We start from the raw sequence: 101,776 nt of genomic DNA on the forward strand, positions 1-101,776 counted from the left end.
TTCTAATAATTTGTTTCTCTACAACTTGCAAAACCCGTATAGAATGGTTTCAAGCGACAGACCTTTTATTTGGTTCTGCGTCATCTTCTATGTTTATTAAATAAACCTTGAAATATTTGTTTCCATTCTTCAGCGAAAAAAAAATCAACATTTTTCCCCAAAAAAATAATTCCTTATTTGGCAAAACATGCAGCATTATTTCACATGACATATTTCATTGTAAATTATCAGAAAAACTGGTTAAAGAAAGACAATTTCCAAGTACTTCTGCTTTTCATTTCAGCTAATCACAATTCAATTAACCTTCCGAAACGTTAGTGGGCAATTTTGCTACGTATTACTAATGTTTTAATCAAATGTGTGATAAATATTCACAAAACAAAACTAAAGATGTAATCACTGTTATTCTATTCAATCATACAGCTATGCTAATATCGGTACTATTCTAACTTTTTTATTTATTGCTTTGTATCTTCATAAACGTTAGTTTTTTATTGTTTTATAGGTAAACTGCTATAATTTGAATACAGGTGTCACTTGCCTCTGGCACTAGACAGTAGGCGTAGCTTAACAAGTTTTCAAATATGGTAAATTGGAGAAAACTGAAAAATATTTTACTAAGCTCACGTTTTTTAAAATACGTTTCTTGCACGATATTTGTTCAAGTTAACAATTAGTGCTTCTATGTTACCTAGGCAAGGTATTCTATACTATATATTTATTGTTATTTTCATTAACAGTACTTGTCATATTATTTATTATATCTAATACCTTTGCTTTTTTATTTTATTTTTTTGTTTATTATTATAATTTCCTTATAAAGACGGTTTTACACTTTTAGCTTAAAATATGCACTTAGAATCAACCTGAATCTCAAACATTCTGAGACATTATTGAAATTATAGCCGAATATACGAGGTCTGTTCAAAAAATACGCGGACTGTTTGAATTGCGCGGCTCCAGTTGGTTCCAGGGGAATCCGCTTGGTGTCGCTAGGTTCGCACAGATCAGCTGATTACGATGCCATTTCCCGATTGCAGATATCTTCATTTGTGTATTAGCTACGCGGTTTTAAGTGAAGTGCGATTTTTTCGTTTGGCGGATTTCAGAATGAATGACCTGAAGGAGCAACGACTTGCTGTGAAATTTTGTGTTAAACGTGGAAAATCTGCGACTGAAACTTTTGCTATGCTTAACACGGCTTACGGCGATGTTGCTATAAAGCGTACGGCATGTTTCAAGTGGCATGAACGTTTTAAGGATGGTCGACAGTCCATTGAAGATGATGAGCGTCCTGGACGTCCTTCCACGTCAACTGACGACCCACACGTCGACAAAATCAACACCCTGGTGCGGGCAAATCGACGTCTGACTGTCAGGGAGCTTGCTGAAGACTGTGGGATATCAGTTGGATCTTGTTACGAGATTTTGACCGAAAAATTGAAGATGCACCGCGTTGCTGCGAAATTCAGCCCTCAGAACTCGTGAGTTTTGGGCCAAACACTCGATCACTGTTCTTCCCCACCCCCCTACTCAACTGACCTTGCTCCTTGCGATTTTTTCTTGTTCCCCAAACTCAAAAGACCCTTGAAAGGAAGAAGATTTGAGACGATTCCCGAGATTAAGGCAAATGCGACGAAGGAGCTGGAGGACATTACAAAAGAAGCGTACCAGGACTGTTTCAACAAGTGGAACCACCGTTGGGATAAGTGTGTGCGTTGGGGAGGAGAGTACTTTGAAGGGGTCCCAGGCCTGTAACTTCTAAATAAAGTACATTTTATTTTATGACGTCAGTTCGCGTATTTTTTTTGAACAGCCCTCGTATTATTAACATCGAGGGCACCCAAATAATGAAACAATGCAAAAGTATGTTTAGTTAGCTAAATGTGGATGTTTATTACTAAGCAGAAAGCGACACAAAGTGCTATCTATGCTCTGCCCATCACGGGTATCGAAACTATGTTTTTAGCGGTCTAAGTCCGCTGCTATAATGCTGTGTCACTGGGGGCTAATTAGCTATACTAATTATCAGACTGATGTTTAGTTCCACTACAACTACACAGCTCTAATTATTATATCAAATGCCTTTGCTTTATTATTTTGATTCATTGTTTATTATTATAATTTCATTATAAAGCTTAAAATGTGCATTTAGAAATAACCTAAATCACAAACATCGTAAGACATTATTGAAATTATACCTGAATATATAGTTAACAGCGAGGGTACCAAAATGATGAAGCAATGCAAAAGTATATTTAGGTAACTGTATTTTACTTGCTCTTATTAGAAGTTAATATCAACAATGCATTTTTCTCGAAAGCTGCCTACGTACAAAATATGAAATGAATTTTATAGTTTTAAATCCTTCACTTTCACCAAAACATTTTTCCAACAGTTTCTGATATCATATATCAAAAACCTAAGAAAATAAACTGAGAGCCTTAAGAACACAGTTTGTTTTCTGCGCCAAAATGATTCAACGGAAATGTTAATCATCCTTTTATTCAATTATGTATCTATATTCATATACATTATTGTAATATGCACATATATAAGTGAATAAAATAGATCTAAAACCATAAATAATATCAATCAAGCGATAAATCAACGCTATATAGAACAACGATAGATATTTGCAAAAATAAACAAAATCTGGAAGTTTAGTGTGAGTCAAAAACAAACCATTACTCTTAAAAAAAATAAATTGATATTTATCAATGTCATAAATGATTACTTAAATACAACAATTAAAAATCATACCTATAGCAACAAAGTACAAAAGATATAATATTTAAATGATATAGTATCAAAAGATATTGGGGATATTTCGTCTACGAGATATAAACTAAAAAAGTACAAGTAAATAATGGGGTAGCTTTCACGGAATATCAATCAGGGGTTAAATGTCGATTATTTTAACCCACAAAGTCCCAACAAGTACTGCCATTGACTTTCTGTAGCCAGTTTGGGCATGGTAGTTACTCCTAAAACGTTAAGAGTTTGAAAGTAACATCATAGAAATCTTGCTGTTAGGAGTCACCTTTAATTTATATTTTTGTTAGATACCCTTTAGAGTTCAGACAGTTATTAGTGTACACGTTGTTTTTCTAGACCAGGCAATAGAAAAAGACATTATCTGATCGATTCAACAGATTGCAGGAATTTTAAACAGCAAGACATGCAGTGGTTAAATTTGGTTTATTTCCACTGTTTATGTTGTTCTGAGCTACTATTATATATGAGTATTTGTTTGCTACTTAAGCACGTGCTTTAAAAATCATACACATACTTAAGTATAAAATGTATTTTACTACCGAATATATAAAATAATGTAAACATTTTTCTACCATTTCGATTTTTTTCGCTTGTTTTCATTGTCCTCTAATTAATTAAATACTTTAGAACCTCAACGTATAGATGAAGCGATGAACTAGTCAATTTTCGCCAACTACAATGTAAGACAAAAACGAGGCAATTAGTCAATATTAAATTGGATAACATTATTCAACATAAGAAAATTTATGTTTTCATGTAGAAAGATGATTAGTACACCCAAAATTGCATAAAATGGATGTTGCTTTTTTATAAATCTCCTTTATTGAAAGCAACTTCTTATCATTAGCTACCAAAACAACTCGGAAAACACGAACATTATCAACAAGTGTAAGATCTACTTTCCTTCCCTGCCTCTTCCGCACTGTAACTACACGTACAAACACAAATAGGGTTTTTGAAGGAATGGGTGTACTTTTCCTGAGACAAGAACGGAAGTGCGCATTTAGCTAAACAGGAAAACAGTAAATTAGATATTGAACAATATTTTTTGCTCTTGTTTTTCTTTAAATATTATTGTAAAAATGTGGTAAGTTACTAGATAACGATATCCGTAAATTCGAAAGTTGTAATGCTGTATCTTACTCCCCCTGTTTTACTGAAGTACATAGTTAGGTGTTTCTGACTAGTGTAAACTTCTATGGTGAAAACAAATAGCTGGTATAGAGTAATTTTGTATATAAAAGTTCTATTTACTTTTCACTATATCCTCCCACTCGTGGCTTAGTGGTGAGTTTGAGAACTTATGCTATAAACGGGATTTGATTTTTATTGGCACAGCACAAGTAGCCCATTGTATACCTTTGATCTTAATAATGAAAGAAACGCCGCTATATTTTGCGTAATAATATAAATTAAATGATTGAAAAAGAATGTCAATATTAGTTCTTCTAAGTATATATTTGGTAAATTACTCATGAAGGATAATTAACATAAGACACTTGGCTTATGATCCTTTCTTAAGATTATCATATATTAAAGTTTCATATATCAAAATAATATTTCAATAATTTCAACGTTTATAAATAACCATTCGTTTGTCCACAAGCAAATGTATGAGTACATGGCAGTCAAAATTTAAGTGCGAAATATTCTTACATTGTTCTGGATAAGACTGAAAATCACAAACATCATTGGAATTAAACTCGCATTTTGTTTATAAATTTGGTTGTGTTTATTTCATTTTTTGGTGGTTGTTGAGCGATCTTCTACATTACCTTTCCCTACTCCATAAAGCATATAAATCTCTACATGTTAATATCTATTTTTATAATGATTTGAGCTATTAACCCTGTTTTCTTGACTTTGAGGTTTCTTCAAACCTGAAACAGTAACGTGAATCAATTTTTCAGTGGTTGCCTTCTGACTTTATATATAAAACACTAAACTATATAAAATTAAATACTGTGATAAGCTATTTCTTGAAACAAGGTACGCCACTGAGTTAACAGGTATGCCTAAAGGAAATCATTTCAACCTTTTGATATTCTTCTACAAATTTTATACAGCTATATCTCACAATAAAAACACGGGAACCGGACAATAAACCTTCAAAGCTCTGTACGCTCAAAAATGATGGCGGAATAGTTCTCCAGTACACGTGGACTGTAAAGGAAGTGTATATCATTAAATGTACAACAACATAAATGTAAACAAAGCACTTCCAATTGTATTGGCCAGTTTAAAAACAAAATAAAACTGTATCTTATGTAATAAAAGTAAGGAAATGTGTTTTGAGGTTAGAGAAAAATCAAATAAAAAATCGCAAGAAAATAGTATTAAATCTTTTACAACTTTGTTTCTTGCCCGATTTTTGTTGTTGTTGTTGTTAAGTAATATAGTTTCCTATTTTGGCTGCCTAATCTGACAACTGCACTGCAACATGTTAAATAATGTGAACCATTCGTTAGTTAAATTACCGATTGTTTTAACATCAGTTACCACTAATGGGAATCAGCGTAGTGTATTATATTGAGTAATTTTATGTTTTTGCCGAATACAACACCCAGTGTAGAAAACTAATTAAAACATTGGTTGAAAATTATTTATTTTCAACGTAAAATACGTAAGATATCCAACCATTAATTAATGTATATATTGCTGATGGTACATACATTTTTGTGTCTCACACGTTCTTAAAAACCCCTGACCATCAAAACTATGCAACTACAAGTAACTTAGTGCATATATAATATTACAAAGTGTTAAAAAAAAAAAAACCATTGGAGTGTGGATTATATCAGTAATTCTAGGGCTAATAACGAAGAAGTACTTTATAACATTTTAATCTTCAGAAATATTAAATGAACAATAATTACAATGTATATTATAAGAGTAATGTTTTTATAAGTAAACTACATACACTAACGTTTCAATTAATGAAAACTTTGCTGGACTGTTATTAAGCACAAACGTATACAAAGGGCTATATTTGCTATGCCCACCGATTTTAAGCATTAAAATCACTAAAGTTTTCCGTTAAGCCGCCGGAAGTATTGAAATAAAAAACATAAAACACTTTATTCACAATATTAAAGTATAATGAATTTAATTTGCACCTATATCAAATTGTCAGCTAAATAGAGAAAAATAACAGCTTGTATTCGCAAAATTTTGAATACGCATTCAAAACTGTTAGTAGATAAAAAGTAATGCTACTAACTTTTATAAGATTTAAGTTATATCTAAAATTAAATGCTAATATTTGACTAACGATAAACATGCAGCTCCAACTGATTGTAAAAATCATTCTCATCATCAATATACATATTGGAAAATACAATACCTCACTTGAAACCTGAAGTTCACAGATCTTTACCCCGATGACAGTTATTCATCTAGACATCTGAACTTTCCTTCTTGTTCTAAGATTTAATTCTGCAGATGCATCTTATTTCTTGAAATGAAACCCAGTCTACGTGTATGTGAAATTTTAGTAAGTTGTAGATGACGAGGGTCGCACGACCATGACCTCCCAAGCACATATTTTAAATTATTTATTTCTTACACGTTCTTCTAGAGCTGCATTTTTCTTGCACTCACTCTTACGAGTTGTAAAAAAGTTATCGTTTTTATCTCTGACCTAATCATTTTATCAAATCCTGTTAACAAATCCTCTGGAAATGAAGCTACTTTATAATGAAATCAGACATGGAAGGGATCAATCACCCTATAATTTTCCAAAGAAATCAGTCTTCACAAATCCTGTGAAACAATTCAAAAGAGTAAAATTTTAAATGCAACACGTACCCTGTAAATACAAATGAGTGGGGTTTGTGTGCACTATCAAAACAATCAACAAAGAGCTTTACTATTTTTCCGGGGCCTGGCATGGCCTAGCGCGTTAAGGCGTGCGCTTCGTAATCTGAGGGTCGCGGGTTCGCATCCCCGTCGCGCCAAACATGCTCGCCCTCCCAGCCGTGGGGGCGTTATAATGTTACGGTCAATCCCACTATTCGTTGGTAAAAGAGTAGCCCAAGAGTTGGCGATGGGTGGTGATGACTAGTTGCCTTCCCTCTAGTCTTACTCTGCTAAATTAGGGACGGCTAGCACAGATAGCCCTCGAGTAGCTTTGTGCGAAATTTCAAAACAAACAAACAAACTATTTTTCCTCACCCAGCCCAATTAACAGCACATTTTTTGAGGCTTAACTATATTACCTACCTTTGCTCCAGCTCTTCGTGTTGGTAATGCAATCATGTTTTTGCGGGGATAAAGTAATTTTATTATACCATTATGCTATTCAAATGATAATCTAATACTAGTGGCTTTACGAGTTAAAAATACAACATAAATCCATCTTTTGCAAAGGAAAATACAGATGATAAGTGGCGATAACATAGTGCTAGCTCTGAGTGAACCCAATGTTGAGTGTTATTTTATTGGTTTATTATTTTATTTAATGTACTTTAATGTACATTTATTTTTATGCACATTTAAAAAATCTTCAGACTCTATTTCACTTCATTATTTCTTGTATTTAACGATGTTTTCTTATCATACTCCAGGAGTTCTGGAATATATCCCTACACTCCTGACAATGAAGTGAGTTTATGGAATAAATCTGCTTTGATACCAGAAGTATTAATGTATATGACTACAACTGATACTGTCTTTTTATTTTACTTTTACAAGAGATATAAAAACAGCTAGATCAGTCAAGTATATATAGATATCACTGATGCAATCTTACAGAATAAACCTTTCTCAACAGTGGGCAATAAGTTGGGAAAAATGAGTTTAACACTTTCTATTACCATTTGATTGATTCAGTATTCAAAATGTGTATAAAAAGATTAGTATACTTAAGGTAGCATCAGGAAATGTGTCAGAGATATGGGGAAAACATGTAAGATCACTGATACAGATGAAAACCTAAAATCAACATGCATAGCCTCTGCAAGTATAAAGTGAAATCAGGTGAAATAAGGGAAATAGTGTTAGACAAGAGACAGAAAGTTTGATAATGCTAATCAGTAACTGTCAATTATTGAAAGAGATGAGAATTAAAAAAATAACAACAGGTAAAGTATAGTGTTAGAATGGACCAATATTAAATTATCCAGGCTACGAAGTAATTTATTACTAATATCACTAGGAAATGTCGAGAACTGCTCACCTCAGAATATAAAGGAAATAACCAGTGAAAAAATTCAAGTTTGATGGAGGACGTAAGGGAAATTCCTCAGTTCAGTTGGAGCAATTATATATGCAAAAAGGGCTCGTTTGGGTTGAGAAAATATTCTACATAGAAGAGCGAACAACGTTTCGACTCGATGACCGAAGAAGGTCGAAACGTTGTTCGCTCTTCTATGTAAAATATTTTCTCAACCCAAACGAGCCGTTTTTGCATATATATTTCTCTACAAGTGGGTTTACTCGACATCATTGAGTTGGAGCAATTGATCCACCATGACATAGGAGGGTGAAAAGATGATAATGAAAAAGTACAATCACAGACAAGGGATCACAAGTTATGTTCCACAGATTCTCTTAAAATTTCACTGTAAAGTACACATGTAAAGAAAAGCCAGCATTCTCAAAAGGGAAAGAACCTCTTGCACAGGAAAGGAAGTAGCGCAAAGAGCCTTTGATAGTAAAAAGTTCATGATGCGAAAATTCAAGGGAAATAGTTGAGCCCATCTCACACGAGAAACATGAAAACCCTTAGGAAGTTGTTGATAATATAGGAGAGGAAAAAAAAGGGTGGAGTATGGAAAGCATAAAAATACATTAAGAAATAACTTGCACAACTCAATAGTCACTGGTCAAAGGAGACTACAGATGTGCAAGAGGGGAAGAGGTGCACATCAGGGGTTCCAGAGCCAGAAAATCTTAGAGTCGTAACAGTTCAACTATTGAGATGAACAGAAGAGGTAAAAAAAAAAGAATTGTAGTTTAAAGAATACCAAAATGTTCATGGCCTTAAATCTTAGCAAAGGAGTCGCAATCAAAAACAAATGATTTGTTTGTTGTTAAACAGAAAGCACACAAAAGGATTTTTCTTGTGCCCACTACAAATTTTGAAATCTAGATTTTAGTGTTTTTAGACCTTCAAGATTATCACTGAGCCACTAGAAGGCAAGATGAGAGAGACAAGGAAGATGATGATGAAAACAAAAGTGGGACAAGAAATCAGTTCATAAAGTAAAGCAGTCCTAGAGTCATTATGAGATATAGACAAAAGAGATAGAAAATCACATATCTGAGATGTGAGTATAGCTAATAGAAAAGGAGGAAGCATCTGGTGCATTTTTTCATGCATGCATTGTTTTAAGTAGTAATAAAAAAGAAATCTTGTGGCTGCAAAAAATAAAACAAAAGTAAAGAGAGGAGGATGACAATGGTCATACATATTTACAACAATTCATTACACCTGTATTCAGCTTGATCTTGTGTTGCATGTAGTCTTTCTTGCCTAATCTGTCTGTATGCTGGTACAGTAAATCCTGTACCTCTTTTCTATGTTTACCATTCAGTTCTTCACTGGTAGATCTTTATCTTCTGTGACAAAGTCACTGTCTTCTGGTTCTGCATTTATGGCAGCTGCATCTGCTACGTTCATCTATGCCTCAATAGCTGCATTTGTATCTCAGAACGGCTGGTATGGGTATTAACACTTTTACTGAGAAGGAGAGAACGACGTTTCGACCTTCCTATGTCATCTTTCTGGTCATCAGGAATAGCTGCATCTGTAACCTCTGCAACGTATTGGCATGGTTAATCTTGGTCATCTTGTTTACTTGCACCTTATAGTCCTCTCTGTTGACCCCTTCCTGAACTTCAAAAGACCCTTTCAACTGCAGGTCGAGTTTGTTGTTGTCTGTAGGTATCAGAACTAGCACCAGCTATCCGACATTGAAACATCAGACCTTGGTCTTCTTGTCATACAAGTGTTTTTTACTACCTTTGATGTATTTAGCTTTCTCAGTATAACTCGACTTTCTCTCAGGTACTGTCCAAGAGTTTCTGTACCTTCTTTAGTTTCTGTAAATCCACATTTAGAGAGTAATTTTTCAAAATACAGCGAAACCTGTCTAAGGCGGAATCGCACGGGACCGAGTGAAATTTCCGTCTTAGACAGTAAACATGCATTTCCTTAATTATATATAATTTTTGAGTGGGACGTTATACTTGCTTGACTCAAGGGAAGTAAGACGTTTGTGAATAAAGTTATTATACTGTTTATGCTACATTTATTCGAATAAGAACAAAATTATACATTCAAAATATACATAAGTACACAAAATCTTAATCAAATGTATTTGAAGAAAGTGTCCAATTTCAACTGTTTGGTTTTTTAATAGGTTTTTTCTCATGCGGTTAAAAAAGAACGCCAATTCTACAGCCTATTCATGAAGTTCATTTTCCCCCTTTATTCTTGCATACAATTTGATAGCATTAATATAACTTAACACTCGCGATAAAGTAGGAATTTCTGTTTCCTCTCTCTTTCATTTTGTTCATCTTCTGAATCTCTCACACTGTTTGTTACCATCTTGCGATTGTATTATAGATTTTAAATCAGTTTCTGTTAAAACATTCTTGTCAACGTTCACAAAACTTTTCGCGTTCATAGAATCATCTGCACCAATCTTCTCAATCAGTTTGAATTTCACAAGAATCATCATAACAAACAACTTTTCTATAATCTCCGCCATTACCAAGAATAAATCCATAGTTTCGAAAGCACTTTATTAGGCATTCATCTTTTACGCTTTGATTGAATGACTTAAAAATGCAATTGCATCTAACACGTCAATTTTCATGGTAATTTCAGATGCTCTCTCACAGTCGTCCATGTTTGTAATAATATGCTGAAGCATCAATTTTCTGTATTTCAATTTTATGCACTGTATACAGTGTAATTCCATTATCTAGTGGCTGTAGAGTTGAGTTGTACATGGAGATAGAAAGACTAAAAGAACATTTGACAGTTGAACCTTTGGGTGACAAGTTGTATTATCTAGGAAAAGTAGAATATTCCTATTTTCTTGTTCCATTCTTTGTTAAAAAATTCTTCGAATATAGCACTTGTCATCCACGCTTTATCATTCGCTTTCCATTCCACAGGAAGTTGATCGACTTGTTTTGACTTTAACTGGTTATTCTTGGATTTTTCACTTATGCTCTTTCTATTGGCTTCCATGTACTATTCTGCCAGCTAGTTCATCTAATTCACATCCTTTGGTTTTCTCTCATTTAAGAACAGTGACATCTGTATGTTAGTACAAAACGTGATCATGAAGTGTTCACGTGTTAGTTCATCTGCCAGTTGTTCAAAACTATTTTCACGCTTGACACGTTAGTCTATGTTGTGAAGTATCACCGTGGGCATGCCATGAACTGAAATACAGTTTCTCCAGTGTCAGGTGTAACTTCTCTGTACTTTCAATGTAAAACTTCCTTGGTAAGTTCATGACATTTCATCAAGGTCACTTTTAACTTGTCATAGTCCATGTCGTCTATTGACCTCATCCATGCATACACTTGTAGGCCTTTCTCTGTGAGAAGTGCATTGAGACAGACTACCCAGTTGCTTTTGGCATTCAGAAATTCAACATATCTTTCATACATTTCCAGGAAAGCATTCATATAATCTTTCTGTTCATCAAATTCAGGTCGCTTGGACTGGCTGGTCCTGTTTTCTATTGTCATTGGGTCCTTCCTATTTCTGTCAGGTGAGCTTGGCAATCTCAATTTGTGTTTTTGTACTCCGTCTTTCCAGTCTCTCCTATAATTTTTGGCTCAGCATAGCCACATGGTTAGAATACTTAACTCACAATCTGAGGGTCACAGATTTTAATTCATGTTCCACCAAATATGGTCGCCCTTCCAGCGATGTAGGCATTATAATGTAATCGTTAATTCCACTATTTGTTGGTAAAAGAGTATGTCAAGAATTAGTAGCACATGGTGATGACTAGTTGCATTCTATCTAGTCTTTCACTGCTAAATTAGGGACGGCTAGCACAAACAGCCCTCTTGTAGCTTTGCACAAAATTCAAATAAAACCTTTTCCTTTTCTTAATTTGTATTCTCTCTATTTCCAGTCTCTCTCTTTCCATTTCCTTTTCTTTTAGTCTTTCTTCCTCTGTTCTCTACCTGCACTATCCTCTCTATAAGTCTTATTGTTGTTTAACACCACCTTTTAGCCCAGTTACTCACTTCTCTCTATCCATTTATAAAAATCATCTGAAATGGTTGTAATTATATAATGTGAATGTAATCTTTACATATATTTCTCCACCAATCCAGTTTTCTGTCTGCATAGGCTTACTTCTGTTGCCATTCACTTCTTCTCTCACCACTCTTTGTCACTGTACAATCCTTGCTGCTTTGGCAAATCTTAGGCTTTGTATAAAAGCTGGATTCTTTATAGTAGATGTCAGTTATTTGTTGGCGATAAATTTCAACTATAAACAGATAGCACCGATTGCACTTATTTTAAAATTAGTCAAACGTATAAACAAAAACCTGTTACACTATTTGTTGTGATATTAAATTTATACCTCTATATAAATTTTCATTTTTGTCAAAAATTTACCCATGGAGATCCAATTACTTTAGAAGACAATTGACAAGGCAAATTACTTTTTCTCTCCTCTGCTATCACTATACAAATTGTAAAACCTATTTCAAACCACCATCATAACTGTTGATTACCACAGTTGTATCCAGAGTCTTACATACTTGTCTCCTCTTCATTCAAGTCCACACCGATGGGTCCAATTACTTCAGAATACCCTTTGACAAGAAAAATTATTGTTTTTATCTCTGTTATTACAACACAAATGTGAAATTCTGGCTTAACTGATAATCACACTGTCTAAATTTACTTTTTACTTTCAATAACTAACTTACTTTTCTCTGTTCCTGAACATGTTTATAATAAGCAACAGAAAAATCTAAAGTATATAGCCCTCTAATAACAACTATATTACAAAAAAGCGATGACATCAACAATATTACAAAAACTTAAGACGACAATTAAATTACATACACAACTAACAACTGGTAGTACAAACAAAACTTATAATAACTAGTGCTTTTAATAAAATATTTTAACACTCTTTTTATGAAAACTAAATATTCATTAAATAAACTAAATAATAACTTGATCTGAACATTTGTATATCCAATAACCTGTAAAAGCAGCACTTGTCCGTGTCAGTCCATTTTGCAGAGTATCTTTGTAGACGTTACACAAACTGAAATACACTTTTTCCAGTATGAGGTTTGACAAAATTCTTAAATTGGCGAAAATCTTCTTGTTCATAATGTTTAAACAAGACCACTTTTAACTTATCAGTTTATGGCATATTTTGACATCATGCCTGCATACACTTGTAAGCCTTTTCCTCTAACAAGTAGGTTGAGACAGACTGCCCAGTCACCTATGTTCCAGTTCAGACTTTGAGTAAATTTTTCATATCTCTCCAAAAAGGCATCAATGTCATCTTTCTGCACATTAAATTTATGTGGCTTCAGTCATCTGGCCCAGACCGTATTGCAATTCTTCATTTCTTCCTATTGCTTTTTAGTGAGCTTGATAATGTCAGTTTCTATTTATTTTAGTCTATTCTTTCTCAGTTTGTGCTTTTACTCTTCCCAACTTGCAGTTTCTTCTCTTTTTTTTCTTTCTCAATTTCTGCTCCTATTTTCTCTCATTCAACAAAACTAAAACTTAGCTATAGTTCTCATAAGTTGGTTGGTTGGTTGATTTAGTGTTTTATGGCACAAAGCAGCTAGACTATCTGCGCCAAACTTCCGCTAAAAAGGTAGAAGTAAATTCAGTAAAATTCATAAAAGGAAATTAAGGTAAAACAAAACAAAACAAAGATAAAGAAATAAATAACATAAAACCAATGTTTACATCTATTCTTCAACGTCAAGATAAAAACTACAGTAATTCAAGTTGTAAAGGACTTTCTGTAGCGTGACTGTAATCATCGTAACTCGCCAGGAAGACTAACAGGTAAGTACAAAACCACCGTCAATCACCTGAAGTTGGCCTTTTTAGTCCTAGTTTCGAGTTACTTAATGTTACAGTCAGTTTCAATTTCAAATTGAACTAAATGAACTGTGATTTTTAAAAGCTAGCCACATTAAAAAGGTGTAAAGGATATACTAAAAACTTAAATGGGACTAAAAAGATTAATGACCTTTAAAAACTAAAAACATTACGAAGGTGGGCAGTGTCACCACACTGCACAACAATTTTTTAAAAAAGTTTTTGCTGATTTTGACAGGTACCTGGTGGGTATGCACAAATATAGTTTTGGCTTTGCTTCATCACGTAAGAACTCTGAGAAATATACAGTTAATTGTTTACCGGCAATAACGTATTTAATTGCATTTATGTTTCTAGTACGCTATTAAGTTCAACATAATTAAAAGTGTTTTGCTCCTGATTTTCGTTTGTATTCAATGTCCGGTGCATCACGTTGCAGTGTCCAACAATAGTCAGCAAGCATTGAAGGATTCCAGTTGCCCTGATATCGTTTTTCCATTGTAGCAATGTCCTGGTGAAACATTTCACTGTGTTCTTCACTGACAGCACCGAGATTTGCGGGGAGGAAGTCCAAGTGTAAGTGGAGGAAATGAATCTTCAGTGACATGTTGCACTTCATTGTTTTGTATGCTTTAAGAAATTTGTCTACCAGCTGAGTGTAATGTGGGGCTCTGTAATTGCCAAGAAAATTGTCAACAACGTCTTTGAAGGCTTCCCAAACAATCTTTTCCGGCCCAACTAACAGATCTTCGAACCGCTTGTCACTCATAGCATGTCTAATCTGAGGGCCAACAAAACTGCTCTCTTTGATCTTGGCCTCAGTTATTCTTGGGAACATCTGTCTTAAATAATGAAAACTTTCGCCTCTTTGTTCATTGCTTTCACGAAAGTGTTCAAAAGTCCGAATTTTATGTGAAGAGGAGGCAAAAAAATCTTTGCTGGGTCGACAAGCGGTTCATGCACCACATATTTCTGTTATGGAACTAAATTTTTACGGAGTAGCCAGCTCTGTCTAGGATAATGTGACTCTTTGGCTCGACTATCCCATTCACAGATGAAACAACAGTACTTTGTATAGCCAAGCTGCATTCCCAGTAACAGTGCAACGACTTTCAGATCTCCACAGATATTCCAGTTGTACTTGCTGTACTGGATGTGCTTCAGCAACATTTCCATGTTCTCGTAGGTTTCTTTCATGTGTGCTGCATAGCCAACAGGTATTGAAGGGTGAACGTTGTCATTGTGTAACAGAACAGCTTTGAGGCTTAACATTGATGAATCATGACTCTTGCGGGTCATGGTCACAATCCAAAGCAGAGAACAATCCTTCGATGTCAACACAGAAACAGAGACTGTCAGCTTGTGCAAAGAATTTGGTTATATCATCTTGGCAGTTTCGAAAAACGAAAATTTTCGTACCTGTTGACAGCAAACACCATTCCTGTCATCTCGAACCCAGCAATTCGGCTTTTGCTTTTGATATACCCAAATTTCTGACCAGATCGTTTAATTCTGACTGTGTCATGATATTTGGATCGCCTGATGAGCACAGTTCAAAATGCGGATCAATGTCACTGCCAGTTCCCTGCATTGCAGTTTCTTCATCTGGTTCCTCTAAGGTCCATTCCTCTGGCGGTTTCAGAATTGGAAGACTGTTGTTATGTGGCATGGATCTCATTGCTGAAGGCAGATTAGGGTATTCAATTGACTTCTTGTTTTTGGCAGAGAAACCAGGCACATCAGTCAAACAGAAGTGACAATCCGTCACATGGTCTTTCCGTTCTTGCCATATCATCGTAACAGCAAACACCATTGTCTTTCGAGTGCATCTGAGCCAAGCTCTCAGACAGACAGCATATGTCGCAAAACAAATGTTAGGCGCCCATTCCTGGTCTTGATCACCAATTTTACAGCCGAAGTACAGATGATATGCTTTCTTCACAAGAGCAGTCATTGATCGTCTCTGATGAACAAGCATATACTTGCCACAAATATAGCAGAATGTATCGCGGCTGTTACGACATTGACGAGACATACTGACCAATACCAATCGTCCTGTAAAACGTCTATAACATCTAACTTACTTGTTACAATGCCACTGAGGCAATGCAATATTCTGAAACAATACGTACACACTATAAGGTCTATATTAATCCAATGAACAGCATCTGTGTATGCAAGCCACTTTTATAGCCTGCTGAGACAGTATCAAGCTGGCTCTGGCCTGCCCAGGCATGTCTGGGCTTCATACTTCCACAGAACAGCTTCCAACCTGGCCTAATTTCATGCCTGGACATGCCCAGACTGAACAAAACATTGTTCATAGGTATCTTACAGAAACGAAAACTTTTTGACACAAATATAAGAGAAAACATGACAGAAGTGAAGATTTCGATGAAAGGGTATGTGATGGGTAAATTTGGATGTTATTTTCGTGATCAGCAGCCAAAAATTTATAAGAAACACCCAACAGTGATCAAGAAGCAAAAACTTTGTTGTGCAGTGCCATCACTAATAACACTGCCTAACGTTATGGACAAACCTTGGGACAGAACATGCTCAAAATGGTGCCGTCGTTGTGAATGATAACGATGACAAGAAAGTAAAATGTGGCTCATTGTGATCTGAGTGTTACACAAACTACACACTGGTGCATCAGTTCCAGATAAAAGGAAACGATGAGTTAAAAACCCGTGACCAATGCGTAGTCTAGTTAGAACAACTTCCTTATTCCGGTCCTTTCGGGAACAAGACGGCCAAAGTCCGATATAGGGTTTTATTTGGAAAAGTTTGTTTTTGCGTTGCTCACTCCAAGTCGACTGCCAGCTGGCACAGAGCCGAGCCTTGAATACAGGACCATAGTCCATGTATGGGACAGTCACAGTGGTGATAGTGCCAGAGCAAATAGACTTAGCTGTAGGGTCGGCAAGCTCGTTCCCGCCAATACAAACGTGACCCGGTATCCAGAAAAACTGGATAGAAGTAGATGTTAAAAAGAAATGGTCCAGTCTGTTTTAAATATTGGCGAGAACAGGGTGTGAAGCAATTCCAGGGCCAGTAAAGAACTAAGCGAGTCAGTATAAATCGTGCAGTTCGAGTACTGGATCTATGTGATCCAGGGCAAGAGAAATGGCATACAGTTCAGCAGTGAACACAGAAGTTGTAGAGGGGATTCTGCGCACAACCACCGAAAAACAAAAAACCATGACAAAGCCAACACAGTCACCTGATTTCGAACCATCTGTATAAATAGGAATGGAAGGGTGGTTCGAAAGATGTTTAGCAAATAGCAGACTACAGGGTTGTCTACTTTTCTCAGATGACTTAAAGATAGGTCACAACTGGGGACTATAAGAAGCCATGGTGGGATGGACTGACCAGTGGATACAGCTATGTTATCCAAGGACAGACCCAATTCATCTAACTGTGCCTGGATACGAAGGCCAAAAGGAGCAATGGCAGACCATCTGGTCTGAAAAAGCATGGTCCTTCAAGGACGAAAAACACAACCCCAAGTTGGTAAAAAACAAAGTTTCGAAGCATATAATAAAGACAGTTGCAAACGGCGGTGGTGCAAACAAGGTTCATGAGACTCTATGTATAAGCTCTGAACTGGGGAAGTGTGGAAAGCCCCAGTGCAGAGCTGAAGTCCTTGGTGATGAATAGGGTCTAGCATCTTTAAGGCCGATGGTCTGGCAGAGCTATAGACCAGTGATCCATAGTCGAGTTTCGATCGAATAAGAGCATGATATATCTTTAGCATAGAACGTCGATCCGCTCCCCAAGTGGTGGTAGAGAGGACATGGAGGATATTCAGTGCACTTGACCCGTACATTTGACCCATAGCTGCTTGATGTGTGGTATAAAGGTTAGCTTACAGTCAAAGATAAGACCCAAGAACTTAGTCTCAGAGACCACAGGCAGCACAACTTCACCAATACGGATTTCAGGATCAGGGTGAATACTCCGTTGGCAGCAAAAGTGCATGCAAACGGTTGTATAGAGAAAGAAGGTAAAGCCGTTTGCTGTGGTCCACTTCAGTAAACGATTGAGGGCAGTCTGTAGCTGCCGCTCAATATACCTTATGTTCAACGACTGACATGAATTGTGAAAGTCGTAGTCATAGAGCCCGTTTGCAATGGTGAGAGGGAGTTGTTCAGTTACGGCATTAATTTTTATAAATGCCATACCTCCATGTTGTGTCAAAAGCCTTCTCTGATTAACGTTTCAAGTAGAATCAGGTGGTCCATGGTGGAGCACTGTCGTCGGAACCCACACTGGGTAGGCTAGAAGAGGTGATTTGATTCGAGGAACCAAACAAGATGAGCGTTAACCATCCTCTCTAAGGTATTACAGAAACAGCTCGTCAAAGCAATTGGATGGTAGTTTGAAGGATTCTTGGAATCCTTCCCAGGTTTGGAGAAAAGCAGGATAATAGCCTGACGCCAGGCATCAGGAAAAACATTCTCCTGCCAGATCTGGTTAAAAACAACCAGAAGGATAGCAAGAGAAGCAAAAGATAGATGGCGCAACATCTCATAGTGTATATCATCAGGTCAAACTGTTGTACTTCCAGACCGATGAAGGGCTAGTTTGAGTTCCACCAGTGTAAAGGGAGGAGTATAATCACAGAGACAATCAGCTCAAAAGGAAAGAGGTGATTGCTCTGCCCGAGTCTTGATGGCCAAGAAGGTGAAAGAAGAGACAGAAGTGCTAAATACCTGGTAAAAGCTTTCACCTAGAGTAACGGCGATGCTCTGGGTATCAGTTACTTCCTGGCCATCAGAGAGCAAGATCAAGAGTGGGACAGAGTGATATTGCCATCTCTCGAGATAAAAACTCAGGTATATGAACAGGCAATATACTACAGGAATTAAGTACAGCTACCAATTAGGGTGCTATACTCATAATCTGTGAGTCGCGGGTTCGAATCCCCGTAATACCAAACATGCTCACCCTTTTAGCCATGAGGGCGTTATAACGTTACGGTCAATCCACTATTCGTTGGTAAAAGAGTAGCTCAATAGTTGGCAATAGATAGTGATACTAGTTGCCTTCCTTCTAGTATTACACTACTATAACATGTTTTAATTGTGGTATAAGAGGCCACAGTCAAAAACTGCAATTCCCACAACAAGCTGAATACAGAAAGGCCCCAAAGGCTGGAATTTTCAGAGAAATGTTTCCTAGCAATAATAATAACCCCACTTTCACAGTAGAAGCAAAAAAAAAAAAAAAATGTAATGCCTGCCGGGACTGCAGAACGAAATTAGAAGTAGTTCCGGTCAGTATGGAACAAAAGACTGAATGTATATAATATTAATGAGGTGTTACCAGCATTTTTAGTAAAAATAGGAGAGTTACAGAATGTCGGTTATTGGTTAACACAGACGCTAGGTCTTCCTTACTAAGTGCAGAATTTGTGGATAAAAATTCGACATTGCCGAATAATGCTTGGAAGGAAGTTTATAAGAGTATCTTAACTTCCATAATGGGACATCCTGTTAACACACTACGTAAATATCGCGTTCGAATAAGAATAAAAGTTTGAGTTAGAACACTTGTTTTACATTTGTAAGCAGATAGATCTAGAAACAGATGGTTTTATGGGGTTGGATTTTTTAAGGGCTTATGATACTGAAATATATCTTACTTCTGAAACAAAAATCTTAAATTTTGAAGGACTTGAACCTCCGAACTTTTATACGAGTTAAGATAACTAATACCTTCCCACTGACTAAAGCTAATAGTCAGACGCCTAACACCAATACTAGCGAGGCTGAGGATCATCCGTCAAAATAAAAAGCACTGAATTCATACAGCCGACCGATATACAACAAGGCCAGAGAGGTAAGGATAGTAGGTATTCAAATAGAAGTCCACTGAGAAAAAAATGTATGTAGAAGTTCCAGGCCTAGCAGAAGTGACAGTTGTGAGAGTAATAAAAAAGTAGAGAGCAGAGTAAGTGACAACAGAGTAAGGCAGAATAAGATAGAAAATAGACCTTTAAAACAGGAAAATAATTACTCAAACCACTTGGATGCTTTGTTGCTTATGTTAGGTATAAGTACAGACTAATTAAAGTGACTGAAGTACCTGAAAGAAATCAATTCATGGTTGAAGCTAAGGTAGATTATTTTAAGTGTAATGAAGAAGTGTTAATTGAACCTATTGGCACAGAAAAGGCTGCTTGTATTAGTGAGGTGTTGGAGAGAGACATAGTTCCCATAAAAGTGTTGAATGTAAATAAAGAAAATGTAATACTACCTTAGGATACAATAATAGGTAAGACTACTCGTAGTGAAACATTAGCTGCTGTAAAACAGCATAATGTCAGGAATATTAGGAGACAGGCAGCACAACAAAGTAAGATAGATTGGGACTCTATCCTAGGAAATGTAGAAAAAGAACATAAGCAAGGTTGATAATGTTATTAGAACAGTATATAGATATATTTGCAGGAGAAAGTGACCCTTATTATCGTACAAATTAGGTAAAATACACGATAATGTGATTGGCAACAAGTACATACTGTAGAGGCTCTTCCTATAGAGTGTCAGTGAAGCACAGGGTTGAATTTTAAAAATGTGTAAAAGAGATGCTCGAACAACGAGTAATAGAGGACAGTAGTAGTCGTATGCATCTCCAGTTGTGTCAGTTCCTAAGAAGAACGGAAAATTAAAGTTATTTTGGGATTTTACGAAAGTGTATGAAGTAACAGTCAAATAAATTTATCTATTACCTAATATCCAGGAGACATTAGATGGGTTCAGTAATAGTAAGTACTTTCATCTATAGATTTACAAGGTGGATATTGGCAGGTAGAATCAGATAAGAGAAAGTCTACTTTCATATTACCTTAAGGTAAATATAAGTTTAATAGAATGCCCTTTGATTTGTGTAATGCTCCTTCAACATTTCAGAGATTAATGGATGTTGTATTATTAGGATTGCAAGAATTGGAATGATTTTGTTATTTAAAGGATATTATAGTGTTTGCTGCAGGTTTAAAGATCACTTAGAAAGGTTAAGGCATGCATTTGATATATTACAAGTAGCGAGCTTTAAACTTAAGCCAAATAAAGGCCAGTTTTGAAACAAGTAGAATATCTATGTCATTTGGTAACCGCAGGTAGTATAAAACTCGACACTAAAAAGTTAGATCTTTGAAAGAATTATCCGTTGCTAAAAATAGTAAAAGATATACGTTCATTTCTATGATTCGTAGAATTTTACGGAAGGTTTATACTGCATTTTGCACTGTTGGCAAAACCTTTAAGTGAGTTAATAAGAAAGAAACAAAATTTCAATGTACGGAGGAAGCATTCAAGAAATTAAGAGATGCTTTTTAAAGGCATCAATTTTGAGCTACCCATATTTTAGGAAAAGAAATTATCCTAAGCACAGATGCTTCAGGTTTTGCTATAGTTGAATTATCATCACAATTTGATGAAAATAAAAAAGAGCATTCTGTAATGTATCAGAGTCCGACAGTTAGGAAAAGCTGAAATAAATTATTCAATCACGGAGCAGGAACGCTTAGCCATGATGCATGAAATTAAAACCTACCGTTTTTATCTATGTGATCGAAAGTTACAGACAATGCATCATTAATTTGATTAATGACATTGAAAGATCCCTCTTCTAGGTTAGGCAGATGGGCATTATTACGATTTTGAAGTAACACATAGACCAGGTAGAAAACACACTAATGTAGCTGATCTGAGTAGAATTGGAGTAGAACAGCATATCCCAAACGTTTCCAACTAGAGGCCAGTTTAGTTTTGTAATTTCTCATGAGGCCTGGCCTCCTCAAATACCTAAGACATTACTAAGTCTTAACGTCAAGCTGGCAGCAATAGTTCTATCAATACATCATCGATTATAAAATATACAGGTGTTTTATAGTACTATTCTGTAAAACGAAATGAAAAAAAATATACTTCATTGTTATTTAATCTTTGCATTAACTGTATATTTATTAACTCTCTTTTAAGAAATAACTTACCTAATGAGAAGGATGATGCTGTTATCATCAAACAGCAACTTCAAATCAGGAGGAAAAGAAGTCAGTTTGATCCTCAAATCTGGCTCCACATTTAATCTATTCCTGTACTCGTTTTTTAAGAAAACCGACGATGAGAATCCTACTTCACATGTATATATCGTGACAAATGGCATAAGAAATCTCATTGGTTTTTCTGGTAAATGTAGATACTTGTCACGACAGCTTAGTCAGAAATTAATTAACAAAGCTCGTATAAAATGATCTTTAAGTGCAATGTCACAGAACACTTCAATAGTAGAATCAATTTCTGATTCACTGAGTTGTAAATTTTCCTCATTTTCTTTGTCAACAGTAAAAGGGTTCCTGATCCTCATTTTATTGCTGTCAATTAGAGGAAAATATTCCTTCAAGCATAATGTTAGTCCCAGAAGGTGCTCAATCTTTCCCTGAACTTTAAAATATTTATGTTAGCACCTTGTAAATTTAGATTTAATGAATTAAGCCAAAAATGTCACATAAATAGACCACCTTACATAATCTATGCAAATTATGAAACCTGTCTCTTAATTCATATATTGCATTCTTTGCTGATGGAAGATGTTGCTTCAAAAACAAGATAACTTAATTCTTCATTTCGATGAGTCTTTTTGAGGCATTTCCTTTTGATAACCACTGAGCTTCACAGTATAATAGGAGATGTTTGTGTTCACTTTCTAATTCTTTGCACGTAAAGATTCAACGAACTAGATTTTACATAGTTTATGAATTTAACAAATTCTTGCATAGTTGAATTCAAAAGTAAGGGCATCTTTACAGCTAATTCCTCTGTGAATGCTACAATGCACCCATTCACAGTGTAGTACCACTGCTCGAATCCTCTGGAAAAATCCTTTATACGAACCTGCCATTGAATGAGCACTATCGGAACTCAATCCAATACATTTTTTTCATTGAATACCACTCTGTATTGCAAAATTACTGATTAAATTAAATATTTCACCATACGTCGTTATTGTTGGAAGTGGTCTACAAAACAGTATATCTTCATCAATTGTGACCTTATAATCATATCTTACAAAGCACATTAAATTGGTAGTATCTGCAAATGTCTGTGCTTTTATCCACTTTTGATGGAAAACTAAGTAAACTCGAGGTATAAGAGCTTCTTCAATATTTTTCGCCACATTCACAATTCTACACTTCATTATATTATTAGATAAGGACAGTAAATTCAACTGATTTTCTTGTTTTTTGTTTTTTTTTGTAAACACGAGATGTATTTTTTTCACTGCATAACGTTTCACCAATAGCATGCAGATAACCTGTCTCGACTATTAATTTTGAAATTTTACATGAGGCCATAACCAAGTCTTCATTTGAAAATATCGTGGAAAAAGTGTGTGAAAATATTTGTTTGGAAAAAAGATTTCATTTTTCTTATTTATGAAAAATCTGTTGGTCTACTCGAGTATTCTGGATGTCTGGTATACAAGTGTCATTCAATTTCGATGGTTTCATGCTCTCATTTGATTATGTTGAACAACAAAGAACACATAGTGGCAAGTCATTATTGCTACCACCACTTATAAAATCACACTTCAAATATACCTCACAATACTGTCGAGTTCTGTATGTTTTTTATTTTTTTTCTATGCTACTAAGCTGAATATCACTTAAACGTTTATAATTCGGCATATTATTTTCACTAGAACTAGGCTGCATTTGCACATCACTTGAAGTTTTCTTGTGTGACGCATGTTTCTTCAGCCTTACTCTCTATATGGGAGGGGGGGATTTCCTAAAAATGAACAACTTAAAATTTGAAGGTAGTTCAAACTAAATCACAAACAATCTTCTCTCTTCTCAGAACAAACTGACGCCTTTAGTACCAGGCACTAACAACTTGTCTGCTCCACCTGGCCCTACCAGACGTTTGTTTGTTTGTTTTGGAATTTCGCACAAAGCTACTCGAGGGCTATCTTTGCTAGCCGTCCCTAATTTAGCAGTGTAAGACTAGAGGGAAGGCAGCTAGTCATCACCACCCACCGCCAACTCTTGGGCTACTCTTTTACCAACGAATAGTGGGATTGACCGTCACATTATACACCCCCACGGCTGGGAGGGCGAGCATGTTTAGCGCGACGCGGACGCGAACCCGCAACCCTCAGATTACGAGTCGCACGCCTTACGCGCTTGGCCATGCCAGGCCACTACCAGACGTAAGACTCAGGTCTTGCATGCTTGTCAATTTCCGTTAAGAGCGTATCTCAGGACGACTGGTATGGGTATTAATACATTTACCAAAAGAAAACAGAGAACAACATAACTGTGTAAAAACACCAATTTTAAGCTACTCAAATATGAGGAAAATAATTTATCCAAAACACAAATTCTTCAGGTTTTGCTCTAAGTGAATTAGATGAAAATGGAAAAGAACATTTTGCTGATAATCACCTTTTATTGGCAAATTAAAATTAATTAATTCTATTTGTTAAGAAAGAGATTAACCTAAAGATGACCTAAAAAGGTCGAAACTTTGTTCTCCGAGATACAATTTTACTTTAGGTGGGTTTCTCGTCACTACGAATTCCATTGACAGTATAAGCAAATGTAACACATTTGGAATAAAGTTCCAAAAACATTGGTGTCGAAGAACTGGTTAACAAGAATCTCAAGGTTACCAACACTGTAAAACTTTATTTTAGATTTTTTAAATTTCATTAAGTGAGAACACTAACTCCTGAGAGACTAAAGGTATAAAGGCAACCGTCAAATTTGAATTCTATAGTTTTGTAACTTTAAGTACATACTTTCACTTTTCCTTTCTGTTATATTAGCTTAGTTGAAATACTAAGAAATCCAAGTTAAATTAAATGAATATTTAAATTATAATGTATATGCAGATATTAATTTTTTTAGCATATATTTATATTAACTGATTAAATACAATTTTCTTTAATATAAACAAAGGCTTGCAGAAAGTTAAAAATGGCAGTTGGTTATAGCAACTTGGTTGGTTGGGCAAAAGGTTAAAGTTAAATTAATTTAATTTTTTAATTTTCTGGGGACCGGCATTTTTTCCATGGACCGGTACCACATCATGGACTACACTTTGAGGGAGGCTGGAGTAGGAAATACGGAAATTGAAGAAAAACAGTTTATTAACGAAATAAGAGAAAACAGAAAATGAGGATGAATTAGAAGTAATTTGGGATTTAGATAATGTGATTAGTGAACAAAATAAAAATAAATTAATAACTAATAAAACGAAGTATTACAGGGAGAAGATACAGAGTATCCATTAGAATCAGATATCTTGTGTAAAAAAAACTGATAATATGATAGGTTATTACAGATAGTTGTACCATATAGCTTAACAATTAAAATTATGAAACATATCACCATACACTCATCCAGCACTTTTAGCTTTTATGAAAACATAAAGTAGAATAAATAAAATATTATTTTAGTTAAGTATGAGAAAATACATTAAAGATTATTGTAATTCATGCATTGAATGTCAAAGACGAAAGACAAGTTCACATTTAAGAACGCCTCCTTAAGATTAAGTAAGTTAGTAAGATAAGGCATATACTTGTATCATTATGTGTGTTATATATGTTCATTAGACATTTATTTTTATGCATATTAGTAATAAATATATCTACAGGTTCACCAGGATCATTGTGTTATTGATGGTCGGAAACATGGTTGTTGTTCTGGTAGAGAATAAGATAGGAATGATTTTTGTTGAAGAAGGAAATTTTATTTTATCTGGAGATAAGTAGATAACTGTAAAAACATACCGTGTCTACACTGTGTTTGGTCATGACATAAATACTCATGTCAGTTTTAATGTCAGAGGTTCGGAACATATGACGTTATATCATGTGACAAGTCAGGGAACAGCTACCTACATTTAGTGAGAGTATTATACGAAGGTTTGATTAAGAATTATACGACATTAGTTAGATGATATCTTGCTGAAATAAAGGATCTGTTACTAGAGCTGAAAAATATTAAAGATAGCATTTTGATTTTGGATGGGACTCGACAAAAATATGGTTTAATAAATGCAGGTGGAATTGTTTTGATGTGTTTGTTTGGAACCCGCATCCACAGATGAGTTACGTGAATTAAACAAGAAAGTAGAACGTCAGAGAGAGATATCTAAAAATAATTCATTTAATAGGTGAACAGGCGTTTATAATGAGTTCATTACCTCACTTACTTGAGTTACATGACCAATAGATCAGGAGAATATCTAGGGCACTAGTAAATATTACTAATGCATTAATACATACTGGGATAAAACAAACTGAGCTTCATGAGGTAGGAACCGAAATGCTAGTTTTCAATTCTAGGATTCAGAATAACTTATAACAGTTATCGTTTACAAGTGGAAATAGTAGAACAGAGGTAGCTAAATCGGTACAAGCATTGAATGTAGCTGTGGATAGGAAGTCGAGTTCTTATTTTATACCCCTAAGTAACTTAGAGAGTATTAGATGAAATTGAAAGAAGATTACCACAACACTTAACAGTTTGTAATTCCTATGCATAGTGAACAGATTTACGTGTATTATACATGGAATGATATAAAGACAGCTGCAATGAGCAGCACACTAAGAATGTTTGTGCAGATACCTTTTAATGTAACCAATTCGATGTTTAAATTTTATAGAATCTTACCCTTAACATTAAACTACACCTTAGCTTTACCTACAGAAAGTGAAAACCCATACACTGCTGTTTCAAGTGATCAGCATATTTATTTAGAAATGATGGAAGAAGGTTGTTGAGATTATAGAAGGTTCCATTTGAGTATGTTACCTTAATTCAGAAATCTATTCAGAAGCAATTATGACTTGTAAATACGTAATGTTTGCAGGAATTAAAGATAGAATAGCTGAGTTATGTAAAAGAGAGTAATTATCCCTTAGCTATTTCTACTTTTATAAAACAAAGATCCCAGAAACTTGGGTCTTTAATGTAATAGGTGAACTTTCCTTATCAATGGTATGCTCTAAATAAAACGTACATCAATTTGATTACCAGACTAAAGTAGTTAAATTGAAAAAAAAATGAATACCTTAGATTGGCTAGATAATGTTTCACTCGTGGTCAAGGGTTTACGTTACCATTTCGTTTTAGAAATAAAACTAAGCATACAGGACTATCATTAAATAAAAATTGCTTAATGGACAAAAACTATTAATTATGAAAGAATCACAGTTAATTCATGGCCTAAATGTAGATTCAGACCTTAAAGAGCTGACAGGCATATTAGAGAGAATTCAAAACTTGGAGAGCAGGGTTAAATATTAAAGATTTTGACAACATATAGACCGTTTAAGAGCTACGGAAAATAAAAATAGGTTTGATAAGTGGTAGTTGATGATGATAACATTATGCTTGATAGTAGTAGTATTATATACAGTTAGTTATATACAGTACGTGACAAATTGGGTTTAATGAAATTATGGAAGTTAAATTGTCTATGTAAATTCAAAAACAAAAGGACCAGGTAACAATAGAAGGTTGTCTTATTCACAGAATACTAAAGTGGTTGAATTAGATGACGGTGACTGATATAATTATGATGTAGACTGATGACAAAATCAAAACTAATTTAATGAATTCATGAGGGTAGTAGATTGTAGAGTGATTAATACACATCTAAATAACTAGACAAAATTAACAGTAAAATTAGAAAAACAAATATGTTCAATAAATAAAAAAAATGTGAAAAGTTTAAGAATACAAGATGACTAGAAAGAGAATTACTAATCGATGATGACGAAAAGTTCCATAATCAAATGCTACTAAAACTAGATTTGTTAAGCTGGAAGTGACAATAAGAAAGATTACCAAGTGACACTACCAGAGAAGACTTTACGATTATAAAAGAAGACAGAGAGAGTCAACACTATGATAATACAGAAAATGCTATTCAAATTATTTGAAGACAACTCCAGCAGAAGTGTGTTAGGGAATGAGTCAAATTACCACATCTTAAGTTCGTGACGAGATATTCCAAATGATTAGAAACTGGTATTGACGTATCAGGTCAGTGACGAGTAAGCAAATGATATCCTGATAAAACACACTCTTATATTGACCAAGTTTGGGTTTCACCTAACCTAGAATAATACAATTGCAGGAAAAGAAAGGGCAGAGTTACCATAATAGAAGTCGAAGGGTTCAGAGTAGCAGATGTGTACATTGTAATGGAGATGATAATCAAAAATGTACATACAAGATGGAATAATACCTAAGGCTTTAAAGCAACTTTTCTAAAGAAAATGTTAACAGATGAAGACTATACATATAGCGGTGTAGGAAATACCTGCATAACTTAGAATGGGAAAAAAAGATAATATGACTTCCTGAAATTGACATTTGTCAAGATGTGAATCAAATTTACAAGATTTACTGTAAAGGACTAGAGAAAACAAGGCTTATCACCTGATTGAGAAGTAACGTGTGTAAATCTCAAGAACTTTAAATGTCCTGTGACAGACATTTGACCATTGCTAGTCCCATAATATGCAGTTATCATGCACAGCTTTTTGAGCATTGTTCTAAGTGGAAGGCCTACGTGTTAATAGATTCTTAACTGTTGTATTTGTTTTGAATTAAGCACAAAGCTACACAATAGGCTACCTGTGCTCTGCCCACCACGGGTATCAAAACCCGGTTTTTAGCGTTGTAAGTCCGCAGACATACCGCTAAGCCACTGGGGGGGGGATGAAGCAGTGCTTCATTTTTCCTACAATGAGTTTTAAAAGACAAGAACATCGAAAGAAGAAAAAGTGACTGGAAATAAAGAAAGACAATGATTGTCATATAATGGTTTCCAATTTGATGAATTATTTAAATGATATTAATATAGATATGATATAGTAATGATGATTTTTATGGTTTATTATATGATGTAACTATATATATATTAGTATGTGACATAATAAGAAAGAAGAATACTGATCACTATGATTGTTATTTGTGATTAGATACTATAGAATGTGTTAACTGTTGTTAGAACTAATCATGAGCAAAGTATATATAATTGAAGTTTTTAGTAGAAATGAAATGGGAGTATATATTTAATTATGATGATAGTTAAAGAGTAAAGAAGTGAAAGTAGCATTTTCTTTCTCAGCTAAAAGTTGATAAAAATATAGAATATTAGGAAAAATATTGTAAATGTTACCTGATGTTCAAGTGAAAAAGGGGAAACAGAAAGCTTTGGTAATTAAATTTTTATCCTTGATAAAAATTTCTAAAGGAGTGAGAAATGAATCATTTGTGGCATGTCTTGGCATTTGAAATGCTTCAGGTATTAACTGTTTGTTTTTGAAGTTCGCGCAAAGCTACTCGAGGGCTCACTGTGCTAGCCGTCCCTAATTTAGCAGTGTAAGACTAGAGGAAAAACAGCTGGTCATCACCACTCACAGCCAACGCTTGGGCTACTCTTTTTACCAACGAATAGTGGGATTGACCATCACATAATAATGCCCCCACGGCTGAATGGGCGAGCATGTTTGGTGCGATGGGGATTAGAACCCGCGACCCTCAGATTATGAGTCGAACGCCTCAACCCACCTGGCCATGCCGGGCCTTTCAGATATTGAACAAACATATGCAATAAGAAGTGATATATAATCACGAAGCCCAAAACTTATTATGTAACAACGACTGAGCAAGTAAAGAAATATGTTGAGAAACGTTGTTTATATTATCTACAAAAGATGCTACTTAGTTTGAGAAAGGCTATGAAAGCCTCATTAGAGAGACTGAAAATTAGATCATTATCTACAGACTATTGCTGCTACAACAGCGAGAAAGTTACAAGAAATGTTTACATTATCTCCCACAAAGTTGCCAAGAAAAAAATAAGTCAGAACGTTTATGTAATATCCATATCAAAAATGTGTGTAAGGATATAAGTAATAAGGCTGCCACTGTACCAATTTTATCTGCAGCCAAAGAACAAATGGTTTTGAGAATTATGAAACATTTAAAGAGAAACAATCAATTAAGTGTCAGACCTACGTGCAGGTAGTCGTGTACACTATTTAGAAGATTGTGAGAGCACTAGAATGATTTTGTATAAAAACCCATGTTTGAAGCTAGAAACCGAGTAGATTTGAAAAGTCAAGAAGTGCAGTAGCCATTAAAAAAGTAAAGCAGAGTCTCTGAGGCATACAGAATAACTATGACAACCATGGTGATGGACCTGCCCAACGTTTCCCATTTAAGCTCTCTTCAAGTAACTTATGGCCATTTTTCTTAGCAATGAATAACATGGTTGAATCAATATAGTATACATGATTTAGTAAACAATATTGGAAGTGATATTAAGAAACTTTTTGTTATTTATGCTTAAAGAGTTCATTAGTTTATTCCAAGATATTTACCAAGTTGATTGTAACTAAATATTCTGAAAAGCATGTTAAAAATTTCATTGTTTGAATATCAGTCTTAGAGTCAGATTTTTCAATTGAACTGTAAATTTCCTCTTGTTAGTACTTGTGCATTATACTCATTACTGTATTCCTCAACTTACTAAATTGTGTCTGGTATTAATAGTCGAAGCTTCAAAGCTTCAATGACAAGTCTATTGACTTGTCTATCACATTATGATTGGTTTTTCTGAACACTGGGATTTTAATATAGATGTTTAGTCCATATCTTGCATAGCATGTTGTTTCGACTGAAAAGACCTAATACTTAAGATTTTGTTTCTTTTGGTGGAAAAATGGTTAAATGAATATCTAAGAAGCTTTTTTTTTGTAAATATACAAATATGTAATAACTTGGAAATTAAGTTTTATATTATTTACAATATAATGTATATTTTATAACATATAAAGTGTTTTATATTATTAACAATTTAGGTTTTAGGGGATTAAAATGTAGATTTTTGTTAAATGACTACAACTGAATAAATAGCATTAAGAACAAAATCTGAATGAGCAAGCTATAATTTATGCACTAGTTATAGGTCTGTCATTAAAACATAATGCCTTGTTTCATAAAAATGTTACATCTTTTCTTTACTTTATTGCACTGAAGACTTAATTTCGACTTGCAAAGTGTTAATATTATCTAAAAATCATACCATTGACTCACACAACGCTAAAACATTTTGTAGACGAGGCTTGTAGTTTGACTCAAACAATGCTAACATGTATTGTCATTAATTACTGTAAACTTATACAATGTTAACACATTTTTGAGCTGAGAATTATAGGTTTACTTACATAGGTCAATGAGGTTTGTAATTCTGACTTGCACAGTGATAATGCATTTTTGTAAGTGTTATCAACTATTGTTCTTACTTATCTTGTTTAATCACTGATAGTCCACTATTAGTTTTTACTTTTATATTAGCCCAGCATAGCCAGGTGGTTAAGATACTCGACTCGTAATCCGAGAGATGCAGGTTCGAATCCCCGTCACACCAAACATGCTCGCCCTTTCAGCAGTGGGGGCATTGTAATGTGACGGTCAATCCCACTATTCGTTGGTGAAAGAGTAGCTCAAGAGTTGGCGGTGGGTGGTAGTGGCTAGCTTCTTTCCCCCTAGTCTTACACTGCTAAGTTAGGAAGGGCTAGCTCAGATAGCCCTCATGTACGAAATTCAAAGCAAACAGTTGCTGATAGTTTTTATTAATTTTGCATTCGCTGAGGAAATTAGAAGTACTTTATTAATCACATAACGAGTACGTTCATTGCCGAGTTATGTACTAGTATGTACAATACTTTTGTGGCATGCATTCATAGAATATGGTTATTCTTTCTTTAAGAAATATGTCTCCAATATTTTCCTACATATGGTAGAAATGTTTAGCATAAAAAACTTCGATAAAATAGCCAAGCTCCATTCTGTTCATTTAATTTAATATGAATTAAATACACTTTATTTTATCCTTAGCTCTTGTTCATTAGTAGCTTGGTTAATATTTTAAAATTTTTTCTGTGCGTAGTATCAGTAAAGACGTCCTAAATGTTATTTAGATCATATAGGTTCTCTACCACAATGGCATTAAAACACATATACAAAAGAATGCAAATTTGATATCCACAATGTATACAATTAAGAGATATGCACAATGCAGTTGTAATAAACCCATAAATAGAGAAAATTTTAAAATCTTGGTTAGAGTTTATAATGAACAAGAGCTAAAAATAAAGTTGTTTTTTTTTAAACTTATACATAAACTTGAATTAAATTAACAGAATAGTACAATTTTACTAATAGATGAACTGCAAGTTAGTGTTTTGCATTCATGTAGGTAGCTAAGCTCTTTTCCTTTTAGTTACGTATACTGTTGTACTGAGCTACTCACTTGAGTTATTACATGCTAGTTTTTGTGGAAAAGAACAGAGATTAACTGATATTCATCAAACATACTCATGTTTGTTTAAGAAATAACACCCCATTGATATGATGTATGATCCACTCTATACAGCAGATTTACGACAGTGTCCACAACAATATGCAAAATGATTAAATTCTCTGTACTGATTGATGCATTTGACTACTAACATATGACAGTTAAGGAATGAAAGTTTTAGCATGGAGACCAGGTATGTAATTGGTGTGTACCAGAGGTACAGAAATAACTCAGATCTGTCTTAATAGACACTTACCTAGTACTCTGTCAAAATGGCCCATGGATAAACAAGTCAAAAGAGTCATGTAGTGCAAATAAAAGTTTGTAAAACTGATGTGATAGAGAGTAATGAGAGCAAGGTTTCTCCATCATGTTGGTAAGGAAGATGATGATGAAAATGTTTATCTGGCATCAAAAGATCACTCATATGAGGAAATACCTAAAAATGAGGCAAAAGATGGCTCTGATACATAAATAAAAACTCAAATAGCATGATTCACAAATGTAATCTTAAATTTCATTTTTTGCACTATAGAATGATAATAACTGAAGTAAAATACCAATGAAAATAAAACGATTAAACTGATGATGACTCTTTCTGACACTCATAGCTGGGTTAAAATCCCTATCCCTCCAAAGCGTTCTTGCCTTTCAGCTGTAGGGGTGTTATAATATATTGGTCAATCCTACTATTCATTGGTAAAAAGTTGGCAGTTGACACCAATGACTATCTGCCACCTGCTAGTGTTTCACTGCTAAATTAGGAACACTAGTGAAGATAGCCTCCCAAACAAAAAAACAAACTTGCAGCTTGGATTAACTGACAGACTGGCAGCTAGTATAGTCTGTAATTGTAAAATCAATTACTGGAATTAAAATAATTGGCATTCCTTACTTTCCAAGCTATTAATAAATGTTTTCTATAAAAGGTATACACTATTCTGTGTGATTACCATTTGCTTCACTACATATTTAGGATGGTTCATTTGTCACGAGATAAACTGGACCCAAATGGCATTACAATCTATGCTTTCCAAATTATCAAGCACGGTTTCACCAAAAGATATCTACCAGATGATGGGACATCCACAGGGCATTTATTATAAAGTTATGATGGCTGGTATCAGCAGATGCAGGACTTAGAGGATGATCAATTTGTATAACTGAGGATTATCACTAAAGTTCAAAATCTCAGCCATAAGAATCTTTTGTTCTTTGCATTTGAATCATCAGGTAATTTTGTGAGGCAATACTTTTATCTAAAAATTTGCATAAATTACTCATGCTACTTATCAAAAGTAGTGGCAAAATTTCTTCAAATTTTTTCATGTTGAGTTGACTAAAACTTGGATGGCTCTTATGAAAGATCATAGCACAGACACCCTGAGGACAGTATTGTACAGAGTATTCGTAAAAGTTACTGTGCAGTTTTGACTGTTAATAAATATATAAGTGCACAGTGACTTTCCGAACACCCTGTATTTTCAAGAATATTATTATTTTTCACAGACAGGACAATGCATTAGTTCTCTCCTAAAAGCACTACATTATTGGATCTATACCTTGTAAATGTGTTCATTTTGATTGTTTTTATATTTTGAATAGGTTATTTTATGCAATTTCCATTGTACTCAGGCTCTTTATTTGACAACTCAGTAAAAGCCAGAGTATTCAGATTTATTTGTAATACATTTCCTGATTGAACCTCTTCTTATACTATGCAATACTACCCAAATACTCTTGATGCAAATCAATGCACCTGAGAATATCATATATTAATGTTCACTCATAATCAGTGTAAATCTTTTACCACAATTTATAGTTCAGTAAATGTGAAATTACTAGTCTTGTCTCATCTCTTTAAGTTCATTCATTGTAGTTTATATCTTAGAGATGTTTTGAAGGATACTGCAAATGTCTTTAAAAATTTAAGAGGATAATTCCACACTAATGTGTTGATCAAGTAAACTTTGTGGCAATTTGAATGATCCAGCTAGAGAATTCTTTTAGAAAATTTTTTATGTAGAGTGGAAAGAGAGAGAGACAGATAAACTACAAATTGAATTTAACATTTCTCTTTTGTTCTATAATAAGTTGTTTGAAATATGTTCAGTCCTTTAACTAAACTCCTATTGGGAATTTATTTCCTAGAAAAATTTACACATTGTTAATTAATTGATCAATTTTCCATTAACATAAAATCACATTTGCCCATTATGGGGAACTAAGCCCCCAGTTTTAGGACTGCAATTCCATAAAATTAATACTGACCTAGCATAGAGCAATTTATTGATCTCATATTTGTTTTGTCTAGAATACAAAAAAAAATTAATAAATACACACAAAATTTACTTTCAAAACAAATTTCAACTTAAAGCAAATACTCTTTTTCAAGCCGTAAACAAGTCTGTTGGTTAAAATACAAACTATGTCAAGATATTTTGACTGAAATAAAACACCTGAGAAAAGAAAATCAGGTAAGAAAACACAAGGTTTAAACAATGGCTATGAAAAATTATCAGCAGATGATTAAACCAATGAAAAGAAAAATTTGACTAAAATAATATATATAGTGGTAACACAAATGTAAAACAAAACAATATTAAAAATTACACTTAAAATAAAATACAATGGAGTTTATTACTTATAAATCTACATTTGGAAAATTAACATTTTATTTAAAGTATATACACACAATGGTCTGAATTTAAGGCCTTCGTTGAAAAAAACGTGAAAGAAATTGGCTCGATGTTATTCATCTGGGTTAGCAATATTTTTCAAAAATAATACACAAAGAACTCACATATCTAATTTCTATTTTGATGGACAAAATGAGAAAACTATTAGAAGATAAACATTTTTTTTTCATTTTAAGAATTTTTTAAAAATCTAATATGTATTAGACACATGCCAACTATTAAAGATGACAGAAATAAAAACTTGACAAAAAATCCTAACTATGAAGATCAAAATATTTTTTCTGATACTTAAAGTAACCAAAACTCAAGTAGCATAATTTCTGAAGTTAGAATACCAGTAAAAAAAAAAATTTTCTTATCACTATGAAACAAATCTAAATTTATGGAATGACAAGAAGAAAAAAGACAATTTTTTTTTCAGCATTAAGAATTTAAAACTATCAGAAGCAAGATCAACAGAGAGAACAATTTCTTTTGGTATGCAAAAAGATAAACTATAGAAAAAAATCTATAAGTGGCATCACTGAACACAAGCACACACACTTTTTTTATTTAACTTCACTGAATGCATAATTTTTTAGAAATAAAAATTTAGGTATCCATTTTATCTTTTACTGGTTGTCAACTCTCAGTTTTTCAAAGTTATTAAAAAACAACATAATGGATGTAAGTTATCCAGCAACAGTAGCACAAACTGAAAATTGATTACAAACATAATGGCACTGAGCTATTCAAAATACAAAAAAAAAGTTTCTTTCCTGAGAAATTGGAAGCAAAACAGTGAATAAAATCATGAGCACAATTGTTTTGAAAAACTGAAAGATTTTTTCATCATTATTATACAAAATTAACATTTTCCTAAACTGAAAATGTATTTTCAATAATACTCATCTCTTCTGACACAATAGTTATTCCTTGATATTGCCATTGCCCATCTAAGCATTGATCTCACATACCCATTTTTTTTTTTTTTTATATACACCATTTAAATGCCTCTGGCAATATTTAACTTGAGAATCTCTCTACCAACATCAATGCTCCCCTCTATCCTGGTACTGTACGTAAGCACATCTCTCAGATAATTGCTTTTTCAAGACTTAACCATCCCAGTCACTAAAACTGGCTTTTAGTGGGAGAGTGTCAGCAAAGGTAAGTATTATTGGTAATTTTCAGTTTAAGAAAATGTTAACTTCCAAAACAATTACTATCTATAGACACTATATAGCTAAAATCCCACACCTGGAATCTAGTTTCTAATCATGGGCTGAATAAACATAAGTAATCATCATTATAGGCAAGCTCCAAACCAGATAGGCAAGGTTCCACAAATCAGGATTGGAAGTAAGCAGTCTTGGTCCCTATATTTCATGCTGATGGCTAGGGAAATTGGACTGCAATGCTATATATATAGTTTTACTTTTGAATGGATGCCAAACTGTAGCCATATTGATGCATCTCAAATCACTGAAATCACAATGAAAAAATTAACAACACAGGAAAAGGCAACTTTCTCCTCCACCTAAAGAAGTCTGAAGGTAACACTCCAGGCTTGAAATGATAGATCCCTAACTTAACCAAATTAATAGAATTTATCTGGTCTAATTATAAACATTCATCATCACTACCAATTCAAGTAGGGAAGAAGCATTTCACTTACCTCTGAAATTACAGAGAAGATATGGAACACTGTGCTTAACCAAGGACCAAGAATGGGACAACTTTGTGTTTATGAGAAGATAACAAACCTTCTTTCCATGAGCAATTTTCTAAACTGACATTGATAAAACAGAAGAGCCATGAACACCCCAAGCAGATAGCATAGTGTAAAATCTGAACTGGTATTACAAGTAGGCTTTTGAATAGGCTAATGCTACTCCTACCAACATCTCAGGAAAAGATTCAGGAATCAAGGTTGAAGGGCACCAAACTTTGCTCTCCTATTTAAGAATGAGAAAACACTAACACTGTGGAGGAAAAGCTTCTGTCCACCATTCTAGTGACTGAAAAATCTAGGAGAATATAGGAGGTAATGAATGTTGTGAAATCCTAAGAAACAGTGTTCCAGGTGAGCCATATTCCCTAAACTTTTAGAAGCAAACAACACCTGATATAATCAGTCTGATGATCAGCAGAGACAGACAGAATCCTCTTTAGCTATACTCATGATAATCAGTGATTACGAGAAAACCCACTAGTAGAGAAATATATGTAAAAACGGCTGGTTTGGGTTGAAAAAAAATTTATGTAGAGGAGCGAACAACGTTTCAACCTTCTTCGGTCATTGTCAGGTTCATAAAGAAAAAAAGAGGTAACTGACCAATAGCTGACCACATGTCTGAAGGGGATTGTGTAACTGAGTGTAGGAATGTAGAGGGCTTAGCCCAAACCAGCCGATTTTACATATATATACTGATGATTGTCCAGGAGTGGCAGTCTATGATAATATGTTAATACTACAAGATTAGTGCATATATGGTCTTATGGAATATCTCATTTTTACAAAGCCTGTTGCAACTAGTATTAAGAATAGTCAAATTGACTGTTACTAATGAATTGTATTGATAAAACCACACTTGTCTGGACAAAACCCACTACAGAGTGTGACCCTGTGAAAATAAAATGTAAAGGATCCTGGAAAGTAGAGAGACAAAGTATCCCCCCTTCTTATAATCTAGCAGATGTTGTAAAAACAGCTATGGGAAGCATTAGAAAGAATGTTAGAGAAAAGCAATGGGAGAAGCCCAAATACTGGCCAATAAAATGTCCCCCAGTAGAAAAAATGAAATAGACAGCAAAAGATATAAATATGCTGAATCTGAAGATTCCATATCTGGAAAAAAAAAATGGTACAATATTTACATATATATCTTTAAAGAATTGAGAAAAATCCCAGAAAAGCAGAGGATCCCAATGAATACAGAGTCGAGATTATCACCATGTAAGGAAAGAGAGTGAGTGCATAACCTTTGGACCTGATAGGAGAAAACAACTGATCAAATTAAAACTGATCACCATTGTTAAAAACAGATGGCAAAAAAATTGTGGAGAGGCTGACTTGGCTGTCAGAAACTTACAAAGAATAAACTTAGAGTGTAGCAGGACTTAAGGGAAGAGATAGCAAGTTCTAAAAGCATGCCAACATCTCCAACTTGTGACATCCGCACACCAGCAGCAACAAAAATATTCATGAAAAAAGGATGCTACATAGTATACAAGGCTAAAATCTCAAGTGTTGATACAAGGCATGTTAATACCACACTATTATCCTAGTTAAATAATTGAAAAAGCCATTTTCAAAGAATGCTGAATAGCACTGGAAAGTCCAAAACCACTTAATGTTTAGAATAACTGTAATTAAAAAAGTTGTCTGAGCTAAACAAAAGAAATTTTGACTCAAATGAAGACCAGACAAAAACAAGATATAGTGGATACATTTGGTAAAGTGGTTACAAACTCCTTATGAGGCACATTCCAGGTAACTTTAGACATTAAACCCCAATGAGATAAGAAGTCCTGGTGTAGAATGTGAGACTGTGGATGCCTCAAAAAAGATTACCTGAGAGGAAGATGCAGAGGTGAACTCACTTGAAGATGCTGTAAAAGAGAAAATAGTTAAATCAACCAATCTGGGACTAGCAAAAGCTCACAAAATAGAGGATATAAACAGTCAGAGCTATGAACAACAGATGAAATTGGAAATGCATAGATGCAGGACTGAATGCATTTACCACCCAAGCTGTAGAATAAGGTATTAAAGAATCCAAAACTTGTAACTGAGAGTATCAGTGAATAGAAAAGCATACATATGAGGTTCAAACTGAGAATAAATCTATCAGAAAACCTCACAATGGAGGAGATAGTGGACCTTTTTCCATAAACAATATACTAAACTGACATTGATCAAAAAGAAGAACCATGTCAGGAAAAAGTGAGGGTTGACATTGACAATTTAAGAAATTCAAAACCCAAGAAAAATTGCAAGCCAGGAGGCTTATATGAGTGAAATTAACCCTGTAGAGAAAGAGCCTAATTTTAAAAACAAAAGCCACAAGTATGTATGTTTACATGATAGTACATTTAACAATCCATTTTGAAACTGATGAAATATCTCATTGTGAATATTCTCCTGCAACAGATCTAGACCTTACATTATTGCCTGTTGAACAGCAAGAAAATCTAGATTACTTCTTCAAAATGAGGATGTATCCTCTATTCATATACCTTAGATTACCTGAAAATTCATCCATGATGAGAAATATCTGTGAAAAAATAAACTTGGGGCAGAGAGGTGGTAGACATTTACACACGCACACACACAAACACTAATAGCAGAGTTGATCTAAACCAACTGTTATTTAAAAACTAAGATGTTACTCATGGTGAAAGAGACTGGACGATCCAGCAGATTGAAGTTCCAAATCCATTAGTCACACTGGGACTACGGAAGGCATAGCATGTGGCTAAGTTGGGCTTAAAAAATGGAGAAAACTTGTGCAACCAAGTATAAGATATATGGTGCTGATAATAGACCAAAGGCTAGATTATTAAACAGTAGAACCCATTTGTGATGATGCAAAAACCCACTTGTAGAGAAAAATGTGTGTAAAAACGGCTGGTATGGGTAGAGAAAGCTTCTGTTAATATTTTTCATGTATAATAGCATATAAAGACTATATTAATATTTACTGTCTTGTATTAATGAAATATAGCCCCTAGGGTCAGATCACTTTAAGATTCATCATAAAAAAAATCAACTCTTAGTTTTCTGGCAATTTGGTGACAACCCTTGAAACTACTTAATAACAAATTAAGTTTAAAAGCATCATAGATCATGTAAAAGTAACTTAAGTAAAAATGAATTTTTATTGTTAAACTTTGTAAGAATATTTAATTAAAAATTCACATTTTCAACACAAATTCTGAAACAAACATGTCCATAATCAGTCAGAAAAGAGTGCAACAACTAGTGTCTTCAATGATGGGCACTGGAGGTAGCATGTGAGGAGGAGGTTCTTGGAAATATCCATCCATATAAACTCTTATTACAAAGATGAAATACTCATTTCTATTCCCTCTGTTATATGTGAATGATGCCTCAACACCCTCAAAAGCTTCACCACCACCAAACAGTCTCATTGCAACAGTTTCTACACTCAGCACTCTTGCACCTAAAACAAAAAAACTAACACACTCAGGTTTTATTTTAATGAGTAAATGCTGATAAAATTTTTAATAAAACAAAAAGTCTTCAGTATGACTGAATAATGTATTAAAAACTTTCAAAGCTATACCACACACAGTTATTATTTACCTGTAGCCCTCAGCCAAGCCTCCACTCGAGCCTTGGTTTGTGTCAAACCTTCAAACTTGGGCATAAAGAAACCAGAACTGATTTGCATAGGTATAAAAGTCTTACAAGTGAGTTGGAGAGGAGGTGAAGATACTTCCACACCATCATTAGTCTTTGTGTATGCCACTCTCAGTATGCGCACATAAAAGGTACTTCTTTCCGAGTGTTCTGTATAAGAGGTCCTTTGCGTATCAACTGCTCGATATCCTCCTAAAGATAAAAAAACTTTTTGCAACAGCTTAAATAAAAACAGCAAAGCACTTTAACTATCCTAACACTTTCTGTAAAGTTCGAGCTAGAAAGGTTAATAAGTAAATATTCCTTTTTTTTCCCACAAGTATTGAAAGGAATAAAGAGGGAATTGTTATATTTTATAATTATCTCAGAATTTAGTATACTTTTTAGAAAATTATATGCAGAAGTATATGCTATACAACATTTTCAGATCAATCTGTAATCAACAATACAGATAAAGAATTTGTTGTCGATGTTATTAAACTGTATAAATATTTTTTTTCATTTTATTTCTCTGTACAGATTAATTTTTCTATCTTAGTAAGTTTGTATTTTGTTTTATTAGCAAATGTGTTGGTTTCCTAAGTCTTTCATTTTAAAACAACAATCCTTTTATGACAACTTTTTATCATGATACTAGCTGTTTGAATTTTTATAACTGCAAAAACTGGTGCAGTATAGTTATGCTTATCATGTTGTCATAATTTTAGAATAATGGCAATCATATCGTAACATTCTTGGAGTCAACAAACTGTAATGAAAAATACTAAAACCATAAGTATAGATAAATATATTAACATTCTGACAACTGTACAAATGAATTGCACTTACAATCTGGTTTTCTTAGAATACACTGTAAAATTAGGACAGGGATTATTACAGCAATTACTGTAATAAATAACATTCATTTGCAACTCAATTTCATTTCTCAATGCAGGATTTTCTATTTATACATACACTGACATTAATATTATGCCAAAAATTTCCATATAATCCTAAACTTATGACTTACAAATCACATGTAATATAATGAAAGTAAGTCACCTTACGGGTGGTAATTTTAGATAAAAGCATAAAAAAGAATGTTACTAATAAACATTAATATTTTGGTTTTACAGTTTCTAACCAGGCAAACAAATGTTACTATAAACTAAAATGTTATATCCTTCCTGTTCAATTTAAGAAAACAACAAAAATGTTCTTTGTAAGCCATATTTTTAAGATTACATATGAAGGAAACATTTCTCAAAGCAGCATTTGTAGCTATAAATATAATGCACTTCAACTCTTCTGTTTTACATTACAAAAGTCATCTAAAACAATATGAAATGCTTTATGGGATGCCATCTGTTATTAGCTTGGATAAGAATACTAACCATTTTTCATTTTTATTTCAGTAGATTGTGCATTGCAAAACCGAAGTCCTACTTGTTGAGCACACCACTGAGAAGCTTTTGTAATGACATTAGAATAAGACTCAAAGATAGGAAGTGAAAATAAACCTCCTTCTGACAAAGCTGCTGGGACAAAGTCTGCAACACCTGATAGTAAAGAGAACAAAATTTTATCTTTATAGCTATTGAATAAATTATACAAATATCATAATTCTTCTAATCATGCATAAAGTACTTTTATTTACTGTAAAGCTTCTTCAAGTAATTTATGTAAATTTCAGGTTATGTATATATTCTCATATTTGTAAGACTAGTTGCACTGAGAAAAAAAAACATTAAATACCACAAACTTAAAATGTTACATAAGTTTGTGAATAATAATGGTCACAACATTTCTATCATTGTCTTTTCAAACCATCACAACAAATTTGATATCGGAGAAACACAAATCTGGTAAAAAGTTGAATAATGCAAATTTTAGTTACCTATGTCTTCAACAGTTGGTAAACCATGTTCATAAAAGATTCTTATGACAAACAGAAAATGACGTTGCCTGTCACCATGTTCTGACCAAAAAGAACGATCAGGATCAAAGTCTGAGAAGTTTGGAATTTTCATTTCCTGGGATTCTACTGTTAAAACTCTACCTTTGAGATAAACATAAATTATTACTTTGGAAATAAGTACTTACCCTAGACTAAACTGTTATATTTGGTGGTATAAATGTTTTTAATTCATACTTATAAAAAGTAAAAAAATGCTATTGGAGAAACCGATTAAAAACTTACTATTTAATCAACACAAGAATTTTTCCTTTTATCTTAAAATACCATCTTAATTTTCAACTAAAATTAGAATCCTATCTTTGTCTACTGTTCAATTTTCTCAACATTGATAAATATGTATAACAATCTCACACATTTTAAAATGACCAAAATTTTACACTCTTGCTAGTACTAACACTGTATATAAAATATTTATAGACTGATATTCGTCCTGTGAGCTACCAGGGTTCTGATGAAAATAAAATCTTGAAGAAAAAAACACTTATTTTTAAAGCAGTGTTTTATTAGCTATCTACCTGGTAATGGATTTGTATGTAAAGAACTATTGAACCTGGCAAGAAGACAATCAAGTGTTTCAAATGTTGGGAAACCCCAAAAGCCTGAAGTTCCTGTAGTTTCAGGTACCAGGTTGACATATCCAAGTTGTTGAGGTGGACGGTTAGAGTCGGTACGAGGAACAATCCACAATCTAGTGAGAAAAATAAATTTTTTTTAATGATTAAATGATAAAATGTTTTTCCTGCACAAAATATATTATGTATTATTCAGAATAGAAGGTTGAGATGATTTGTTCTGGTTTTTACTAGAAACCTAAAAGGTTATTTGTAAAATCAGAAAACCTTGTTCAGTAAAACATTTTCTTAAATGTTATATTTGTTAATGTAATCCTAAAGAGTGATCCCTGTGAAAGTACCTATTTCTATTTCTGTAAGAATAGCTGTACCTATATCCCCCTCCTCATTTAATGAATGTTTTTTTCATGGTGAAAACATTAATTCAACATATATTTACTAAATTCAACTCAGTTGTTCTGTTTTTTGTTTCTAATCTGCTTATAAAGCTCATTTACACAAATAAGCTAAAAACTGAACACTGACAAAAACAGAAACATAACAGTAACTAAATGTATGAAAATTCCTTTGCATCAGGAAATGAAATATTGGCTTTTAACAAGAAAATATTAATTACTCATCTTTAATGTGTTTAAAGTTAAAAATTTCTTATCTGAAAATGTATGTTCAATAAATGCTCATCTGTTCATAAAGTAACTTTTTTTAAGTTCCCATGATATACCACTAAGTTTTACAAGCTAACAAGCTTGTGACAAATCCCATATAGTCTTTCATGAATTTGCACCACTGCATGAAGATTTAATCATACAACAGAAATTTCCATGAACAGAAATGCAACATAGCTCCATGTTAAGTGCCTCTCTCTACCTTCATGCTTTTTAATTCTCATACTATGATGAGGCAATAAAGAAATGAATACTCAACTCAACACAGAGTAGCTAGAATCATACATTCAGTGTGTGGAGAAGCCAGTGTAAAGGTTAGCTAGAAGAGCTCCCTCCAGATAGCATCTGAAGGAAGCCCAGGAAATGTGACACACAGCAGTATGGGTTTCAAAGAGACACACCAATGGGGGACTTTATCTCATCTTATTCAGGGTATATTCTTTGTCCATTTATGAGAATAAAAGAGGCTAAAAATCCATAATTGTGTTCCAAGGATGGACAGGAAAGGTATATGATCATCCAAGTACTCACACTCAAGCTATTAGACTGCCAATAGGAATGGTGAGATTGGGATATGTTCAGACTGTACCTTATGTGCTCACCTCCTCTACCTGGGTAAAAACCAGCAGTGGGAGAAGGGCTCACCTCTTTGACCATCATTCACTACGGTCCCCTTGCTTACAGTGTGGGAGTAAGGTATGCAAGTGATACATCAATGTATATAGTGTGGTCACCCCAGTTATACCCTCATGGAGGAAATAAAATAAAATAATGAAGAAAATGGGTTTCTTCATTCAAAAGGCTTAAGCAAAAATGTATAGAAAGAGACAGAAGACAATGGAGTCAGGAAATGATAGTAAATACTTAAGAAATAAAGTGAGAATATCAGAAGAAGACAGAGTCAGTTCATTAAGTAGTTCCCAATGAAAGCCTGGAGGTGTAAATCCTGTTCAAATATTTATTTTACATAGTAATAGTGTATATACATATAAAATGTATTGAAACTTAAATGTAACTATCTTACGATATATTAGTCCACTAAAACACAGCCAAGAGGGGTCATTTTCTGAAAGCTGGTTTTATATTCATGGATAAAGTAACACAAGTGCACGTAAAACACATAACTACAAGTTCTGTAATATTAGCCAGGTACTGTTGAAAGGTCAATATGGGTTGGTTGGTTTGGTGTTCTATGGTGCAAAGCAACAAGGCAACCTGCACCAAACATCCAGTAAAAAGTTAAAATTAAAGTTAGTAAAATTCATAAAAGGAAATTAAGGGAAAACAAAACAAAGTAATTTTTGAATTAAAAACATAAATCGCACTAAATCCAATTTTTACATCTAGTCTACAGCAGTAAGAGAAAAACTACAGTAAAACAAGTTGTAAAGGACTTTAAGTAGCATAATTGTAATTATTGTAACTCACCAGAATGACTAACGGGTAAGTTCAAAAATCAGCATTAGTCACCTAAAGTTGGTCTTTCCAGTCCTGGTTTTGAGTTATTTGAGGTTATGGCCATTTTCAGAACTTAAAGTAATTCATGTTTTAAAAGACTTGTAGTAAAATTTTAATTATTATAACTTGGCAGGATAACTAATGGGTCGTTCAAACAGCAGCATTAGACACCTGAAGTTGGCCTTTCCAGTCCTGGTTTTCAATTATTTGATGTTACAGCTATTTTCTTGAAAGGGAATCACATTAAAAAAGCTCTAATGTATAAATTTAAAAAAAAAATTGCATTAAAAAGATTAATGGCCTTTAAAAAATTTAAAACATTTCTAAGGTGGACAGTGTCACCATCTCCAACAACGCTGTCCAACTTTACGGATAAACCTTTGAACAAAATATATTTAAAATGGTGCTGTCATTGAGAGTCATAATGACAGCAAGACAGTAAAATGTAGCTTATACAGAAAACACATTGGTGCATCAGTCCCAGATAAAAGCAAACAATGAGTTAAAAAAACTGTGACCAATGCATCCTCTAATTTGGACAACTTCCTCTCTCTGATCCTTATGGAAGAAAGTCCAATAGAGGGTTTTACTTGGAAAAGCTTGTTATCACACTGCTCACTCCAATTCAATTGCCAAATGGCATGGAGCCAAGCCTTAAATACAGGACCATAGTCAATGTAGAGAACAAGCACAGCAGTGATTATGCCAGAGCAGACAGATTTAACAGCAGTGTCGGCAAGCCCATTCCTGCAAGTACCAATGTGGCTTGGTATCCAGAAAAGCTGGATAGAAGTAGATATTAAAGAGAAATAGGCCAGTCGGTTTTGAATATCGGCAATAACAGGGTGAGAACGAACATGAAACGATGCAAGGGCCAGTGGAGAACAAAACGAGGCGGTAAAAATACTGCAGTTTTAGTACTGCTTAGCTTCTATGTGACCCAGGGCAAGAGAAATGGCATACAGTTCAGCAGCAAACACAGAAACTATAAAAGGGATTCTGTGTGCAACCACCACACCACAATAAATTATGGAAGAGTCCACAGAGTCACCTAATTTCAAATCATCTGTATAAATAGGAAAGTTAGGATGGTTCAAAAGATGTTCAGCAAATAATAGACAGTATTTCCAATTGGAACTATCTGCTTTTCTCAGATGATTTAAAGAAAGGTCACATTTAGGGATTGTTATAAACCATGGTGGGATGAGCTGACCAGTGGATACAGCATTGTTATCCAAGAACAGATCCAATTCATCCAACTGTACATGGATACGAAGGCCAAAAGTAGCAATGGCAAATCGTCTGTTCTGACAAAGCATGGCCCCCCCAAGGAAGGAAAACACAACCCCAGGTGGGATGCTTTGGTAAGGAACTAAGTTGCAAAGCATACAGTAAAAACAGTTGCAAACAGCAGAGGTGTAGAGGAGGTTCATGAGACTCTGTGTATAAGCTCTGAACTGGGGAAGTATGGAAAACACCAGTGCAGAGCCAAAGTCCCTGATGATGAATGGGATCCAGCATCTTTAAGGCTGAGGTCCTGGTAGAGCCACAGACCAGTGATCCATAATCTGGTTTCGATCAAATAAGAGCACAATATATCTTTACCATAGAACATCATTCCACTCCCAAAGTGGTGGAAGAGAGGGCACGGAAGATATTCAGTGCTCTTTTACCTTTGACCAGTAGCTGCCTGTTGTGTGGTATAAAAGTTAGCTTACAGTCAAAGATAAGCCCTAAGAATTTCATCTCAGGGACCACAGGTAGCACAACTTCACCAATATGAAGCTCAGGATCAGAGAGAATACCCCATTGGTGGCAAAAGTGCATGCAAACAGTTTTCAAGGGAGAGAAGTTATAATCGTTTGTTTTGGTCCACTTCAGTAAATGTTTGAGAGCAGTCTGTAGCTGCTGCTCAATATACCTTATGTTCAACAACTGATATAAGATGTGCAAGTTGTCAGCATAAGCCCATTTGAAACAGTAAAAGGGAGTTGTTCAGTGATGGCATTAATCTTTATACTGAAAAGTGTGACACTGAAAACACAGCCCTGAGGGACTCCAAGTTCCTGTAGAAAAAAATGAAAAAGTGTCAAACCCACATGAATTTGGAATTGCCTGTCCATTAAAAGGTTTTTAATAAAAATGGGCAAATGGCCAAGTCACTCGTCTATATGGAGGTCTCGTAAAATGCCATACTTCCATGTTGTATCAGAAGCTTTCTCAATGTCAAATAATACTGATACAAGATGTTGTTTGAGAAAAGCTTCTCTGAATAATGTTTCAAGTCGAATCAGGTGGTCCATGGTGGAGTGCTGTCATTGGAATCCACACAGGGTGGGCGAGAGGAGGTTGTTTGATTTCAGAAACTAAACAAGATGAGCATTAACTATCCTTTCTAACATCTTACACAAACAGCTTGTCAAAGCAATTGGACAGTATTTTGAAGGAATTTTAGGATCCTTCCCAGGCTCAGATAAATGGAGTACAATAGCCTGGCACCAAGCATCAAGAAAAGCATTCTCCTGCCAGATCTGGTTAAAAACAATCAAAATAAAGTAAAGTGGCAACTGCTTTGCCCCAAGGCTTGATAGCCAAGAAGAGGGCATGAAACAGAAGTGCTAGTTGTGAGATTGAATGGGGAGAAAAGAATATTGCTCACTGACCTTCCAAATCTTGTCCCATATGATTTTGGAGCTGGTGGTAGAACAGATGCTTTGATGTCTTACCTGCCAAGCATGGACACAGGCCCACTGAAAAGAAATACAATTTGAAAACGTGGGATGCCTATGAAGTAGCATGTAGAGTAACCTCAATGGGTATATCTCCAATGGTCTTTGAATACAAGAGTTCACTGCTGCTTAGTCTTCAAGATGTGGTCATTTGCCAATGAGCTGTTATTTTATTATTTTACTTTAAGGGATCCATAATGCAAAAAGAAAGATCTAGTGTCCAATGACACCATTCACCATGGAGCCCTATGAGAGGATATACTACAGTGCTAAACAAGGACACTGCAGCAATGCCAGTGTTTCATGAGCACTATACCTAAACACCAACATGACATGCAATGTGCACAACACCCATTCCATTAAGAAAGTCCAACACTGGTACTTGGTTGACCCTAGCCCAATTGTACCAGCTGACTGACCCTGGGGGGCCACCTCAAAGAATTCAAGGCCAAAGTGGCATGTTGGGATAGGAACCCTCAATCACTAGGATCCTTTCTTCCCTTTCACAGGTCACCATGCACGGCAAACACATGGGTGGATGTTTAAATCCCAGAGGAGGTAAACTGAAAGTAGAGAAACTTCTCCGGGAAGTTCTCTCACCAAGTATAGGAATTCACTTCAAGGGGGGTTGGAAGAGGATCATACAATCTTCATCTCAAGTTCACGACACTGGAGGGATCAAGAACCACTCTGATTCATGAGCATCACACTTCTTAGCTTTGATCTATCAATCAAGGGGCCATGATATAATGCAGATAACAAAAGATGAACATATTAGGTGTGCTCCACATGCCTAACTGTAGGATTTCCTTCAAAAGTTGTTGAAGTGGAGATGTGAAGGAAAAGGTGTGGTATCAGTTCTGATGAGACACCTGGTACAAATTACAGGAGGAAGAAGAAAAGAAGAAATAAGCCAACTGAATCAAATTCAACTACAACTGGTAAATGTAGGAGGAAAAAAATCTCAAACAGAAAACTACCAAAGTAGAGAGGTAAGGAAGGCATGTGTGCAATATGACAATGAAAATTACAGGCAAGACATAGAAGTCTATCCAGATTGATATGAGTGTAGAAATGGGAAATAGAAGGAAGTGGAATAGCTAAAAAGGAGGAGCCATCCTCCCTAGTTGCCAAAGTCTTTGGAATGAAGGAACAATCTAGATAAAGAAGATAGGTAGGGTGATAGTGTATGTCGAACAAACAAGTAAGACATTCAAAATTCTCAAGGTAACAGAAAAAAAATGAGTTTTAAGAGAAAGGTGAAATATGTAATACAAGAAAAGTGGTTCAAATGGAGCTAAAGTGAGGGAATGGAAGGCCACATTAGTATCCCAATCCAGAAGAAACTGAACATTAACATGGTAAAGAGAAGAAAAGAAAAATCAAAAGCATTATGAAAAATGAAAAGTATGGGATAAAGCTCTGTGATAGCAAGAGTACCAAAGACCCTTATTTTAAAACCATGTGAAAAAACTCTTGCCAATTGAGTTACAGTAGGTCAGTCAGTGGGTAATCCCCAAATCACAGACATGGAACATTTTCCATTTCACAGATACACCTTCATTTAAGAAGAATGTAAGAAACGAGCTAAAAGGAAAGCTACTCAATGGGAGAAACCACATCTCTTCACCAACGACAGGATAAAAGCCAGGCATCAAAACAAAGAACATGGATGACTGAATGAAGAACTGGTAACTGAGACTGATGAAGGAAGGGAGGGACAAAGGAAGAGGTACCAGAGGTTAAAGTTGCAGTTGTTGTAATAACAGAAACCATGTTTGAATTGACCAATAAGAAGCAATCAGAAAGACTCTACATGAAATGGTATGGATGAGTAAGATCATCCAATGAAGCAATCAGATAGAAGGATGTTTGTGATGATGAAAAACCCACTTGAAGTTAAAATGTATTCTCAAGACAGCTAGTATGGGTATTATAACTTCAGTTGAAATAAAGTACAGAACCATACTAGCTGTTTTGAAATATGGATAAGGGGATAAATATAATGGAATTTGTAGGGCCAATCCTGGTTGAAGGCATTAACAGCCAGAGTCTGTAGATGAGGTATCAGGGACCAAAAGAGGGGTAACTTGTGACTGAGGTATATGGGGGATTTAGCTTTGTCAGTGAAAAACCTGACAACTGCAAAACCACCAAAAAACAAGTGAATCTAAAGAGCACTTCATCAGTGATATTTGAATGGTGTAGGAAAACTAATCTGCTAAAAGAATGAAAGCAATCAATGTGACACACACTATGGTGAATGTGGTGCATGTAGACTCTGTTTGAAAACAAAGATATTTCAACTGGGTGAGTCTTGTTGATTAACTTAAGCTACCACCATAGAATTGTCAGAATGAATCATCACTAGACAACATCTGGCAAAAGGAAAGAAGTGATTCAAAGCTAGAAAAACTGTGAGAAGCTTGAAGACATTGATATGCAAATACCTTTCATTTAAGTACAATGACCCAAAGCCTCCTGAAAGGATGTGCCCATGAAAAGATGGAGGCCTGGACAAGGAAGAGGAAATGTATGGGCCTTCTCTAACCACCAATGCAGATCATCTGTCAAGGAAGGTAAAAGTGTAAATGAAGCTGACAAGGGGTCCCACACAAGGTTGCATGGATTGCAAAGAGCCCTCTGAAGGGATTTCATATGCACACAACTTAGGAGAACCAGTGATATCAATGAAGACCACATCCCCAGATTGATAGAACCATGAAAACAGAATGTAAAAGAGCTGAAGGGACATGATGAACTAAGAGTTCCCAAAAATGAAAGTTGTTGAACATACAGACAAGATCATGATCATAAACAGATATGGAGATAAACATTGGAAACATCCATCTCTGTCATACATAAGCACAAAGCAAATATACATGGTAACATGAGAAATGACTATGGTAAAACAGTGCAGTTCAACAAAGTAATTAAATTAAGGCAGGACAAATCAATGAAAGGCCCAGTTTTCTTAAAAAGGACAAATAGTTGAAAATAAAAACTAGGGAAGGATGTAGAAAGAACAAGTTCAATGGTCTGCTGAGGTAGTTCTTGAAATGTCTCCAAAAGACACTGGCTGTTCATATGATCCAGAGGCAGAGAAAAGGAAACATGGGAGGTGGGATTACATATCCTTCCAATAAAACTCAAAGAACCCAATGATCCTTGATGAAAGGATACCCATAATGAATACAATTAACAAACTGAGTTCCCACTAGACCAGAACTAACAAGTGAATTGATGTGCATTGTTAAAGGAAACAATAAGATGAGGCACAGAAAGAAAAAAGGAACAGGTAAAAGTTGGGAAGGGGAGAAACTAGAAATATGGGTAGACTGTTGTTGAAATGATGGAACTCATAATTCAAAAGACTCAGAGATTGTGTCAAAAAAGTATTTCCCACAAAATGGGGCCATATGTAAATCTAGAAAATAAGAAAACAGTAAACAGACATAAATTAACTTTGCATCACAACCCAAAAGGTCCCAACAACAGAGAACCACATATGTAAAGCCAGAGCCTAAGACAAAAAACATGCCAATGTGGAAAACAAAAGGGAAAGAATGTGCCCAGAAAACCCCTCAGAACTTCAGTGAAGACCCTCAGAGAGTAAATGGATAATTCAGAGATACTCTAAAAGAGTCGTAAGGGTCAGACTTATAGGATATTCTGGGGCTAATGCTATCTCCATCACTCATCTGTGAGGTCAGCATGTATCCAAATTTCCAGAGAAGGGAGAAAAACCAAACAGGGCGAGAAGATTGGTCATGTGGTAAGGAAGGACACAGTTCATAACAAATGGGGGAAACGGATGAAACATTGCATATCTGAGAAATGAAATGCAAAAAGATAGTATGAAGCCTTACTGACTCCTTATGTGGGGCATGAGAAGGCATGGTAAAATCAGGAAATGGAAATGGGAAATTCCAGTCCTAAACCACCTGAGCAGGCTCAGCTTGTTTGGGAAGAAGTGGAATAAGGTCTAGGGTTAGAGTTTGACCTATGTAACATTGCATCTCCTGGCAAATAAATTCAGATATATTTTCTGCCATATTACCATGCTAATCATAGGTATGACACCCAAAGTGGTACCTAAAACTTTGGAGAAAGAGTCAACCAGCAAATTAAAAGTATAAAGAACAATGCAACTGTAATAAACTGGGATTGAATTGATGGAAACTAGAAGTGAAAATAAATGAATGCCACTTTGCAAGTATACTAAAAGACAAAGATGAAAGAAACAAACAACAAAGAACAAGTCTAAGCACAAGTACTATCAAACAAGTGATAGTTCAGTAGGGGCACAGAGATAGTTACATGTGTCACAAGTATGTCATATTCCTACTGCTGGTAGTGACACATAATGATTTACATGCGTGATATGTTGGAATCATTCAATTCAAATAGACAGAGAGCAGACGGCTTTTAGCATGCCCAATTAAAAAATTTGTAGCACTGGATGAGAACAGCTAATATTGTAAGAACAGGGAAGTGTGGTGTTAAAATTTATACAATTGCAAATTAACAATTATCACCAGGTTTCAAATACTGTAAATACAAAGTGCACCCTTTCTTACCCACATGTGACAAGCCAGTATTACACAAGAGTCATTTGGTAACTGTGATTTCTCTGTTACTCAAAAAAAAGTGCTGGACAGCTCTTGCGTTAAAAAGATACTTATGTGAGATTAGGCCTGGTATTTTATTCAGTAATTGGCAAACAGTAAAATAAAATATGTCACAAGATGGTATGAAAAACGTTCAGTTGCATATAATCATATTTACAAGCTTATTTATTATGGTGCCATTGTGTAACATTTGCTATTATTTACAATTTCACTATAAGGAGTTGATATATCACAACTGCTTACATTTCAAACATGGAAAAAATGCTCACCACAGTGAAGAATAAAAACCATTTTTAACACTCCTACGAAAAGTGGGGCCTAATAGGCCCCAGAGCAACTTGAAAGGTTATTAATATTAGGCTAATAATTTTGTATTTAAATGAAATTGCCATTTAAATCCATTAATGAATGGATTAACGAGATTCCCACTGTCCCTATCTACTATCTAGCGAAACCACAGCCAGGGGAACGGGCTTGAAGAAATCAGGACTAGAAACGTCTTTTCATAGGAGTGTTAACATTCACATGAACCTTTAATATACTTTAATATATTAAGAGGATTCATACAAACATGATAGACTGCAATAAGATTGATACCACCAATAATTATTTTATTAAAGGTTAAAAACTTGTAACACAGAAAAACAATGAAAGAACTAACCTCAACCCCCGGACAAACCATGTTCGGTGTTCTCCTCGTTCATAGTAAACCATCTTTTCACTTTGAATCATCTGACCTGCATAGCTTTTAAACTCAATACTTTCACATGTTTTGGATTCCCACTCTGGTTGAGAATACAACCAATGGTTGGCCTTGTCTATTAAATTTCTTGAAAAATATTTTAAAAAAAGATGTCAATAATGGAAACTTCTCTAAGCATAATAAAATATAACTACATACCTTAAACCAATTTAAAGCCTGAACATGCACATTCATTCATTAAATATTGTGAACATTACATCTGCTCATGAATGCAGAAATTGAGCACTACCTTCTTTAGCATATAATTCTCATTAACTCAATAACCATGACAGCATTTTTAAGTTTCTTCTGTACATATTACAGTAAGGATTTTCTATGTTACATAATTCATAAATATAAACAAAAATGTAGCCACATAAATGCCAACCATGTTCAAAATCACAGCATAAATAGTAAATAATCATAATTCTCCTGTTGATAAAAACCGTGCTAAATGCTTTGTTGAAAAACGTGATTACATTATTGAAATGAGGTGCCTATACACAGTACCTATATGGAAGATGCATTGAAGCTGATGGAGAAAGTTGCAAATGTGAATTTGCAAAAGGTAAGGAAGACTAGATCAAGCATTTTCAATTCTTAGATGAGCAAAGACTGGAAACTCTACAGATCAGCAATTAACTATAGTCTCAGCAGATACTATGTTTTGGAAAAAAAGTTCTGAATCAGACACTTTTCAAAAGCATATCTGCATACTGCCATTTCAGTAAATTCCCTAACCTGCTTAGATACAGCTTTTCCTTAGCATATAATTTCCCTTCAAGCTACTCAAAGCACATCCCTAATAATATTTAACTTAAACCTTGTATCATCCTTAGTAAGTACAGTGGTACCTCAGTTCTCGAACGACTCCATTCTCGAACAATTCAGTTTTTGAACATATTGTTTGAGAAGAAAATGTCTCGGTTGTCGAACATAAACTCGGTTCCTGAACCAAGCTATTGTGGCCCGAACCCCCAAAATAACCCGACTAATGACCCAATTTACCCTTCGACCCACGCCAAGCTTGCCCAAAACATTTTACCCACACCTGTCACTCAGCCCACACCACCGCTAAAATCTGCTGTGAACGTTCTTGTTTTTCTTTGTTGTTTTTCTAAATATTCTGATTAAATAAGCCACCATGAGGTCAAAGAAGGATAATGAAAGCAGCAACTCAAAAAGAAAAGTTGTTAGAGCCATAATAGAGGTGACAAAATATCTCATAGCGAAGTATGAAAGTGGTGTTCGTGTGTCTGACCTTGCTACACAGTTTGGTATGGCAAAGCCTACAGTCTGCACCATACTGAAAAATAAAGAGGTCATCAAAGGAGCTGATGTTGCAAAAAGAGTGATAGTGCTTATGAAACAAAGATCACAAACAATAGAAGAGGTAGAAAAACTGTTGTTGATTTGGGTAAATGAAAAACAGTTAGCTGGTGATAGCATTTCTAAGACCATCATTTGTGAGAAAGCAAAACAGTTGCATGCTGACCAACTGAAAAACACCCCTGGAATGAGTGCTGATACAAGTGATGCCTTTAAGGCTAGTAGGGGTGGTTTGAAAAATTTAGGAAGAGAAGTGGCATACATAGTGTAGTGAGACATGGGGAGGGTGCCAGTTCTAACAAAGACGCTGCTGATAAATTTGTTAGGGATTTAAGGACTATGTAGAAGTTGAGGGTTTTATTTCCCAACAAGTGCTCAACTGTGATGAAACAGGCCTCTTTTTGAAGAAAATGCCAAAGAGGACCTACATCACCAAGGAGGAGAAGTCACTGCTAGGACACAAGCCAATGAAGGACAGGTTAACTCTATTGTTATGTAGTAATGCAGGTGGGGACTTAAAACTTAAGCCTTTGCTCATGTACCATTCTGAGAACCTGAGTGTTTTTAAGAAAAATAATGTCCTGAAAAATAAACTAAATGTCATGTGGAGGGCTAATAGTAAAGCATGGGCAACCAGGCAATTTTTTATGGAGTGGGTCCATGAAGTGTTTGCCCCAAGTGTAAAGAATTACCTCACGGTAAAACAGTTGCCACTCACTAGATTTGGAGGATGGGTTGGTGGAGGAGTACAGTTTCATTACGGTGAAGCTCTTGCCCCTAACACGACTCCTCTCATTCAGCCCATGGACCAGCAGGTCATATCGAACTTTAAGAAACTCTACACCAAAGCACTGTTTCAAATGTGCTTTGAAGTGACCTCTAACACAGAGTTAACCCTCAGAGAGTTCTGAAAAAATCACTTTAATATCCTCCACTGCTTGAGGATCATAGATAAAGCCTGGAGGGAATTGTCTTTGAGGATTATGAACTCAGCCTGGAAGAAATTGTGGCCAGACTCAGTAGCAGATAGAAACTTTGAAGGCTTTGAGACTAAGCCTGTTGTTGAGGATATTGTCTCACTAGGCAAGTGTATGGGCTTGAATGTGAGTGGTGATGATGTGGAGGAGTTGGTGGAAGACCACAACACTGAGCTCACCATGGAAGAACTCCAAGACCTTCAGAAGAAGCAGCAACAGAAAGCAACTGAGGAAGTGTCTTCAGATGAGGAGGAGAGAAGGGAGGATGTTCCTAGTTCACTAATCAAGGAAATGTGTGGAAAATGGGGAGAATTACAAAGTTTTGTGGAAAATTTTCACCATGAAAAAGCTGTAGCAAACCACAGCATAAACCTTTTCAATGACAATGCCATGTCTTACTTCAGAAACATTTTAAAATGCAGGCAGAAACAAACCTCATTAGACAAGTTTTCAGTGAGAAATAGGTCCAGTGAGTCTCAAGCAGGTTGTAGCAGTGCAAAGAGACAGAAAAGAGAAAGAACCTCAGAAGGAGAGTTACCTGACATTTTTATGGAAGGTGACTCCCCTTCCAAACAATAACCCTCCTACTCTCCACATTCCTCACCACCTTTCACTTATGCCATCAGCTCTCCTCAGCACAGATAAGGTGCAGTTAAATTTTCATTTATTGTTTTTTTATTGTGTTTAGTTTTTATGGTTGACTTTATGCATGTATTGTTATACAGGTATAAATAAGCAATATTTTTACTTAAAATGCTTCATAATGCATAATTTCTGGAGGTCTGTAACAGATTATTTTATTTACAGTATTTCTTATGGGAAAAATTGATTCAGTTTTCAAACAGCCTTCTGGAATGGATTAAGTTCGAGAACTGAGGTACCACTGTATTTCATTCCCACAATTAGATCAAGGAAACAACACTTATGAAAGAGCCACAGATCTGCTTCAATCCTCAAACAGGTATTTCCTGTATTTCTGCAATATGTGTGGTCTAACTTATTATCCTATCTTACACCACACATATGTTCAGTCAACTGTGTAAGAGACAATGACCAGTTGTTGAAAACTTCTTTAGTCAGTTTTGAGTACACTTCCAACAAACTGACTTACACAAGGTGTATGTGCATTTATGTTTGCTCCTGTATATTTTAAAGTTGTTTTATATAACTTGCAGACACTTATTTTATGCCAGTTTTTGTCATCCATTTTTTATAGTGAAAAAAAGTTAAAATATTTCCACATGACTGATCTTAAAAGCTCTGAATTTCAGGTTCTTGATTTTCATCTTGACTTAACAGAAATTTTCTGTTAAGTGTAAGTCAATTTGTTGGAAGTTTACTCAAAACTGACTAAAGAAGTTTTCACTTTCAACTTCAACAATTCAACTGTCGCTGCAAGCTTTCTTTTGTAAAATGACTAATTTAGCTACGCATGCAAAGTAAAAGTAACTCAACAAGTCTGAATTTTTATAACTCAAATTTAAATATTTTCTGTAGTTAAAAAATCCAGTTTAGGAAAAACAATTTAAGTTTTAGACCTGAAGTATGTAATATGAAGCTGGTGTAATTTCAGGAAGACTAATTGATTGATTGATTGATTTAGTGTTTTATGGCACAAAGCAGCGAAGCTATCTGCACCAGACATTCGGTAAAAATGTAAAAAAATAATAATAAATAAATGTAGTAATAGACATAAATGGAAATGAAGGTAAAACAAAAAAGTATAAAACCAATGTTGACACCTAGTCTACAATGTTAAGATAGAAGGCAGAGTATAAGAAGTTGTAAGGTATTTACTCTAGCGAAAAGGTAATGATCATAACCCGCCAGGAACACTAACAGATAAGTATAAAAACCACCGTCAGTTACCTGAAGTTGGTCTTTCCAGTCCTGGTTCCGGGTTATGAGTCAATATGGCAAGTACTAAAAAGTTAAGTAGTAAAAGTGTGAGATGATATGCAGCAAAAGTATAATAACAACTCGCCAGGACAACTAACGAGTAGTTCAAACGGATAGTTCAAACAGTAGCGTTAGTCACCTGAAGTTGGCCTTTCCAGTCCTGGTGTCGAGTTATTTAATGTTCTGGCCATTGTCCAATGTCAAATTGAAAAAGAGAGATTAAAACTGTAAAAAAGGAACCACAATTAAAAAGGTGTAATGAATAAATATGCAACACTTAAATGAGATTAAAAAGATTAATGGCCATTAAAAATTAAAACATTATCAAGGTGGACAGAGTCACCATCACTAATAACTCTGTCCAATGTTACAGACTGACCCTGGGAAAAAATATGTTTAAAATATTGCCGTCATTGAGAATTGTAACGATGGCAAAAAAGTAAAACGTGGCTGATAATGATTTGAGTGTTACACAAACTACACATTGGTGCATCAGTTCCAGATAAAAGAAAATGATGAGTTAAAAAACTGTGACCAATGCGTAGCCTAGTGAGAACAACTTCCTCCTTCCGAACTTTACGGAAGCTAGATGGCCAAAGTCCAATTTTGGGTTTGATTTGAAAAGTTTGTTGTCACGTTGCTCACTCCAAGTGGACTGCCAGCTGGCACGGAGCCGAGCCTTGAAGACAACACCATAGTCCATGTACGGAATAGGGATAGGAGTGATGGTGCTGAAGCAGACATATTTAGCTGCCATGTCTGCAAGCTCGTTCCCGCGAATACCAACATGGCCAGGTATCCAGAAAAACTGGATTGAAGTAGCTGCTAATGAGAAATGTGCCAGTCGGTTTCGAATATCAGCGAGAATAGGATGTGAGCTAACGTGTAGCGATTCCAAGGCAAGTATAGAACTAAGCGAATCAGTATAAATAGTGCAGTTGGAGTACTGCTCAGCTGCAATATGATCCAGGGCAAAAGATATGGCATACAGTTCAGCAGTGAACACAGAAGCTGTAGAAGGGATTCTGCACGCAACTACTGACCCATAGCAAACCATAGCAGAGCCCACTGAATTACCTGATTTGGAACCATCTGTATAAATGGGAACTGAATGATTGTTTGAGAGATATTCATTGAATAAAAGACGGTATTTCCAATCTGGAGTATCTGCCTTTTTTAGGTGACTGAAAGAAAGGTCACATTTGGGGGCTGTAATAAGCCATGGTGGGATTGGCCAACCTGTGGAATCTGCAATGTTATCCAAGGACAGACCCAATTCATCCAATTGCGCCCGGATGCGAAGGCCAAACGGAGCAATGACAGATCGTCTGTTCTGAAAAAGTACTGCCCACCGAGGAAGGAAAACACATTTCCAGGTGGGATGCTTTGGTAAGGAATGAAGTTTCGAAGTATATTGTAAAGATAGTTGCAAACGGTGAAGGTGTAGAGAAGGTTCATGAAATTCAATGTATATACTTTGAACTGGAGAGGTACGGAAAGCCCCAGTGCAGAGTCGAAGTCCTTGGTGATGAATGGGGTCCAGCATCTTTAAGGCCGAGGGACTGGTCTAATAAGAGCACGATATACCTTTAACATTGAACAGCGATCTGCCCCCCAACTGGTAAAAGAGAGAACACGGAGGATGTTCAGTGCTCTTGTGCATTTGACCCGAAGCTGCTTTAAGTGTGGTATAAAGGTCAGTTTACGATCAAAGATAAGCCCCAAGAACTTGGTCTCTGGGACCACTGGCAGCAAAACTTCACCGGTATGAAGTTCAGGATCAGGCTGAATATCCCGTTGACGGCAAAAGTGCATGCAGACAGTTTTGGAGAGAGAGAAATTAAAGCCGTTCGCCAGAGTCCACTTCCGTACACAATTGAGGGCAGTTTGTAGTTGCCGCTCAATATATCTCATGTTTGACGACTGACATGAGATGTGAAAGTCGTCGACATACAGCCCATTCGCAACAGTGAGAGAAAGTTGTTCAGTGATGGCATTTATCTTTATACTGAAGAGTGTAACACTCAATACACAGCCTTGAGGGACTCCAAGTTCCTGTACAAAAGAACGGAAAACTGTCGAACCCACATGAACTTGGAATCTCCTGTCCATTAAAAAATTTTTAATAAACATGGGAAGATGGCCACGTAACCCATATGTATGGAGGTCTCGCAAAACGCCATACCTCCATGTTGTGTCGTAAGCCTTCTCTATGTCAAAGAATATTGATACAAGATGTTGGCGGTTGAGAAAGGCTTCTCTGATAGATGTTTCAAGACGAATTAGGTGGTCTGTGGTGGAGTGCTGTCGACGGAACCCACACTGGGTGGCGAAAGGAGGTTGTTTGATTCAAGGAACCAAACAAGACGAGCATTAACCATCCTTTTTAATGTCTTACAGAGACAGCTCGACAAAGCAATTGGACGGTAATTTGAAGGAATCTTGGGATCTTTCCCTGGCTTAGAGAAAGGTAAAATAATAGCCTGGCGCCAGGCATCAGGAAAAACATTCTCCTGCCAGATCCGGTTGAAAACAATCAGAAGGACATCAAGAGAAGCAGGAGATAGATGGTGCAGCATGTCATAATGAATATCATCAGGTCCAATAGACGTACTGGCAGACCGATGAAGGGCCATTTTTAGTTCCACCAGGGTAAAGGGACAATTATAGTCAAAGAAACAGTCAGTTCAAAAGGAAAGAGGTGATCGCTCTGCCCAAGTCTTGATGGCCAGGAAGGTGGAGGAACAAGCAGAAGTGCCAGATACCCGGCAAAAGCTTTCACCTAGAGTGTTAGCGATGTTCCGAACATCAGTCTCCTCCTGACCATCAGAGAGTAAGATCGAGAGGGGGACAGAATTGTAGTGCCCATTAACCTTTCGAATCCTGTCCCATATGATCTTGGAACTGGTGGTAGAAGATATGCTGACTGTGAACTTAATTCAAGATTCCTTCTGGCTTTGACGTCTTACCCATCTAGCATGTGCACGGGCCCGTTGGAAAGCAACCCGGTTTGAAAGTGTGGGATATCTACGAAAAGTATCCCAGGCCAACTTTTGAGCCTTCCATGCTAAGTGGCAAGCAGGATTCCACCACGGACGAGGATATCGTGGAAAACGTGTTGAGGTTTTAGGAATACACTGAGCAGCTGCATGTGTAATACAGTCAGTTACCGCTGCTACACAGTCGTCTATTGATGGCTCATTTACGATGGCAGGATCAAGTTCTGAGAGAGCAGTGAAAGTGGACCAGTCTGCCTGATTCAGCTTCCACCGGGGCACGCGGGTAGGGTGGCATCGACCACGGCCAGTCTCTCTCAAAAGGATCGGAAAATGATCACTGCCTAGTGGATTACTGTCAACCCTCCATGAAAAATGGGAGAATAATGAAGGGGAGCAAACTGAGAGATCAATAGCGGTAAAGGACTGACTAGGTGCATGAAAGTAAGTGGAAGAACCAGTGTTGAAAAGAGAAAGATTGTGATCAGAGAGCATCCGCTCTACAGATCGGCCCCTCCCATCAATAATAGCACTTCCCCAGAGGGGATGCTGTCGATTAAAATCCCCTAGGATTAGAAATGGAGATGGCAATTGTTCAACAAGAGCATCAAGATCCGATTGATCATATGTTTCTCCAGGGGGACAGGTACAGAGAACAAACAGTGATGCTATGACCCAAGGAAACACGGATGGCTACAGCCTCCAAGGGTGTGTTGAGTGACAAAGACAGGGTGGGCACGTGTTGATCAACCAACAGTGCCACCCCTCCATGTACTCGACCATCACACAACCTGTCATTTCTGTACAGAGAAAACTGCTGAATGGAGACAGTATCAGCAGTTTTGAGAAATGTATCGTGTAAAGAAAGACAAACAGGATGGTAGGAAGCAATCAGCATTTTGATATCATCCAGATTAGAACGTAAACCTTGACAGTTCCATTGTATCAAGGTGGCCATTTTTAAGAACGGGTAGGTGAAGTGGCTGGAGAACCCTTTGGTTTACGACCACGTCTTTTTTCTTTACTGTCTTTAGTCGGAGGAGGTCTATCAACCTCCATGGATCCTGCTCTGGGTCGGGTGGGCAGATTTTTGTTATTGGAAGGGGAATCCAGTGACTGAGGACGCGAATGAATAATTGTTTTGTCTCTTGTGGTGGGAGAAAAAGATGTATCAGAAGAAATGCCTGTATTTGAAACTGAAGGACGTGGATCTTGAGATTTGTTGGAAGGTATGGGAGGAATAGAGATGGGTGTGGAAGTCGATTCATCAACCTTTTTTAACCACGGAGGTCAAAAGGCTTTTCATTTGTTTTGAAAACAATTCTCTTGGAGGTACAGAGAGATCTGTCTGCACTCCCACTGTAGTTGTGGAATGAAGTGCAGCAGCAATTTCTGAGCCTCAGGATAACTAATGTTATGTGTCGTTTTCAAATGCTGCACCTCTTTTTCCTCCAACCATTTTGGGCAAGAATGAAAGTAAGAGGGGTGAGAACCATTGCAGTTTACGCAATGTGGGTTCATGTCACAGTCATAGGCATAGTGGTCCTTGCCTCCACAACGAGCACATGTCAGGGAACCATGACAAGATGTCTTTGAGTGGCCGAATCTCTGACATTGGAAACATCGAAGAGGGTTTGGTATGTATGGCCGAACCCTGCAAATGAGATAACCTGCCTTGATGGTGGCAGGTGCACGTGGTGAAGTAAATGTTAAAACGAGGGTATTTGTTGGCAGTGTAACTCCATCTTTGGGAGTGGAGATGCGCCTCACTACAGAAACTCCTTGAGTGGAGAGACCAGCGAGAATCTCTGACTCGGGAACGTTCTTCAAATCCCTTTCAACAATAACTCCTCATGAAGAATTCAAGGTAGCATGGGGTGTAACCTCAATAGGTATATCCCCAATTGCCTTTGAATTCAAGAGGAGTTCACTGTGTTGGGATGTGGATGTTTCAACCAATATGTCACCGGATCGAAGTTTCTTTACTGACTTTGGAGAGCCAGCAAGTCCCTCTAGTCCCTTTTGAATAAAAAAGGGGACATTTGCCCTAAAGGTTTTTCCGAAAGAGAATGTAATATAAGAAAATGAGGTACATGTGTTACTGATGTTGAAGATTGCTGTTCTGAGTATTCAAGACGTGGTCGCTTACCAATTGACGGTTTTTTTACAATTTTATTTAAATTTTTTAGAGGATCCATAGGAAAAAGGAAAAATTTCGGTACCCACTAACCCCACCCACCATGGAGCCCTACAAGGGGATGCACTACAAAGTCACGCAAGGACAATGCAGCAACGCCAGGGTTTCGTGAGCACTATACCCAAACACCAGCATCAGGCACAATGTCCACAACACCTATTGAGAACTTCCAACACTGGTACTTGGTTGACTCTAGCCCAAGTGGACCAGCCGATTGACCCAAGGGGGGCCACCTAAAGGCCGCCCGTCTACAGGAATTCGAGGCCAAAGTGGTGTGTTAGGGTTGGGCCCCTCAACCACCAGGATCCTCTCCTCCCCTTCACGGGTCGCCACGCACGGCAAACATGTGGGTGGATGTTTAGATCCCAGAGAAGGTAACCAGATAGAACAGAACCTTTCCTGGGAGGTCCCCTCACCACGTACAGGAATCCACACCAAGGGGGGAAGACTAATTCTCAGACTGTACAAAATTACTGAAAGTTACTGACCATAATGCTTGAGCAGTGACAGCCACAGGAAACTACTTGAGAGTTGCAGCAAATTACATCACAAAGAACTAGGATGTATCAAGTTCTGTGCTGTGGACATGCTCATTGTATGAATCATGTATGGGAACACACAGTAAGGTGTTGGCTTCAGACATTTGTAAAATTTGACAAAACCTGGATGGCAGATTGTTGTTGTCACAAATAGTGCCAGAAATAGGGAAGCCACAATCAAATAAATGGTGTTTATTCCACTTATCAAGTACTTTGCAAACACTGCAAATTTTGCAGTTTTAAAGGATTTATAAATTAATCAGATGGCTTGCTAGTTGAGGAAGGTGAGCGAGGTCCTTACTTTCTTTCATTGGAGCATTACTGCAGCTCTGTCGTTGCATGACAACCAAACTTCTTCAATTGCCTCCACACAAAATAGTAATTGATGTTTAGACTATATCAGGGGTCAGCAACTAAAATAACTAAGAGCTTTTTTTAGTAAGCTTAGTGTAAAATGCAGATATGCCAACTATTTCAAATGACTGAGCATAATCATTGTAGACAGAACCCTTTATCATTTGCAGCTACTAGGCCTGACCAATGTCTCTAAGCTGTTTATTATTATATTATTATTATTATAACTATTATTTATTACTGCTATAGATTGCTCATTTATGACTGTGTTTTGTGTATTTAATAAATAAATTTAAAAAAATTCTTTTGAAATTATGTCTTATTTAGTTCAGAGTAACAAACATACTGGTAAAACAACAATGAACATGCACAAACAGTAAGCAGAAAAAGCCTTTGTGTAAGGACTAATTTATATCATGTTTATGACACTTATTGTAATAGTTTTGCAGCTGTTGCAGCCTTTGATTTCATGAGAATGTCTCTGGATGGTTGGGAGTTATAACAACATTGTCCATTTGACTGCATACACATCTTGTGTGTTATAATACTGCTTAAAACTGAGGTGCTCAAGTTTGGTCTGAACTTGCTTTTGTTTTTAGTCACTAAACTAAATATCCTTTCACTGTCAGCATTAGAATGGAAGATTGTAAGAATTTCAAGCATAACCCTACACAGAATTTCATACTTCTGGTTGCCATTTCCATCCTTAACTGTAGACAGCTAAACCCAAAACTTGTCAACATTCAACTGAAGGACAGTTTCTGAGAAAGTATCAATTTGATAGTTCAAATATTGCCCTTCCAACTTGTCAATAGTGTCATGCTCATGTGTATTGACAACGACAGGATGCCTGTCTGTGAAGAAGTGTAGAGAAGAGAAATCTTTGCTGACTTTCAGTTTTGGATCAGCAACCTCTGTGTGAATCATAAGTTCATCATTTAGAGGGAAATGTTTCATCATGTAATTTGTAGCTGCAATATAGTATTTCTTGACACTGGTGTAGAAGTTGATCAGGTCAAGTCCTTTTCATATTTAACAATGTATTCCTTGGCAGCATTTCCAATAGAAACTGCCTCATCAACTTTGTGTAAGGATTCATTGTTGTAGTCAAGTTCAGTGATGTTACCTTCAAGATATTTTGGCTTGATGTATCTGACAAGTATATTTTTAACTTGTGTAATCAGAGTTCTATGCATAATGTGTATGCAAGGTTCTTCTCTTTGCAATATCAAATTGGCTTGCAGACTAAAGAAAAAGACAAAATAACAAGTTAATTTTGTTTTCCAATAAAACTGTTAACTTATCTAACGTGCTCTGTGCATAACTTCTCTTGGTTACTTCCTTGCTAGCTTTCGTTTTCTTCTCTTTTTTCTTTGATTGTCTCTTCTTTAGTTCAAGGTTAGACTGCTATTGAGTTATATCAAATGTTTCTTTGTCTGCTTTTGGAGACTGTTGTCTTGTGTCCCTGTGTGACTGGGAGGGTGTCTTGACTGTTAAGGTCTTGTTGCCTGACTGAGCTGCACATTTAGATCCTTTTGAATCTAGTTTTTCCTTTTTACAGTGAAAATACTTCTTCAATGGCTTTTACGTGTACAATATTCTGTTGAGGCACACTCCAAGCGATAGCCATCTTGTGTTAACAAGTTGTAGAATTTGTCTTGTTTCTTTGTCATACAATCCTTGAAACTCTTTGAAATGTTTTCTGCTAGCACTTTTGGCCAGAAAATAGTAGATATCTATCAATATATCAGAAACTGGGCAAGGCAGTTCTTTGGAAGCTTTCAGGGCAGCAATATTCATGAGGTGACAGGCACAGCCCATGAAGTAAATGCTAGACTGTCGTCTTGAGATGTGTCCCATCACACCTTTACCTATACCAGACGTAACTGAAGCATTGTCTGAAGAAACACTAAGACAGTTTTCCCATGGAATTTTCCTCTTTGTTTGTCAGTTCATGGTCCAAAAGCTTGAAAATATTCTCTCCCATTGAAACTTCTTTCCATTCCACCATTGTCAAAAAAGAACAAACAATTTTTCCAAGCAAAGGGTCAAGATATCATACAACCACTGGATACAGCTGAGTCATCCATCTGTGGCTAAACTGTAAACACTGTTAGTAAGTATGCTTGAAATCATTTTGTCATCTTCACAACTCAACATTGGTACAATGGCTGTAGTTTCGGTTCTAGCACAGCCATATTTTTTGCTATATCAGAGTCTGGGAACATTTTTCCGAATAGATGTCCTGCATGATTGGCTACAGCTAGAGGTAAATTATGAGCAATGACGAATTGTGTGAATGTCACTTCTGCATTTATGGTTTCATATTCCAAATTCTTACTCATATGTCATTATCTGCATTGTTTTTGTCTTTGCCTCAGCCTTTTGTTGGTGAGATGCCAATTTTGTATGTCTGGAACAATCGTTTATCCCACCATGCACCACAGAAAAATCGATGTGACAAACTGTATAAAACACATGACTGTCACTGACTTTTGATGCAATGACCAGATATTTTGCACTATACTCTTTCCTAAATTTTTTTATTCACAGCTTTAGTCCTTTTAGATTTGCCAGAAACAAGACAATCTGGTAAACAAAGCCTCTTTTTTTTCCCATCTTGTGAACGATCGCATTGGTGTTTCTATACCGCTTAGAAAACGAGAAATACCCATCTACGCAAGCACTGATTGGCTGACAAGCACTGATGACGTAACTATGTATTCTCCCACGTAACCAGTATGGAGAAGCACCGCACTCAAACTATTGGTAGACGTCAGAGATACAAATATTTTTTTATTATTTCAAGCACAAACATGAATATCGCAAGTAGTCATTTGGACTGTCTTTTATTAATTATCAAAATTTATTTATATCTCACTAGAAATTTTCTTTTCACCCCTTTTGAGCCCTAGGGGAGCAATTTATCACTTTATTGTGTAGACCTATATAACATACAATAATTTGGGAGTTGCAACAAGTCGTAATATTTGTTTGTATGAATGAATAGTCATAATGTATACACCAAAATCATAATGATTGCGTTCAAATCGTAATGGTTGGCATCTCCGAAAATGTATATAATCCCTATTTCAATAACTTAATATCAACAGTGTTGAAGAGCAGCAGGTTGCCAAACCTTGGATTAGATGGATGATACCTTAAATAGTAATCAGCTACAATTACAATGTTTACAAGTATTGTAATTCAAACCATTATGAGATATACAATTACATTATCAGAAGAGGATGCAAGTTATATGGGAAAAATAGTTGTACAGAATGTGCTTAAGCCTTTCAAAACAATTACTGCAGTGTTCCATGATTAGCTACTAACAGTCTTTCCAGTAACAACCCTAAACAAGTGATTCCACATCAGTGGAGGTAAAGGAAAATATTCACATATGGTGTATTCAAAATTTTATTGAACTATTATTTTATGAATTTACATTAACAAGTTTGGAATTGAATTATATACATATTAAAGTATGGATTATAATATAAGTTAATTTCTTAATTTAAAAATAAATATTAAAAGACCCCACTTAAATATATATTTTATCGAGTGATGTGGTATGTTAAATGCAGCACCAGTTAAAATTAGAATCTTGGTGGTGTTAAAATACTAAATATATAGTTTTACACAAATTAGGAACTCAAATTACCAGTATTGACAACCATTAATACAAAATAAGAAATTTGTATATTTCTGTTCTGCTGAGATATGGCTTATGTACAAAAACAAACACAGTGGACCCATTCATCTCTTTCCACTTTCAGAAACAGTCCCTTATACAATCTTACTACACCATACGTCATGAATAACCAATTGACAGCTCAAAATGTACCCTTAGTGGTTTTTCCCAGCCATTTTAATCTGTAAAAAGGCTATTGTATTATTTCAATCTACCAAGATTTCAAGGATGTATGTTGCATCTCTAGTCTCCTCAAAGTTTCATACTATTTTTAGGCCTAAATACAGCTTAGTTACTGAGCTTAATAAATTATAGTGGAATTCTGTAGTATCAGTATAGTTATGATTTTCTGGTTATTCAACTGTATATATGAAACTAAAAAAAATTGTTTTATATCTTCAACATGTGAAATTTTAAAAAGCTTAGCAACCAATGAACAACAACAAAGTTAAAAGGTCATAGCTAGAATAAATTATTTTTTACTTTATTTAACATTCTATATTTTAAGAAAATATGTAATTATATGTGTTATACATAGTCATTCTAGCATGAAGAAAACCATAATTTAAATTTATTTACTTTTTTTCTTATGATGTGTCCAAGGTTGGTAAGTTGATAAACCTTACATAGGGTATAAAAAATAAAATATAAAAGTCACTGAAAACAAATATTTACAATGTATTTAGGAGATTTTAGAGGTCAAACAAATAATATGAGATTTTTGGGATGAAGAATAGTTTTTTAATCATAACATGAAACCACTTTGCACTTGGACTAATAACCAAACAGACTATATTTTCACAAACAAATCTTTAGTAAAAATATTTCATTACAAAATCTGATTGTTTGTGTACAAGAAACTTGCAATCTTTACTAAAATTCTACCAAATTTTGGGAAGGTACACACTGTATCAAAAGATATAGAGTAAATAGTTAACATTGGCAAATGTGTATATGAGCTTTAATACATTATATTAAGCACATTGAGAAAGGGTTAACACAAACTACAGATGATTTTTGCAATTTAAAAACTGTCATATAGTGTTAACTATAAAAAGTAAAATGATGGGAGCAAATTGTTTTATTTTAAATACTTTCTTTTTCAAAATATTGAAATGTTTTTTTTAATTTTGTAGTTTCTTTTAGTGCTCTACAGACTTTGAAAACAAATGTTTTAGCTCAAATATGATATTCTAACAAATTAATACACCTTTATAAATTTTTGTTTGTTGTTTGAAATTTTAAACTGATAACTGTACTTAGTTAAATTATTTAGATTACATTATTTAAATAATCTACATTTGTTTTGAGATAGTAACATTTTCCAAAAAAGCCCACAGAACTTTATCCATTGAACAATATTACCTCATCAGAAAATAATACAAGTATGGATAACTATTTCCAGAGTCTCATGAATGAAACAAGAAAACTACTAAGGAGATAGAAAATGAGTGTTTAAAGAAGTATGCCTGCACCTAATTTTAATTTGTTTGAAAATATAGCAATCAACAAACTGACCTCAGAAGCTCTTCTAACACAAAGCATTCAAAAACACCAGGTGAAAAAAGGATCCTTCAAAAAGTGCTGAAACCCTTTCTATATGAAAGGAAAAAAAGGAGTTCATTGGAAGATTGTCTTGGTGATGCATTTGTTTCATTTACTCAGCCTGCAGAGTAAGTATATACAGAAGTGGAAGAAGAAATTCCATGATACAAAACTATACTGTGCATCCCACTACACATCAACACTTTAAACTGATGGAGAAACTACCAAATTTCTTTATGTCATGCAAAACTGGCCTTAACATTTTTGAATATCCCTGCTATTTCAATATTTAGTGAGCAGGTCAAGGAAGTGACATATTATACATATGTAAATAGATGTACTTTTGCTGAAGCTGCTATAAGTTTTATTCAGAAAACATAGCAATCATTTAAGTTATTTAAGTATATATGTGGAGAAGGTTTTGTGTATCATGAGCTAAATGTATAGTCTCAACCTTAGTCATGGAAATAATCAACTAACTGAAATTAGTCTTCCTCATTGTTACTTTATTATTTTATTTATCCAAGGCTCATTTGAGGATAACTCATTAGTCAAATATAGTATATTAATGAGCCAGACAATTAATCAATTTACACATATTTTACTAACTTTACAGCTCTACTCGACAAATAATAACTGGAGTAAACGAAAACCGATAATTACTAATAAATAAATAATGTTTTCAAAAGAAAACATGTCAGGTAGCTAGCTAACCATTCATGCAAGATCCTCCAGATGACCAAAACATTACACACATCTACACTAAGAAAATAGTATGTGTAATACACAAGGAACAATCTCCACAAAATTTAGCACTGTAGCTTTTAATGCAAACTGTAATATTGTAACTACAATTTCAAGCTAGAAAACAATATAAATAGATTTCTATGTTACAATTACATCATTTAAATTTCATTACATCAAGATGTACTAAACAGAACTTGTAACATAAGCTTAATGTGACAAATTTATCACAAAGCACAACATTTTTGCCTTAATGTAAGAGACTTTTATAAACAACTAATTTAGGTTTACAAAAGCTATTATGGCTTTCAGTTTAGCCAAAAAACATTGCTAAAGTAGAGAACTGGCAAGTAGCATAACAACCAAATGTTCTACTTATAATTATGATTCTTATGTATGAAGGGCTATCTCACCAATGATTGAAGTTATTACTCACACATCAATATGTGGCATTTTAACTAGGGGTGCAGAAACAGTGTAACGTTTCACTAACTTCAGCATATGATGTCCAGGCTAAAACTGGTGCATTCATAGCAACTGCCATTCATTAAGAAAAAAGGTGGAAAACAAGTTACAAAAGAAATTTTGAAAATAATTAAGATTATGTATAGATGGCAATGCCAAAAAGAACAGAAAGGTAGGGATGAATACACAAAACTATCCAAACATTCCTACACAAGTAGACTGAGTCAGTGATGCAACCTTATGCAAATTAGCTATTGTAAGACTTTATAGCATCATTCAGTTTAAATGCTTTTATTCAAATCTAAATTTATGCAAATTAATGTAATTCAACACTTAACTGTTGATATGTTTTTCTTGGATATATCTGGTTACTTACAAAGACATTTTTCTATGGTTTTGTGCATTCATCCTACATTGTTTCTGTACTATTTGGCATTTCCATCCCTACATCATCCTTATTTTATTCAACACTTCTTTTGTTACTTATGTAATAAAATTTGCATTAGAACAAATCGCATTTACTGATAAACTGGTCAAGATTATTTCACCAATTACGATTTTATCGCCACAAATGAACACAAAATCATGTTGTGAGTGATTATTAATGAGTGGATAGGTATTTATCAAACAACTTAAACGAGTCACAATAACTGATTACGAACCTCATACTTATATTTTATAGATAAATTAATGGCGTATTTTATAGTATTTTGCATTTCGTACCTATAAAACTACTACCACAAAACTACTGGAGGGTTATTTGACAGATCTCAGTTATAAAAAAATTCAAAAAAATATAACAGAACGTTATCAATTAATCTGAAGTCTTATAACGTATTTGATAATAAATGTAACTTTGAAGTCTTATCGTTTGTAATTTCAAACTCCTCCGTCTGGTACTAGGCGGGACTCATCTTCACTTCAGCTCTAGCCTGGGTTTATGAAACGTTTATAAATGAAATAAACTCGCAAAATACCTGAAAGGCTCAAACTTAGGTGATGAAAATACACCTCCTTCTTCAATACATTGTGGTATAAAATCTACAAAGGTCACTCCACCGCCAAGAGAGGCATGTTGTCTTGTCGCTTCAGTATACGACGGAAGAAAATACATTCCAACATTCTTACTGTCCTCCATCATAACTAGAAGCTGTAACTATTAGATATGTATAAAATTGTCTTGCAGATGGCGCTTTTGTACTAGTTACACAATGTTGGGGAAATTCCGCACAACACTAATTTTTGTAAAGCAACAGCTACCTATTCACAGCTAGAAACATCAAAAACTTTCAGGAAATTTAAGTAGTTATTGATCCTTTCTGCATCAAGTCATTGATGTAAATCATGAAAAGCAAAGATATTAAGACTGTGCCCTGAGGTACCCTACTTGTGACATTAATCTAGTATATGACTAAACTGCATTTATAACAATCCTCTGTTTTTTTACCCAGTGCTTTTCTACCAAATTAGCTAACTTATCCCCCATGCTTACAAAGATAATTTTCTTTGAACTTTTTATTTGGCATCTTGTCAAATACTTTCTGAAAATCCACATACACCTAATCTGCAGCATCACACTAATTTACACAAGCAGTAACTTTTTCTAATGTTTATATTTTATCATGATTTAAGTCTTAGGTATATTTTGAAACATACACATTAAAAGAAAATGACAAAGGACACCTTGTAGTTATAAGGATTAGGTTTGTTCATACACAACCAAATGTAAAATACAAAACTGATTGTTAACTGTAATATTGACCTAAAACGATTTTTTAGTCTTCGCCAAACGGCTGTAGTTATCCAGTTTATTTTCTCTTAAAAGACGCAAATGCACTATTAAGCCACACCTTTGAAAAGAGTGGATTTGATAAGTTATATTTATGTGTGGATGTCTATTTTTGGCTGCTTAATGACTTATGTAATGAATGTAGTTAGGGGAGGAATAATAAAGAAAACCTGTTTTGCTTGAAAAAATTCTCAGCCTCGTTCTCGCAACGACCTTGACACACCATGTAATAAAAAACATCTCTTTGTGTTGATTTGCTTCGAACTGCAGTTTCGACGATTCAAGGTTCATTAAATATGCTTACATTAGCAGACCAAAAAGATGCAGCTGTGTTTCTTTTAATAGTGAAGAGTAGGTAATATTCTGAGGGTTTGGAATCCTTTTTTCACATTTAGCCACTCCACAACTATATAACACCATAATAATGATAGGTTCTTCCAGAGGCCTAGCTTCACAATATCAACTTTTACCCATAATAATATTTCTCGTACCCGAGTGACGGCTCATATTTCAGGCCTTGCAGGGCCAGGTGGGTTAAGACATTCGACTCGTAATCTGAGGGTCGCGGGTTCGAATCCCCGTCGCACCAAACATGCTGGCCCTTATAGCCGTGGGGGTCTTATAATGTGACGGTCAATCCTACTATTCGTTGGTAAAAGAGTAGTCCAAGAGTTGGCAGTAGGTGGTGATGACTAGCTGCCTTCCCTCTTGTCTTACACTTCTAAATTAGGGACTGTTAGCGCAGACAGCCCTTGAGTAGTTTTGCACGAAATTTAAAAAAAAACAAACAACACTTTAATAAGATAACTATTCTTATCTTCTACTTTTGTTTCAATATAAAAATTGCTGAAATAAATGTAGTATTAATAAATGTTCTTCTTTAATGATAACTAAATGCATTGTAAATCTTCGATCTTACTTACACAGTCGTCCAGCAAGGGAAAGTTTGCGAAGTTATCATTCTCTGTTCGTCGTTTCCATAACGGTAGCTTTTTTTTGAAAAGCCTTCAGGTTTTCTTCCGCTTCAATGATGTTGACTCCACCGCCCTGCATCTGTTGATTGAGATGATTGAGAGCATTGAAGATATTGGCCATGTACGCCAAAATGAGAATGAACTCAGATTTTTCGAAGCAATCTGCATGACAATGTTGGTGCTCTCGCAAAAACAGGGATAATTCCACACGCATGGCAAAAACACGATTCAGCACCTTTCCCTGGGATAACCACCGAACGTTAGAATGGTACAGAAGTACCTCGAATTCAGAGCTCATTTCATTACACAACTCTTTGAAGATGCGGTACTTCAGGGAACTATTTCGAATAAAGTTCACACATTCCACTACAATTTTTTAATACTTCTGCCAGTTTTGAAGGCACGTTTTTTGTTGCCAACGCATGCTTGTGCGTTACAATGATGTGTGGTGCATCGGCTCTCACCAGCGCAACAAAACCAGAGTTTCGTCTTAGCATGACTGGAGCTTCGTCGGAACAATCTGCAGAAACCATATCCCACGAAAGATCGTTGTCTCTGAAGAAGTCATCTACAAGTTTCTTCACGTCGGCTGCCTTAGTTGTTGTTGTAAGAGGCTTACAAAATAATAAAAAAAATCTTCTTTTATCTCATCGTTCTTCACTTAGCGCACGAATACAACAAGCTGGCTTAGATTGGAAACGTCGGTGGTCTCGTCGAGTTGAAGGCTGAATTTTGCTGGACTTGAAATCAGATCTGCAACTACTTGAGCCAAGATGTTATCGCTCTTGTCATCTATTCTGCTGCTGATAGTGTCATTTGAAAGAGGAATTTGGGATAACTTATTTTCAGCAGCTTTTCCCAGCATGATAAACGTTATCTTTAACGCACCTGGTTTTGCGAGTGCTTTACCAATGGTGTGTGGTTTGCCCTGCTTTGCGATCAAGTACGCAACTTCGTACGATGCTGTGAGGATCGGTTTGTCGATGGGTACAAAGCCGAGAACAGGCAAAGTAGCCTTTTAATCGAACCTGGCTCTCTTTACCTTGAATTCAGCAAGCGTTGTGTTCTTGTATTTTCCATTTCCATGCAGCTTTAGGGAGTGTTCTCTTAGTTTTGCCAGTGCTAGGCTAGAATTGCTCAACTTGGCATTACAAATCATGGACGCTGACTCCCATCATGTTCCATTATACACGTGATTCCATATTGTACGTATTTGTCCGACCACTTTCTGTTTTTGCTCGACATAGTTAGTATGAAGACATTGAAAGATCAGGAAAAAATAACAAATGACGCACAATCACTACACTCACAAGTCGACTGCTAAGCGCACGAAGTTCCCTGCAGCACAGATATTAAGGCCAAGTGATGTGACGTGAACAGCCGCAGCAAATGCTGGCCAAGTGGACCATGACGTCACGAATCATACGAGTGGGGTGAACGGGACTGACACACACACAGTGTGTGTGTCTTGACCTCCGCCGAACCCCTGAGATTGACTCACGGAAGGGTTAGATTGAACCCAGGTTAAGAACCACTGGCATTGAGGTAAGCATAACATATTGTTATCAATCGTTACTACTTGAATACAGTTTTAAAAGTTACTCATTTGAATGATAATATGACAACTTTTAGGTTTTAATAATTATAATGGAACATAGAAATAAAACTGAAAGTGGTGAAACATTATATTTTTAGTTAGCTTCGATTTCCCACTGAATAACATTTCAAATGAGTACCGAGTGAAAAGCGTTTTAGTTTGTGTTTTGAATTTCGTGAAAAGCTACACGAGGGCTATCTGTGCTTGCCGTCCCTAATTTAGCAGTGTAAGACTAGAGGGAAGGCAGCTAGTCATCACCACCCACCGCCAACTCTTGGGCTACTCTTTTACCAATGAATAGTTGGATTGACCGTGACATTATAAAGCCCCCACGGCTGAAAGGGCTAGTATGTTTGATGGAACGGCTTAGTATTAAACTTGAGGGCTTATAACCCTTAAATGCTGTGGGTATGGTGTTGATAACTCATTGTATGACATTTTGTTTACAAACCAGCCAGCCAAAAAAAGTTAAAGAAATATTACTTGTAGTTGAAATAAACTTAAATATTGGAATTGCTTAAGGGTTCGTTTGTTTTGAATTTCGCGCAAAGCTACTCAAGGGCTACCTGCGCTAACCGTCCCTAATTTAGCAGTGTAATACTAGCGGGAAGGCAGCTAGTCATCACCACCCACCGCCAACTCTTGGGCTATTCTTTTACCAACTCAGGATTGACCGTCACATTATAACGCCCCGACGGCTGAAAGAGTGAGCATGTTTGGTGCGACGGGGATTCGAACTCAAGACTCTCAGATTACGAGTCGAACGCCTTAACCAACCTAGCAATGCCGGGCCTGAAATTGCTTAAAACAGTTGAATTAGAATAATTATAATCTCTCTTACTAGTTCTAGATTTATAACCTTATTAATTTTTGATATTTCTTTAGAACAACTGCTAACAATAAGAAATAATTTATAATAAAATATTCAAAACGTGTTAAATCTTAATTCCATGAACATTCAGAACACTTCAATTTTTAACTAACTTTCAAATATTCACGCCTGAGAAGGTAACAAATTACATGCATGTAACCGACAATTACCGAATCTAATATCTCACAAAAACCTTTTAAAATATGAAGAAAGTATAATATTCTGAGTAATAAGTTGTATCAAATAATATTTATAGTTATCAAATGTATCTTTAATATAATACTTCGTGACGAATTATTTGTTTGCTTGTAATTAAGCACAAAGCTACACAATGGGCATTCTCTGCTCTACCCACCATGGATATCGAAACCCGGATTCTAGTGTTGTGTGGTGTGTGTTTCTTATAGCAAAGTCACATCAAGCTATCTGCTAAGTCCACCGAGAGGAATCAAACCTCTGATTTTAGCAGTAAAAATCCATATACTTACCGCGGTACCAGCGGAGGAATTTCGTGTTGTAAGTCAGTAGACATACTGTGGTGCCACTGGGAAGTCTTCAAGATGAAAGTTAGACTCATATTAGGCAAAATTATAAAAGAATCAAACGAGCTAAATCAGTTTTCTTTTAGGTTAAATGTATTTTACATATATTTTTTTATCAAATTTAGGGCCCGGCATAGCCAAACGTGTTAAGGCGTTCGACTCGTAATCCGAGGGGCGCGGGTTCGAATCCCGCCCACACCAAATATGCTTGCCCTTTCAGCCGTGGGGGCGTTATAATGGTACGAACAATCCCACTATTCGTTGGTAAAATAGTAGCCCAAGAGTTGGCGATGGGTGGTGATGACTAGCTACCTTCCCTCTAGTCTTACACTGCTGAATTAGGAATGACTAGCGCAGATATCCCTCGAGTGGGTTTGCGCGAAATTCAAAAACAAACAAACAATTATCAAATTTAAAATGTAATTGAGCAAATTACCTTCTACACAAGTACCAGTTTGAAATAAATGGTTTTAGTAATAACTAAATAGACTTATTTTACCTGTTTGAAAACAACAACAACGTGATTTCGCAAAATAAACTGATGTGATATTTCCCACTGTATATTTCAGTTTATTTTCGTTTTTGGTTCCGTAATGTTAAATGTTGTTTTTAACAGTAGACGGCGCTAGCATCAAAGTTCTTATCGTAATTTGAATTCGTGCTTTTTGCTGATTTTTGGTTTCGTATACTTTTTTTTTTTTTTGATAAACGATGTCAAAGTTTTCTCGATAGTTTATTTAAAATCTGAATAATAATAAACAACAGAAGATATATAAATACTAATTCTTATTACACTACCATTTAATATCCAACGAAGGTTACATATATATTATATATATACCGTATACGACTAAACATAATAATAACGATAATACATACATTCACACACACGAACCAAACATTTGTCATATCGATTTTATCCTTCTTTTTATTTTGTCTCCCAGCAGAACAGCTGAAAGTCTTCGGATTTACACCACTAAAATCAGGGGGTTCAATTCCCCTCGGTTGATGGAGCAAAGCCCCTTGTCGCTTTGCTATACGAAAATACATGAACAAATACATTTTTCTTTTTAGCTTTGGTTTCTGATCCTGGTTCAAAAGTCCAAGAATCAAGAAAAGAAAAACAATTCTTAAGAAGTCTACCAGTGGGTCAGCAGCAACTTACTGACTTGACATACAGCGCTAAAATTCGTGGTTTTAATCCCTATGGTGGATTTAGCAAACAGCGCAATATCTTAAGAATAACCTTTTCCAATTTATAATCTTGTTACACTATTATTCCAGAAGAGTAGTTAGTATTCTATTTGAAGACTGAATTTGAAACCGGATGCTGTGCCATAAATTAAGAGTTTGGTATATACTCTTTTTGTCACTAAATACTGTTTAGATGAGAATGCAGCATAAAACATTTTGTGCTCTTTTCAAACATATTAGTGTTTCTAGCACAATATAAAACAAAACATTTCGTGCACTTTATGAACGTAATACAAAATAATTGATTTGGTATTGTGTTAAATGCAATAAAACATAAAATTTTTAATTCTGCTTTGTCTCTTTTGTTAGGTTGTGCATTATTGATAAAGAGAAACTCACTTGCAATAAATATATATCTTAGATCGGCCAGTATGGATGTTAATTAACACTTTTATTCATATTGCACAGAACAACGTTTCGACCTTCCTAGGTCGTCTGCAAGTTAAATAATTCACATTCGTTGTAAAATTGTAAGTAGTTGTTATATTTTCACACAACCTAACATTATTTTAATGTTATGAATTTTTCTTTAGCTCATTTTGTAATTGTAAGTCGAGTTAAACAAGAAGAGTTAACTAAATTCGATACTTATCTCTCATACAATGATTTAACCTTAAGATGACCTAGGAAGGTCGAAGCGTTGTTCTCTGCTTGATTAATAAAAGTATTAATGCCCATACCAGCCGTTCTGATATACATTTTCATGTGCATTTAAAGTAGAGACTTTCGTAATACTTTTGCATTTGGCATGGGTGAAAGTAATGATATATTCTAATATCCCAGACACGACAGTATTTATTTCGGGCCAAGAGTAAAAAATTTTCTTCACTTTACGTAAAATATTCTCATAAAGAGGAGGAAATTAAAATTTTAAAGTTTTATGCGAGAATTTTCTCGTTCAGAAGTGGGAAATAAAACTTCACGATACCAATGATTTGGTCCATAAGACCAAAAGTTCTTTATCCTTGGTTTAAAATTTCCTCATGTAGAGTAAAACATAAAATTTATTTGTGATAAGAGGAAATTCTTGTTCCTTCGTACCGAAGATGTCTACACTTTATGTAAAATTATTTATTTAGGAACAGGTTTCCTCTTTAAACGGTGAAAAGCTATTTGATTTGATCTAAGCCTACAGTATTTTTCACTTTTTTTTTAATTGTGGGTGTAATTTTCTTAATTTCTTCGACAAATTTCTTGTTTCTTTAGAGTAATTACGATACCCGTCGTAGGGAGAGCACAGATAATCCTTTCTGTAACTTTGTTCTTAATTTCTAACAAATAAATCCCTGGTGAAGAGTTAAGTCCCTCGTTGGTACAGCGGTAAGTCTACGGATTTCCCACGCTCAAATCAGGAGTTCGATTCATCTCAGTAGACTCAGCAGATATCCCGATGTGGTTTTGCTGTAAGAAAATACACGCTGATTAGTAAAATGATTATTCTACATTTCTCATATATCAGATAAATTTGGTTTAAAAATTGTCATTTTTTTCGCACTCCCAATAATTAGTGTTGTGTTGAGAACAGCAAAGCAAAAAGTGTAATCTAGTAATCGACCACTCTACTCGTACGAAAAACAGGTCAGTGATAGGGTTAAAATACTAAAATATTCTGCTTCTTTCGTTAGGAATTATAACTTCATGTGGTTCTGAGATTGTAAAACAAACAAAAAAAACTTATTAGTTATGTCCATTCTCTCCATTATGAAACTTTTCACGGTCTTTCGAAGACGTGTAGCTTACTGATGATCATTATGCAATGTAAGTCTTTCCAAATGGTCGCAACAATGTTCTTCTGAACACCTAATATACAAAGAATTTTTGGTTTCTACCAGACGCTGTGCCTGCTAACTCAAATCACACTATAAGAACAACGAATCTCTTCTCTATTGTAAGCAAGAAAAGCAAAACAAAATATAAAATCATTACCATCTGTTTCTTACACTGTTGTACCAAGAATTTAAATATCTATTTAGGTCTGTAACAGCCACAAACAATGCTGTAAGTCAGTATTCATATTTTGAAGCCATCGATTGGTGTTCAAGAGGTAACGTTTATAGTTCTTATCCGTTAGTGATAATTCAGAAGGTAGGAATAAGGTGTTAAAGTTTTATCGCCATCGCCTATGATTCATAAAGCGAGGATGTACAATTTTTCTGCTCGCCTATGACTCAGACCTGAAGAATAAGATATTTTCTGCCGTTACTTACTACTACTCAGAAGACGTGCGAGCGTTCAAGGTTTCAGCCGTTATTTACGTTTCAGATATTATTTATGTAGTTTTATAGTTGTGTAATATGTAAAAAAAATGTTCGTACTCATCGCAGTTGAGTTACGTTTTATTAGGATAATGATAAGGAAATGCACTCTGCATCATTTTTCTATAATTGTTGATTATATATTGATTAACTATATTTTTTGTCAGGATCACTTTTTTTTACTTCTTCTGGTAAAAAGAACCGAGTACGAAGCTTCTACTTTAACGGAAACTAGTAGTGATCATTAAAACATACTTAGAACATAGACATGGATTGAAAGTCAACTAGATATAAATTGTTGAATGTGCTTTTCTTGTAAATGTATATATTTCCTTTTCTGATCTCTACTGGCTGAGTGGTAAACTTGAAGGATTTTAATGCGAAAATTTAGGATCTCATCTCTGCGGTAAATACAGGTTAGGCATAACTCGATATGCATATTTGTAGTTAAGAGCAAACACAAATATACTACATACACATATGGACTTTACTATAAATTCAAAGCATCACTGAATTCAAAGCACGTTCAACACAAACTACCACAACGACACATTGGACTTGATCGTACCATTTCACGGAAAAAGAACTTAAGCTTCTGTGACAAGACTTGAAAAATTGCATATTTACGTCTATTACCTGAAAATATAATATAACAAAACCATAATTACAACGCTAAGTGATCCATCATATTCAACATTTTGTGTTAGTTGATCAATTTCATGCATCAGAGTTCGCAAGAAAATTTATATAGCATAAATTTATTAAAGACCAATAGATGCTGCTACAAAAACAAATATTTTACAATGCTCTTTTTAACATGATAAGAGTTCTTCACTAAGTGTTGTAGGTTTTAGCTCATATCTGCACTTTGTCCACCGCTAAGATTAATCTTATCACTGAGTCATCGGAGGATAACAAGATAGGGAATTGATTCGTTACTTAAGTGTAACTTTTATTTAATTTAGTTTTACAAACGAAAATTAACCTGCACCAAATACATTTATTCAATTGTATTTAAACGTTTAAAGTCTTGAAGTTATGATGTGACAAAATTTTATGATATTTCATCATGGATTGATAATTCATATACACATGTCACACGGAAAGAAAAGAAACTGAAAACAAATTCTTAGAGACTAACAGCTTAATGTTAATGATTTCATAAGGTGTATTCAGTTTACACTATTTACAGACCATAAAAATCCACTGTTTAATATACACACTTGTTGTAATTGAGACATTTGTCTTTTGTAAGGTACGCGTTGCGTAACAAGTGACGAGACTGTTTTCATCTTATCCCGGTGGTAAAAATGAAACTGCGATGTCGTATTGATGCAATAGTAGATTACACGAATTATCTTGTGTCTTGTAGGGCATAGTGACCCAAACTTATGTCATTAATATTCTTAGAACTCAATTTATGTACATAACATTTTCATAAACGAAATTAAGGACAGTTGCTTTTTTTATTTCTTAGAATAATACTAGCAAAACTTATTAACAAAATATATTACCGTGCAAAAACGAATAACACCACTAACCTATTTTAATTTAAGTCATTGTTTGTTTCATTTTACTTTAGTTAACTATGCATTCTTGTAAAATTTATAGCTATCGCACAACACTCAGAAAAATAGTTACAAGGAAATATATGGCAATAAAGTAATATTTTGCCTCTAGTATATATCGTTGTTTCTCAGTAATTTGATTGTTGTTTTTGGTTCACAACATATTTAACATTTTAAAAAATAATCGTGTATTCGGATTGTATAGAGAAGAAAGGTCTGTTCACATGTAGAAAAGTGAAATTAATATATATTACATTCTTCTAAACAAATTAAAAGTTATTGATAACTTCATTTTTTGAATAAATTGGATCAGCCTATTTTAAAAGAATGTATATATTTTACACTAGGTCGACAGCTGTCAGTATTATTATTATTGTATCTAAACTTGAGGCAAACAACCAACGAAAGCTGGATATAACACAAGTTTCATCATCGATTTTCGAAAGAGAATAATCAGACAGTCATCTTTTATATTAACAGTTTTTAATGTTAAAATTTTGGAAACTTTTGTTATTTTTGGCTTGACTTGCAATTCAGATTGGTATTCTATGTGCTTCTCAAAATTTCATACCTTGTTATTGACTGAAGGAGGAACGTGAAGAACTTGTTCAAATTGTTTATCAAAGTCAAACGTAACTTGCAGAACGATGAAGCAGGCATGTGTTACGCATTATAATTTATTTCGAATGAGCCACCGATTTATTATGTTGCGTACGTTATGTATTACTACTTCAAATAACCGGAATTTTAATTTGAGCTTAGTAGTCAATTAAATGTTGATATATTTTATAATTATGTTATTTGCCAACAGGATTAATATACACAATTCCCTTTTCAACACAAATATATTTTAATATACAAACATAAAAACAATACAATTTATAATAACGGTTAATATTAATAGTTATTACAAATGATTGTTTACATACAAGAGTTTTATAAGCTTACAAACAATATTGAGTCTTATATCCGTTCTAGAACTGAATATTTTATCGACGATTCGGGTCGACGACAAGCAATTAATTCTGAGTTGACATTGTCACCTCTCGTTCAAGCTAACTAGGTTGGTTGACCTCACAACTTTACAAGCTGACTTTACCCGACGATGATATTTAATGTCCTCGTAGAACTTTAAACGTTCAAAATAATTCACTGAAGTTAAACGGTTTGTAATTTTAGAAATCAATAAACATTCTTTGTCAAATATCAGAGGTTTCCAATTAATAGGCGTTAATCTCAATTATAATTTTTTCGGCCTATAGTACACTGACTGTACCTGACCAAAAATAGTCTTTTGTCCCTCGTCGCGTTGGTTTTTATATATCAGTCACTCGAGACTCTGGAACATTCACCAAAATTCGCTTCCAACAATACTGCTAGCCACTAGTATATTATACACACCCAGTACATTGTTGATTTTTACGCACAAGAACATTCCACAAACCTTGAGAACAGGCAGGATCAGCGCAATACACAGACAAGAACATATGTCACATGAAAAAAAAAAACATACAGAAACAAGCATAGGCACTAAAACAAATGAATAACGGTAATCCGTTACACATGTCTGGAGTGTTTGGATAATGATGTGTTTGTTTTGAATCTATACCAAACTCGAGTGCCCAGAGTTGCTGGTTTGACAAGCTGTTTTATTCTCCAGGCCTATAGTAAATATAGAAATAATTACTTTGTATAACATATACAAACACATTTTATTGCTTGACCATTTTAAACGAAGTATTCCACACACAACTTCAAAGTACATATCACGTGAAATATATTTTCTGATAAATCCATTTGTGAAAAAAAAAGAATTTTACATGTATTTTTAGAAAGCTAGTTTAATGAAATAAAACCTTAACCGTACCAAGTTCATATTGTTTTTATTTTACTTTTATCAGATGCCTTTTGTCACTTAATATCATCAAAAAAGTTATTTGAACAAATTTTGTAAAATATAAAATCTCAGGGTCACAAATGACATCGTCACCATCTTCGTTATACTATATTTAACGTTTTAAAGTCAATACACTATCTAACTTGGTTTTTCTGCAGTAGTTTGCTTTGAAACTGATCAAAATGAGCTCTCAGTGTGAACTAGAAATGATTCTTGGTCAAAAGGCAATATAATTTTCAGGCAAAGATATTTTGAGGTAATATGACCATTGAGTACATAAATAAATGGTTTATTTTAAGCCATTACTTGTTAATGGAAGAAGAAACAAAATATGCCAAAATAAACATGAAACATAATAGGTAGGATATTCAAATGAAACTTAATTTGCAAATGTGAAAACATTATTTTGCAAACATAATGCAAAATGCTGAGCTGAGAATTCGATGGTTCAATTCGAGTCGCGATATGCCGTAATCTCAGCCATTGGGTCTTCATAACCGTGACAGTCAACCCCTTTATTCGTTTGAGTCTTTAAGAGTACGCGTGTAGGTGGTCTTCTTACCGGTTGCTCTCCCTCATATGAGGCATGGCCAAGCGCGTAAGGCGTGCGACTCGTAATCCGAGGGTCGCGGGTTCGCGCCCGCGTCGCGCAAAACATGCTCGCCCTCCCAGCCGTGGGGGCGTTATAATGTGACGGTCAATCCCACTATTCGTTGGTAAAAGAGTAGCCCAAGAGTTGGCGGTGGGTGGTGATAACTAGCTGCCTTCCCTCTAGTCTTAAACTGCGAAATTAGGGGCGATTAGCACAGATAGCCCTCGAGTAGCTTTGTGCGAAATTCAAAAACAAAACAAACTCCCTCATATGAAGAGTATTAAATTAGTGATCATTTTTGCTTGAACTTTGGGTTCTCTAATCTGGCTGTTTATTTAATGTGACGCACTAGGTGTCATCCGGAATTAAAATACTACATACCATTAAATGATTGTCTATCATATCATTTGCATATTTAGAAAAACAGTAAAAAGTAAAACAATTTGTACCAGCTAATAATACACAAAAATATTCTTTATTTGTAAAAACAAATCTTAAATAAAAACATGGCAGACAAATATTCCTCTTTGAACATTACGAAGTCTAACACATTCACAGAGAAAATATGCATAAATTAAAACACCAATTACAACATTACAGTTTTTTCAGAAGACCAGCAATTATATATCGAATTAGATATTTGCATTACGTGAATTAGATTTCGTACTCATTACGTTTTGAGGACGTGAAAGTGAGAATCTCGAGACTTTTAAAACGATGTTCAAGTTTCAACTGCCTTTTTACAATAGACTCCACTACTCCGCTAGGTCAGTAATAAAAGTTTATACTTTATACTTTTCACACACGCTCTCTGGGAACGTGGGTGTATTGTAGACAGAGTGGTTTCCATATAGATGACCGAGTGACCTCTTTATAGAGAAATGTAGAATGTGTGGCCGTTACTTTAAGGGGGCGCTCTTTTAGTTAGTTAGTATAAGCCATAAAAAAATAAACAAACGTGAGGTTATACATACTTTCCCAGAGACGCAAATATTTTGTCTCTCGCTGGTTCAACGATAAGTTTACGGATTTACAACACCAAAATAAGGAGTTCGATTCCCATCGGTGGACTCAGCAGATAGCCCGATGTGGCTTTGCTATAAAAAACACACATACACGTAAATATTTTGACTGAAACGTAGTTGCAAACTGAACAACATGTTATATTACACAGGGTCTTCGGAAAGTCACTGTGCACTTATATATGTATATGATTACAAAACTGCACAGTGACTTTCCGAACACCCTGTACTTGGAAAGACATAATGTTAAAATATTTGTAAAAGTAATGATAGCCCCAGCATGGGCAGGTGGTTAAGAAACTCAACTCGTAATCCGAGAGCTGTGAATTCCAATCTCCGTTACACCAAGCATCCTCGCGCTTTCAGCCATGGGGACGTTATAATGTCAATCCCACTATTCGTTGGTAAAACAGAAGCCCAAGAGTTGGCGGTAGGTGGTGATGACAAACCGCCTCCTATCTAATCTTACACTAAATTAGGGACAGCTAGTGCAGATAGCACTCGTGTAGACTTGCGTGAAATTGAAAACTAAACCAAAATAAGTAATGAGACTAGGCTCATTTGTTTTACGATATTGTATTTTAAGACGGTTCATTACAAACAAACAGATTATTCTGTAAGTTATCCCACCGTTCTAAGAAGCGCCAACACTATTTTATTAATTTGGGATGGTGTGGATAACTTGTTCGTAATATGTATATTGAACTTCGGAGATCCAACATTTAGGAAAGATAACTTCAAATTATAAACTTATGCAAGTGGTATTAGAAATAATAAGCTATTTCTGGAAACCATAGAGAATACTCGTGTATTTGTTGTTAAGCGCAAAGCTACACAGAAAGTTATTAGTGTTCTGCCCACTACGGGTATCGAAATGCGATTTTTAGCGGTGTGAACACGCTGTCCCACTTGGGTGCTATTTTTCTTTTGAAAGTTCGTCTTTATTTTCCAGCACGCTTCTCGACAATAAGAACTTTAACATATATGTATATCAGATTATTAAGAAATGCGCACATAATTTAAACAGAAATTTGTTTTTGAAACAGAAAAAGACATTTAAGATATTTCACGGGTTGGTTTGGTTGTTGATATTATTGTTTTTTGTATTAATGTGTAGACTATTTTTCACGTGGTAAGATAAAAGCTATAAATGTTTTGTGTTTTATTCACGGTGACGGGGTTTGGTTTGGTTTGTATTTCGCGCAAATTCACACGAGGGCTATCTAAGCTATCCGTTCCTAATTTAGCAGTGGAAAGGCAGCAAGACATCACCACCCACCACCAACTGTTGGGCTACTCTTTTACCAACGAATGGTGGGATTGATCGAAACATAATAACGTCCACATGGCTGAAAGGGCGAGCACATTTGGTGGAACGAGTCGAGCGTTCTAACCACCTGGCCATTTCGAGCCGCAGTGAAAGGTGCCGAACAGGAAGGAAAAATAATGATTTTAAATATTCAATATATCTAATAGCGTTGTAAAATTATGGGTTTATACGATTATTAGCGTTTGTCGGTGCACGATTGTTTATGTGCACGTGCTATGTGATAAGTCTGCAAATATATCAACTGGATTAAAAAAAAAACGCTGACTACAGAGATTCTCTAGATCTAGGTTCTAACTATAATCTAACCTTTAAAAGCGAAGTATTGACTTCTATGCATCTGATCCGAGAATTTTATGTTGGACAAAGTAATTGTATTATAATCGTTGGTGCTTAGGACGTGAATATCTTACGTGAGTACGAAGTCTAACGCGATATTATAACAGTCCATACCAGCCGTCTTGATATACACAGATGTAGTCAACGTTCCAACTATTCCTACTTTGTATTTTAATTTACACTTTCATTTAATTATAGTATTGAGTTGTTTGTAATCAGTAGCTAATCCTTCCTAAATATTTAACCACTTTATAAAAGACAAAGAAAATTTGCACTTTTGATATTATTCTTTTGACCATTACCAGTCAGATAGCTATAATGTCTTCCCTAAGCAAAACATGAATATTGGAACTTTCTCTTTCATTGCCTTCATTTTATGATGTCAAGCATTTTATTGGAGTTACATAATTTAATTACATACAAATATTTGCATTTGATTGCTGAATCAAAGTTTATAACAGAGAAATTTAGTTTTATACACTTTTCACGTGGTTTGAACAATTACAAAGTTACAGAAAACATAAAAAACAGCCACTCAAAGCATTATTTACGATATATCATGTATACTAATAATACTCTAAAAATGTCGCTAACATTTCCGATATAGTAATTCAGATGTTTCTAAGACGGCAACGTTTTTGTGTACTGCCTACCTTACCTGATTACATCAATGGACCTAATGTCTAGACAGGTTGGACTATTGGTACAAGATTTCTCCAGCTTACTTTACTAGTCCGTGAGTATCCGATAAAAATCCATATATAGCAGATATATATATACATAAATGCTAAACACATCACGCACGTACTTAAATATTTTTTCAACCCAATTAAACCAACGGATGACTCTACATATCAATGAATAGTTTGTTTTTAATTAAGCACAAAGCTACACAATGAGCTATTTGTGCTCTGCCTACTACTGGTATCGAAACACAGTTTTAGTGGTGTAAGTTGCTGTATCTCTGGGAGGCTTGGTGGATCGACACGCGACAGTTTCTATATGGAAAGTATATATACTTTATATACTTACGCGCAGACTAAGGATTAAGTTTTATAAATTTTTTATTGTGGTTTTGATTCTCATTTCATTACTTTTTATAGAAGGATCATTATTTTATTTTAAAAATTCATATATATTCTTAACCTTCTTGTTTTCTAACTACTGATCTTTTACTCCAAGACTGTTAAGGTATTTTCTATTGTGTGGAGAATTCGAGTTTAGGTTTGAAGTTGAAAATACCAAAACAATTGCACTTAAGTTGTTAAATTTATAAACGCAGTGTCATTCACTGCCCAGAATAAATATTTCGAACATAGAAAGTGAATGACATTGAAATGTAAACACCCTCTCTGTATAAATATTGAACATTTAGCAATTAGGGTGGATTCTATACGACTCAAAGCGATTTTATTTTCTTAATTATTAATGTTAGTATTTTTGTAATATTATCGTCACTTTTCCTATTATTATACTTAGTTGATGTTTCTGAATATAATTGTAATACTTTTTCTGATAATACTTAGTTTAGTACTTAACAAATTTTCTTTTTTGAAGCTGATGTTTTTTTTAGAAAATATTGTTATTTTTGGAAAATCTCTAACCTTTATTACACGAACACAAAACTCAGAATAAACTATTTTTAAAAACAGTCTGAAATAATTTCAGTACTCAAATAAAGCTGTAGAAAAAACGAGCAAAAAATCTGAATAAGTGTCCTCACTAGAGAACGCTCGCGAGTGAAGTTAGGTCAAAAGCACTTGTAACACATTCCAGGTTAATTTTATTTTCCCAGGCTTTTCCTTGTAGATGATAAAAGATATTAAGGCTAATCTTCTTGGCTTTACTTGCGGCTACGTAACAATAATCTTGACAGACACTTAAAGCGGATGACCTGCCAAAAGAGAACGCACGTTCCACCTCATTGTAAATGCTTCGGTTTCTGTATAAGGTGTAATATTTCATCAGTCATCATGTATGTGTTATAAAACTTGCAGTTAATACAAGTCATGCAAATTTACATACATCTTTCCATTTATATATTTAATATATTGTTATTTTCTTAGTCGGAATTGACAGAGTGCAACAAAAAGCATTGAAAATCCCTGGAAAATGTTGTACTTTAACATACTTAAGGTAATAGACGGGCACATAATTCTATCCTCTACTGCATTACACATTCTCCACTTATAAACTATAAAATTATCAAATGTTGTGAGGGTACAAAGAGCTTAATATATTTCTCTTCAAAGAACAGTGAAAATAAAATAAACAAATAATAGTTTTCTGTTTCTCTATTTCTGTATAAATTACAAGTGTAAAAAAAATTAGGAAGCAGGAATGGGAGCATTAAAAGTAAGGAAGAAAGATAGTGTAATGGGCAGAATAACAATATAACGCTTGATGGTTTCTGACAAGGTTTCATCTTAAAGTGGGTATGACCATCGTTCCTTCCATTCTTACTTCATGTGCTTTTCTTAACTTGCCAGTTGTTTAAACAAAATGAAATGTGTATACAATTAAGTTTCTCTGATGTAAACTGTTTCAGCAGCCAAGTACAAATACATGTATGGAATCAAATTACGCGACCCTAACGAAATGCATGACGTCATAAGGGTGTTTGATGTCGAAAGTGAGACAGGAAGTTCCAATAGTCATACTTTGCTTATGGAAGATATTATAGCTATCCGACTGGCAAGGGCCAAAAGCAGGGGCGGATTGACATTAAAGGACCAGCAAGGGCAATATCAAAACTGCATATTGGCTAAACAATTAAAATTTGAAATAAATTTCTAAGAATGAGTCAATGTTCATATGGCCAAAAATAGTATCAAAACTGCTGGTTTTTGAAATGTTTAACTTTATTAAGTGTTTAGAAGAAATTAGTCACTGATAAAACTTAATTCAAGTCTATAATTGGATCAAAGTTCAAAGTGAAACACGAAGTAAGATTGGGCAGAACTATGGCTACACCTACTTTAAGGTTGCACCGTCTCAGAAACCATTAAGTGTTGTAATAAGTTATTATTTAAGTTCTCTGAAAAGTCATTTTTAGCTTAATTATGTTTCTGTTAAAGACAAAGTTACAAAGAAATGAAAAAAAGAGCCAAAGTAGAAACTGATGGTTTCCAATACTGCTAAGGATATTAGGAACTACAGTCTTCGTAAGTTAGTGAATGTTTAATCACTTAACATGTTAGCATGCCAGAACTGTGTCTTCGAATATTCATGGCTTTGCCGCAAAGCCACGCTCTGCACTTTTGGGTTATAGGTGTGCTCCAACAGTGACAAAGAAATTCTATTATTGTGTCAGAAAAAGAGTTGCTGCCTTCCCTCTATTCTATCAGTTCAAAATTAAATGCTACCATTCCAAATATCCCTTGTTGTAGCTTTGCGCGAAAATTCTCAAACCAAAAAGCAAATAAGCTTCATATTTTTATTAAATGGATCTTTATACCATACTAAAGGAAAAAAAAAAAAAGATAACGAAATCCAAATTTTAATATCAACGTTTGTTTTAGTTAAATTTAACTTAAAAATATGTTTGTATCGGAGATGAAGGCAACATCAAGTTGAGTAATGTTGATATTCAAGTTGATTGTACTCTGCATTATCCAACTTCTACCAACAAAAAATGTTTGGTGAGATTTTTGGGACTGTTTGGTTTTTACAAGAAGTTTTATAAAAAAAGTTGCTGACATCTCTGTGCCATTAACAAGTATACTGGATAAAAATCCAAATTTTGGATGGTCTGAAACATGCCAATCTGCTTTTGAAAAAGGTTTGATATTTATTGTTCACTTATACTGTATTGATGGCACCTGATTTTGATAAGTCTTTCACATTAGCTGTTGATGCCAACGATTGTGGTGCTGATGTCATTCTATTACAATCACACCACAGAGGTCACCAAAAAATTATTCAACTGTGGAAAAAGAAACACTGGCTTTAGTATTAGCTTTAGAGCATTTCAATGTGTATGTATCTGTATCTCAACAACCTGTTATCGTTTACACTGATCACAACCTGTTGATGTTTTTGAACCAAATGATGGGCAAAAACAGAGAACTTTTAAACTAAAGTTCATCATTACAAGAGTATGATTTGAAAATAATCTATGCAAAAGGAATTGACAACATTTGTGATAATGCAGTTTCACGTGTTATGTAAGTTTATGATTGTGTTATACATATTGCCATGATCATTGAAGTTGTATAATTCTTTGATAATATATTATGTTTAATGTATTGTTCTCAATGTATTTTAACGGATTTAATATTATTTTAATATCTATGTTTGTGAAATGTGTATTGCGCAAATCCCGCTTGTTCTTTAAATTTGTAGAAAATTCTCAAGAGTAACAATCAACTATATATGTTTTACGAAAGCACTAATGTATCTTCGAACATTGTTGACAAGTGAACTTCGATAATTTCGCCTAAAAATTATAAAATGACGCACCAAGAGACAGTTTAACAAAATATTGTTGCAAGTTTGTTACAAAAAGTACACAATAAGCCTCAGAAGTCATAACTGTGACAAAATCGGAAAACTAAAGATATCTTATGAGGAACGCTTATAGATTTGGAACATTTCAGACCATTTATCTTCAAAGAATTAACTTCGAACTCTAGTATTTCTACGAAGACATCCCATAACTTCAACTGAAAAGCTTACATGTAAGTGATGAGAGACACCTTACCCGTTAAGTGAACTGTCAATATCAATATGGAAATATTCGTTCACCGTGAGCCGTCGATAAAATATTCAATTACAGACCATATAGAAGACTCAGTATTTTTTGTAAAACTCTTGCATATATACTATTATTTGTAATAATAATTTCTAATAACCGTTATTGTAAATTTTATTGTTATTTGTATATTAAAATGTATTCGTGATAAAAATTCGACATCTGATCAACGAAGAAGAAATAACACAGAACTAGATAACTTCCTGATAAGAGAATTGCTTCAACATCAACTCGAGATTAATTTGCTCATCATGAACCCTCGATAAGATACCAATAAAATTCTAGACAAGATAGAGGACTCTATTGTTTGTAAGTTTGTAAAACACTTGTACATAATCATTATTTGTAATAACAGTTTTTGTGAATTGTATTATTGTTTGTATATTAAAATATATTTGTATTAAAAACAAAAACAAAAATTGCGTGGGTCAATTTTGTTGCCAAGTGTCATAAAATGGATACATATAGACATTTATTTAACTTCTAAATTTAGTTACAATTTAACCCAGTTTTAGGTTATTTTAATTTTAATTAAATTTTATTGGTTCCTAATGTTGTACTTTTGCCGTCAAATCTCCTACTATGAACATTTTCAACAACGAACAAAATTTTTTCATTTCTTTTTTGATCAGCGCTGTATCTATGGGATTTTTGTAAGATTTGGTTTTATGGACACTTCTTGCCTTTATTATAATTTTTGTTTAGCAGAATCATGTCATTTTTCATAACGTGGCATATCTGATGCCATCGTTTTAAGAGCGTTGACCAAACAGTTAGGTTGAGCCCGACGAAAACAGACTATAGAAACCAAAAAGAAAATTGATTTGTCTGTGTTGAAAATATCAATTTAAAATATGTTTCTCATTATTTAGATAAAATTGTCTTACGTTAGATTTATCTTGATCCTTAGAAAAAAAAAAAAGTGTGTGTGTGTTGTAGATCCGAAGACTTACCTCTGTACTAGTAGGGGACTCAAAGCAAAATACTCGATATTACAAAATAATAGTGCCTATTAACAAAGTTTACTGTCACCTTTCATCATAATACTGATTTTCAAAACAAACTCGATATTGCAGTTTACAATAACACTGTTACTAGCAAAACCTCGATATTATAGATTACAATACATGTAACTTATAATGTGAGCTGTGCATTGCGGAAGTGTCTAAATTTGTAGAATATTCTTAAGTGTTGGGATCAACAATATATGTTTTAATGAAAGCACTAGCGTATCATCGAATATTCTTGTCAAGTGAATTTTTGAGAATCTCCCTAAGGAATATAAAAGCTGGCAATCGGAAGACGTGGAGACAGTTTAATATTCTTAGTTTGCTATAGTTACCGTGTTTCTCCGAAAATAAGACAGGGCTTATATTAATTTTCACTCCAAAATATGACACTAGGGCTTATTTTCGGGGGATGTCTTATTTTGATATATTAAAAAAATGAAGTTACAAAGTAAAACTATTAAACTAACCATTTAAAATAAACTATTATTAAACTATTAAACTAACTGATTAATACTTAAACAAACTAATTAACTAACTATTAAACTAATTAATAAATTAATTTTTTTTTTATTTTTTTCCTCTTCCTGCCACTCTTAACTAGGGCTTATTTTAAGGGTAGGGCTTATATTAAAACTATCCCCAAAAATCACACTAGGTCTTATTTTATGGGTAGGTCTTATTATCGGAGAAACACGGTAATATACTAAAAGACTCGGAAGATACAATCGTGATAAACGCTTATTAATCGGAAAACTGCAGATATTTGATCAGGAATGTTTATAAATTTTGAACATTACAAACCGTTCAGCTTCAGATAATTCACTTCGGACGTTAGTGTTTCTACCAGGACATTAAATTTCTTCCTTGGAAAAAGTGGAGTTATAAACCTCGTTAGGTCAAATAAGAATAGATCTAGCTAGTAATCCCGTCAAATGGAGTGTATCTCTATATCAACATAAAATGATTCGTCGTGGACCTAGACCGTTGATAACATATTCATTTTCAGACCAGATAGAAGACTGAATGTTGTTTGTGAGTTTGTAAAATGTTTGTATGTAAATAATTATTTGACATAACCATTATTATAAATTGTATTGTTGTTTGTATATTAAAATATGTTTGTGTTAAGAAAGAAAAGTTTGTGTATCAATATTGTTGGCAAATATCATAAATTTTAAAAATACCGACATTTAATTAACTTCTACATTAAAATTAAAATTTTTGGCTGTTTGAAATTGTATTATGTAATGTGTGTAACATAATAAATCGGAGACTCGTTCGAGATAAATTATAATACTTAACATAATAAATTGAGGGATCGTATCCAAGATCTGAATCAGAGACAAAATTCGTTCTAAATTAAAATTAGAATATTAATGCAATTTATATTTAGCAGTACCAACAAGATTTGATTTCTGATTATCGACATTTTCTTAAATTTTTTCGAACAACTAGACAACTATAACAAAAGTGAATTGTTTGAAATTACCAACATTTTAAAATTAGAAGTTAAAGAATCAATGAGAAAAAATGAATTAAAAATCGTAGTATTGAAATTCTACCTGATGATGATTTGTTGTCTGAAGAAGCATTAGGGGAATACGCTGGTGTTTCCAGTAACCAGTCAGATTTGAGTGACAAAGATAAGCTAAAAATCCATTTAAAACTCATACAAATCGAGCTTGAAAAAAACCCCTGTCAAAGCCCAGAAAGAGCAAGCTCGTATCGGAGTTTAAAGAGAAAGTAAACGTGTAGAGGCCAAACTATACTATATCGAAAAGGAAAAGGAACAAGCTCGTACTGTACCCGAGAAAGAAAATAAGTTGAACGAAATGGGTTTAGGCTCAACTCCAATCGAACAAGGCAATATTATAATTTGAACTCAATCGATATACTCAAGTACCACAATTTAATGAAAATGACGTTGATAAATACTTCCAACATTTTGACCCCCGCTAGTACAGCGGTATGTCTCCGGATTTACAACGCTAAAATCAGGTGTTCGATTCCCCTCGGTAGGCTGCGCAGATAGCCCGATGTGGCTTTGCTATAAGAAAAACGAACGAAACGCACCAACATTTTGAGAAAGTTGTACAAACCATGTAATAGCTGACCAAAAAAATTATTATTATTACAGTGTTTTAACTGGTAAAGCACAAGAAGCTCATTCCTCTGTCTCTAGAAGATTGTATGGATTATGACAAGGTTAAAGTAGCTATTCTCAAAGAATGCAAGTTAGTACTAGAAACTTATTGCCAAAAGTTTCGAGACTATCACAATCTTGGTAGCCCAACTTATATGGAATTCGCTTACGAAAAAGAGGTATATTTTGTTAAATGGTGTAATTCTATGCACATTGGTAGCATTGTCAACACACTAAGACAATTATGTCTAATTGAGGAATTTCAATGCTGCACAAGTGACGACCTAAAAATTTACTTGGATGGAAAGAAAGATGAACACTATAAGAAGTAGCTGCTCTTTCCAATGATTACATTTTAATACATAAAAAGAAATTCCCATAAATTTAACAAAAACCTGTATACTTTCAATCAATAAATTTTAGGATTCTTCTAAAATTCTACTTTTTATAGTTTAAAAGCTTATTATAGAGAGGATAAAATGTCGTCAACACATTAAGGTCTATCTGCCATTTAGTTAAAACTTGGTCATGTTATGTTCAATTGTTGGCGTTTGAAAAAGAAGAAAAAGTAGGCAATACCCAGTGCGTTCTTGTACACATATGGAACACCAGATCATCCGATGTTATTAATTTTGCTGCTTACACAAAGCCTGGTATATATAATTAGAGAAGAATTTAAACCTTTTGTGTATGTTGGTTCTGTGTCTTTAACAAATGACACTGTTAACTCAATACCCATACGTATTTTACGTTATACTAGGGCAGCTCAATCATTGTTGTTAGAAGGTATACTACCTTTAAGTTCAAGTTATGCTATTGATGAGTCTGTTATTGATCAGGGTATTAAGGGTGGCTCTGTTAATGTTTATCTTCATAACATTTATTTAATGTCAGACCTAGTTTGGGGGCCAGATCTGGTTGTGTTAAGACATACTCTGCTTATTAAGGGTGTATCATTATTGGTGGGAAACAATTTGGCTGGGAGAAGTTATTGCCGAACCCAAGATTGTTATCAAGCCGATTACTGTTTCATTTAAGAACGATGTTATCGGTGAGGAGAGTCCAAACGTGTTTTCTTTGTGTGCTCTGACTCAAGCTCAGGCGAAGAAATTAAGCCAAAAACCAATGATAGACACTTGTTCAGAAAACGACTTTACAGATTTGTGTTGGACATTTTTTGGCCCCGACTGTTGAGTGACAATAATGAGCGTGAGGGATCTGATTTAGCTGGGAATGTTCTGTTTGCTAGAAGCAAACTGATACATGAGCAAGAAAAGAATTCGTAGATCTCTTCATTGTTTAAACATGCGCGCCCAAAAGATGAACTGGAGAAAACTCCAAACGGTTACATTTTCAAAACGGATGTACTCATGGAAAATGGAGGCAACCAAATATGCCAGCTTCATAAGACTGGGCTGTATTTTATGAAATCGTTGTTACAAAAGCATATCATTCTGAAACATTGAAAGTTGCCCATGAATCTCACATGGGAGGCCATTTAGGTATCAACAAAACGTGACAAAATTATGAGACATTTCTTTTGACCACAAAGTAGGCAAGATAGTTTTCAGTTTTATAAAACTTGTCATACATGTCAATTGGTCGGAGAGACTAACTGGGGGATTCCCGTTACTCCTTTGAAATGTGTCCCGGATTTAAAGGAGCCCTTCAAGCATGTGATTGTTGATTGTGTTAAGTCAGAAAGATAACATTTGTGTTTGGGTATTTGTTTTAATTGTGTTATATATTGTCATATTTTTGAAGTTTTACAATTCTTTAACAATCTTTTGTATTCAATGCACTGTTACCAATGTATATATATATATATATATACATTATTATTGTTCACCGGATTTCTAATACTAAAATTCAAGATTCGACCCCTAGGTTAACACAGCGCAGATAACTTTGCTCTTAAAATACGAGGTGTGTGTGTTTCTTATAGCAAAGCCACATCGGGATATCTGCTGAGCCCACCGAGGGGAATCAAACCCTTGATTTTAGCGTTGTAAATCCGTAGACTTACTGCTGTACTAACGGGGGGCAAAAATACGAAGAAGGAAACTAACAGGTACTTATTTCTTGACATTTGAATTGCTATGTTATTTTATCTTGAAGCATTAGGATTCTTTAAAAATGCACATATATGGTGTTTTTAAATCAAAATATTATTTCCTGTTAAACTTGTTTAGTAAATAACTTTCTTGTTAACTATAAATGTCTATGACATTTTTTGTTTTGTTTTTTAATAGGATTACCTATTCATTTAATTACAGATTCGCTATTTTAGTAACTCATCCAATAAAATTCGTATAAACATGTGTTACTATATTTTAAAACTTTAAAATCCTATTTTAAACACTTCAATGTACAATGATTAACATACAAGCTATGCGGTGTTTTATGCAATTTTTAAAATTAAGGTTAACTTTGAACAGCAGCTACCTTTAAACGTTTATCACCAATGAAAATTTATGGTAAATATAATAACAGTAACATTCCGTTAAAAAGATTTACTCATTAGATTTTAAAATAGAGAGTCACTTTCAAAAATATTCCAGTCTAAACGTTATTTTTTTACACAATTAACACCATAATTGGCTCGTTTTACATTTTGAATCAACATAGCTTCGTGGCATATTGCAACCATGAAATACGACATTGCACAGAAAGAGATTATTTTGAAATAGACATCTTAAAGTGGCAAAAAAATAGAAAGTACCTGATATAAATTCGGCGATAGTAAGTGAGTGGGTAAAGCATGCAACATGATATTAACATTAAATAAACATATCCAAAATTAGCGTAAAGCGTAGCAAATTTATGAGTTGGTTTTGAACTTGCACCGAAAAGGAAGATCACAACAATGTGAACTTGAGGATGTAAAAAACCAGTATTCTTTCGAAAAATATTTTAATTCGTGAAGTCCGGTTGAGAACATAAATGATGCGCCATTTTATTTCGAAATATATAATCTGAGGCTGTTAAGATATAAATCATGCTTTTCGGTAAAACAAAGTTTAAGTACTTCCATTTCCTATTAGACATTTCACCTTTTTTATTTCACCGACGTAGATTCATATAAAACCAATATGTCTCGTACAATGCAGAGCAAACCAATTCAATGCTGAGGTTGTGAGTTTCAAACCTAACTAATCTGTCGTTAATCTTTTTTTTTTTACCCTTTGACCTAAAATGACAAAAGTGATTAATTTGCATAAAACTTTCACCCTTTTGAATTTGAGTACCGAACCGAAAGTGTGCTACTTGATTACAAATAAACGTTCCTTTAAACTTAGTTTAGGTTAAAGCACTAACTTATCATATTTTTTGAAGCTTTGAACCTACTCTGGAGAAAGAGGATTAAAATTAACTAAATAACAAACTTAAAAGACAATAATATCAATAAGGACTTTTTTATTTTGATAAATCATAAAAGGATTACCAATTTATTATTTCCTTTGTGCATGACATTACACTAATATTATCGTTAAGCTGCAGAAAATCACTGGACAGAATTTAACTTGTTGGAACGTAAAAACATAAAATGTTATTAGATAGTTATAGTGTTCGAGCATTAAACACAAAATATTTATTAGTTCCCAAAAGTCAGAGAAAGTCTTCTCTCATGGATATGATTTATTCGCTTTTAATAAGAATATCTTAGGATAGTCTTATGGATTTGTTGTGAGATATGTTAATCGTTTACAAATATATATATATATGCTACAACTTACGTATTTCTCAACTGTATCTGATTTCTAACTATACAAAACTAGCCTTCAGAAAATATTGAATTACATAATGACTTATGGTTAGTAAAAAAATAGAGCTTTATATAAAATGATAATTACACTTGAGGCTGACTTAAGATTAGTTAAAAATAAGCTAACATTACAGTGTGAATGACGTTATTATCGATACACAGGAAAAATTTCTACCGTATCTCATTGTGTTGCTAATGGTACGACAATATTATTGCAATCAATTACGGCTGCCTATTTACTTGCACGTGATATACATATTTTGAACAATGTTATAAAAATCTTGTGTCTTTCCCTACTATATTATTGTATTATTATTAGCTTTGGTTAATTTTTGAATAATAATTATTATGAAATCTTAGAAAAACTTTTGCTGTATTGTGAGTCCCTCACGTATTAGCAGAAAACGTATCGTTTGTTTCATACGCCAGTGCGAAGAGAAGTATTAACACAAGATATATGTCTTTATCTTTTATGACTAAAGATGCTAAATGTCTTGCATATAACTAAAATAACATTCACCTTAAACTTGATTTTCTATGTACAGGTATGACTAACGTCCTACGACTAGTACATGTAGTTTCAGTAAAATCGTTATTCACGACTTTGAGTAAGATTATGTTTGCAAAGAACAATATGTAATTACGGCGAGTGTAGGTTTTCGAAATAACAGGAGGCATCTTCTGTTATTACATTACAATATGTTTCAGCAGTTTACCTGCCTACCCTAATGAATTGCTATTTGAAAGCGTACTCCATTCTAATTCGTATCGTGAAGAACAGTAAAAAAGGTAATTCAGAGTAAGATAACAATCACAAAATATAAAAATACTTTTATAAATTAACAGTTGCAATTTGGTCGTCATTTAATGGAACTTATTACTCTAAAAGTAAAATTCAATCATGTTGATCAAGACTGAAAAGTTAAGTTAAAATAATACATTAATGTATAAAAATCAACTAATTTTATCAACGTATCAAAATTTTATTCGTTAATTCGTTGGCTTGATTTTGTTACTTGTCAATAAAATAAGTTTGATGTTGTAAACATTTCTAACAAAAACACTGAATGAAGGTAAATATGCAATGTTTAAAATATGCGAAAACAAAATACATTATATCAATCGATGAATCGAAAATAGTTTATATCTTTAACACTAATTTATTTGTATATTTGTTTTTCTTTAGCGCAAAATTGTATAATTGGCTGTCTACGCTCAAGATAAAGACAATGTTTCACCCATATTATTTGTGTATAATCTATCTTTTTATTTATATTTTATTACGTTACTTTTGAAGACATCTTGAAAGTTTGTTTGTTTGTTTGCAATTTTAGCCTCATTTGTTTCAAAGTGAGTACTTAATTATATCAGAAAAATTACTTCAAAAGAGTGCTTTTTAAGTGAGAATCTAATTAGGTAGGTAATTTGGTAATTATTGCTTCCATATTTCAAAATGAGAAATTACACATTGTTGCAAAAAATTCGGCACTGTTTCATAAAAGTGGTGTCTTATTATAAATAAATGGTTTTATTCAATAAAACAATTGTCAAATACATTTTTCAGTCGAATACTAGAGACTAAAATTTTTTTCTATACGTGATTGGAAAACACAAAGACATATTTGTACGATAAGAAAAACAATCTTGTCTGAACAAAAAACAACAAATATAATGAATGAATTAATGTGAAGAAAAACTTAGGGCAATTGACCACAAGTAAAACATTGTTAAAAAAAGTCTTGAATATTTATAAAAATTAAAGAAATTTTGGTGGTCAACTTCATTTGATTACCACATTCAAATCCTATAATTTTTCATAAAGTATGCATCTTATGCTTTATCAAAGTAGCGTCAGCTTTTTGCAACAAAATAAACATTTTTGCAAAATTCTGTATCTATGAATAGGAATTCATCATCAAAAGTTGGTTTGTTTTAAAGCGGGAATCAATTCTCATGGAGGTGAGCATTGTTCGATGAGACATTGTCCTGGATCTGTCTACGCTTTTCTTACCGAAGAGATAAAAATTTCTATTTTTGCATGATTGGCTTACAAGCTAACCAAACGTATAAAAATTAGTTTCTACTCCGTTAACTTGGAAAAATGAAGAAACTTACTACATATAAGTATTTCGTCTCTCCACTTATATACAAATATATCTGCTATTTCGAGAGTTCCAGAAAATTATAATATAGGTTAGTTAAAACTGCCTATTTGGTGGATCTAGTAGGTACAGATTTCTAAAATTAGAACTGACAGAGAAGTTTAAACTAGAGCTAAAACGATGTAAAAAAGTTCTATCCCCAATTGTCAGCTAAATAAAGCTAGATAAAGTGTGAATGGAAAAATATAGGTGATTTTCACTATTATCATTCCTGTACTGGTGCATTCTTAGTTATAACAAACACAGGGAGTTGGAGTGACGACCAAATGCAATTTTAATTAGAGCATATTGTAGATATTACTTTAAATGAGGCAAAAATTTTATGCATGAACATTACTATGCATTTAACTAACAGCATGTATGTTGAACATGTTTGAGTTTCAATGTAGAATTTTAAACGAACTTTGAAAATAAAGGTATTCATAAAAACTTTTTTTTATGTGTCGTCCAAAAGTGTTTTAGTTGGTATGTACTTGAAATATATAATATGGTCTTGCTTAATTTCATTAACTGCATAAATAAATATTTTGATCTTGAAACGAATGCATGCTATGGCAACACACACTTTTCGCATCCCGAAAATTGTGAAAATGAATTAAAATATGTTCGTAAAAGTTAAGATTGTTATTATTTAATTAAATAATAACTAAATCACCCGCTGATACGCATAAAGCCCCTTTCATTGAACGGATATTTCCATCTTTAAGAACTGCCGTCATTCATTAGGTATTGATTTAAATGACTGCATATATCGAATACATTGTAATTAAAAAGGTAAGTGCTTAAATACAAAGTCTGGAGTTAAAATGTCTAGACAATGAGATGAGAAATAATCCGTGACTATAATATATAAAGTAATTGCAATATTTTATTTAGTTTCATGAGTTTTTTATATGATAAGTGTGAAAAAAATGACGATTTTTATTTTATACTGGTTAACACTGACAACAATTAAAATCTGTATATCTTTAACCTCGTTTAGAGAGCAATTTAATTTAAGAAAAACTTTTAAAAATATATTGTGTAAAACGAACAAATTTGATGAAAACTAACAACACAATTACATTTTAAGAATGTCAAAAGAAATATATCAGTTTATCTTAACACGTTAATAAGTTTTCCTTCAAATCTGGGAGGCTTTTAACCAAGTAGATCGTCTAGTGACGAATATAAGTAAAATCCATGGAGAGATAACAAAACTCAAACATTAAATTTGGCGAAGACAATAGTTTCTAACAGCAATAGCTGTTCGAAAAAAAATCAGTTCTTATTAGCGAAGCTGTATTAATAACATAAGATGTAATCTGAAGGAGCTAAACTTACTTCATTTTGGTTTTAAGTCCGGATTTTTGCCTAATATAATATTATGAACTCATTACGTTTTTGATGAAAAAAATCTTAAAAATAGAGATCTTCAGCCACCTTTGAAGGAAGACAGCTTCAAGTCTTAAGTGGCATTAAAAAGTATATAAAATTAAGTTACGGATCAAAACCAAGGTAAACGTAAACTTCCTACTATTAGTTAACACGCCTTTCTAGAAAAAAAGCTTTAATGTTGCACTAAAAAATCCCATGAACATTTAAACTTTTATTTCCTAGAATTATGAAATAAATGGTCCAGTTTTTTTTTAAATCAAACAACACACGTTAACTTAAAATCATTCATGCATACAAGATTAGACCAACCTGAATTTCTAATAAAATGTAAATCGTCATGCTACTTATCTTTATTAGAACTCAGTGGCGCCCCCGTCAAGCGATAAAGTTGATACGCCGTGTGTACATGCAAGTCCTAACTCTCACCCTATATGTCTGTGTGAAACTGGCTATTTATAGGATGAACAGAGTGGTAAACAGTGTAAAGGCTTGTATATAAATAATACTTTAAATAGATCTTTTTGTTTGAGCAGGGCAAATATACTCACAAACCTTAGGTCTTTGGTATCATGTTGAAGTTCATGCACTACATATACAACACGTGTACTTAGGAATGAAAATAGGTTAGATAAACTTTACTTAAAGTAAAAGCATTTATGTGATAAAAAGGAGTTTGAAATACAGAAAGAACACTAAAGAACTTTATTGTTTATTTCATC

At 34.5% G+C, this 101,776-nt stretch overlaps 1 protein-coding gene and 1 long non-coding RNA gene across 3 annotated transcripts; both read right to left on the reverse strand.

The window, feature by feature from the left end:
* Positions 1-10,014: 10,014 nt before the first annotated feature.
* Positions 10,015-71,018, reverse strand: LOC143222167 (uncharacterized). Of its 2 annotated transcripts, XR_013012045.1 has the most exons (8): positions 70,797-71,018; positions 53,000-53,167; positions 42,799-42,971; positions 42,203-42,364; positions 41,700-41,864; positions 40,270-40,518; positions 32,516-32,698; positions 10,015-12,582 (listed from the first exon to the last, which is right to left on the reverse strand). XR_013012045.1 is itself a non-coding variant. In XM_076448238.1 (7 exons), the coding sequence occupies exons 1-7, from the start codon at positions 70,958-70,960 to the stop codon at positions 39,903-39,905; spliced, it is 1,305 nt and encodes a 434-aa protein (XP_076304353.1). In that variant the 5' UTR covers positions 70,961-71,014; the 3' UTR covers positions 34,528-39,902. The 2 variants fall into 2 exon arrangements, 1 of the variants encoding a protein (XP_076304353.1); XM_076448238.1 differs by lacking the exons at positions 10,015-12,582; positions 32,516-32,698 and adding an exon at positions 34,528-40,126 and having other exon boundaries at positions 70,797-71,014.
* Positions 71,019-81,495: 10,477 nt separating this feature from the next.
* On the reverse strand, positions 81,496-101,486 carry LOC143222168 (uncharacterized). Its single transcript, XR_013012046.1, has 3 exons — positions 101,367-101,486; positions 84,133-84,255; positions 81,496-82,331 (listed from the first exon to the last, which is right to left on the reverse strand). It is a non-coding gene; the product is annotated as an uncharacterized LOC143222168 (long non-coding RNA).
* Between the last annotated feature and the right edge of the window lie 290 nt (positions 101,487-101,776).

Source organism: Tachypleus tridentatus, chromosome 8 (assembly GCF_004210375.1).
Source record: "Tachypleus tridentatus isolate NWPU-2018 chromosome 8, ASM421037v1, whole genome shotgun sequence".
NCBI lineage: Eukaryota > Metazoa > Arthropoda > Merostomata > Xiphosura > Limulidae > Tachypleus > Tachypleus tridentatus.

Bases quoted from the DNA above. Each gene is read 5' to 3' on its own strand.
- LOC143222167 (XM_076448238.1), bottom strand. From the start codon at position 70,960: ATGATGGAGGACAGTAAGAATGTTGGAATGTATTTTCTTCCGTCGTAT. The intron at 42,972-52,999 runs GTTAGTTCTTTC...TTTTCTCACTAG, and splicing joins TGGTTTGTCCGGGGGTTGAG to ATTGTGGATTGTTCCTCGTA. The intron at 42,365-42,798 runs GTAGATAGCTAA...TTTATCTCAAAG, and splicing joins ACATACAAATCCATTACCAG to GTAGAGTTTTAACAGTAGAA.